Source organism: Melospiza melodia, chromosome 5 (assembly GCF_035770615.1).
Source record: "Melospiza melodia melodia isolate bMelMel2 chromosome 5, bMelMel2.pri, whole genome shotgun sequence".
NCBI lineage: Eukaryota > Metazoa > Chordata > Aves > Passeriformes > Passerellidae > Melospiza > Melospiza melodia.
This window is the reverse complement of record NC_086198.1, coordinates 14,142,465-14,286,643: the sequence shown is the minus strand read 5'-3', so window position 1 is coordinate 14,286,643 and position 144,179 is coordinate 14,142,465. Positions and strand designations below refer to the sequence as shown.

At 39.4% G+C, this 144,179-nt stretch overlaps 1 protein-coding gene across 1 annotated transcript; it reads right to left on the bottom strand.

Moving 5' to 3' along the window:
* Nucleotides 1-37,957: 37,957 nt before the first annotated feature.
* On the bottom strand, nucleotides 37,958-142,026 carry DCHS2 (dachsous cadherin-related 2). Its single transcript, XM_063157974.1, has 20 exons — nucleotides 140,203-142,026; nucleotides 98,678-98,869; nucleotides 92,258-92,489; nucleotides 79,026-79,262; nucleotides 76,700-77,719; nucleotides 75,155-75,330; nucleotides 74,570-74,669; nucleotides 69,016-69,173; nucleotides 67,096-67,930; nucleotides 65,938-66,177; nucleotides 61,876-62,010; nucleotides 61,426-61,635; nucleotides 59,320-60,177; nucleotides 54,488-54,595; nucleotides 51,484-51,695; nucleotides 49,848-49,999; nucleotides 46,901-47,031; nucleotides 45,143-45,429; nucleotides 42,929-43,067; nucleotides 37,958-41,524 (listed from the first exon to the last, which is right to left on the bottom strand). The coding sequence occupies exons 1-20, from the start codon at nucleotides 142,024-142,026 to the stop codon at nucleotides 38,898-38,900; spliced, it is 9,873 nt and encodes a 3,290-aa protein (XP_063014044.1). The 3' UTR covers nucleotides 37,958-38,897.
* Nucleotides 142,027-144,179: the final 2,153 nt, after the last annotated feature.

Genomic DNA, 144,179 nt, shown 5'->3' with positions numbered 1-144,179 from the left:
GCTCCTCCATCTAGAGGGATATCCCCACAAGATTATGTTGCCTGCCTTATGACTCTACTTGATATGTATCAAAATAGCATTTGTAAATGATGTGTGTGAGAGGCTAGGAGGGAAATGTAAAGTAAGCATTGCAGAGGTATAGCAGCAGGGCAGCACCACTTAAAACACACTCAAGAGATTAGGGAGTGTAAGCAATTTCTAAGTGTCACCTGCACTGATATCTACAAATAAGCAGGCGCAGTGAGACAGACAGATAGAGAGAGGCAGACATGACATAGGGATCTTTTTTCACTTCAGTCCGAGCCCTGGCTGTGCAGGGGATAGATTTAACAGTGGGAAAGTGAAAGGCTGAGGATGTCAAACTAATGCTCTCTTGTTGAAAGATGGAACCCACAAAGGCTCTATACCACCCACACCACCCATTTCATATGTACAACTCAACTCACTTCATCCCTGAAAGCCTCTGGACTTACTGTACACAGCCTTTTTGCTAGGTCAAAGTATAAATCTGCCTCTGAACCTACAGTGGTCTGGGGAACAATATCTGGCATCTAACAGAATCAAAGAATTGTTAAGGCTGGAACAGACTTCTAAAAATACCAAGATCTTGAATCAGACCCACCCCTTCACATGGGCCACTGAGCATCATAAGGTGTGCAGCTCTATTTCCACTCTGGTCTACTGTGGGACCACTATTCTGTCCCTTAAATACTCCATGTGGGTGTGTGTGGCACAGAGGGGATGCAAAGCATGGAACTGACACTGAAAGCCAAGAGCTGAAACAGGCTGAGTAAAACCAGTTTTCCCTCATCTTTCTCTTTGGTTTTAAGTGAATGGATTAAACACTATTAAGCCAGTCCAATTAAAGTAAATGGTATAGATTGTGTAAAATTCAAGCAATGTCAGAAGGAAAGATGCAAAAATTGTTTCTGGGCATTGTCTGTTACCTTTGCCTGCTGAAAAGACTTGTTGGCTAGACTATATAGACATACTGGATGTGACTTTGATTTTAAAGCTTTTTCAAAAAAAACCCAACCAAGCAGGCAATTACTGATATACCTTATAATGATTAAAATAAAAAAACAAACCAGCATTGCTCAATTTTTTTATGAGAAATGGAGTTCAACTTGCAGTTTCTTTTTGTTTCCTTTAGTTACACCACTAAAAATTGAGTACTTTGACTTCAAAATAGCCACTGGATGCTGTTGGGTCAATACATAGGTGGATCTGCATAATGAGTTGCTGCACTTTTGTTACAAGGCTAGCATCAAGCTATGTTAGACATAAATCAAGGAAGGTAAGATGACTTTGTTAAGTTATGGTGTATGTTTCATTATTGTACAACTCCCCTGTTGTGGGGAACATTTTTATTCTCAGCTTCTATCAGCTGTTACAGCTTAAAGGCAGAAGAAGTAACACACAGGACTCCCTGAGGCCTCCTTCGAGTTGGAATGAATCAGGGTATATTTATTTTTTAAGAATTAATTTTGTTTCTTGTCTGCACTCAGTACTGCCACAAGAACATTGTGATTTCTTCAAATTGTTGTTTCGTCCTTCACATTTATCGTAATCCTTCTAGATCTGCTTCTATTCTACAGACACGTCATTAACCATTGACAGCATTTGATATAGCTGGTATCCAAAATTCATCCTGTGCTCACCAATTGACTCCATCCTCTAAATCATGTGGTGTACATAACTCCACACTAGGGGACAGAAGAAGCAAGCTGCTCCTCCAAACAAGATGATAACTTTCAGTAATAACCTTGACAAGCTGAAGAGTGAGGCAGCATGGGCTGGAGCACCATCTGCTGGCATCCTCTCTGCTGACTGCTTTTGGTTGCTCCCTGTCATTCCTGGATGCCACAGCTGGTTGCACCCAGAGGACACGGTGGCCAGGGGTCCTTGCCCACACTATTGCAGAGCACAGGACATGGTGGCAGCCCAAGGGGGATGCAGGAAAGGGCAGGAGAGTGGGCTTTCTCCTCACCAAAGAGTGGCAGGAGCCCAGGGGGCTGTGACAGTGCCAGGAGCATGCCCCAGGGCTGACACTCCATCCCCCACACTCCCAGTGCCCCGCGCGTGGGCATGGGGCAATCTCGACACCACTGCTGGAAAGGCAAATATCTCCACAAAAACAGCTGCAAATTGCAGTGCCATCAACTCTCAAACACATAATTTTCGGCTTTCTGAGTACTGCTGACCTTGCCTCAGGCCTTCCCTGAACAGAGTGGAGTACATTTTTGCAAGGGTGATTGACTGCCAGGAGAATTAAATATGTTTCTTTTGGTTTGTTTGTTGTTTTTTTTTTTTTCCTGGTACATCACCATAACTGTTCTCCCTGTAAAACACCCTTTCAAGTGTCTGGTTTTGTAACTGTCAGAGGACATTCACATATTTTCCCTTTCCCCACATTAGCTGGTGCAAGCTCAGTTCATGCATGGATTTCTTGCCACAGGCATTCCATGGAGGAGAGAAGGGCCCAAACAGCTGTGGAGAAATCCTGGCTCTTGTGGAGGTCTCCACAACTTGGAGCTTCCACAGGTGCCAAAAGAAACTTTTTACATGGCCACATTTTCTATTTAATAGTCACTGGGTAAAACACACACACACACACAAGAAACTGCAAAGGAGAGATGAACAAGAATGATCTCCAAAAAGTGACACATGAGGTCACTCAGAGCACCTGAAGATACAAACACCAAGAAAGGGGAAAGTATCTATCCTGTCATGCAGCATGGAGAAGCAACACATTCTCTGTGTCTCTGGGAGTAGGACAAAGTGTAGAGAGCTCAGCTTGCCAGGAAAATGTTCAGATTGGACACTTTGAAGACCTTCCAACAGGACAGATACTAGAGCACTACAGCAAGCTGCATGTGGGGTCTCTATGGCCAGGACCAAGTCAGGCTTTTCTCAGGAAGGAGGGAAGAGTAACTGACCTTGTCCCAATGCACAGAGGTGGATCTTGAAATCCTCTTCCAGCTGTGTCTTCCAGCCTTGGTGTCCTGTGTGCAAACTCATGCACCCCTGGTGCAGACTTCCCAGAAGGAAACATATTTATCTTCTTAGAAGCACATCTTGGATGTCTGGAGAACAGGGAAAACTACAGATGAAGTTAGGAAGCAGATGAAAGTGGATGTTCAGAATTACAGGTTTAAATTTAGACAGAAATTAGGATCAAATTCTACTGCAGCATCTTAGACATTTTTTCTCCCACTTTGGAGCTGAAGTTTGGTTCTCCCTACCACAGTCTCATGAGTAATATTTATGAAGATTCGGCCAATGTCTAAGTACGCTCAATGTCCTAACATTTTCGGGCCCAGCTGTATTATTATGCATTATTCCTCTACACATTCTCAACCTTATAACCAAAACATGTCTCAAAAAACTCAGGGGCCATTTTAGACTACAACAGGCAGACAGAAAATTTGCCATGTTAGAATGGACAGTAAAGACCCTTATCTGCATAAAACGGAGAATTCCCATGGTGAACAACTAGATGTGGGAGGAGTGAGAAAACAAGGGAAAACCCCGTATTTTTAAGGAAAGATAGCAGACTGAATTAAAGACTAAGTTTCAAATGTTTCCAAGCCTCTGTCACTAGAATCAGTGCACTTAATAGAAATCATGCTAATATGCAGCTGTTTTCAATTAAGCTATTATCTTTTCATATTTTATTTGTTTATTTAGTCACGGTGTTAACAGCAAAAATAGCTTTTCAGCACAGGGCCTTCAGGGATATTAAAGAAAGTTCCTTTATTATTTCAGGCGGATCCTGAGAATAGCATATATGTTTTATGTAGATCAGTGGCAGATCAGTGAAAGCATTTCCTCACAAGACACACAAATCCAACATTTTGTATTTTGTTCTCATGCAAAGGCATAACGGGAAAAAAAAAGTTATGAAAGACACGGAGCAGCTAGGAAAAATCCTATAGTCAGGCACCACAAATAGCCAAATACTCAAGCCTCTTTAAATCAAGAATTCCTAACTTGCCTTCTTGTTACTGACAGCCTCTCACGCTCTCACCTGTTTGGGTGTAAGTCTGGAAGAGAAATGCATACTTCATCTTTGGATTCCACCCTGTATGCAGAACCACATGTGCGCCTCAAATGTGTCCCTGGTTGAGGATTAAATTTTAATCTGCATTTTAAAACACATGTGGTGGTGATTGAAAAAAATTGGGGAAGAAACATTGCTGTAACCACAAGCTATTTAAAATGTTGACTCTTTGAAACTGTCCTGAATGCTGTAGAGCTGGATTAACCCAGCTGGTGAGGTAGATTAATATGTTACTTGTGGCTGATGTGCTCATACACCTGGTAAATTATACACATATATACACAGTACACAATGCTAGTGGCATATTTAAGAAGAGGAAATTGTAGGAATTTTCTCCAAAGTACAGAAGCTTCTCCAAATTTCTCTATTATGTGCTGGTGTATACAGGCACAATGTGTTTGAACTCAGTGATTGTCAAGATGGCATTATGAGAAGCTTTCTTTGTTGTGATGGTGCACAACTCAGGGACATGTTTTCTGAATAAGAAAAGTCTCTGGGTATTAATAATTTCTTGAAAGCTTACCAGGCTGCTAGCTGCACATTTCCATACTGTGAAAGAAGATGAACTTGTGTGAAACAATCACCCTGTATCATCTGCATCCTGCCAATATATAGGCTACACAGCTGACCCCTGAGTACGAAAAAGCACGGAATGTAAAATTTGTTACATAAGCCTATGCCTTGGGATAGTGCTAGTTTCCTCTTTCTCTGGACTGCATCAACACTGTAATGAAAACAAACCAAAGTCTAAGGAGGCCACAAATGCCACCCTCTGTCTGCTGTGCTGATGAAACTTTTAATTACAAAATGAGTGAAGCTAGTTAAACTCCATAAAACTGTTGATTGTGTTGGCCTAACACAATTACAGTTCTTGCAAAAACATACCTTTCTGCTAGCTTTTTCTCCTTTTACTTAGGCATATTGCTCAAAAAACATGGAACCATAGAATTTTTAAACTCCACAAAATATAATTTGCATCACTGGATTTGTGATGCTGTTGTTAATGGACAAGATCAATAAACTATTTAAGTGTGTCAGTATGCTTTGCTGGCTGCCCGTAGGAATGAAATAAACCCAGTTTCTGCTGTAGCCTGGTGAACTGGAGAAACTGAGTGTGTTGGAATAAATCCATTTACGCTCACTGGAAAAGTGTGGGGTTTATCTCTGAAAGCACACTTTCAAATTTGCTAGCTGTTGAATGAGATCAGTACATAAAATGGATCACATTCATTTTCGGTGCTATTACATCATCCTCAAAATGGGTTGAGCTCTACATGTCTCAAATTCCAAATCATATACTTGGTCCTGTCAATTTTCTGCATGATTTTGTAGTAGCACTGTCCATCAGTGAACTCAGCTTCAAGTATGCTAAAATTGTGTGTCTTAAATTCATAATTCATGAAAATAGAACACTGCAGGAGCTTGAAGTAAATATGTGTGAATAAAAATATTCCCTAACAGGAGCTGCATGGATTTTAAAGAAGTTACAATGAGCACACTTCTGGACAATTTTTTTTTGTAGTGAGCTATTAGATGCTAAGGAAAGTAAATCACTAAAAACTTATTATTCCTGAGTTCTCATATGGATGTCTGTTATATTGTATTTTTATGCTGCACAGTTGAATAAAGAGGGAAATTGTGTCGTGTACTGGAACGTATGTCAGCAAAGCAAGGCATTGGCTGTACGAGGCATGGAGAAAGCAAAGCTACTAGGAATTTTGAGTCAGTTAAATACCTTTTGATGTTTCTCAAACCAGATAGCAGAACAGATCCTGAGAAAGCCAGGCATCTGATAAAAAATGATGACTAGAATATAATCCAACAACAATGGCCACATTTCCTCAGGGGTAACAGACCAGGCTCCCCCAGGTTACACCTACAGAAGTAAATCGAGCAGTGTCAGGGAATGTACTGTTTTAACAGTCCCTGCCTGTTGTCTCAAACAGTTCCGGCACATAGAGGAGAGAGATTTCTGTCTCCACATTGTCTTGGCATGCCCATATTTACCAGTGTGCATCTTCTAAAGGTGCGCTTCTTGCTCTAACTGCTCCTATAAAAAGTCTCTCTGCCATTGCAACAAATAGGTTGATGAAGAAAGATGGAAAAGAGCCTGAGATCAGAAGAACAGAGTCTTTTTAGGGGTTCCTCCCATATTTGCTGCAGTTTCATCTCATGGATATTTTTTGGAGAAGTGAAATTCTCTGGAACAGAGGGCAGAGAGCTGGCTTTTGTCAATGCACCCAACACTCCTGCCTCTGGCCCCACTGTGCTTATCAGCTTCCTTCAGCAGGTTTTGCAGGTGCTGAGGAGCAACAGCTGCATGTTTCACTGTGAAAGGAGCATTATGCACTGAGGCTGTGTCCACTTCCCTCAAAGCACCTGGTGGCCTTGTATGAGGTGCAGAAATGTATGAGTATTGTATGAGTAGACAGAAATGCTGCAGTGCCTATTTCCCTTGACCTGTGTTTCTGAGATGAGTTGACCAGCTGTATGACACCCCAGGACTGCACTCCCCTCAGAGCCCCCAGGCAGGGGCAGTGCTGGTGTCACCCTCGCAGGGATATAGAGGATGCCAAAGGGAGGCACAGCTGCTGCCATCAGTGCCAGGCCAAGGACTGCAGGGACACGATGGAACCACCTCTGACTGCAACACCTGATTCCCTGCTTGCTCACACACACACTGAACCACAAGGGACTCCAAGACAGCACCTTAAACAGTCAAGAATCAGACCAAACAGGATTAAGGTTTTTACAAGCCTTAGTATTTTGAGTAGCTTACAAAAGAGTTTCCTTCCACTCCAGTCTTGTGCCATCAGAGTTCGCTTGTCAAAATTGGAATATTTTGTTTTGTTCTTCTGTATATGTAGGCTTTGAGTAGCCTTTTTTTTTCTCTAAAAACAATCAGCACAAATTGAAGGCATCTCAGCACTTGCTGAAGTACCAATAACCATTGGAAGGCCCACCTGAAGTACCAACAACTACATGAGGAGGGCCTAGCTACCTCCACACTCTGGCTATTCAGTTCTGACACATTTGCAAGTGAAGAAATACCAGGCAGAGCTGAAATGCTGAAAACCAGCTAAACCAACTTTGTCTTGGCAACACAGATAATTGTATTCAAGGTCTGTCTTTTTGTGTCATCTGAAATTCATAACTGTCTTCATATCTAATATACCATTTGAATGTGCAGTTTACTTCTACTAAATACCAGTTTGCCACAGCTGAAGGCCCTTGAAAAAAAAAACCAAACAACCCCTGTTAGATCATGGCTTACCTGAATTCTGTTTTTCCAATGGTACTACACAGAAAAGAAATATGTATGGCAAAGTACACATTGCAGCTGGCAGCAAAATGAGGCTTGCTGTAGTATTTTAGTGATGAATCTTGGAGCCAGCCCATCATCATGTAAATCCACACTCCTTTGTTGGTGTGGTTTTGTAGGAACCTGGTACCATTAATGTCTCCCCTAGTCCAACAAAACAGTTCATCAGTGGGGAACCCACCAGTCCTGCTTTGCAAGTGAAAGACTCATCATGAAGTCTTTCAATATCAGCAGGCTATTTAAAATGGAATTTGTGGCAGTCTGCAAGAGACTTCTGTAATTTCAATTAGGCTTTCTTTGGAATGGGCTATCTGAGAAAAGTATGGCTTTGGAAAATAAAGGCTTTATCTACTTATTAGCAAGTCAATAAAAGCCATGAAGACTCCAAACTTCTGCTTTGGCTTTGTGTGCCTTAACAGACCAAACAACCTAGCTTCATTTGAAACTGGTTTCAAATTACTTGCAGATGGCTGGATGCAGATGAAAGACTGCATAAAGGTGTTCCTTATTCTATTCTCTACTCCCCAGACTATTGGGCTATGTGCTGACACTTGGATGCTTGTTTTACAATATCATTTGACATGTGGGATTTATGTGTCAAAATTTCATTTAAAGCCAAGAAAATGTCAACTAGCAACTACAGAGAAGCAGCAAAAGACTGTGCTTTTCAAGACAGAAGTCAGTGAGTTGGACACTGCCAAGTCTTAACCCTGTACCAAGCACACACCGACAAAAATTTCACCCAAATGCCAGCAAACTAAGATTCCTTTGGTGTGTTCTGCTGAGATTCCATTACTGCCTTTATCATTAAGAAAATAATGTAATAAAATGAGACCTTTTCCCTGAATGCATTAATAAAGATAACTTGTTGGTCAAGCTCCAAAACCACTGGAGCCACATTTAATTTACTGCCTTTATGGATTTAGGATTTGGTTTGCTGCTATGTTCAGTCCACTGCAACAATATAATGGGAAATTGTAATGGCATGTTTAAAAGAAAGAGTTTATAATTTATCACTGAAGCTTTAAAATGTCTTGTGCAGACATCCACAATTAAATGCTACCAAAAATGGGCTTTTCACATGGTTTCACCACAGCTCACCAAAGGGGAAAGTGCAGAAGAGCCAAATAATCATCAGTATAGCTTTTTATGCCAGTTTGGTGCAAAGAACAACTAAAATAGCTTTTGAGGGCTTTGCAACTCCATTTTGCTTCTTCTTATGTCAAGAGTAACTGTGTATTACTTCATAAAATATCAGATACCATACTGCTTTATTCCCAGTTAATAAAAAAAATGAGTTATGTAAAGGTCCTTCTGATATCTTATGAGTAGCTGCTCAGATAGGCATTGCTATTTTGTCCATGCCTAGTTTAGACAGTGGAGGCTTTGCCATCACCAGCACATGAAACACTGAGAAAAGCAGAGCACCTGTGAGGTGAAGCTCCATGGGCATCACATCATGACAGAGATAAAGGTGACATAAAAGACCTGTATCCCAGTGTTATCCACACAGGAAGAGCATTTGCCTGTGTGTTCCTCTCCTCCTCCTGGAGCAGCAGGATCCTCCTCTTTCTCCTGCTCAGGCTTCACGAGATGACAGCAGAAGTTCAGTCTTCACATGGCTGAGCAGTCTCTCATGACACCATGATGTGATCCAACCCCTGGCTGAGAACACATAAAAGCCCCTGACAGAGAGAGGGTGGTCACCAAACCCACACAGTTCATTTGGATTAATTTTAAGATTGCAGAATATAGTAAGGAATATCTGAAAAATTCTTTCAAATTGTCCTAGGAAATGCACCAAACTCCTTACTTTGGGGCAAGGCAGAAAGGAATTTGCCAATTTAAATTTGCCATCAGGACTGATGAAATGCTTTGTAGGTTGTGTTGGATAAGGCATTCTTCCACTCAGGTGGCAAAAAAGGCCTTACTTAGAAAATACAGCTTGTCCAGAGACTTGCTCTTAGTGCAGAATTAAACAAACACATTTTTTATTTGCATTTAAGAGTTTCCATTTCTGCAGCTTTTGCCAGAAGACTGAGGAGGTCTGTGATGTGTAATTTACTGCTCAGTGATTTTAAAGATGAATATTTGGATTCTCATTGATATTTGGTTTTTGTTAGCTCATTTTGTTACTAGGGAGGTTTCCACAAGCAGCTTTATATAAACTCAATCTATTTTCTTGTTCTGTTCTCGGGATGCAGTATGTCTTGCTTCAGGAAGAATTTGGAAACAAATGCTCTGGGGTTTTTTGGTTTCCTTTGCTTTTCTTTCTCTCCACAGCTCATGCTTATACTTTCTATAAATTCCTTGCTGAAGGTAAATTATTTGTTGCTGGGATTTCTGTCAGTAGTTTTGGGATTCCTCCTCCTCCTCACAGACCTTGAGAGCCAGGCTCTCCAGAACGATGGGGTGCATTGCCTGCATCCTCACTTTTCACATCCCAAAACCCACCTTGAAGCCTGTGGGCTTGTGTCTCCAATAGGGGCCCACCATGGCCAGTGGGAAACAGCTGAGACCCCGAACAGCCAGATCACACCAGGGCCCTGGTGAAAAGCTCAGCTTGATCACCGTATAGGTGCTGTAAAATCCACCACAGCCAAAGCAGCTTTTGGAACCTTTTAAGAAATGAAAGTCCACAAAAAGTCCTGAGAGCCATAAAATCAAACTCAAGTTTAGAAGTTGAAATCCAAAATATGAATCCTGACAGCCCATGCTCAACAGGCAGCTGACCCTTCTGGGAGCACCAGGACTTGGATGGCCCCTTGGTAAGGGCTGAGCATGGTTCTCCTGCCCACACTGGGTGTTGCCCAAGCCTTGGTAGCTTGTCAAGCTTAAGCCGAGTCAAGGCCCACAGACAAGACCCACTTAGATGGTCACTCCACTGGATGCCCAAGGACATGCCTCACAGGAGTTTTCAGAACAGGACTTTTCAAAAAATCCAGCAGCAATGCTATTGAAAGGTGGGCAGGGGGAGGTGACACACCTTTGCACAACTGCTGAACAGCTGGAACGCTCTGCCAAGGACCAAACAAATCCACTTCATTTCCTCCTCCCTGTGGAAGGCTTACAGCTCACCAGGTTCCCCGATTGTGTTTCACCTGGGCACCTAATCAAACAAACTGTTCATGAAGTAAGAGCTGACTGAGCAATATTTCAAACCCTGCAGCTCTATGTACAATAGAAGTTGTTTTAAAATTACTTGCCAAATTAGCTCAAGCGAGCCAGAAGCACGAAGTCCTAGCCAAAGCCCTCAGTGCAAGTCTGAAAGTTGAAATAAAACTTTTAGGGCTCTTGAAAGAACAGGAGATGAGGGAAATGGCATTCACATTTATTACAGAAATGTAATTCATAATCCCAGCGGTGGGAATGTTAATGCCTTATGATTAATGACCGCGATCTCTTTGTGAAAGCAAAAAGATCTCTGGAACAGAGGACACTACAGAGAGCAAATGAAACGCCCTGTAATCATGGCAGTGATTCAGAAAAACAGATAGGTATGTGCCCTACCTTAAGTACCTGCTTAAGTGCTTTGCTGCCTAAGGCTGTGCTTAAGTCAATGTGGTTTCTCCCTGTACTAACGTTTGTCTTGCCTTTTTCTTAGTGAATGCATTCTGTTTCTTCTTCATTTAATTTTTAAGAAAAATAGCTTTCCAGAAATGACTAAAACATTTCAAATATTTATTCACTAATGCTTCTTATCTGCCATTATTAAAGCACACAAGAACTGCTTCTACAAATTAGCTCTGACTTCAGTATGTCTACCATCCCAAACAAATTTGTATTCCAACAAAATACCTCTGAACTCCTCTCTTGACATCAGATATTTTCACCCAACAATTAATTCACCTGTAATTGATTTCTCCTCCCCTTTTTCTTCACATTTGTCTGTAGTATTGAAAGGCTGTGACAGGCAGAACAAGACAGGTGCTGTCTTATTTATTCCATGGGTATTCCACCATGGCATATGAACCACTACGTATCTGTTGCTCTGCTCATAGGAAGTGAGGTTAATTAACTGTCACAGACACACACAAAAATAACACTATAGGAAGAAAAGACATCCAGCAAAGTCTGAATTACAATCTTATGTTGAAATCCACACGTTGTGCAGTTTCCTGTCATTGTTAAATCATTGAATTCTTATGAACAGGTAACTTAGCACTGAACATATCCCTGTCTGAGAACTAGATGTTCTCAGGGCCTGAGGTTCTAAACCTACACCATCTTTCAGTCAGTCTTGTACAAGAAATACAGTGAATTTTAATTCAATGGGAAAATTACTAAGTGGATTTTCCAGGAAGTTTCAAATGTGAGAAGTATGTGTCATTGTTCATTTGGACAGAAGGACTCCTAACACCTGCAACTAAAGCCTTCAAAAGAAAGCGCCATGCAGAAATCTAAGCAGAGTGATTTCAGTGTCATCTCTGGGACATCAGCAGTAAAGCAAACTGTGACAATTCAGGTAACTAAAATTCATGATTCCTGTAAATTTCTCCTATGAATAAGAATGCTTTCAGATTAAGAACTGGTAATTTATCTCAACTTGCTGCTCCTCTATGGTTACTTCAGCTACACTCCCACCCTGGGAATCACAACAGGGGGTGACTGCTGGTAACTGACAGCTTCCCTCCCCCCAGTTTATTTATTTACAGCAGGGAGAGGGCAGGGAAGAGAGGAAGGAATATAATTGTTAAAACATAGGTTGTACTCAGAAATTGTTGGGTTTTTTTCCCAAGTAATATACATTGGAATCTCAAGTAAATGGAGTGTGTAATTCCTTGTGAAATGGACACAGAGTTGACACAGAAACAAGTACTCTGAAACACAAACCAGCACATGCAGGGACAAGCATATATATCTGTTTTGTACTCGGACACACACAGAAACTGAGATTGTTTTTATCCAGTTAACTGTATGTTTCCCCCTAACATCTTACTTTCTATACTTTCAAACTCTTATTTTTAAATTAAGAACATTTTAAAAATTAAAAATCTTTTTTTTTTTTTTAATGACAAAGCCACAGCAGACTTGTGGTAGGCTTCTGGAGTGCAATTACCCAATTCCACAGCACCAGTCCCTTTTCTTTTTGGATGGCAGTCACAGACTCCAGATGCCAAGGTACTGAGGCTAATTTTTTCCATCAGCAACATCTAGCTGTTTGGCAGACAGCTCTAGAATTTTGCTGGCTGCCTCAGAGCAGTTAAATGGCAGCACTCTCCATATATTGCCTGGGAAACTGATTTACCTGGGTGGTATTTTAACCAATGTTTTACCTTACCCCTACATTTTATGCAACGATTTCCTCCCAATAAACATACCTGTGAATTATCTTCACATTAAATTTCCACAAAGATGTATTTTTATTTGTAGTCAGAGTCCTCTGCTTAAATGTTCTTTCATGATTCACAAGCTCCTGTGGTCACAAATCCAGGGTAGCAGGATTCCTGAACTCCTGTGTGGAGGGACAGCGGAAGCCATGCACTAAATCTCCTCCATTCACCAGTCAACCTGAGAGAGACAAAAACTAAATGGTTTCAGCCTCTGATCCCAATTTCAAGTTGCATTTGTTTGCAGAATATTTCCCTTCTCAGCATTACTTCCACTGGACTAAAATGTTCCATCTGATTCAAAACTTTTAGAACACACTAACTTCCAAGTAAAAGGCTATTAAAAATCTATTTTTTTTAAATTTACTTTACAAATGTTGAAAAAAAGTATGTTTTTTTTTTTGTTTTGTTTTTGTGAGTCTTTTCCTGACCAGAAGCATTCATGGAGTTTTTTTAATGAATTCACAAGAAAAATTATATGCCTGTTATCTTAATTTCTTTTCCATAACATGTCATGAACTTCATATTATAACATACAGATCATACACAAATAAATATTGGTGCTAAGTTCACATGTATTTCTAAAAACACATAAATGTATATATAAACATAATGCATGCTATGAGGTGCCCAGCTTGAAAATACAGTTTCCTGGAAAATATATAATGCCTAAGCTGAGTGGCACAAAACTGGACCTCAGTAAAGGTGAGTAGAGGGCACAGTTCCGGCTGGGAGAAGGGCAATGAGAAAGGAGAATTGAGGCTCGTGGTGCCCATGTGGTACTGGATCAATGGGACAGACCTGCACCTGGGGATGCTCAGGCATCAAGATAAATGTTTTTATGACATACTTAAATGTCACCCAAACTTGTCTGTGCAGGAGTGAGATACTCAAGATCAGACCCAGGAAGCACCTGCTGGAAAAGGTTTGGGTTCAGCTGATGATCCAGTATGAAAGGGAAGAACATCTGGGTGGTTCATGAGCCCACACCTCCACCACAGCTCTGTGAGCCTGCGACTCCAGGCTTGCTCTCCTGACTGTCCTCACCTCTTTCTTTCACCAGTCTCACTCCCTTACAAATGAGAGATGACAGGCCATTGCTTACATCCCCTGCAATCAAACCATCCGGCACTTTCCAGGGAATGATGAACTGTAGTCTCTCCTCAAAGGAAGCCAACAATCTGCTGCTGTTCAGCTCAATGCTGGATGTCTTTCTGTGAGCTGAGTCACAGTGATTAAGCCTTCTGCTGGTTTGTCTATTAAACCTTTGCATTTTAATTAGGCATCTGGGAGAAGGACTGTTTTCTTTGGAAGAGGAAGGATGTTATTTTCATTTTTCCCTCTGGTTTTCCTTCCTCTTGGGAAAGTTCCCCTGTGGAGCTTAAGTGTGGATAATTTGCTGTCTGCGTCAGGAAAAGCATCGTGCAGAGCGGATATTCCAGTGGGCAAAGTGACCCTTGGCTGCAGGACAGATGCCTCAGAGCAGGCAGGCATCCATGGAGTGGTGGGCAGCTGCTCTCCCCACTGCTCATGATGGCAAGTGCTTGCCCTTTTCACTGCCTGTGCACCACTCCAAGCAAAAAGAAGTCTCCTATCTATCCCTCTAGGAACAGGGACTTTGTGCATCTGTGCTGTGTGGTTGCAGAAAATGTCACATTTAAGCACCAGTGACCTGATGCTCATATACACTCAGAGCCCTCCACAACTTTCCAAGCAGTGTTGGCTTTACAGATTGTGATGGGCTCCCTCCACGTGAGAAACAGGTTCTTCACAACACTGTTCCTTCTGTGCATCTTTTCCTGCAATCCCAGCTGGTTTCAGTGCTGCCAGAGCCTTCACAAGAGCTGTGCCTGCCTCCCCTGGAGCTGACGACAAGCCACTTGAATGACCACAAGAACATTTTGTCTCATTCCTCTGCCTGGAGCCTTTCTCCTCTCCACCCCAAGCCACAGACTTACCCAGAGCTGGGGAATGGAGATGAAGAATTAAACCCCATTTTGCTCTCTGCCTGAAAGATACATAGCAAGCGTCACATTTTGCAGAAATGTAGTAAACAATTTTTTTAGGACTGGATGCTTTAGAATGACAAGAAATACCTCTTGAGCTTTTTCTGAAGTTACATTTCATATCCATTACTGACATGGTTATTTACAATATCCATCTTTTTACCAACATACCATACTAGGAAATAAGATAATTACTGGAACTAACTGTAATTTCTACTTTAAATTTGTGGAGGACAGGTCCTCTTTAGGATGAAAAGTCTTCCTCTTGCTTTCACCAGGGATTCAGTTTTAGTGTGCTGCACTGTGCCCAAGTTGTGGCAAACCACCTGCAGGCTGATGTGTGTCCTTGCTGGAGTTGGAGCCGCTGGGAGGTCCAGGACAGTTGCTCCATCCATTTATCCATCCATTTATCAGTTTCACAAGGAGCCTGCCAATAGCTTTAGGCACCTACATGCCCTGTAAAGCTGACACCACTGCCAAATATGACTTCTCCTTGTGGTGTGAAAAATGTATATTTTCTTTTTTCCTTAACAACAGAACTTAAGAAGCCTCATACCCATGCCAAATGTGATATTGCAAAATTCTGAGGAGCTATATATAACTTGCAGCCTGACCTCCAGATCTGCTTAGCAATCTCAATTCCCATGTAACTCAGCTGAGTCACCTCATTCTTCAGTGTCCTTGGCTAGGTCACATTGTCTTACAGAAGATAAATTTACAGATGGAAGCTCAAGGGTAACTTGCATAGGGTATAAAATCAAGATAAACCTATGGAGGCCTAAAGAAGTCATGGTTAGATGTCAGCTGTTACCTTGTGCTGGCATTCTTGGGTTATGCAGAAATGTAAGTTCTACACACATGCTCTGTTGACACTGCTGTTTGTCCCATGAAGTGTTTCTCCTTGGACAAGTCGGATCCTGGGACATATATCCCACTGCTATGTTATCACTGACTGCTGCCGCGTGGAAGATAAAACTTGCTACTCCCCCTGCCTTGCTGTCAGCCCTTTCTCCCCCAGCAGCTTGTCAAACACTGTGTGCAGATTGCTCAGCTTTCATCTACCCAGCAGCCTGCCTGCCTCCTGTGATTCCCCACGCTCACAGCTGCCAGCCACAGGGAGGACTGAGCACCATTCAGCCCCTGAGGCAGCCAACCACTGCCCCATCCTGGAGCCCATTGGTGGCCACTGGGAATAGGAAAATTCAGCATTTATGGTGAGCAGCAACACTGACATTGCAATGGTGCTGTGTAATTTTCAAACCTGAGGCTGCGGCTTCTCATGTCCTTAGCCAGGAACAGTTTGACAGCTGCCTTCATATCAGCTGGGCTCCAGCTCTGCAAGGCTTCACCCTTCCAAGAGCAGCAGCAGGGAAAAGGAAATACAAAGAAATCAGAGAGAAAGGTGTGAGAGGTGAAGGGCTGTGCTCAAGTGTGGCAGTGCCTCATTCTTTATTTTTACTGCATTATCTGAGTTATACAGACATTACAGATGTCTGTAGGCTGTGGCTTCCCAGTCTCCTGTAAGATCAGGCTCTGAACAGGAGACACCAGATGAAGGTCTTCAGGAAGAGAAATCAATTACCATGATAGATGGGTTGTAGCAGTTGGAGGTGAGGAAAAGAAAAAGAGCCAATGAGCTCTCCTACAGCACACAGCAATGTAAAGCAGCTGTAGTTCCCCTTCAGGAGGTGTTTCCAGCCACATGAAGTAGCCACAGCCAGCAGAGCAAATGCCCCCCACCAGCCATCTGTGCTGCCAGGAGCAGCTCCTGCAGACTCAGAGGCTCCTGAAAATTCAGCCTTGAAGAGATCCTCCTGGTATTTGTGTTCTTGTATGGCTCAGTGCTTAGTAGTCATCCTTCAGCAAGGAGAAGTGGTGGTGAACAAAAGATTTTCTCCTTTGATAAATCTGTTCACTTAAAAATATTTTTTTTCATTAGTTTTTGAATGAAAGTGGGTAAAATTTAAAAAAATAATGGCACTGAGGGTATTGCATCTTAGGTGTTCACATGAGAGGCTCTGACGATGTCTGGTTTTCAGAAGGCATCAAGAAGTAATCTTCTGAAAATGAATCCTTTCTAAAGTTACTTTACATAGGTATCCAAGAAAAAAGTTATTTTACATAGGTAAATAGTTACATAGTTATTTTACATAGGAAAAATGCTATTTTACATAGGTATCCATTGCTTTTTAAAAGTCTTTGTAAAAACTCGGAATCATTCCACTATAATTTTGATGTAGCAATAATTATTCAATCAATCAAATTCTGTTGGAATATTTGTACATATAGTCATATATGAGATCTTTATTTTCTCACCTCATTATATTAATATTCAATTGCTTGCATAGAACAAGTTTAGTTACTGTTTTAGGCATAGAATAGATTTGTTTTATACTAACCCACCTGCTTATCTCCTCTACTTTTGCCCAACAGAAGATCTAAAACACAGAACTTTTTTAATATCAAGAAAAATACTATATCTGACTTGCTTTTTCAATGAGAAAAACATGAATAGTGGCCATGTGTTAGACAATGATGCTTGTTTAATTTGCAATCATACACAAACTTAGCAGTAAACAACTTTAGCAAATAATGGGCAATTGATGGAGAGCATTTTTTACTTGAGACAACAAACATGAAAGTCAAGATGAATCCATTGCTTCTGTTTTACAGAAAATGTGAATTAGAAACAGGCTGCACACATTCTGTTTTAACTTAGAGAATAAAAGGTTCTCATTGTCTAAAAAACTACATTAATTTTCAATAAAATTCAGAAGTTATTTTACTTCCTCCTAGTGGTTCTTCCAAAAATTTCATAAGCAGGGATAGCTGTGGTAAATATGGTAAATTAATTTTATAACTTAGATGTGAGACAGCAAATAACTGCCTTGCTATTAGTTGATAGCTACAGAAAAGATGCAATGGATCACCTCAGACAGCTCAGATAAATCTTTTTGTGTTTCACATTTCTTTTGAAAACACGATTTTGCAAGTGATTGATGTGAAGGAAATTGGCTACTGTCTCCTTCTGCCCTATTAGCTAGAAATGCCCATATTTAAAACTTAACACATCCCCACAGACATAAAACATGCATGGGAAAGAATGCCACTGCTCAGCAAAGCATGGGGAGAAGAGGCCACTGGGAAGAGCGCAGAAGCAGCAAGAAGGGGATACTCCAAAACACAAACAAGCAGGAGGATGGTAATCATGCCTCAGAAAAAGTGAAAGGAGACAAAGAGCGGATGGCAGTGAATAAATAAAGCCAGAAACATAGCAAGGATTATAAAGAATTTTTATAGCAGAGGAAAAAGCCTATAAGACTGGTAAAACATTATTTATTAACTCCCAGTCTCTGCATTTTATGGTGCCCACCTGACTGGCAGGTGTATGAGCCGAGTTCCCACAAAGAAAACTCACTTTTCAGGTGCACTGCCGAATCTGGAGGGGCGTGTTCTGTATTTGTTTTGATGTGGATTTTTGCCTACATCCACAGGCTGTCATTTTGCTGAGAGTTCCCCAAATGCTGCAGAGAAAAAGCCTGCCACAGGCAGTTCCATTGGGAACTCTCTGCCAAACCTTTCTAAAAAATGATATTTCTCAGTTCCTCAGAGAGGATGACTATAGATGTCACACATGGGACATTCGAGTTAGAGGACGGAATTGCATGGAGAACATCAGGGGAAAGTCTGAGCTCCCTAAAACTGGAGAATATTCCTGGTCTGGATAAAAAGAGAGGAAACAAGCTATACTCAGTATGCTACGTATTTCTACAACAGAGAAGATGAGCTAATAACTACGTCACCTGATAGCTATTTATGAAACTGCAAAAATGTGTTATTTTTACCAAAGCAACAACAGTGAGACACATGGAAGGACAACACATCCTGGTGACTTCATACAGGGACATTTAGAAAGAAAACTACCCTGCAGTACAAATTCTATGTTAGATCCTTACATTTCTGTATGGGATGGATGGATGGATGGATGGATGGATGGATGGATGGATGGATGGATGGATGGATGGATGGATGGATGGATGGATGGATGGATGGATGGATGGATGGATGGATGTACAGTCCCCTTCAGGAGCCATTATATTATTTACCAACATTTTTCAATGTGCAGTGGATCAAGCACAGAACAGGCTAAGATTACCTATCCAAAACTGCATTTTGTGGCAGACTGACTAAAATCATGCCTCCTTCCTTAAAAATGACAAGTAAAGAATTGTAAGAGCACAATAAAGCCCCAAAGGCTAGGTATGAAATGGATAGTGTTTAATGATAAAAGACAAATTGTTGAGTCATGTCTAACTAAATTAGATGCAAACTATTTCTGTTTAGCTATATTCCCCTCTGGCAGGGGGATTATAGCAGTGGATTCACAAAACCTCTTTAAAATGAGAACACAGTTTTTGCAGTAGACCAAAACTGAGAGAAGCTTCATTCACCTCTGCCCCCTCTGAGGGAGCAGGGATTTTTGGCCATCACAAACTCACATTAACTCTTTTATTTGCCAGGGTTCATATCCCTGGCATGGGTGATCAGCTTTATTGGTTCCATCTATTCTTTTAAGGAAATAGTGAAATGTCTTTCCTTAATTTTACAATTTTGGATATACTTCCCTCCATGGCAATCAGGAATTCTAAGGAAATCTGATTCTGGCAGGTGGGAAGTGTAGTCCCAGCTGGCCTGTCAGCCTCAGTGACTTTCTAAAGTCTCTAAACCCCAAGGCATGACTGCCCACCATGGCCTGTACTCTCTCAGAGCCTGGATATTTTTGCAAGGTTTCTCACATCCAGATGATGTGTGCAATTTCTCAAATGCTGTAGAAAATCCTTCTGCAGATACCAAATCTCTTCAAGGCCTGTATTAATTTTCTAGACATCTGTGTGTTTGTCACCTGGAGGTGACTGGAAGGCATTGCAAAGGCCCCTTTTGGCACTGTCAGGATGTTACTTGTGCCAGTTAACATGGGCTTCCCACAAATACAAACCTTTAGCTCCGGAGCCACAGCTGTCTTCTTTCTTTAGAAGGTATTTGCTATAGAACACTCTAAGGTGTTTGTTGGTGTCTGCAGTGCATAATCTTCTGATCTAATGCTTTAGGTTTAAAATCAAGTAGATGCATCAGTCTTAATAATTCATTTGCAGTCACAGAGGAAAATTCCCAAACATACACATCACCTGAAACAACTCATTTTGAATGCCACAAAGATAAAGGAAGGCCTTTTCCCAGAGTGCACGATGATATGGTGAAACACATTGTCCTTACCATATGGAAACCAGAAGTTTAAAGGAATTAAAAAAGAGATTAGGGCAGTTAACAGGAAACAGGGGAGTGCAGTGTCTCTTGAAGGTAGTTTTGCCCCTACACCTTGTAGCTTACCTTGTGTCACAGTGGATGCCAGGCCCCCAGTGGACAACACTGTTCTGGTTGTGGCACTCTTCTCCCAGATATCTGTAGTTGCTTGTGGCTGGGGCAGAATGTGGGATGGTTCCTGTGATCTTCACTGCCTTCCTTAGGAGCTGTGGATACAGCAAGCCTCCCTGCAGCTGCCTCTGGAGCAAAGTTAAGACTCTAAGAAGAGATCACCAAGGCATTTGAGCTGTGTCCTTGGCAGCAGATGCCTTTTGCTCTTTCTTCTCATGGTACATACTCCTGCTCCAGAACCATCACAGAGTAACAACTGGGCTAAATACGCACAAGGTGCAAATAAAAGGTTTTGCAAAGCCAGATACTACCACAGTCCTGCCACTCTGGGACTATGATGAATGTTTATGCTCACAGCACTGACTGTTCATTAGCAGAGGCTGTCATTTTTTCATCTGAGATCACTTAGCTGAAGTGTTTTGGCAGTAAATTTCTGGCACCTCTCTTTGTGAGGAATGCCACACAGCAAACTGCTCACCAGCTGCTGCATCTGCAATTCTAAATAATTGACAGTTCCATTTTGTTGATTTTTACAGACATTGATGTAAGTGACAGTTCCTCAAGAGATGTCTCTGTGCTTAAACTGATGGCATATCTGAAGAAACAGCAGACTGGAGATGCAATACTTCTTTTTCCTCTTCCTTCTTAATGTAAATACCTTCAGCTTGAAATGTCAAATATGGGACTCTGCCATATTTTTATTTCTCTATGTATAATCAAAAGGAAACATATTTCCAAAGATGACATTTTTATTGTGAAATAACCTGTTGCTTTTTTAAATAATGCTAGCCTGATCTCTGCCAGGTTCTTGTGACTGAGACATCACACAGCGTAGTTGGGTGTGCTGGTCTGCAGTGCTGCAGCTCTGCTGGTGACACTCAAACTGGAATTCAACCCTCTAATGTAGCTGGGACTACACTGATCAACATGGTGGAAGACTGGGACCTAAGGCCTGAGCCAGAATCCAGAGAGAGCTGGAGGGCTGGAGTGCAGGCCCAGCCTCCTCTCCACATGGAGAAGGCAAGCAGCCACGTGCTGCAATCACCAACATCCTGTCCAATGGTCACACATCTAAATATCCTACTGGACTCCATGGCAACAAACAAAACCAGGACAAAAATGCAGAAATCTTGCAGATCAGGAGATGTGCTCTGAGCTCTTGGATACTAGACCACTTGGATTAAACTGTCTAGCTTCATAATGTTTGTGGGGCAGGGAAGGGAGGGACCTTAAATCCCTCAGTTTATTATCATACCTAAGCTCTTGCTCACATTTTCAAACAGATGGAACAGATATTCAAAAGAGACTATCACTCTCTGATGGGGTCTTTACACAGTTTTGCATAACATATTAATGAGTTTACTTGGCTTGTTTATAGTGCTCTGTTGACTAAAAAAAGCATGACCTTTTTTTAGAAATGCTTTTCTCTAAAAGAAGTTTGTTTAAATCAGTCAAAATTCTTTGTGATTTAACTGATATTTTTTGGCCAAAAAAATTGGACCTTCAAACAATTCAGAAGCCAAATGTTTTGATTTGTCATTAAGTTGAACTGTTTTGCCTCCTGGTTTACTAGGGACTTAAAAAAAACACAAATGCTTTTATTTGAGCTTTCAACTAAATCCATTTTTGGTGGTGGTTATGATTTTACAAGGACATAATTCATTGAACCTTATTCACTACTTCTACCAACCCCAAAAACTTACTGTCTTAACACCTCTCCCATGCAGGCAGCCAGGGACAACCATTTGTCCTGCTTGCTGAAATTTAGAAATGCCTTCCTAGTGAGACTTGCTGCTGTACAGCATTAATGCTCCCTAACCCTTCGGATCCATAAGGAAAGAGTTCATAGGGAAATGGCAATGGTCAAAATTATTTTGACCATATATCCATAGCAATGGTCAAAATGCTCTGGGAGTTTATGATCACTGCATGGGCGCTATGCTCCAAACCTGGGTGCACAATCACAGTTTTCCTAAAGCTGGGTCTATTTTTACCTACATGGGACTGTCTGTTGTGTCTAGAGCTTTTACTTCATTAAATGTAGCACACAGGAAGTTACTCCTCTTAAAGCCCTCTTGGCTCTACTCCTCATGCCAGGAGAGGCAGCCTCTCCCCTGTGAAAAGGTCTTGTGCTATTGCCTCCTCCTAAGGCTTCAGTGTTTTACAATAAGCAGTTCCTTGGAAGGTACAGGCCCCAGTGAGCAGTTTAGATGCCTTTCTCATTTGACTGGATCTGGATTTATTTGGATCTGGATTTGTTATCCTTATCAGCAGGATAAGTTCGGCAGAAGGAAATGCATGTCACTTATCAATATTGTTATCATTGTCATGCCTCAACTCTAAACCCAACCAATATGCAACATTTTCTTGAATAACACGTGCTAGAAAAGGACAGACTTGGCACAGGAGTCTCTCTGCAAAGTACAAACATGAGAAAGTCCCCACACAATGGAAGATCTCCTTGATCACAGATGCAAGGCTGAAGGTCAGCTCACATTTACTCAGACAATTGAACAGGTAGCCTGAGTTAATCCATTAGCCACCATGATTCCCAGCTCTCCCCTCAGACCGCAGAATACTATGACAAATGTGGCTGACATTGCACCAGGACAGAGAGCCACACCAAAAGTATCTGATTGACCCTGTTTTGCCATAACATTTCCCTTGGGTGCTCTTCATTCACTGGTCTCTTGGTTAAACTGCAACTCTACTCTTCGGGCCATTGATGAAAGGTAAGAAACTGCACAGATCCAAGATCTGATCCTGTTAATTTCACTGTCTAGAGATCATAGGGGTTTTACACTCTTCTTACGTCAAAACTAAAACAGTCAGGAAGAACAAGTAAAATACCAGGCATCTTATATCACTACAGCAATCATTAGCAAGTAAATTCACAAGCTCAGGACAGGTTTTGATGAGGTTGTGAATTTACTTCATGAATTATATTGTAAATTATACAATATATGCAGAACCAAAATTTTCTACTGAATTATATTGTAAACTATCTTTTCCCTTACCTCACCTTTGTGAACTGACATTAGGTACTTTATTGCTGTTTAATTCCCTCCTGAGTCACATTTCCAACATTTTGTTCAACCAGGCTGACAAGCCCACAGTAATGACTCCAGTTGTCTCAATGTCAACCTTGATTTAATATTTACATTTATGAGCTTCCCATGGTGTGAGGGACAGCCACATCTAAAAACCAGTCCCTTCTCACATAGCTCTGTACAAGCTATTTATTGAGACCTGTGGGTTCATCTGTTTGACTATGTCAGTGGAAAGCATTGCATGACCAGCCAGAATAAGAGCATCCCTTGCTTGCCTCTTCTATCTGTCACCTCCAGTATTTCCCTAACAGGAACTGCATCTCTAAGCTTTTCTGCTTAACTTCATCCACTGGGGCTGACCCAGCTGGATCAACCAGTTTGAATCATTTAAAAGCAAAGCCAGCTGCAAACCCAAAAACCAACTCCCAGCTCCTCATCTTCACCAAGCCACAAGAAGGCAAGACCTTTCTCCAGCCATCCTGTGCAGGGGAGCACCAAGAACAGACTCAGTATGTCTGTCTAACTCCAAAGTGGGGTGCTAGAAGCTCTCAGGATGTTTGCAATGACAGCAGCCACAGCAGGAGGGTGAAATCTGGGTTTTTGTTCCATGGAACTTAGGACAAAGCAGTAAACAGTCAATCTTCTCACAGGAAGCTTCTTTTCACGCTACTGTTGTTTTGTTCACCCAAGTCTGAGTGAACTTGATCAAAGCTCCATCTAACCCAGAAAATCTAGTTTTTTTCAGAATATGTTCCCAAGTTCCAGCCACTTGTGGCTGGAGGATTTCCTGAGCCAGAGCAATGTCTTTCTATGAAGGTCTCTGGGAAGGGTTTTCTTCCACAAATTTTTGCTGGACATTTTTAAACTTTGCATACAAATACAAGCCTATATATATAGGCCTATAGCAGCACATTTTTGTTGCTATTGATACCTTAGTTCAGAAGAGACTACATATCACTGGTAAGCAAAGTTATTGTTAGAATAGCTGCTTAGTAGGGGCCAAATAGTTACATAAGCAAAATGAATCCAATTAAAAGTCCATTTTCCCCACAACCACAGTCTTCTGAATCACTCATTGTTCAGGCTGAAGTTTTCCATGCCTAAAGAGAGGTTTTCTTAAACCCTTAAAGTCAAAGCAAAATCCCTGCAACCATTTTTAGGTTATGGGAGAGTGACTCTAACAAAATTTTTTCCAGAAGAACTACAGTAAAAACAGATGAAATTTGAAACTTGGCCATGACTGAGTGAGTAATCAATGAAAATTAGTGCCCTTGCATGCTTTGAAAGTAATTTGCTTTAATTTAGCAAAGTTGTTGCTTTTCACAAACAGCATGCTGTGTACTCATGGCTAAGATGTTGTCTACAGGTGGACCTACTGAAGGGGTGAGTGAGAACATGCACTGATTTCAAGATCTCTGTGTTGCTGCAGAGCCTGCCATTCACTGAAGTCACCCTGTAGAAGAAATAATTGTCTTGTATAGGTATGGAGATCTGAGCTAATCCAGCCCTTGAATTTCCTCCAAACTCCACCACGTGTGAGGGCCATGTGCTCAGATGTAAGAATAGGGTAGCACAGCTACATGGGAAGAATCAATAAACCAGCTATCTTTTCTAAGAGCTTTACTAAGTTTGAAAAAAATCTGCTTCTTACTGTTCCTTGTTTTAAGAAAATCCTTGCATCAGCTCAGCTTTGAAGATGGGAGAGTCCTCCCTCAGAAAAACCAGTGGTCACCAGGAAGTCAGGGATGTCCCTGAGACAAAAATGTTGGTAGTTAGAACTCCTTAAGATAGGTCTTACCTCATAACTCTTAGTTCTTGGATGAGAGCTTTTACTCCTTTGCAGCCATGGAACATCAGGAGTTCTGGGTCAACAGAGGCAATCTGAGATTCCCACTGTATTCTGTGCATTCATTGGGACAGTGATGACAGCCAGGTCATCTTCTGAGCGTGACTCTTTAGGAAGCCAACAAAGTTAAAAGCCGATTTCTCAGGGAACATCTCCAGAGGCACCTGTTGCCTCAGTAGGGAGTTCACTGACTGAGTAAATAATTCAACATAGGCAAGAACCTTGGCAAGACCAAATGCTTAGGAAATTGATAAGCCAGTGACTAAGCTAGCCTACTTGAATCTCCCACTCTGCTTTTGGAGGGAATATTTCCTTCAATGGTGGCCACATCTGATTGTTTTAAAAGTTTCATTGTGCTGGAAACAATATAAAAAATCCCATAAGGTCACAACCAGCAAAGAAACAAACAAAAATCAGCCTCAGCTTTACCCAGTCACATTTTCTGAGAGTTCTTCTGAAGTATCTCAATATCCCTACACATCACTCATCTGCACCTCTGTTTACATGAATAAATGGTTCCCACAATGTCAGAAAGGTTTCAATTCTGGCATTAATCTTCGAAGAAATTCTTATTAAGCAATTTCCTCCATGTCAATTTTTAGCACTTTAAAATAAGATTCCTCTTCTGGGAATCATTTCCTTGGACAACAAATTAAAACAGAAACTCTTGACAGAATTTATAAATGCAAGGATAAAGAAAATAACACCATTCTGACTAATCTTAAAATTACTGTTGTCTTTTACCTGTTTTTAAAGTCTTTAAAGCATTTGGATGATACATGACAGACTATTACCTTGAACTTATGCACCACTGGAAAATGCCATTATCCACCAGGCAATACTGAAGCACAGAACTCTAGGAGTTATTTATATGATTTACACCTTTTGTATATTCTTCTTTTGTTTGTTTGTTTGTTAAGAGCTTATCAGTTTAATATATTTATCTATTGTGTCATTCATCAAAGCACACAACTTTCTCTGAGCCCTTTGAGAAAATGAAGTAAAGAAACAAGGTTGGCCAGGTAAAATCACATAGAAAGTTATGCAGAAAAATTATGCTAGAATCACTTTCAATATTGAAAACACTATCACAGGTGACCAGGGAAGAATCAGATATGAAGAAAAAGTCTTCAATTCTGCAAAACCTTAAGTTTTCACTGCTTTACAAGCTTCAATCTATCTGCAAAGTTGCAGCTATAACTGAATAAAACCTGCTACATAAAATCAAAGAGAAAATATCCATGACAATTCATATATCTTTGAAAACACAGAATTCCTTTCAGTACTAATTTTAGCAGTATTCAAGACTGAAGTGTGAAAGGTATCTAATACAAAATAAGCAACTTATAAGCTCTTTCCAAAACATCAAAGATATTTTACTGCTGCATTAATCAACCTCTAATAACCAACTGGAATACTCCGAAGCATCTCAGCACAGGCAAGCAAGAACCAAGTCAGACCCAAGAAGAGTAATTTTTTAAATTCTTTGGCAACATAATAAAGTAGTTTCTGTTAAAAACCCTAAATTACCTTTTCTTTTATAGCTCTCAATCCCTATTATTGTCACTTGCCATGGAAAGACTTTGATCATGTAAATGGTTTTACAGTGGGCAGGAGTGCAAGTGGCAAGATGCAGAACAAGGAAATTATCCTCAAGAGTTTCATTTTGATGGGTTGCCTTTGATCCCACAAAGACCAGATTACAAATTTAAAGTCCATCCTAGCAGTGGATGCATCACCTCAGGAGCCCACCACAGAACAAAGCACATTCCAAAGACAGAAATTGCAGGATCTGGCTTAAAACTCTTGAGCTGCAATTCAGGAACTTCACCAAAAAAAGAAACCTCTTACTTATGCCAAGCCATCTAACAACCACAGAATTTGGGAAAGTGTTCAGTTCACTTCCTTTTTTATCTGTTTGTCCAGTCTCCAGTTTTCCCCTTCAAGATCACCAGGTTTGTTGACAGCAGCCACTGTCAAACAAAGTTATTTCTTGAATATTGTACTGAATTTTATTCTGTTTTGCCTAGAATTTTATTCTGTTTTGCCTATACCTTGTGCAAATGACAGGAGCTGTTTAACATTTATGGGAATGCAACAGAGAAAAGAATTTGAAATGCTTCAAAACTATGCAAGATGAAAAACATAAAAAAGCATTCAGAATGTCTACAATAAAAGAAAGAGAAGGAGACAAAAGAAGTCAAAAGATTTGTTTTTCCTTTGGTGAAAGCCAGCTAGGAATTCTTGAAATTCTTCAAGCTACATTGAGCTACATCTTCTAGATCTAAATGTGAAGCTGCACAGGATTTAAGCACATGTTCCCACAGACTTTTCAACCACTGGAAATTTTTGTTCTGACCCAAAGACTATCTCTTATCTTATTGGGACTCTACATCTTTTACAGCCTATTTATTAAAGTTGCTTCTGACTCCTAAATTTGGTTTCTGAGTAGTGAGTTTTGTGAAAGACAAAAAGTGTCAGATTTAATGCAGAAGGAAGCATAAAATGATGTGATTTTTCATGCTGTGAGCACTCTTCCACATATCTAAGAGATCTGTCCTGGTTGAGAATTCCCACTGATGCCTTGGGAAAGAATTGGATTCAAATGAATAATTCCCAAATGGCTAAGTTACAGTCTGATACTTGCAGGTATTAAAAAGAGGGAAACCTTGTGGCTGATGTCTAGAAGAGGAAAAGGCATTAGAGAGAAGGAAAGCAGTGGGACTTCTCTCTCCTGTGTCCCCTGACAAAAAATGGCTCTTGCCCTGAAGTCCATTCGAGAAAGGACATCATATTGCGTTTGAATTGAGCACTCTGACCAGGAGGAACATCCACAGGAAAAAAGAACTGATTAAACCATTCATTTAGAACAACAAAGCCTGCTGGGAAAGTTCCTAGAGAGGAGGTACTACTGTTGAACTTGGGGCATTTCCTCCAAGATTTCCACATTAAATTATACAATTATAGGCTGAAATACATAAAAACCAGAGATTGATTCAGCTACAGATGATGCTCTGCAGAGTATCAGCAGATAGGAACTTGGGATCCAGCTGTGGTAGTTGTGGATGCACAGTGGACTCAGACACCAGTCCTGTGAGCAAGGTGATGCCTTCCCCAAGCTGACTCTTCTCTTGCCAAAATAAACTATGAATCTCATCCATGGAATTAGCCTGCTCAGAATAAAAACTACTGATAAGCCTAACGACATGCCTAGGCTGCAAAAAAAATATTTAGTTTAATTAAAGAAAACAGGAAGCTCTTCCTACTTGTCTATGGTTAAAAAAAAAAATCTGTCACTGAGCATGAGATATTCTGCTTTAACAAGTGCCAAAAGTTCTGAAGATCCTTTTTAGAGGTTTCTAAATGCATTATTTATAAGTTCCCTTCCTCTCACAGAATTCTTTATAGCGAGAATTGTAGTATTAATGGAGCTTGGCTTTACAGGCAGAGACAGAAATAGAAACAATAAAACTTTAAAAGTTACTAAAATATTTTATGAATAAGCTGCTGTAAAATATCAGGCATCTACAGAGCTGTGGTGTGAAATGTGTGGCTTCTTGGAGATGACCTACATAACTCACCCACAATATCTTCACTCAGAAATACTGAATCTTTCCAAATGCACACTGCAAAACTTTCTCAGGCCAAATTCCAAAAATGTTACAATTTTTATATCTATCCCAAACACATATCTTCTGTACTTACACATCTCTAAAATGGAGTGAGATGATTCAGTAATGCAACATTTGATAGCAAAATACGCTTTCAGCAATCTGACTACAGCTCTCTGGTTTGACTTCAATTCCCAAAATAATTTTTGGCAGGAAGAGATATTGGGGGGTGGGGGGAGAAAGAGAGGCAAGGAAACAGAAAAAGAAAAAAAAGAGGAAGATTTGTGAAACTGGAAGCTTAAGTAAAATGTGCCTGCTTTTGGATTTTCATCCATTATTTATTAAATGTGAACATCTCCATTACATTTCAAAATACCTTGATAAGCATTCAAACAAAATATTTTGAAATATTTGAATCTCTGGCCAAATTTTGAAAAAACTCAATTGGTCCCAAGCTCTCATCAAGAAATGGCAGTTCTAGATAGCCTAATGGATCAAACAGAGCTCTTTGAGTTATGGTACCCTGAAGAGTACTGAAGCCCATGCCAATATGCACATTCTCTCTTTAGAACTTGCATTCATGTTTTATGCAACCTTTTCAAATGATAGTATTTTCTTTCCCTGCACAAAGGTAAATTCTTTCTTCAAATACAAGTGTGTGTGAAGCACTGTTAATTCAGAAGTGTTCAATACTTCTTTCTGGTTTGTTCTTCTGAAGGAAGAACGCAAAGAACCTCCAACATTATTTATGGATTATAATCATTGTCCAGTCCATTAGTAAGTGAAGGAATGGTGTTATTATGAAGGTCAGATAACACAAAACAGGATGAATATGGCTGAGTCAGAAGCTGGAGTACTTTGCATACAACAATCAAATAAAAATTGACTGCAAATACTTCAGGTCTACAAATATAAAGTTGCAATTATTTTCAGTATTTAAGAATACTGGAATAACAACTGAATTAAATATATTTCAAGGTGTTGAAAATGTAGGTTCTGATGACAGCCACAAAAATTTCTCAAGGATTAGAGAAAATTACATATGGTATGAGAGTAGAAAAGGTTATAAAGATTAAAATAGATACAGTTACAATGAGCCATCATATCAGGTGCTCTTTAACCTAAAGCAGAAAAAGATATTATATTCTCCAATAGTTGGTGGATGAAATTTGACCAATTCACATATGAAATTATTCCAAATTCCCTTTTTTAAACTGACCAAGCTCTGTTTCAATCAGGCATGTTTCTGTTGCTGACTCTATTGGAAAATATTAAACAGTCCAGAAAAATCTATCTGTCTCTACCAATGACCTCGCTCCAACTCTATTTTTCCCTGCCAATATACTCTGCAATAAATGTATCATGTTGCAGTTCTAGAATTAACTCTTACTTGGCACTGTGTCAAATGTCTTTCTGAAACTCAAATACATGAATTCCATTGAATTTATGCATTTAGCCATCTTCTCAAGGAGTGCAGTGTTTGGGCACATGATCTACCCTGAAATTCATGCACAATACAATTGCATCCCTGTGTCCTCATTTTTCCCCAAAGCTGATTCCATTCTAGTGGAAGTAACTGTTGAAGAGCTGGGTGAATCCTTTTATTTTCCCCTTCTTTGCTAGGGGACTCAACCATGACTTCCATAGGCACACTTTTATCCTTTCCTTGGTGAAAAGCCACAGCATTTCATGCCTTACCATACCATGCTGTTGGGCAAGCTAGCTCTGCACCCACATACTCTACTTCAGCCTTAGGACAAGAACTATTATTTCCCTTCTATTTGAGTACAATGTCTTCACCTTAGGGGTTGTCTCTTTTCCTTCCCTGCCCTTATTATTACCTTTGTCCTGTCATTAATCTCGTGATCATCATTATCAGTAGCTTCACTGCAAATTAAGGTTAAAAATGCCTTCACTTTAGCTAGAGGAGTTTATTTTTAACCTTTACCTTGATTTTCAGGGTTCCTACTTCTTTTCTTTCTTTTTATGAGCAAAAAGCCTTTGGCAGTTTGCAGGAATATTCTCAAGTCCATTCACTGAATTTTTGCAATCCTTACACTTTGTCCCCTTTTAAACATAAGCACTTCTTACTGGACAGTCCATACCCCATGGGGTTTTTTTGCCCTGAATAATCTTTGCTTTCCAGATAGTTCCAGTTAATGTTCACATCTTTGGCTTGATACAATTCTAAACCTCTTGAGCATTCAGACTGCTGTGTCCCAATGCCTTCACCTCTGTATTTATGAAAGCTTGTTCTTTGAAGTCAGTAATCCTAGAATTTAGCTTATACAACACAGTAGGGAATATGATCAAAGCCTTCGTGGGTAGCGTAGCTGTGTCAGTGTGATGTTCCACTTGAGCTAGTGAACTTTGAGTCTGTTAGCTGGAGCAAAGAAAGTGGCAGAACAGCTTCAGATATTCAAATTAGCCCATTCAGAAGTAATCACTTTGCTAGGTAGTTAATGTTGTATAGAAGTAATTCCTAGTCACAGACCTATTTCCTCCTTTCTTTGGAATAGGCTTTTAAATTTTTTTTTATTATAACCAAAGTAACGTTTGGTTACAGATACAAGTTTGTTTTCCACAGTAAAGTTTTCTATAGCATGCAAATTTTTATGAAAATAAAAATTAATACAGATCACCTTTTGTCAATAACTATGTGAATAAGTGTGTTAGCTCTATATAATTGGCAGTATCTGTTTATGAGCCATATATATGTTATTAAGAAAATACCCCACCAGTACAGTTACAGAAAATCCTATGTGTCCATATATATCTGTCCCTAAATCAACCTTAGAGGCTACAGCAGACTCTGTAACCAACCAAAACGTGCTCTACCTGGACAGTGAGCATTTTTTGAACTGGAATAATTACAATTGGAACTCATCTCACCTCCTCACCTGACGTTTCTCTTCTATTTAACTTGACCAGGCTTGAGAAATCATATGTGTGACCTTCTCCACACGGTCTTCCCCTATTCTTTCCCTCTGCTTGGCTGACCAGCAGAACTCTGCTGAAGGTCATTGTCATGCTGTAGGAATGGTGTTCTCCAGTTTAGTGCTCCCACACTGCTGCTCACTCCCCTCTCCACCCTCACTTCTGTGTTGGGACGGAGAGGAGAATTGAAGGAACTAAAGGCAAAAAGCAAAGGTTGGGATAAGAACAAGTTACTGGAAAGAGTAATAGGATAAGAAAAGGAACAGTAACAATACTGGCAATAGAGGGCATAAGAAAAGAAACTGTTCACATGGAAAAAAACCATCTGACAATTGACAATATTGGCTCCTCCTGGCTACTGTCAAAGTTAAACTTGTCCTGGCTGGAACCAGGACAGTCATCTAGACTGCAAGGTCCTGAGGCCCCAGCTTTTCATCACTATCCTTGACAGACTCCAGCAGGTAGTGTCATTTGTCAGGAGACTGCAAATGAGTGAAGAAGCTTTTTGGTTTCTCAGAGCACAACATTAATTTCCAAAACAGCTGAGCTGTCAAGTACTCAGTTCTCTCTAGTAGGGAGTCCTCACTAACAGAGATCTTCTCTATGTCAGTTATGTATCTTTGCTCTTCCATTCAACTCCAGTTTATCCATCTTCTCTATTGTAAACCTTCATCTCTCCATTGCTGACACTCACAACCTCTCTGCTGAGGAGAGTCACCCAGTAAACAAATACATATACATTTCAAAGGAATTTAATCAGCAGTCTCTTGAAAGATTTTGCTCAGATTCATAATTAATTTCTTTCTTAGGAAATATACCCCAAAATATCTCTTTTTATTATTTATTTTAGGCAGGTTTTTTTGTAAACTAAGAAGCTCAGTGAGTGACTGGTTTGATGGCGTTGTTTCAGTTCCCATTGTTGCCATAAGGCATCACTAATTCTGCCATGGGATACAGTATCAGGCACTTTTGTTTATACACGTGAGAATTATCATTGCTACAAAACAAAAGAACTGTAACAAAGCACTAACAGGCCTGCACTCCTCAAAGTATTACCTTGCAGTATCGACACAAGATACTCCTAGGGAGTCAAGGTCGCAAGCATGTGGGTTAACTGGATAGGCCTTGTACTCGCTATCATATTTTAAAATTTGGTTATCAAGATGTCCTCCTTGCTTCGTCATTTCACCTTTGCACTAGTTGCAGTAATCAAATCTCCTTGTTGCTTTTTGTCTTCGGGTATAAACTTCACTATTTAACTCTGCAAATCACAGAAGACTTCATTAAACCCCACACAAAAACAATTGGTAAGAGGAGGCTTGTGTTACTAAACCTGCATTTATCTCTAATTATAATGATAGAACACACCACATTCTTTTAACAGGAAATATTCACAACTTGGCTCCACACCGTAAGTGCTTAGGGATCAGAATGCTCAATTTTCAGTTATTAAAACTAAGTTAAAAGAAGTATGCGAGGGCTGAAAATGGTGAACAGTGAAACATTTTAGCTACATATGGAAAAAATCTGAAGGAAAAGTGGGGAGTTCAAACATATCAGCGATCAAGCCTAGAGTTTATGACATTCAGCAACAAAATTAAATACAGTTTACTGCAATTCTATTGCCAGAGAAAAGAGTAGGCTGCTGAAATTTACCAATCTCTACCCAGTAAATATATGATCAGCCAATGGCATGAGATGCTCCATTAGTGTGACAGAAGACAGATTTGAAAGTTCAAAAGCTGTAGATTTCAGCCTAAAACTGAAAAAACATGTGCATGTCTCAAAAACACACAATCAAAAACCAATGCCACAAAATCTCCCAAACCCTAGATAAATCCCCAACAACCACTCAACAATTCCCAAATCCTTCCTGTTTACCTTAACAGTAAGTAGGATAATTCTGAAGACTAATTCAACCCTGTACTAGATCTCAAGTAGACAGGTAGAGAAGAAAAGTAGAGAAATCTTTGTCTGAAGGTGTAATTATTTTGTGTATTCAGTAGAATCAGTAGCAAATCCGGCAGCCAACCGTAGTTTACATAAAAGAAGAATAGGGAAACAGTAAATGACCTTTCCCTTACAGACCTTCCCAGATTTCTCTAAAAGTTGCTCCAAAATAAGCATATAAAGCAAGGTTTGCATCAATCACCTGGAAGCACAGAGGAAGCTCCCCTCCAAATCCCAGCCCCCTGCCCCAAGGCTGGTTCTACTAATTTTTAGGCTCTCAGTTTCTCTTCTCTCAATGCTCCCTCCTGAAGGTTTACAGCCCTGCACATTGGGGAGCCAGCTCTCCACTGCCACTGACTCTTGCAGGAGCATCAGCAAGACATATGTTGCTCATTTCTTCTAAGTGCATTTTTTATTCAAGTCCCAGTTAAATCAGTGGAAGAAGTCTTGGGATGTTGGATCAGAACCCAGTATTTAGAAAAAACCTCTTCGAAATTAAATAGAATCTACAGTTTGTTAAAAGGGAGATGCTGGAAAGTAGTCTGCAGCCAGCAAGATGGGGCTTGAGACAGAACTTTCAGAGGTCAACAAAACAAGTTTGACTTGCTACTCTTTTCTTTTGGTTATGGCACCAGTAACACCATTTTGGAAACTCTATTGAGTTTCCCATTTAAAAGTTTCCCACAAAAAGTTTCCAACAAAATGGTGGAGGTGGATACAGGCAACAGCCAGGTATTCCCCCAGGTCGAGTTAGTGAGTAGGCACCATCTACCCCCAGCCACTCTGAAATGTCACTTCTATGCAACAGTTAATGGCAGCTGAACAGCTCTCACAATCAACAGCTTAACTTCCATTTTCTGAGTTTTCTGAGAGCTTTCCATAGGCAATCATCATGAAGTTTTAGGGAAGGTGACCCACATTATGTAAATACTAACTTTCAAAAAAAGTGTAAAACATAAGACTATTTTCAAGAAGATAAGGGTACACAGATGTGACTGACAGTTTTCAGTGTGGTTTCTGGGGCAGAAATACCTTGTTTTAACATGATAGTCAAGAAATCTGAGTTTTCTAATTGTAATGAGATTTCCATTTGAAGTTTTGAAAACCATGATAGATTCCTTCAGCCCTTTACTAGGATATTTGCATTTTCAGGCATATGGTTTGGCTCCTGAAGCTTCATCCAGTACAGGACTTACTAGGGTCAGCTAAACATTTATATAGTAACAAGGCAGCAATTGTGATTTTTGTGACTATCATGAGCTAAAGGATTTGGTACTTTCTTCATTGTTCAAATAACTCATAAGTGTCAAGAAACAGAATAATTCTGTAATTCTAGCATACCCTGCTGCCCCTCGGTATTCCTTACAGATGCTCTTCTATTATGTTTTACACATTACAGAAAAAAAGCATCAGATGTTTTATGAGGAATAGCCCTAGCAGCAATGTAAAGTGCAAGTCTTGACCAGAAAGTTTTAGATCTTACTTTTTTTCCCTTCTATAAGGCCCCTTTTCTTTTGCTTAGGCATCCACATTTTTTCCAGTGTTTTTTAAATGTTGTATGTATTTATGGAGGAATTTTCAAAGCCACCACGAGGATTTTGGTGTCAGACTGCAGCTTTTTGAATGAGTTCTGAACATACAAAGCCATGCACAGACTGAATATACATTAGGCTTTCCATATGTGCTAGCAAACAGCTAACAGAACTAACAACTATGAGGCACCCAAATCTATACTCAATTTGATTCTGCAACACTTTATTTATTGCAACCAGATCATCTACAGGCAACTGAGCCACATATTGCCATGGTGAGTTGGTTCTGTTGTGACAGACATTAAGAGCAAGAAGCTCCAAAGTGATTTCACTTGCCAAGCAAGCCAAATCCTAAAAATAAACCTCCCACCACAGTATATTCAATTACAAAGTCACAACTGCCTCCTATTCCAATTAGTGTTTTTACAAGGTTTTAGGGAACACCCCCTTCCATTTGCAGCCAACCAGTGCAATTCCCTTCCTGCAAGGATTCAATTCCTCTGTGTTGCTCACCCCTAGAGGGCTGATTTTCAGGGACCAATGTAGGCATCGCCATTGGAGGAGGTCTAATCCCACTGGCCTCACACATGCCTATGGTGGCCAACTGGATTGCCAACTGGTCTTTGTGCTGGAGAAGTATAAAGCTATAATATCTTATTGGGCACAATTGTCAGTCTGGTACTAGTTGATGTTCTAGTAACTTTTTTTTTGGTCAGGACAGCATGTTTGCAGTTTATAGATGTCCCAAAGAGACATCTATAAACTGTTAAATATAGTTTTCAGCAAGCTACATGTCAGTTATAGAAAAGAAGTGACATGCAGCACAGAGGATGGATGGCTACCAAATGTAAATGATACTATTGTCAGTGCAATAGACTTAGCAACAAAGGTTCATTTTTATCACAACTATTTTAACCTAAAACTGCTTTAGAAATAATATGTCGTCAGCTGAAGATAAAATACAAAATAAATACAGACTTGTGTAGGTAACTGGTGTTTTTAGTATCATTTTAGAAAACAGGCCTACAATGTCATAATCTGTAAATAATGGGTTCCCCAAAAATATGAAGGTTTTTTCCCTTTGCACAGAAATCTGCTTGAACGTCTATAGAACAATTACTACCGGTAGATGGAATTTTTATATCCATTTGGTAGTGATTTACACCAGTGTTTTCAAGGCTGCCAACAAGCAAATCCAGAAGGCAGGCAGCCAAAATTCCAGAAGAGACAACTGTCTTTTATTTTATAGCTTATGCTTTTTGAGCTTAATATGATTTTCCACTAACAAGTTCTGTACCTTCTCCAAAGTGCTAAAACTGGTGTGCAGAATTGCAAAGTAACACAGCCTCTTCAAGGCAAACTAATATTAAAGTCATGGTAAATTATAAAAGTTATACTGTTTACTTACGGAAAAAACCAGTAGGGTTAAAAGAACTGTGCATGATTTATTGCAGGCACTTGTTTCAATGTTCAAGTATTGGAGCTTGACTATATATGACACAACAATATATTAGCTAAGCATTGTTTCCCATTCAATAAAAAAGAAAATCAATACATTCTTAAGAAACAATGAAAAGATTGCTGTAACACTTAAATGGAGCACAAAGTATTCATTGGTTATATCATGCGCTTGATAAATAGGATGCAAATCATATCTAATCTTCTTAGAAAGGCATCAAAAACAAGCTGAATTTGAAGGAGCTAAAAATGCACAAACAAACAATTTTCTTGTTTTTCAAGAACTCTAGGAGGTGGGCACCCATTAGCAAGGTGAGGTCCAAATATTGTCCCCTAAATATGATTAGTGATGCTTTCTAATGATTTCTAATGCTAATAGCATTAGAACATTTGTAAGAGCCATATTAGCAAAGAAAAAGCTACTCATCCATTAGCCTAGATTGTATACATGAAATGAAGGCCTTGTTACCTGCTTCATATCCACCAATGTGAAGGATGAAACAATTTTGCTGTATAAAGCATTCATTCTTCCACTGATCCCATGCTGAAAAGGTGACCTCTCTAAGAATGGCACGTGCTCATTGCTCACCAGAGCAATAGCTGCCACTTGTCCATGACCATCTGAAACTAAAATCAAATTAGTGAAGTTGTTGACTTCACAGAAAAGGTAGCTCTGTGTGCCTCCTGATACTTTAACTGCACAGAAGTCAACAGCCAAAGGACACCTTTCAGTATATTAGAAATTACTTTACAACTTCACACATATAAGTTAAAGCCAATCAGGCTGTATACAACATAATGCCAACAGGCAGAGTGTTGACAGCAGAGAACAACATTCATTCTGAAATTATGTCCTTTAATTGAATCTCTGTGTTTAGATATGAACAGGTAATGAATTCCTCTTTTTTCTTTCTTCTCCCTAGCACAGTTTTTTGTCTGACTACAAAACTTACCATCCCATCTTCTTTCTTAGTAAAATTTGTCTGTCCTAATGAATTCCTAAGCTCATTTCCAACTCCATGGCAGTACAAAGAATAAATGCCAGCTTTAAAAGACACATAGCATCATGGATCCTGTTGTGTGTGCAAGATGTACAGTGACAGTGTAGCCTCAGAAATAGGATCTTATTCAAAGACTGGTTATGAGCCCACAGGCTGCAATTGTTGACATGCATGCTTGAGGAAAAGCAGCCACTGCACACATGCTACTGATCCCACAAAATCACTCAGCCTAACCACACTGCATGCTTTCCCTCCTCCTGTTATGACCTGTACAATATATAACTCTGTATACATCCAGCTTGCAGCAGCAGACTCCTATAGGTACCAATTACACACGTCTACGTGTGACGCAAAGGACTTTGGAACATACACTGAAGAAAAACCAGAGTTATTCTAGATGTATTGTCTGTGTATTTTATTGATCAATATACAAGCATATACAGCACGTGTATGTGTCTGGATATACATACGTACACAAAATGCCATGTGTATGATACATACAACAAACAAGGCCAGATTATCTGGTCTTGCAGAGATCTTTGGTCCAGCACAGAACCAAGACCAGGGTGGAGGCATACCCAACCTTCAGGACTGTAACACTGTTCTTACAGCTGCCTGAGCCCCAGGGTACCCCCTGTAATGCAACAAAATAGTAATAGAGAAGATGGTTGCTTTTATCTTTTCACTGATTATTCTGTTTTCCAAAGGTCATCCATTATTCAGATTATTGTGACTTGCTGGCATTAAACCAGGAGATAAACAAAAGGTGCACAGAACCTGGGTTCCACAAAGATAGCTAAGAAAGCCCACTGAGGAGCCATTGCCACACCAGACCAAACATATCATTGGGACCCACAGGCTGGAATGTGGGAAACCCAGGTAAACACTAGAGAAAGAGCTCAGTAGGAACCCAAGTTTTATCCTTTTTCCACCCCCACACCTGTACTGTACTTGCACATCCCTCCAGTACTCTCCTCTAACACCACCACAGAATCAGTCAGAACCCACCAGTATGCTAACAAATGCTTTCCACAATAAATAATTGCTTCCATTTGTTTGTTATTCATGTATTTTATAAGAAAAATGGTAAAATGGGTATCAGGCACTTGGCTGTGTGTTTTACATAGAAACCACAGTTGTGAACTGAAAGAGAAGCCTCATGGTCTCACAGTGTATTCTGGGAAGAACAAGAAGTATAGTTACCAAATTTCTGACTACTTTATATTTTAACTTTTTAGGCTCATGAAAACAGAAAGAATACTGGTGGTGAAGTTCTGACAGGCATATTTTGCTGTTAAAAAGTAACAAAATACATTTTAAGCCATATTTTTTACCATGAAATAATGTCAGTTAATAACCTAGACCTGAATTTCTTCTTCTGTTGCAAGTTCGTAGCTTGGATCAATAAGACATGTTCCTATAATTTTCCCATCAGACATTACTGGAGAAGCAGAAGGTGTCTGCATGGTAAGTAAAGAGAGAGTAGGAGAAAACCTGGGGGTCATGGTTGGTGGAGGGTATCCATGATAATGGATAATGGGAGAATAAGGGCATTTCTTAAAAGCTTGCCCTGATGTTATATTTGGCATTCTTGGTGGCACTGTCCTTATGCCAGGCTGTGCTACTGATGTTATCAAGGGAGGAGGGAAAACAAGAGATTTCTTCTCCTGAGAGAAGCTGTGAATATGAACATTTTCATCTTTCAGTTCTGCAATATCATTAAACACTGAGGCAAGAGGTTGAAATCTGGGTTCACAGCTGAGCACATAATCCCAGTTATAACCACCTCTGAGCTCCTCATCTGAGGTGCCAACTGTTGCAAGCAAATCATACCCAGAGTCTTTCCTATCTGGCATGAGGACATAGTCTCTTGTGAGGTCTGTCATCGTGCCTTCCTCTTTTAGTCCAATTTCCGTAAGTTTTTGAGACAAGATTTTGTGTGCATAGGCTGTGTCACAGGCTTCTTCTCTGCTTTCTCCTTTAATGGTCTGCACATTCTCCATGCTTTGCATGGTTGCTGTGACATCTGTTTCTCCAGAATGATAGGAGAACTGATCAGACTGCCTTGGGATCCCTGAATCTGGCATCTGCGAGCCGTGCTTGCTCAGTGCTGAGCCAATGCCTTTTCTGCAAGGACACTCATAGATCCGTTTGATTTCCTCGTCCTCTGCAGTCTCTCCTTCAGCAGAACCATGGCCACTGGAGTCTGAATGCCTGCAGGAGACATCATCATCTTTCCCCTCTCCAAGTCCTGCTAGGCTCAGCCATTTTGCTATAGCACCCATGGGAAGCATACTGCTCTCCGTACTTTGGATTTTCTGGCAGTCCTCATCTTCTCTTATTGAATTCACATCAGCAGCTGAGGAGGATACTGGGTTTCTTTTCACACAAGCATTCATCAGATCTTTCTGCTTAAGTCTCAGAGTAAGCGTGATAAGAGTGATGGCAAGAAGCAGAAACACCATCAGTGAGATGGAAACACTCACTGTCAGGCTGTGTGCTGACACTGTGGGATCACTCTCAGGAGAATTGGAAACATTCACAAAAACAGTGCATGCTGTGAACCTTGACACAATTTTAGGGCTTTGAGCTCTTACCAACAATTTCAGAGTATCATCATTCCTTTTGATGCCATTTTTCCTTCTGTGAACAGTCTGAGTCAAATAAATATTGCCACTGGTTTGATTCACAGAAAAGAATGGAGAAGGTTTTAGAAGGGAGTAATGAACAACTCCGTCCAGTCCACCATCACTGTCTGACGCTGTCACTCTACCGATCAACTGGCCTGCTTCATTCTTCTCAGGAAGATTAAAGAAATAATGTTCTTGTGTACACACTGGATCAAATTCATCTCTCCCCTCAATATCTACCTGAACTGTAGTGGTAGCCAGTGCATCACCTTTGTCTTTTGCTTGGATTATGAGACAGTACGTATTTTGACTTTCATAGTCAAACATTTGCTTTGTATGAATATCTCCTGTTAAAGGATCAATGAAGAACATGTCATGGTCTCCGGCAGCTTCACGATGAGTCAAACATGAAGACTGAATGGAGTAGGTAAGGTGCCCATAGGAGCCTTTATCAAAATCCAATGCACAAACAGCACACACAAAAGAAAAGGTAGGCAGATTTTCACTGACAGTGCAGCTCAGACTGGGAAACAAAAAAAGCGGGGCATAATCATTGTCATCTAGGACACTAACAAGAATGACAGCAAAAGCCATATTTTTTACATCAGTTCCTCCATCTGTGGCTTGGATAACCAAAGTGAATTTCATGGTATCCTCATAATCCAGCGTTTTTGTCAAATTTACAGATCCTGTTCTACCATCCAAGTAAAAATGCCCTCTGTCATTTCCAGAGATGATAGCATAAGTGATTTCTGCATTAGTGCCTGCATCAGAGTCTTTTGCTGAAACTTCCGTGATATGACTGCCTATGGGGATGCTTTCTTTGACATGAACATGATATTTTGGGCTGCTAAATACTGGAGGGTTATCATTAATATCCAGCACAGTTATTAGCACTGTAGCAGTTGAATTCAAGGAGGGTGTTCCATGATCAGAGGCAAGGAGAACCAACTGGTGAGAAGCAGCTGTTTCCCTGTCAAGAGCACTGCTCAAAACAAGACTGCCGACAAGTTTGTAGGATGTTTCTGACCCCATGACACTTGTTTCTATGGAGAATAAATTCTCAGCATTGCCACCAATAATAGAATATTCAACAAAGGTGTTGTCACGTGTCCAGTCACAGTCGATGGCTGAGAACAGGAGGACACTTTCTCCAACTGAGGCATTCTCACTCACACTGAGATTGTACAGAGCCTTTGTGAAGCGAGGGGCACAGTTATTGACATCTTCTACCTGCACTTCTATGGAGGTAAGTGCACTCAGAGGGGGACTGCCACCATCTGTGGCCTCTATCAGGAGATGAATAATGGAAATATTTTTCAGCTGCATAATTAGTTCCGTGGAAAACAGTGAACCTGAAAATAAAACAGAATTAACAAAAGCCCACACTTCACAGGCAAATAAATGAGATTCCAGAAGCTGATTCTAAACAGTCATATTTGAAAATGACCCCAGCTGTAATGGCTGTACACAACAAAATTACTCTCTTGCATCTGGAGAGTAGTGGGTCAATGTCTGGATGAACATCAGTGACAAGTGGCATACCCCAGGGGTCTGAGACCAGTACTGTTTAATACCAGTGACACAGACAGTGGGGATAGAGTGCATCCTCAGCAAGTTTGCAGATTACACCAAGTGAGTGCTGCAGCTGACATGCTTGAGGGATGGGATGCCATCCAGGTGGACCTGGACAAGCTGCGGAAGTGGGTCCATGAACCTCATGAAGTTTAATAAAGATGAGTGCAAGGTCCTGCACATGAATCAAGGCAACTTTTAACTTTTGATATTGATAGGGGGTGGGGGAGGAAGAGATTGAGAGCAGGCATGTGAACAAAGACTTGAAGGTACCAGTAGGTGGAAAACTGGACATGACCCATCAATGTGCACTTACAGCCCAGAAAGCCAATTGTATCCTGGGCTGTACCAAAAGCAGTGTGGGCAGCAGGGAGGAGGACATGATTCAATCCCTCTGCTCTTGTTAAAGTCCAGCTGGAGTGCTCCATCCAGCTATGGAGTTCTCAGCAAACAAAACACATGGACCTGTTGGAGCGAGTCCAGAGGAGAGCCATAAAAATGATCAGAGGAGTGGAGCTCCTCTCCTGAGAAAAGGCTGAGATAGTTCGGCCCAGAGAAGGCTCCAGAGACACCTTATTTTGGCTCTAAAGGGGGTTTGTAAGGATGGGAACAGACATTTTAGTGAGGCCTTTCATGATAGGACTAAAGATAATGGTTTTCAACCAAAAGAGGGTAAATTCACATCAGATCTGAGGAACATTTTTTTTTTGATGAGGATGATGAAACACTGGAACAGATTGCCCAGAAAGGTGGTAGATGCCTCATCCTCAGAAACATTCAAGGTCGGGTTGGACAGGACACTGAGCAACCTGACCTATTTGAAGATGTCTCTGCTCATTGTAGGGGGGTTGAAGTAGATGACAATTAAAGATCATGTCCAAACTATTTGATGATTCTAAGAAATCATAATGCTGTGAAGGCAAGATCTCTCCTCAATGATGCAGTATCAAATACACATACTGCATTTAGACCAGAAAAAATATGCATGGTTTGGGGACAAACTGAGAACTCCAGTCTTTGATGCAATAGTCTCCCACTGATAATGGCAGATTTAGCAAAAACGCAATGGACTTCGGCCACCACAAATTCCCAGAACTCAAGTAATCACTGGCAACAGGTGAGAAAGGAATAGGACTCTTTTATTTATACTTAAAAAGCTGAAATAATATACCATGCAGACTCACCATTCTTGTGATCAATGGAAAATCCCTCACAGGAAGAGAGGATTTTGTAGGAAATCATTCCATTATGTTCAGAATCCCTATCTATGGCAGAGAGTGTCAGAACAGTAGCATTCATAGAAATGAGCTCTGGCAAGTTCACCTGATACAAAAAGCAAAAATAGAGCTTAATAGAAGATTTTAAATATTAAAAAAATTTGCCTTTATTTGAGCTTATCAGTAAAACCTACACAGTTCCCAGCTTTGGAAGAAGTTTTACCTACCCATTTTCTTCTGGGACAAAACCAGAAAGAGTTGAGATATTGAAAACTATGCCTTCATTATGGCCAAAATTCATAGTAAGCTTTAAACAGTAGTAAAATCCATCTAGTTCATTATGACAGCAAGTTCAGAAAATAAATGAATCACTTTTTTCAAGAGTACACTTATGGACTGCAACTAAAAGCTTTTCCCTTTGCTTTCAAAACCCCCTTCATTTCCATACATGGAATACAGTCTGCAGTATATGACTGAATGCTAAAAAAGCCAATATGTGCACCCTGGAAAGTCCAGCACTAGACCACTTAATTACCACTGGATTATTTCTAGAATTTGACTTTTCAAAAAACTTCCTTTGTTTTCTTCTAGGAAACCAAGAAAATCCATTCCCTTTTTAAGAATTTTCATTGTTTCAAGTTTCATACAGCACTTTTGTGACCAAAGTTTCCTTCCACCTTATAAATCAAATTTCAAATTAACAGTATGCTATAGCAGCTACCTCTGTCATAACTCGAAGAGTTAGTTTAATTTAAACAGAGAGATTATATGTATATAATAATCACATACATATATTAAGCTATATGTGAGGAGCATAGATATGAAAAAATTTGAAGGAACAATAAAAGGGTAAAAATACAGGATGATTAATATAGAATTACACACATCATCAACCAAAAAAGAAGCAGTGTATCTTACTTGCCAAGCAACACATCAAAATATCAGGACTGTGGAAAGAGAAGCTCAGCAGTTTACATTAAAATAGTAAATAAAACTACACAGTTTTGAATCAATTAATAATGCTCCCTACAAGGTCTGCTCCAATCTACAAAAAAAAAAAAATTCTGGCACTTGCACAAGCAAGTACTTGCCTAAACTACTCTCCAAAATCAGACACATATGAGGATTGAGGAAAATAAAAGTCTAAAAATCATTGAGTAATAATGCATTTTTTCCAGAATGTGGATTTATGATTTTTAGTATTTAAACAGATTGGTAAAACTGAGCCTCCTCTTCCTGAGGCTGAAATATTTCTTTACATAGAGGGTGGTCAAGCACAGGAACAGGTTTCCTCAAGAGGTGGTCAATGCCTCAAGCCTGTCCTTGTTTAAGAGGCATTTGGCCAATGCCCTTAACAGCATGCTTCAGCTTTTGGTCAGCCCTGAAGCAGTCAGGCACTTGGACTAGGTAATGTTTGTAGATGCCATGCATCCCAAACTATTTTATATATGCTCCACTTTCTTTAATCTGCACTTTTCTTTATGGCCCACAGCCGTCCATAGTCACAAAAAGATTTGCTTTCACTGTTGCACAGTCTCACTTCTACAACAGTACCAGTTCAAATGATTGTCCAGGAGTCCAAAAGCAGAGCTCTGTACCCTCTTCAGTCTCAAGGGATGTTGGGGAGGTCAAAACTCATATCCTTCACTCCCTAGGTGAGTGCCATAGCCATAAGACAGCATTACACATTGCAAACTTGACATGCATCATCTACCACAAAGGCAATTACTACACCTGTGGAGCTGTGTAACTGAAAATGAAGAAATTCATGCCCTAGTAAGTGGGCCAGTATAAAGGTACCAAATTGTTTAGCATTCTCTCAGAAGAAAGAAGTTCTGAACACTGGACTCTGCTCCCCAAACTGGATTGGGTTGTATCCAGTAACTCCTAGTGATGAATGCATGGTTTATGAGCTAGCATTCACACCAATTGCCTTCTGAAGACAGAGACCACAAACACTGAAAGTGAGCAGTTTCCTCAGTGCTTTTGGCAGAATTCTTAGGAAGGGGCTGGAGGTCCCTAAAAGACCTCTGCTCTGTTTCTGCTCAGTAATAGTTTGCAGAGACCTTTATTCTCAGTGCTCACATGCATTCAAAGACAAATATGAACAGGCACTCCTACTATTTATCATCCTATATGGAAAGATACCACATGCAGATTGTTCATTTGCCATGTTCCCACCTGATAAAAATCTTGAATAAACACTGGAGGGTTATCATTGATGTCCAAAACAAGGATGGCGAGTTCTGCTTCTGTTTGATGCACAGAATCTGAAACTATGATATGCAGCGTATACACAGCAGTTTCTTCAAAATCTAATGGTTCCACCACTATGATGACACCAGTATGCTGATCGATGGCAAATTTCATTTCAGGACTCTTATCATAAATAAAACCAAACTGAAGTGCTGGCCTGGAGTCTGCATCACTTGCTGACACTTGAGTCACTATAAAACCAGGCAGGGCATCTGAAACAATCATTTTGAGAATAAGTCAGAGTTAAAAGATAATGTTACCATTTCGGAAGATTTTGCCTATTTCAATATTGGATCTTGGATATATTTAATTTTTCTGTATAGCTTATGGTATATTCCAACTTTGTGTATTACAATAATCACAGTATCCAGAAAAGCCATGGAAACAGTAGTGTATTTCTTCAAAGGTATGCACTGTATCCCAATTTTAATTTGGATTTTCTTTACACTTTCCCAGATCCAATGTAGTCATAACAGTTTCTTCACCAGGAGCAGGAACTTAGATGGTTTTCCACAAGCATTTACGTGACATGTATTTACTGAACAATGCCACAAGAATATTTAACTGAGGCATTAGACACACTGATCTGTGTAGAACCAGCAAATGCAATTCTGGAGCTTTTCCAAATGAAGAGAAGGCCACTAGAGAGAAACAAGGCCTTCAGACAGACCTACATGGCACAAAAATATGAAGAGATCAAGGTATAATCCTACAAGATTGAGAAACTGGATACAGACAGCTTTTGTCATGGGCCAATTTGACAATACCAGAGATTGCAAACTGAACATATTAGTGATCATTTCATAAAGCCTGGAACTAACAGAAGCAAAACCATTTCTCATTTACATGCCTTGGGCATGAAGCCTCAAAAATACTGTGCCATGTCCTAAAGCAAGTTCTTAAGTGGAATACAAAATATTAATTAAGTAACATGTAGTTTAGAGCTGCTGTGCATCTATGAATTCTGTACTTGTCATTACCACTGGCAGGTAAACTTAGGAAAGACTAAAATATATCAGAAAAGACAAACTTGATATCTTTTGTTAAGAGGAGTACTGGTGTTTATAATTTTTCTGCTGTGTATCTTAATGCATTCACTTGTAAGATGCCTGTATTTGAAAATTACAGGCCCAGGACTCAAGCTGTGCAGATTTGAGCTAATGTCACACAACACACAAGATGCATGCTGGGTTGAGAACTCAGGAGGTTCTGAGTCCTTCTCTTAATGATCATCAATTGGACTTAGCTATAGAGATTATGTAACACTACATTCAAATTTATAGGAAGTATTTTTTCATCACAGTGAAGTTCAAAACGTCTCATTTCTAGCAATGCTGGTTTTAACACCAAACATTTTTATTGGAGAAGAGCAGAAATCAAAGACATATGAAGAATACAATAATGAAAATTAACAGATTCAAGTTGTATTTCTGCAGATTTTTCACTCCATTTAAATAGCCTATGGTTTTATTCCAAACTACCCACAATATATAAAGATTAAAAATAATGACTCTGAGAATAAAAGTATATCAAAATTTGCTTTGATATTTCAGCTTTAATATTACCCATTATAATTTTTACTGCAGTTGTTTTGTTACACAAATCACCAAAAGCACTAAATCACTATCTGAGAATTCCTAGCCATAGGAGTTAGGAAGGAAACAGCTGTACATTCACACTTACTTTCTGGGACCTCCACTTCACCTAGTGGTTGGACAACTGGAGCGTTGTCATTAACATCTAACACTTGTATCCTCACAATAGTTGTAGCAGAGAGTCTGGGGTTTCCTTTATCAGCAGCTTGTACAACCAACCTACAATTAAAGGAGGCACTAATTGTCACTTTTGATCAGAAATCACTGAATTATGCACCACTATTATAAGCAGGGGAAGTTTTAAACCCAAACAAAATAGTCACTTCTGTTCCTCACTGCAACTCTTAAATTCCATCTTTATTTCTTTCTGTAAGGTTGACTGTGCACCATTTTACGTTTTGGTTTTGCAGGAAAAATGTCCAGGAGATTCTACACGGCAAAAGAATAATAAAATCATACAAAGAAAAGGAAGTGTTTGTCTGTACTAACTTAATCCAGTTTCATACCAAATGTAAGTGGCTGAGCAACTCTTTCAAATAAGACACAGTTCTTCCATTGGTAATTCAGAGCAGGAATTAAAACCTTAGTACTAACTTATCATTTGCAACAACTTGACTCTCTTTGTTGTTTATAAAGGGGCAAAAGGGATGTGGAAATTGGAAAATACAAAAACATCCAAAATGGTATTCAGCCAGAATGCCTGCAGACACAGAGTAGCCCTTCAATTACATTATAAATGCAAGTGATAAAGGGAAAACCCTGAATACGTGCACCATTTGACAATGGCAAAGTTCCCACTGATTTTAATGGGACCAGAATCATGCTGTCAGATTAGAAGAGTTTTGACTTTAAACTTCCATTTCACATCTAAATAAGGATGGGTTGTATATTCTGTAAACAACCTTTCCACAAAAAATGAAGCAAATAAATGGTGAGCAGCAACATGATAAACATGGATAATGTGTTTACTCTTTATGGAAAGCAGCTTCTGAACAATAAAAAGCAAATGTAAACTGAGATTATTTGGAAGACTTTACCACTTCCTAGTGGGGGAGATTCCAGAAATGAATTAAAAATTAAATCTAACTCAAGAGGTGATCTTAAAAAGAAAAAAAGGAAACAATGAGTTAGGCTAAAGGATATACAGGCCAAAGTCAAGCATCTTAATTAAATGTTTTATGTACTAACAACTGTTTTCATGTTGCACCACTTTTTTTTTTTTTTTTTTGCCTCCCCAAAGATCTTCTGAACATCTTATTTCTCAATCTTTCTTCTAAGTAACAGTTAAAAAGTGTCAAACAGATATTTTACTTCCTAAATGTTCACTTGACAATACAGAATGCCAAGGCTGTAACTCAAGCTGTGGCTTACAGGATTTCCATTCCTTGACCACACCACCACTACTCTGGGTATCCTTGTGGTTTCTGATCCAACAGAAGATAACTTAAATTGCAGGCTAGTATTCAATCAGTGACCATGCATAATTCCATATAGAAAGTGTATTTTTTCTAGAATGAAAATTGGTAGGTATACATATGGAAATATTTTACTAAAAATAATCACTTTCTAAGGTTTCAGGAAAAAAAGCCTCTCATAAAAACATTTTAGCCAAGGCATTAAAATTAAGGTTCTGTCAACACTTTCATTATAAACCATGTTGTAAGGGACTTAGAACTTCTGGGGATGAAAATGTTCAATTCAGATATATAAACAACTCCTCACAAATTGGAAAAAAACAGTAACATTTTGACATCAAACAGGAAATACTTTTGAAAGTTTTTTTGCTATTCACTTTTCACCTAACAATGTCCAGATTAGTAACTTGTTTTAGAGAGAAGGAATATGAAGCCACAGATTCCCTGAACAAACTGTCAAACTGAAAGTCTAGAATTTTAACATAGATAGGGAAATAAATCAGCTCCCACTTAAAGTGAGATATGAGAATTAATATGCTCCCATGTTGAACATTTCACCAACAGTAAACATCCTTCATTTGAAGGACTTAATCCAGGTGTTCTTTTAAAGTATTAGTTACAAATAAAATGTATTAAGTTTATGAAAATCAGATTTGATGTATTTGATTCAGTGAGAAACTGAAAAAAATCCTCCAAATTAAGTGTCCTTTGTATTAAGTTAAAACAAAGTATTTTGGGGACATTATTATCAAATCAGCCTGTTACTAAAAAAAACCCCACATACTCTATCAATATTCTTGAATGTGGTTTTCTGCAAGTTATTCTCATTCATAAGAATTCTTACTGGAAGTTTAAAACTTTGAGGTCCTACAGGACAGGAAAACATGCAAATATTTTAATTGATACCAGATGGGAAAAAAAAAGTAATTTTTACTGACATATACACAGAAATACTACTTTTTGTGGAGACTGCAGTACTTAAAATCAGTCTGTTAATGAATCTTCATAGCAGTATTTTCTCTTCAAGGCATTATTTATTTGCTTTCTGATTCCAACCATGGCATGACCCATAAAGGAAAATTGTCATGTCCACTTGGCCATATTTATTCAGAGTTTCAGAAAAACTGGAAAAAGTTAATACTTAGTGCAGGACAGGTTATAGATAGAAATAGTTTAAAAAGAGTCTTTATCACATTATTGAATAGAAACTTTGAACTCTCTATCAAATAAAAATGAGCAAATATCCCTATTTCTTGGATTTGATTTGAGTGTTTTCATGTGTCTTTATAAAGTACATTTCCAGAGAGGGAATGGTTGTACAGTTATTAATAAACTAAAATCCAGGAACTGTCATTGTTCCTATAGTGAATAATCACACTTATATCAATATGTGTTGCCATTGATTAAACTAGACTATATTTCTTTCTCTAAATTTGGTAACTACACAAGAATCTATAGTACAAATAGGCAGCTTTAGAGCTGTTCTCAGTGCTGTCTGGCTTTCACCCAGGTTCTGTGGGTAATGGATATCAACAGGAAACTATGAAATATGTAACATTAATATTCTCAAGTTAGACTAGACAAAAAGAATACATTTTTATGGGAACCTTAAATACAAACCTGTAAGATGAAGCGTTTTCATAATCTAGGCCTGTATTAGTTGCTAGAATTCCTCGTGCTGAATCAATTAGAAATGTCGCATTTTCATTACCAGAGACAATTGAGTATTCAGTTTCTCCATTCAGCCCACTGTCAAGGTCAGTTGCAAATACCTGTTTGTGAGCAAACCTGAGGCTTAATTAAAAACAGTAGAACATGATTTCAGAAGGAAAATCCTTATACTACAGTCAGATATTTCTGATTACTTTCCTTTCAACTGCAAGTATTTAAATAAATCATCTTTGTCCCCAGTTTGTGTGTTGTGTAAGGTCACAAAATCTGCTCGAGAACTGCAATGGGCTGCACATGAATGAATAATTTGAAATTCAGCTACATAAAGCATTAGTGCTGAATGCAATCATTTTACTATTAGGTTGCTGTTAAAATGCTCTCCCTGTTGAGCACATAAAAATGCATTTTTCTCAGTGGTACAGAACTGACCTTTAAAGTATTGCTGCTATGCAAACAGACACAGGATAAAATAATTAAACTACTATGTTTTCAGAGATTTCATAGAATAGTTCAATAATTACCTCTTAAAAATAGCACCAGAAAATGTAAAAAGGGCAGAGGCAATCTGTAAAGATTTGCCAACAGAATAAGGAACATTCAGCAGCAGTAAACAGGTTACTCAAAGAGTCCTCTCATTCTTTGAAGAGTCATCTTTGTATTTTTTTTGTTGCTGAACAAGCATTATAATGAGTCTGGGATCCAAAACATAGCAGAGGCAACAAGTCAGATTGAATAAAAGAAACATAATAGAATGTATTCTGTCATAAAATTTTGATTACACATCTGGCTTGACTGCCTTTTGATTTTTCTCCATTCCTGGACACATGTTTCTCTAAATAGAATGTCCATCAGTTTCTAATCACTTTGCCCTGGAGGCATTTGTAGCTTTTCATTTATTTATTCTCTAGAGAGGGAATATCTTTAGTACCTAACATGACCCTCACCGTGACCTGACTTGCAATGCAAGAACACGTACTGAGGAAATTATATGTTCTTCTAGTCCAACTGATGTCTTCTTTTGCTCTAACACAGACAGCTGGAAACATTTTGGGAGAATGGACCCATTCAGAGGAAGAAGTGTTTGCACATTTAAATTAAGACAAGCTGCTCTTTAGGCAGCAGATTTCAAATTGAACACTTGGGTTTGACTCTACTAGTCTGATGAGTAGAAAGTATTCTTTTTATTGCTATAGTCCTTTCAGTAGAGGCATTAATACAAGACCCAGCCTATATTGTAACCAGAACCACAGATTTGAATGGTATTTTTCAATTGCTTGAAGACAGAAACAGATTTTTTTTAAAAAGAGAATTTAAATTCCAGGTGCACAGTTGCCCAGAAGATACAGAATTCTCTTTCAGCTCAACAGACCTGAATGAATTATCTGATCTGAAATATGGTCTAGAAGAAAGAATCATGTAATATTTTAGATATCCAAGCAGACTAGTAGCAACACCAAGATCCTTACTCCCAGTTTTTAAGACAGAATGGTCCAAGACAGAGCTAACAGGATTGTAGTGATTAACAGATCAGCCAAACTTCTTTTGAACTACACCACTGTGCTTGGGAAGATATACTTTCACTTACCTGTATGATGTCTGTTTTAGGACTCTGGCCTTCCCACACTGATGCTTTGTAATAGCTTTGCTCAAATTTAGGTGTATTGTCATTCACATCTTGAATCAAAACTGTCACTCCACAGAACACTGAACGGAAGCTATTTTCAGCCACAACTGTAAGATGTATTTTACATTTATCTTCATAATCAAGGTACTTTGGGTCTTTTACTGTGATTGTGCCTGGTTTATTATAAGAAGAAAAAAATCTCAAGATGTGACATACTCATTCAGGAAAAAACATGTACAAATGCAGTTATGTCCAAACACACATGGTCATGGTCACAGGACAGAATTCCAGCAAGCTTGCCATTGTGTCCTTTTTCTACCTACTATCACCCCAACATCCTAGGTACTGAATAAATCTCGGATAGCTAAATTTTCACCAACCGCTACAATGGCATTTTCCAAAAACTAAGCCAATTTGCTAGCAGAAGAATAGAGACAAAGTGTCTGCATGATGTTTCCTCCTCAGCACACGACAGTGAGACAGCCACATCAGGAGAGACTCTTGTCCTTCATCTGACAGTGGCTACATCTTGTCCTCCACCAAAATCCACATCAGGCAACAGCTGCAGCAATTTCTGTATCTGACTGACACACAGGCAAAACACTCACTCCTTCTGAGGCAGTGAGCCTCCTTCCCCTGAGCTGTTACTCCATCAAAAATAAACAAAGAATGAGATTTATTGAGATGACAAGCACAACTGGCCACCTCCACGTTAAACATGAAATGTTTTTGGAAATCTATAGACAGTTTCAATGTTCTAGAAACATACTCATAATTCTCCATTACATCTAAGCATAAAATATACTTGATTTGTATATTAATTTTAATTAGAATTCAAATTCAGTTTTGCATGACTTTTCAGTAATGATGTCATGAATCTTGTTATCCCAAACTTCGGCTATCTTAAGAATGTATCAACTGTGGCTCCCCAAACTAGTGCTTTTTATTTTTTATTTTCTAGGATAAGTAAACATTAACTATTGTTTATAGACCTGCGTCTTGAACATAAAGATTTCAAAGGTGTTTTATTTTCAGCACAACACTTCAAAATATCACATTCTGTTTACAGAGATAAGAAAACAGACAGTGGTAGAAGAAATACATTTCCAGATGACAGAGAGCAAACTGAAAGGCTCTAGTGAAGACTGAAACAAATAATCAGTTTATCAAGTTTGAGGTACACCACCTAGGAGGAACATGTGAAAGAAACAGAGTTGCTCATTCTTCAGAAGTGCACTTGAAGAAAAAACAGCGTAACAATCTTCAACTATGCAAATAAAAGGGGGGTTGCCTTTGTCTTAGGTCTACTCTTACTAGATTAAGAAGTAATAAGTTTAAAACATTTCAGCAAACATTCAGACAAATATGAATAAAAACGTTCCAATTGCCAAAACTTGTGCAGACTTTTGAGAGGGTTTGCAGAATCACTGTCCCTGATGGTTTTTAAGGACAGTACAAATTTCTGTCATATTTTGGCACAATCGATTCCCCTCCTGCATCGGAGGGACAGACTAGTTCATGTCTTTGAGTCATCTCCTACTCTTTCTACAACTCTACATCATAATAAAAAATTTTAAAATGGTATAGAGTCTTCTCCAAAGTGTGGTTAATTAACATCAGTGCTAGAAAAGGCAAGAAGAGCAGATCTTTGGCTGTTCAGAATATGAATTACAGACAGGGCAAAATTTTGGTACGGCTCATAATACTTCTGCTGTAGAAGCAAGAGGTAGAGAATTACTGGCGTCAAAATTATGTTATGCAAGCACTGCTCTTCAAAAGTCCTTAAAGGCTGAACTTCAATTAATTTTTTTTCTAAGAAACACAAGAAAGGCTTCAGAGGAAAGGAAACAGAAGAAACCACAATGGATCAAAGGTCTCAAAAGAAGGCTTGTGACATTCACTGCTATAGAAATTCCACTCCTGTTGGTGAAGACAGTGCTTATGAGACCCTTCAAAGCATCACATAACCATTTTTCAGCCCAGCTTGATAAAAAAAGAGAAAATACCATTTGAATTTTCTTTTTTTTTGAGGTGATATTGGAAAAGATCCACTTCCTCAGTAAAAAGCCTGTCTGGGTCTAAGATGTTCTTTAAGGCCAATCTCTCTAGTTTTATTTCAGTGAAATAAGAAGGACTTGAAAATCAAAAGTATGCACTTCAAGCACCCCTCATCTAAAAAAATTATTCTAGTGGTACGCCATTTGTTGCCTGGAGACATCATGATAATCAGAGGTAAAGTCTTCAGAATCTCAGGGATAAAGCTATTTATTAAGGGTACAAGCATTTACACTGTTTCTGAGGAAAAGTGCTTACACTGTCTATATGCCATCCAAAAAAGAGAGACTGCAGCTATTCAGAAGGCAAACATATTGCAGATGTTTAGGAGCTGAGAGGTAACCAGGGTAGCCGTGCTCTCTTAGGAGTCTTAGAGGAGAAAATGTAAATGCACACAGGGAACACCTCACCCTCCTGCACCTGGAATTCCTGACAAAAGAGCAGGTGAAAGCGGAACTGCTGCAGAACACAAGTACAATCACAAAAAAAATAAACAGGCTTGACTTTTAAACATGTTGATGTTTGCCTGAAACAAAGAGCATTAAAATCAACAAGAGTCTAATGCTTCTACTTTAGAAGTGTTTTGAAGGATTTTGTTTATTGAGTTTTTGGGAAACTGTATGATGAGAAACAAGTTAGAATGTCATCTTGAATGACAAAGCAGTAGTTTATCACCAACACTTGGTGATCAAGAGTAAATCAGAACTGAGTGTTTTAAACAGGTATACTGGTGCTCAATTCCTTTTTACCTCAAGTCTACAATAGTGCCTGGATTTACTAATGACCTGCTCATTGCTATAGAATTATTACTAGGGAGCACTCTTACGATATCTAGCCCTTGTTCTTGTGGTAGGAACTTGCTAATGCTCCAAAATACACACAGACACTCGAAACAAATTATAAAATGTACCTGTAACAGGGTGTATGGAGAATATTTCCTGGTCATTGAAGATGCTATATTTTATGTCTTCTCCTGTAAATTTGTGTTCATAGGCTTCTACTGTTAGAAGTGATGTACCTATGGAAGCAATAAGACATTTTCATAGTGTTAACCTAGAAGGTTTTGTTCTAATATTATAGTATTGATATAAATAGCAGAAACACAACTTCGTACTAGGTTAAGTGCTCATTCATTAGTTTAGTAGACAATGAGTCTCCATTATTTTTCCTATATAACAAATTCATAGACAAAGCACTGTCTATACCTTCTTCCTCAGTAAATTACACATCTGATAACAACTTCACCTGCCTAAATAAAATTATGAGATTTAACTTTTCCTAATTGCAAACTCACAGGAATCATTTTCTCTCTTACCTGAAGTCATATCTAATTCTTTTTTGGTTTGTGGTGCATCATGTCACCCACAAATGACAAGAAAGTTTATTTTTTTTCTCCATTTATCAGGATTCAATTTGGCTTTTTGAACAGTACCTTAAATTAAATATCCTTCAGAATTTTAATTAGCCACCTTTTGATCAAGAGAAAGAAAAGATGAAACTATGTGCATAGCTATGTGTCAATTCACAGATAATCCAAATTCCATTAAAAGACCAATAATTTAACATAGAATGCAGGAGACATGATTTAGAAATCCTGTTTGGAGTAAAAGAATAGGGGAAACGTGGAACTCAAATTATCCTGCTCAGAACCAATACATTTAACAAAAATATAGTAAATTCAAATGGCATTATCACAACTTCCAAATAATTATTATTTTCAAGTGATTTAAAAAATTGTCTAGCATATATGGCCATTGATTTTAATGTTTTTAATTATTTAATTAAATTGTAATTGTTTCCATGCAGCTGTAATGGAATGAGGCATCGTGAGCTCTTTCAAACAGCATTAGAGGTAACTAGTTATTTTATTGTATCACAAAGGTCATAGTCAGTGTTCAGGATGCCACAGGAAAAGACTTTAGTATAAAAAATGAGAGGAAACCTTGCTATTACAATAATCTGATACCTTTTTTACTTCAGCAGTTACATATTATGTTTTAGAAACCAGAATTTTTCTATTAAGGGTTTATTTGCTTTCAAAATCTGTCTGCCAAAAGAAAAAGCATGCCAATTTTGACATGTGATTTTCTGTACTTGTCAATATACTTGTAAGATATTTACTAGAAAAGCTCCTGGAATCAACATCTATCTGTTCAATATGTAAAGAGAGATATATGAATGCTGACCTAGAGTTTTTTAGGAACTAAAAAAAGGGTCTGTAGGTTGAATTTTCATTGCCAAGCAACTTGGGTTTACTACAGAAAGCTGCAAGGACAATCATTCACACCATCCTCACAGCAGAGTTAGAGATAAAAAACCCCAAGGTCTGAAGAATATCCCTCTTTATCTTTTAACACACTCTGCATCTTTTTGTTTGTTTGTGTGTTTAAGAATAAATACTATCAGAAACAAAGGAAGCAGCAGCATTTCTACTTGTATCCTTGTTTTTCAGAGGTTAGGTTAATAAACTCTTTGTCTGAGTCCTCCTATCCTAATCTTTATGCTCCACATTTTTCACACAGATAGAATTGTTTACAGCTTCTTTTTAGCAGAGTACAAATCTCTTGTTCCGATATCCTTCACAGAAAACAATTACTCCCAACAGTGAATTTTTACAGTTCATTGTCAGAAAAATATGACCAAAGTGTGAGGTCAGCTGTGGCATAAACAGGCCCTATACAGATAAAGAGCAATAGAAAATGTCCATCTGTTGAACCTGCCATTCCAATCACACCCAATTCAGACATTGCCTCAAGCAGAGGTCACATCATGTAACTCTTAACAGAGAGAAATCAGTGAAAGGGAGCTTTCTCTCTGCAAAACACATTCAGCACTGAAGATAGAGCAAGGTAGCAGGGAGATCAGGGTCAAAGCAAAAGCAGTCAGATTGGCCTGAAATGCTAGGCAATTGACCTCTGAATTAGTAAAAAATATTGAAAGACATGAAGAGTGATGTAAAATATGTAAAATCCAGGGTTTTTTCAGGGTTTTTTAAATGTTTTTTTTCCGCATACCTTCTGACTGCATATGGAAGTATCTCAAACTGTTTTATACAGCCTAGATCCCACCATTATGCCTGCAGACTCAAACCCAAAACATGGGAGAGTGAACAGCATTTGCCTACCTGGCCAAATCAGCTCCAAAAGACTTGCTGAATTCTTTGTTAGGGCATATATGTTTTATATATAGGGCTTTTTTTATATATATGTCCTAACACCAGCATCACACAGAGCTGCTGTATCACTGTAGCACTTTCTTCAGTCCTCATTATAGCAGTCTCTTTTCACTGTCCTCTGCCATCTAACCTGTGTTCATCCTTGCCCTTATTTCTTCAGACCTCTTAATTGCCATGAAATGAACAGCTGAGCACGGAGATAACGATTCAAGAACCGTCTGGACACAATCCTGTGCCATGCGCTCTGTGATAACCCTGCTTGAGCAGGGAGGTGGCACCAGATGACCCTTTTGGTCCCTAACCCTAACCCAACCTCAGCCATTCTGTGATTCTTTGACTTAAAGAATGAGAGGATACATATCTGATATCTAATAGAAAAAGAAAATAGAGGAGTCAAGAAGTTTTACTGGTGAATCCATCTCCAAGTGTTATGCAAACAACCATTCAACTAAAAGTTGGGTAAATAATAAAGGTTTTTTACCCTCTGAAGAGCACAGTCACTTGATTATTTATTGATTAGCTTCTAAGTGCCTGCTGTAGAACAGTTTATAGTATTTAAAGACATTAAATATTCAATATTAAACAAAAAAAAATTAGAAAAGTGGGGTTTTCTAAAGGTCATTAAACTCGGAAGTTAAACACTTAAAGAAAATGTGACCACAAGGACCAGTTCCTGAGGCACTTGCCCATTTGATGGGTTTAGACTAAATTAAAACTAAGGACCCTTGGCTTTGGTTTTTTGTTGTTTATATTATTCACATTTTTTATTCTTTTTAAAATAAACGCAGCATTTTTCCCCTCCATCAGTTAAGGCAGAAATAAAATTATGAAGAGAAGCCACATTTATTAATACCAGTTCTACAAATAATCAGTATGTAATGTAAATCTTCCCTGGACTGAATACACTGGTACCATTCACGTTTGTAGGGGTCCCAGGATCACATCTATCCTATAAGCTAACTTCTGTGAGAGTTTTAATTACAATCATACTTTTCTTCCCCACTGAAATGTAAAATATTTGATATTTATTTATGCTTATGAAAAAAGGAAAATAGTATAAACAAAGACAAGCGGTACTAGTATTTGGTAAAATCTCTTATATTCTTAGAAGAATTTGATCTTCTTAGCAAATAAGAGTATTATTAAACACAAACTAACATTTTATGATCAAATCCGCCTGTTTACCCTGAAGCTTTGCTAAATTTCCTTTAATCAAAACAACTTAAATTGAATCTTAATTATATTTCTACAGATTGAATGGGAGAACACAATGGCATTCTGATACCACAGCTCCTTGGGGCATTTCTCTGATTTCAGGCTGGCTTTTTAGCCTGATCCAGGAACATATCTACACTTAAAAAAAATCTAGGATCAGAGCAGTTTATCTATTGCCATAAAGCTCTGATCTTTATTTTCTTTCATTAAATGTAACAATTAAAAAATTTGGCTTGTAGTCCCAAACAAGCACAGAGGAAGGAATGGCTGAATAATCACAGCAGTAATTACTGCAACCATCAGTTGCATTAAGCCATTTTCACCCTTCACTCTCTCTTCTGTTTGTAATCATCCAACAATATTGATTGGTTTTCCAAAATTACTAACACACTTCTTATTTACTGATTCATAATCCAATATATAGGCTGTTACTCAAGATCCAGGAATCCACTAGTCTCACAAAACCCTTAGGATATAATGGAATACTGCTTTTGTTTTACTGAGTGAAGTTTGAATTATAAAAGAGAAATTACTTGTTCAAGGTGAATCTCATGGGCTGTTTTAATTGAGAATATAGTGCAAGTCAGATCTTTAAATACATCTGGCCAATTATATAGTGAGATTTGTGGACATAAATACGCAAAAGCCATTCCTTTCTGCCCCTCATCAGGACAGAGCCAATCCCTGATGCAGGAGAAGATACCACATCTAATTGGCTGGAGGGATAACTATTAATGTTCTTTGAATGATAAAAAGTAGCGCAGTAATTGTCATCAATATCCAGAACAAATCCAAATAAATCTGTAAGCACCCTGTGACTGAAGCTGGTTGGTCTGTAGGTGGCATTCCATAGTGCAGTCTCTACCTAGAGAGACACTGTAGAAGCATGTCCAAGTGACCACGTATCAATAGCCTCCGACCTTCCCTACCCCATCCTACTCCCCTTTCTCCTTCTTCTGCAAAGTCTAAAACTTCAGCAAGGTATTTATGAAAGCTACAGTTTGTGAAGGGTTTTGTGAAAACAAGAAATGTCAGGTTGCAACTGGTTCCCAACACCCAGCTCCTCTGAGCTTGTGTGCACTGCCCAGCAAAACAACAAGTAAATGCTGTCCACCCATCATTAAAGCAATTTTGCTAAATGAATGAACCCACTGATGATCAGACAATGCCTCCTCCATTGCATCTTTTTCATGCTGGTGCATTTGAAAGGGGCAAACGGGTATTGGCTCCATCCACATTAACTTTTCCCTGCTGCTGCACATAAAAAAAGGTTTCCCTATACTATTCATTACAATTTCAATTCCAAAAAGAGGGGAGATTGGCGACTACAAGAAGACGGATTTCATGCCCACCTGCTGCACTGTTCTCAGGCACACTTGCTTCGTACAGGCTGTGGCTGAATGAGATCATCTCCTCTTGCTCTTCTGTAAAGATAATGACCACAGCTGTGGCTGTTCGAGGTGTGATGCCTTGATCTGAAGCTGTCACTAGCAGCTGGGTACTGAAGTCCTTGGAAGCCAAGGGCTCCCGAAGAATGATGTCACCTGTCTTCACATTGACCTGAAATACAGTTTCTGCCATCATCAAATTAAAAACAACAGCTCCATTTGATCCCAGATCCACATCCTCTGCTCTCACAGTGGCAACTGTCTCATTCACAGCAGTTTCAGCAGGCACAAAGACCCTGATAGGATTCTGCAAAAAGACAGGATTGTTGTCATTGACATCATTAACATGCACCACAACACTGACAGTGGTGCTCCTTGGAAAATGGGGGCTACAGTCACTTGCCACAGCCCTAAAAGTGTACTGGGACTTGGTCTCCCTGTCCAGTGCCTTTGTAGTAACAATGGATCCTGTGGCACTATTGATGGCAAATGCTCCATAGGTGTCATCAATAAGGGAGTACATAACTTCACCATTCAGGCCAGCATCTTCATCAGAAGCAGACAGGTCCAGGATGGCTGAGCCTTCCTCCAGGTCTTCTGTCACAGAGATTTGATACTGGGTCTTCGCAAACAAGGGGCTGTGATCATTTTCATCCAAGACTGTTAGATAAAGCTGTGCAGTGGAGCTTCTCAAGGGACTGCCTAGGTCATGGCACTCAATTACAAGAGTGAAATTGCTGATGTCTTCTCTGTCTAAGCTACGAGTGACCAGCAGCTTGCCTGATGTGTTATTTAGTGTGAAGTATTCTCCAACATTTCCACCTTTCAAACACATAAAAAAAGAAATTATCACTAACAACTACTTTTAAAAAAGAACCCCTTGTGAATGCTCTATACTAATTGCAATAACAAGGTCCAATGCTCATACAGCTGGTGAGCTCATGTGCCTTTCACATATTATATTTCTCATACAAATTAAAACCTGTATTTCATTTAAATCACTGAGAGGCAATGATAGCAAATGCAGAAAGTCATAACAATTTACAGACGGGCCTTTTGGCCAGCTGCATATCTTTTTTTCCCAAACCAGACCACCTTATAAAAGGTCATGCATCTAGGCTGCTCCATGAAGTGACCTCTTCCCAACCTTAGTTACAAATTCCACAAACCTATGAAGCATTGCTGACAATTGTAATTGCTTGCTCCTAATTCTCTTCTACAAACCTATCTCTTGGAATTCAAGAATTGGGCAAGGTCACGATTCGGGAGCACTGGGAATAAATATGAAGCAGTCAACTGAAAAGTCAGCAATTTTAGTAACAGTGAATGGCTTACATACTTTATAACATGCAAAAAGACCAAAGGTAACGAAATTAAATGTCATAGAGATCACAACATCAAAACCAAGGAAAAAAAGGAATTCATAACTGTTTCTTCAAAGAAAAATGTGTTGGTTTTTACCACAGTAGCTCTCTGCCTACATTTGAGCCATTGCTGAGAGCCACAAACCAAAGTAAGCACAGCAAACTTAGCAAACTAAGCACCGCAAAGTATCCAGAGATACTACAGGAGGCTTTGAACAGCTGTGGAGCTTACATTGGCATAGTGGACTCAGGGAGAGTTTGGCAAGATGGAAGCCAAGTATGACATTATTAATTGCTGGGTGAAAGAAGCTCTCACAAAATAAAATTTAATAAATAGCATTAAATAAATAAATTTCAATTAATTCTTGGGTATATTTTCAAGGGAATACTTACATTCAGACTTCTACAACTATAACAAAAAGGACAAAAATTATGCCTTCATGATTAATGCCTCATTCCAGCATTTGGTATTTTTTTTTGTTTCACTGTTCTGCACTATTTCAAATCCAGAACGCAGAATGAAAGTATGCCTGGGTAGTGCTTATGAGTGTTGACAAAAGGGTGAAAGATTTCTCTTTTCTTTTCCACTAAAAAGAAGCATGGGAGCTCAGGAGGCCTGGTAAAGTCAAGACTACCCTAAAACTTGGATGCTGCTGTTTAAATATTTCCCTGATTTATACTAACAAAATGATGGAATATAACTTACCAGTTATTTTGTATCTTAGAGCTCCATTATTGCCAGCATCCATATCTACAGCCCGGATAATGTAAACAACAGAAAGCTGTTGGTTCTCTGGAATAAATATCTCAGAGGGAGGAAGAAGAAATGTGGGAGAGTGATCATTTTCATCCAGCACTGTGCAGATTACTGTCACTGTGCTTGACAGCAACGGAGTTCCACTGTCCCGAACCAAAACTAAGATCAATAAAAAGAAAGAAATTTTCATTCAGTAGTTGTAACAATAGATGTTCTTTAATAATATCAGAGTAGAAGAGTTATTTGTGCTATGCAAAAAAGCATATGCTCTTCTGTACTGGAAAATCCTACCACATGCATTGAATTCAGAAGGCATGAAAAAAAGTAATGCTGATAGTAACACCTCACTCCCTCTCACTTCCCACTCTAGAGGCATTCACTGATATTTCACACTGCTACCTTTAATACTGAAAACCTCCTGGGTTTCCCTGTCCAATGATGCAGCTGTTACGAGCTCTCCACTGTCCGAGTTCATCTTGAATTTCTCATAACCAGCTCCTGGTAAGATTTCATACTGAAGCAAGGAATTCAGCCCTTTAAAACAGAATAGAAATCGTAGTAAAATATGGCAACTCTCCTCACATTCAGGTATACTTATTTCTCTCTTTCTTTCCCCTCAAGATTCTTCTGAATGACAATTCTACACAGTTCCTGATCAGACCTACCAGTTGCATATAGTGCAGGGATATTAGCCTTCCCATCTTCCTCTAGGGAATAGGTTAAAACTTTTAAATGCTTTAGAAACCTGTCTTTCAAAGTTGCCCACCTTAGTTGAACAGGAAATGAGACTCAACATTCTTACCTATTATGGTTGTAAGGTAATTCATTTCATATTTCTTTTCATTTCAATATCCTCCCAAGAAAAGTATAATGTCATCTCCATCACACCTATATTATTGCCTTTAATTAGTTTAATCCTACATTATACCTGAAGGATTTGACTATTGTACCCTATTTTTTTTTTCTTTTTTGCAATTTTCTTACATTCCAGTCAACCATTCTGTGTTTTTCCCACACAGAATTAGTGCTTGAGTAGGGCAGGGACAGTTGGTACACCTGAAAAATTACATGACACTTCTAGTCATTTGAAAACACTGCCTGCCTGTTCTCATCTGCTCCAGTCAAGCACAAGACAATCTGCACTGGAGCTGATGGAGAAATACAATGTGAGAGAAGAAACAGAGTCTACAGGTTTTAACATACTCAACTTCATTTACCTTTGAATAGCTTTGTTAGGTGGTTGACAGTGCTACTGAAATTTGATTAAGAGAATGCATTAACACCTAAACTAAGGCAAGGGAGGGATGTATACAATACACAGCAGGAGGAAAAATGACTTACAGAAATCCTTTCAGCTTTACAGAAGAAGGAAGAAAAATCACATCAGTGAGGGCAGTCAAGGTAAATGTCTTCAAAGTCTCAGGTTACTAAAATATATTTACCTGATCTGCCCATATCAGATAACATTCAACTAAATTTTAAAAGTTATTCACAGTTCTGCTGGCATTTATCTATCCTTTATCACCAATATGCTACAGATGAAAAAACAGAGACACAAAGCTGCAAGTCTGATAATATTAGCTTCTTGCCTCCTGCAATTGAGCTGCTTCAACCCAGTTGCTTCTCCAACAGATTCCACAATGGACACTATTCACAACCAGGGCTGAAAAAACATGGGTGCCATCCAAGTTGACTGTTCACACAATGCTGAAGTCAAAACTTTTAACCCTTAAAAAACACAGATATGTGACATCTTGATTACATGTATTTACCAAAGATTTACTGACTCCTTTCCCATATCCAACTGCTAGGAGTGTAAAGTAGCATTAGGAAAAAGCTGCACACCCTGCCCAGGAGAGGAGCATGATGACTCTACATGTGAACACAGCACAGCACAGCAGCTAGCACATTTGCACTCAATCCAACCTGCTGGTTAATTATTCAGTAGCACTGGTCACACTTTAGGAGATGAAATTGCAAACTGAAATAAAAAATGTCCTCCCTGCCCCAAATCCAGATTCAAGATCCAGATTTCATCTTTATAGGACTTTACAATAATGTCTAATGGATGGCAGTAAGCCCTGTCTCATAACTCAAAGTCAACGGTTCCTATTAACCTTTTAAGATTTTTTTCCTACAGCTCCAGACATAACTATTGAACCACAGAGGTGCACATCAGATTAAAAGGAGACCTTGCCAAATGCTAGTTTGGTTTGCTAGTTTAGTCTTCTGCAAAGACCTACCTCAAGAAAAAACCCTGACCTATCTTAAATATGCTGCTGGTATCTTTGCTTTGCCATGTGTATTTTTCCAACATGCATATTTTCAAATGTTATTATCTTTTGCACTTCCATTTCCTGATGTTGAGCGTTCAGATGTCAGCTGGGTAGGGATGAGGGCATGGCAGGATCCCTAAAGGCTCCCAAATTAAGGCAACATAGAAATGCAGCAAATGCAGGTGTTGTAATTTCCAGAGGGGAGGTAGCTGAACAAAAGTTTTCAGGGATATTCATGTGAAAGAAAACCATTCCAAAGTCAGAAGTTTTACTTGTGATTTCCTCAAAAAAAGACCCCCTTCCAGTCACAGAGAATGAAGAAGAAAGGAAAAGAAAAAAAGTTGATAATGACTGGTTCCTCCCAGTGGTCACTCAGGGAACATACAAAGAGAACAAAAAAGTGTGACGGGAGAAAGCTCTGCACTGAGACTATGCAAATATTAATGGGATGTGAACTGCAATTCAGAGTATGGAAAAACAAAAAAAAGGGACACCATGACAGGAGTCATTTTATTCCAAAACTGTGTTCCAAAAATTTAAGAAAATTGAGTAGCATTATATTTATATGACTCCTATACGAATCAAATTTTCTTACATTCGGAACATCACTTCAATATTAATTTGAAACAAAACAATAGTATGACACACCCACGACATGGGGCCAAATCATGCAAATGTAAGAAAAAGACCCAACAGAAGGACTGTGGTTACTGGAAAATGTACTTCAAAAAACTAGCAGGAAGGAACAATCAGCCACAACAGTGCTCCAAGCCCAAAGTGTCTGCACAGGCAGGCACACACTGTGCCACCCAGTACACTTGGAATGCCCTTCCTCTCCACACTGCCAAGCCACCCTGACTCCCTCCCACTAACTGCTCTGGAAAGTTCCTTTCTGCTGTATTTCCCACAAGATGTGAAAAAAATACAAGGGATGGAGAAGGAGGGAGAAGAATTCAAGCAAATTCTCAGTTGCCTCCTTTATCTTAGAATCTTTCTTCAAGTATCACCTTTTTTGTGATACACAAAAGAAAGAAAATATTTGAAAAGTGAGATACAGAGACAGACTACAGTACAGCTCAGCTGTTTTGGAGATCATAACAGACAGGGATACCTACACATTCCTAATTTCTAAATATTTTACATACTTGTGGGTAAATGCCTTTTTTATATAATACCTCTACTGAGCCCACATCAGCCTTTTGTAATCAATATGTATTCTACATTAAAATTACCAGTCTAACTGAATACATAAGATTGTTTTGCTAACAATTTCCATTATCTGTTTTTAAGATAGCACAATCTGACACAATTCTAAAGAAAGTACAGAAAGTGAACCCACAGTAAAAATTAGGTCATTCACAGAGCTGAGACTACTTTTGGGGCAAAGATGGCAGTATTGTAATATTTAACTCTCTTTCCATATTTTATTATTTATCAAATAGACCTTGTATAAGTGCTCCAGCACACGGACTAACTAACATCATATGCTGTGCATTTTAGACAGTTCAAAAGAGCAGGTAGTTGAAGAACTGGAGGGAATTTTTCATTGCTTAGCAGACTCTCTCAGGTTTAGTCCTTACATGTGATTCACTGAGGAGATGAACCATCCCCATATCTTATTTCTCCATTCTGTGTACTTTTGAAATGTAATGCATTAACACTCTATAGCATGTAAAAAGACTCTTTAAAACCCGGAGCAGTTTCCACTATCCCTTCACAGCTCAAGTAGCTTGAAAATCTTGGATGACAGTGCCCCTCTCTGGTCAGAAAAGATAAGCGCACATTTGCAGGCTCTGTTACAAAACCAGGACTCTAGACTAACTGCTTTAAAACTATCCAAAATGCCCAGATTGAGAGCGACAAAATGTTCAGATATTAACTTTGAGTTGAATACTGTTTGCTGATTTATAACCAGAGAACATTGTCTTTCTTCATGTGAAATCTACAATATGCTGTGTCACACAAGAACACATTTTACATTTAATATATCCATCAGAGCTGAAGCTACCCAAAAGCGCAAGTCAGAATAGCTCCAAGCTCTAACTGAAGATTTAGAGTCTGAACCAAAACTCATATTTGGAAACTCAAAAGACATACATTACCTTGGGAAAAGCACAGCAGCTGGACACACAAGGCATCAAGATTCGATTGGTCTGTAAATTACGAGCAGGAGGACACAAATTACCTGCATCTCGGTCCACAGCCTCCACTCTTATGACAAACTCCCCTGGATCTCGGTTTTCAGGAACTGCAGTCTCATAAAGTTGCTCCAGGAATCCCGGGGCCTCATCATTCACATCAAGAACAATGATGGTTAGAACTTGTGTGGCAGAGAGAGCTGGGCTGCCGTCATCAAGAGCCATGACTGTCAAACTGTAGCGCTCCTGAACCTCGCGATCTAGAAACTGGGCTGTAGTTAAGAGTCCTAGTTTAAAGAAGAAAAGGTTTTAAAAAAGTATCCTGCTCCAGGTTAGGATCCTAGCTGTTCCAGCACTCACAGCTCCAATGTAGCATCACTATGCCACTACTGCAAGGCTTCTGGACTTGCAGTCATTCATTACCTTTGATTCCCTCTACAGTGCTAATTGGCCCAGAAATACTGCCTTTGATATCCGGGGAAACTGGGATTCATGGAAAATTCAATAAGTTCAGAGATCACTTTTTATTTAACTTTGGGCTTAACTTTTAAGCTATATTTAACTTAAATATTTGTTTTCTTTTGCACGTAAGTTATGCAGTTAGGAGCTCCACAAACCAGTGCAAGCTGCATCACCTAATAGATTCAAAATCAGAATGAGAACCAGAAAATATTACAAAAATTAAAGTGATATTAGCATTTGTGAGAGCATAGTATAATAGTTAGAAAGCAGAGAATTACAGAGAGCTGAAGAATGAAATTCATCAGCACTTTGAGCCTCCACTGAATATATTCCATCCACAGTATAATGCAGACTCTCTGATCTTAACTTTGCCTTTCTACATGTGCATATATTGTAACATACATGTGTGCACATGCTTTAAGTATGCATCATGCCAAAATCAGAACGAAGTATTTCACTGCTGCATTTTCTTTCCACCTTCCTCAATACACCATTGGAAGATGCCCCAGTACACCTACACAAGACAGTAACAGTGTTACGCCAAAATTTTTGAGCTGAGTCTCACAGTGCTTGACAACTGTGCTCTGCACTGCTCTGCTCAAGGCAATTACCCCTGAGGACAATTAAGTCACCTGGGCAGAGTGGCACACTAATGTGGTATTTCACTGTTGTATGGTATGGACTCCCAAATGTTACTGTGAGAATCACAACACAAGGAACCCCAGAGAAGAGAAGTCACGTACCTGTGATTTTATCCAGTACAAATGCTTTGTTTTCATTGCCTGAAAGAATGTGATAAGTAACCTGTCCATTTGTTCCCTCATCAGGATCCTTTGCAACTATGTGGTGTACAAGGAAGCCCATCTCCACATCCTCCATGACATAGGAAAGAGGTGAAGACGTAAAACTGGGACTGTTGTCATTGATATCTAAAATAACAATTTTGACAGCCAGGGAATCCAGCCGACGATCAGTCAGGTTTATTGCCTGATCTTCTGCAAACACCGTCAAGATCACAGAACGAGTAATCTCCCTGTCCAGTGGAGAAGCTGTGGTCAAGGTGCCATACAAAGGGTGAATAAGAAATGGATTTTCACCTGTGTTACTTATTTCTAAGGAATACTCTATTTTGCTGTTCAGAAAACCGCCATCTCCATCCTTTGCATTGAATGTGTAAACTAGAGTGCCAACAGGTACATTTTCTTCTATGCCAATCACTACAAAGTCATCTTGAAAATGTGGAGAATGATCATTTTTATCTTCCACATCAATACTTAGGAAGACTGTGCTATTTTGTGGAGGATTATTATAATCCTTTATAATAACTTGCAAAAGAAAGTGTGAATTTGTTTCATAGTCGAGCTCCTTGGAAAGATAAAGGTCTCCTGTTAAGCTGTCTACTTCAAAATGAACATTATCATCTTTAGCAATACTGAAATGCAGTTTCCTGTTAAGTGCTAGATGGTTACTCAATGCCTTCAGAGAATCCAACACTTGTGCAGGTTTAAAATTTTCAGGTACGACAAAGTGCTTGAAGTTCTGAAAGAAGCCAGATCTCCCGTTGGGAAGTGGGATCACCTGCAAGCAAAACACAAGGATTGCAATATTTTCCCACTGTTATTATTAATATTGTAATGTGTAGTGGGCTGACCCTGGCTGGATGCCAGGTACCAGCAAAGCTGCTTTTTCACTCCTCTCTGCCACTGGACAGGGGACAGGAAACATAATGAAAGTTCATGAGCAGAGATAAGGACCAGGAGAGGTCACTCAGCAAATACCATCACAGCCAAAACAGACTAGAAATAGAGATATTAACTAAACTTATTGCTAACAAAATCAGAGCAGGATGAGAAGTACAATAAGAGCTTAAAATATACACCTTCTCTCCATCCCTCCCTCCTCCTCCAGGGGTGCAGGGAGACAGGGAACGGGGTTTACAATCAGTTCATCACCCGGTGTTTCTCCCGTTGCTCAGGGAGAGGAGTCCTTTAACTCTCTAATTGTAGGAACAGCATTTGCCTTGCCCGGACTGAAGCTACAAGCTATCCAAAATTAACCATCTTTAGGGTGACTTGAAAATAGCAGCCTCAATAACATTCAGCCTCTGACAGAGCAGTGCACAGGCAGCCTGGACAAAGCAGCCCCACTGTGGCTCAATGAACAGCAGGTGGCTGGCTATGGAATGAGCACATGCTGTATTTCACACTCCCATGAGGAGCCTGCCCCCTATAAATCACCACAAAGAAATAATATAGCCTTATACAAGGTTCTAGAGACAGAATTTAGAAAAGAGAGCAACTTAGTGAAGGGAACAAATCTACTCTCTTCCCCACTTTCAGTCCCACTTGATATTTTTCTCTCTGCCTACCTGGATATTTTCCTCCTATTTCCCAGTGTTTCCAATGATGTCCTAAAGCACAAGCATCATCTGTCTTCAAGATGATCCCGAATGCTGCTGTGCATTCTTAACAAATCAAAATGATGTGCCCTCTCATTTCCTCCCTCAACAGAAAAACAGCTAAAGAAAATTACCATGAGACAAGGTGCTTACAATTTTGAGCTTCTTCCTTTTTTCTATTTCCCAACCTTCTTCCAATTTTTTTTTCTTCAAAGAAACTAAGCATTTAACATAATTGCTCTATCTGCACAAGGTAAATAAGTACCTGGATGTAAACAGCAGCATGGCCTTGAAGCGAAGGCATCCCCTGGTCCTTGGCTATCACCATCATTCTGTAGTCAGATCTCTCAGCATGTGACAGAGGCCGGGTTGTTCTTAACTCTCCACTGACAGCATCAATCTGGAAGTATCCTATATCCTCTTCTGTGGGGTAAAAATGGACATGTGTTATTGAAAATCAGTAACAGCTTGCCTCCATCGTACTGAACATTGTAATGAACAGTGAAAAAGAGCAGGACCCAGAGGATAGGAACTTGCAGCACTCATTTGGATCTCTCTGGCTTTTTTGGTTCACCTCCTCTTCCTTCATTGAGTACTTACTTATTATAAACCATTTAATGTGGATTTAGAAAAATATGGAGAGAAACTCCATAGAGTACTAAAGCAACTGCCCAGTTTTGTACCAACTTTACTCACGCCAGTGGTGTGTGCATCAGGAGGGTGACAGACAGCCCAGGACTGGTCCTCCTCTTTCTAATCTTGGCAGACAGGGCCAGAGAAAGAATTAAGTCTTAGTCTCCAAACTGGCACAAAGGGTAAAGTATTTCCTGTGACTCACAGATTACAGGGCCTGCAAAGAGCACTGTTGACCCCTATGATACGCCGTGACGGCAGCCATGCCACCTGCCCTCCCTGTGCTCTGTACCAGCAGCCAGATGGGGATAGCCACAATCTTACAGCAAGCTGTTGCAGAGCAACATGTGAATATTGGAAATTATGCTCATATCTTTCACCAAGGACTGGTGACACTCTAATAATAAGTGGCTTTTAATTGAAGTTATTTCTTGCAGCCACATCATTTATTTGAGAGTTGCAAAGAATAATTTTACCACAGATTAATAAATAGCTCTTCTTGACTTAGAATTAGAGAATCATTTAAGTTGAAGAAAAGATCCTTAAGATCATCAAGTGGAACCTTTAACCCAATACTGCCAAATTCCCAAAACCATGTCCCTAAGTACCATGCCTACATGTATTTTAAATACCTTTGGGGATGATGACTTCACTACCTCCCTAGGAAGCCTGCTCCAATGCTTGGTAAACAATTAAGTAAAGAAATTTTTCCAATCTAAACCTCCCTTGGGAAAAGAGACTGATACATAGCTCCCCCATGTTCAAGAAACAGAATACAAATTACTTTCAAATTTTAGTGGGAAATATCTACTACTCTGTATACATCACCAGAAACTGAGAAAATCACAACTGTTGTAAGTACTTCTCTCTTAGAATACTATCCAAACAGCTTTCTGTTATGTGAATTTTCAGTAAGGTGCGCTAGCAGGTTAAATAAAGTCCTGCAGCATAACAGCCACTACTACGTAAGCAACGGTGGAAAAATAAATTCAGTGCAGATGTAGCACACAAAACACACATAGCTATATTTCCATAGACACCTAAGTGAGCATGAAGCTGTTTACGTTCTCCAAATCTGCACACTCAAATTAGTTAACTGCACATATAGATGTTCACTTTTGTATCCAATTATATCATCTGGAACTGTAAAATATTTGCACCTGTAACATTTGAAGAAAAAAAAAACATTTAGCAAACAAATTGGAAAACTGGGTTTTCACAACCAATAAATAGGAGTTTTTTCAACATTGTTCTGCTATTTTTGCATGAATATAGCTTTCTAATTCTCCATCAGCCCATTCCGAGTTGAGTCTTGCTGTCTGGAACATTAACACGGAAATTGCCAAGAAAAGGAAACAATATATAAAGACAATTATATTGAATGAGACAGTCTTGCATTTTTCATTTTTCATGGTAGTTTCAAAATATTAATGCTATATCACTCTTTTCATAAATAACTTTTGGTTTACTTTCTTGGTGTAGGTCCCAACAAGATGTCTACAGTCATAGATCTGCTACTTTGCTCCATATAATGTTTAATGACACAAAATCCCAGCTAGGCAAAAGTCATAGGAGATATGAGAAACAGAACACAATGTGAATTGCATGCATATATTTTCAGTATTTTGCTAAAACCTACATTTAGAGTTACACTAAAAATCAGATATTGCATGAAATAGTTTTGTGCATATTTTGGTGGTAAAAAGTCTGAAAATGTTGGAAAGAGACACCGTATAGAAGAAAAACCCCTTGGGACTTCCATTTTTTAAGTATTTCATGTTTTCATTTTTTTATCTGATTACACATTATAAAGACAGTCAAAACTGAAATGCCTCATGTCTGGTTTTTTGGTATTTTTGTCAATATATTTTTAAAACACTTTTATTTAATATTCCAAGTGTAGCCATTTGATTGAAATTCAGAAAAAACTTTTACACTGGGAAAAAAGTTTAACACCTACACAGCATGTCAGTCCTTGGTCTAAAAGCTCATGCTTGCTGCACTTCCACAAATATTTCCTTAGCTCTCATCTCCATAAGTTACCTGAATTAGACAACTGCTGCTTATATCAAACATTCTAAATATGTCCTTTTGCATCTGAGGGGAAAATGAAGGAAGTATACGAGAAATGGATAAGAAATAAGGAAAGTGGAAAGAGCAGATGAAGCATGGAACAGAAGAAAATTGACTCAAAAACTAGACTCCAATGGCTCCAGCCTCTTCTTGAGCTTGCAAAAGTAACCTGCCAATAAATATATATATTTTTACAATTAAATTTTTCACCTCTGCCTTGTCCAACTGTTGGCCAGAATTTCATTTACATGAGGTTCTCCAAAACTCAGACACTCTTTCAGCTCTGTGGTCTCAAAGATGTTCAGAGAAATTGTAGTTTAGAACCAATAAGAAAAAACCAATGGTGCCCTGAGAAATACCAAGCAATGCGTTACTGTGAATTTTGGCTGGCTGAACATTCAGGCCTTACAGAAACTGGCATTTAGGCAAAATGGCCCAGAAAGCAGACAGAAAATAACACTAAAGATTTCTCAGAGATTAGTGACCTCAGCACACAGTCATAGTTAGCTATATGTATTTTTACCTAATTTCCTGAACAACTATTTCTTTCCTAGGCGTTAAAATACTTAGTGCCCGGACCATGTCCTTCTCCTTTGAGATCATGGACAAGTTGTTTCCTTTAACAGAAAAGAGGAAGGCAAGGCCATGGCGCCCAAAGAACCTGAAAATGATGAGGGCTTGTGCAGAAATGTAGCCCTCTGTAAGTCTGTGAATGCTCCCTGCACGCTGCTTGCAAGTCATTCTGGAGAACAAGGACTTCTTCACAGACACACAGACAGCACTTGCCAATTTGTGCATGTTAGCAGTGTAACTAGGCCTCTCTTGGCACTTGTGTAGTCAAGGGCTAATGTTGCATTCACATAATTGCTCCAAATATAACTGTAGAAGCCTCTGTCAATGCTAGACTCAACACACAAGGCAGTAGTTCCAGATGTCCTATAAACACACACTAATTTCTGTTATAAATGCTATACTATATCCTATTGACAGTCATAAAGAAGACCAGGCAACTAACTTTCTGACTGCCAGCATCACTAAGGAATAAAGAATACACACAGCTGGGATTAACTCCAAGTTAGTGATAACACAGAAGTGGAAGAAGGGTCATATGACCATCCACTTTGACATATATACATTTTTAAAGCATGGTTTGCTTTGATTTTCTAGGAAGAGGAAGGGGCATTTTGAAGGAAACACTTCCCTCTAACCTAAAATTTAACTGGTGCGTAAACCTCATAGTTCTTTCACAGATTTGCCCTCAGGTATTTTGTTGGCATTTATCATTAACATTTCTACATAGCTCAATATATATTGCTCCTATCTTGAAATTTCTTTAAGATCTCAAGAACATTAAAAGTTACCCAGCAACATGTACAAGCTTAACAGCTGACACTGACACTCGCAGCTCTCCATGTTGCGTCAGCCCCATGACTGAAGAAGAGAGCACTGGTCTGCATGGAGTTCTCCAATTAACCTGCTGTCTCTCTGTTTAACAAACATGGCTGTAAATCAGATCATGTTTCTTCTTCGTATTTAAGTGCTGAACAGTGTCCCAGAATAAGAATATACTATTTTAAATATAAACCAGGCAAAAACTTCACCATGAAACAGAAGACCAGATGTTAAAGGTTGTGAGCCAACTAACAACAACAAAAATTAGTATCAGAGAAGCTCAGCTGTTTCTGGATTTGTTTATCAGAAAAAAATCTAGTTCCAAGGCTGGGAGGGATTTTTAGTGGTGTTTTGCATTTGAAATGGGGGGAGATGGGGTGTGTTTGCTGCTGTTTTTATGTTTTTGTTCTTTCCAGAGACAGCTTTTGCAAGACCAGTCATACTTTGTGTTGCTAGTAATTTTTATAATTTGAACTCTTACTTACTCCCCTCTGGGGGCTCTACAGTGAAGCCAGTAAGAAAATCCATTGTGCTGTTTGAAGGAAGGGGATATAGTTAGATACATGAACAGGCAGAGACCCCTGAAAAACACTTACTATTGCCTGGCCATCACTCTTCAAACAAAGGGTTGCACACTGCTCATCCCCTTTTCACAAGGGGGAACTTTTTTTGTGCAAAATATTCTTACTCACTATGCAGAAGTCTAAGATACCATCCAATTCCCTCTGGAATAGGCAGTCATTTCTATTCAAATTAAGGGAATGATGTTTTTTTGCTCTGATGAAACTGTAAGATCTACATGCAAATTACCATAGATTACGAATCCCAAGCTTAAAAAGTATCGATCACATAAAACTGGTAGAATAGAACAGAAATCAAACAAAAAAGAAATAGTCCTGTTCCTGGGAACTCTTACTGTTTTGAAGCAATAGTGAAGGAAAGCAGGAGGAACAGACCTGTTTTCCTTCCTGGTTATAGATGGAGTTCTCACATTTATGGAAGCATAGCAAGTGGTATGCAGCAAATCCAGACATCACATCTATGTCTCCTAGAGTATTAATGTCCCAGTCCCACTCATGTTCTAACTTGGGACTGCTCTGTTATTAATTTCACTGCAAACAAAACTGGATCCTACCACTTACCCCAGAAGTGAACTATCACATGCAGGAATTATGGGGAAAACTAAAGGGAAGTGTTTTTAAGGGGCCAGGCTATGTCAGGTTAACACACTGTTGAACAAAGGGTGAAACCCAAACTAAAAACCACAAACCTCATTGTTTGTCCAGATTATCTGCTGATCCCTCTGATCCCCGTCTCAGATCGTCACAAACTGTTATTTTAGCAGGAAAATTTTCAAATGGTCATGGGAAAAGGGAGTTCATTTTTCCTTTAAGATGTTAAACTGACTGAAATACTAAACTGTACAATAAAAGATCACGGTCCTAGTCTTTTCTGAGAGCTGCTTGAACACTTTCTGGCCAACCACAGAAGCAACCAAACCACATGAAAGATGGGGCAGAGAGCAAAGGGAGGAAACGCAGCTGCTTACACTTCCTTAAATACTTTGTAAGACACATGGTGGTGCTGATTCCTATTTACAAAGGCAGCTTTATTCTACCTGACACAAAATAAACATAAAATCTTGTATGATACATGGCTTTTCTAAAATGCTAGTTATTTTAATGTACCTTTTTGTATTAATTAACCCTTGAAATTCTTACCTGATTCTATTGAATATAAGACAACACTGTTGTTTCCAGAATCAAAGTCTTTTGCAAAGATGGTGGCAACAAGTGTCCCCGATGGCTGCCCTTCCAAAACCTGTCACCAAGCAGTTCATATATGATTTGAAATTATACACGGATAAAGTAATCTTAAAACAAATCCCTTGCCATAACACAAGAGTTTAGATGCTGCACTACTTTCCATTTCAGTAATATTTAGAGTGTGCAATGAGCATTTCAGGAGATAGTTAAACAACAGAGTTCCAGCAACCCTCTGTCACAGTCTGCATAGAACACTAACTCGAACATCTTTACTATGGCAAACTCAGAGATCAGAAACCAAAAGGGATTCCAGTGCACACGTGAACAGAGTTAGGCTCATGCAACCCTTTAGATCTGGCAGTGTGCAGCGCCCCGGTTTGGGAGGACCGCAGTGCGCAGTGCGGCCGCGGGGTGGCGCTGCACAGTGCCCTGCCCCACCTGTCAGCACAGCGCCCCCTGTGGGAAGCGCGGTGCTGTTCCCTGCCCCACCTGCCAGCACAGCGCCCCCTGCGGGAAGCGCGGTGCTGTGCCCCGCCCCACCTGTCGGTGCAGTGCCCCCTGTGGGAAGCGCGGCGCGTGGTCATTGCGGTCGCGCACGGCGATGTGCACAGCAGCCGTGGCACTGCGCTGGGGCCGCCCCGCGTCCGTCACCAGCACCCGCAGCTCATGGTGCACCTGCTCCTCGTGGTCCAGCGCCACCCAGTTTATTATTTCACCTGACGGCCAAAGAGAAAGGGGGAGAAATAGAGTTAGGTGTTTACTGTGTGCTAGCACTCGTCTTAGTGTGTCCAATTATGATTTAATGTGAAATAATGATAAGTGCCCTCTGATACACCTGATCATCAACAGGAAAACCTCAGCTTTCCAAACCCCATCCTGCAGAAACATTCTGTCAATCACAGTTTTGCATATGCACTTCAGTGCCCTATTGACACATTTTACTGTACACTGTGTGCCCCAGAGCAAAGGCATCAAACAGTATGAACCAAAGTGCTGACCTTCCAAAGAAATCCATCTGGCCTTCACCACGCTCCAGGACAGATAAGACATGAGCACAGGGGTTTAAGTGCTGACAAGGGGCCTTTATTAATTATGTGCATTAATCATAAACACTTACGTCTCCCATACATTCTGGTAAACCTAGCAAATAAATCTGACCAATATTCTCCCTGTCTGCTTAGCCATACCCAATACAGCCAGAGATTTGTGGTTGACCAAAGCTTATCACACAGGTAACCACACGGTTTTTAAAAACGTTCTTGGTTAACTCCTAGTATTCTGTTTGCCTGTAAAGTTCCATAAGTGTACTCAAAAGCTGTTTTTATTTTGAGGTTCATACAGAGAAATTCTGGAAAAGCCTTTTCACTCCCCATGGGGACTGGACATCTGGAAATAGGAATTTTAAACAGCAGATCATCGCTTCCTACATAGCATTTTGCGGAACTGGATTATTTACGGTGCCTGTATCCCTTGAAGAATTCCCTTCCTTTAGGCTCTCCATGCTCTGGTCTCTGGTGTTATACTGCGTAGACATAACCCCTATTACTTGAGGCATTTGGGACTCACTGCAGAGTACATCCTATGCTGTGAAAAATTTCTCTTAGCCAATTTGACTTCTTTGATGCTGTGTACAACATGAACTCAGTTTTGATGTCAGTTACAGAACCATTCACAAATATTTTAAATCACTTTGTCTAACTTCATAAGTACATTTGTAGTTACTTATGGCTGATTTGTACTTTTCAACTCTACTTGATCACAGGCAAAAAATTTTCTCATATGAACTATTGAAGCTATAACTTAAAACTTCTTCTTTTAATTTGTTTCAGCCAAACACCAAAACTTATGACCAAGTGACCTGAAAAAATTCATGAAAAAAAATTCCTAAGGGCCAGTCCATTCTTCATGAAAATATATTGGGTTTATTTCATTCCCCAAATTGTGACACTCTGAGTTAAAATATTCATATATCAACCCAAAAGATCCACAGCAGTTTCTGGAAGCTTTATACTTTACTTCCATACCCTTAGGGAAGGCTGCTTTCCAAAAGTAATATTAGGCAGATTACAAATCATAAAATGCTACCTGTGTTGGAATTCATCTTGAAATACTTTCCATCAGACAAGAGGAAATAGGAAAGCTGTCCATTTCTTCCTGAGTCTTTGTCAACAGCTCTAATGGTGCCAACCACACCACTGGGAATCGGATTTTCTTCAATTTCAAAGAAGTAGCTCTCACGCAAAAACATGGGAGAATGATCATTTTCATCCAGGACGTTAACTATTATAGATGTACTTGCATTTTGCCTAAGGTTTGCATCCTCAGACGTGCTGACCAAGGCTCTAAAACTCAGCATCTGTGCGCATTCATAGTTCAAGTGCTTCCGAAGATAAATCCAGCCAGTATCAGAGCTGATTCCAAATGCAACGGAATCAGTGCTAGGCTCTAAGGAATACGTCAGATTGGAGGAATCACTGTGTGTATCAAGGGAGTGGGCTTGAACCTGAAGGATTTGGGCACCTGGAGATGTAGCTTCACTGACTTCTACTTGATATACCAAGCTTTGGAAGACCAAAGTAGGGCCCATCTTCTGCTCTTCAATAACCACTGTCAACATCAGCAAGGAAGTCAGAGGAGGACTCCCGCCGTCTTCGGCCGCTATGTGTAGAGTATATTCCTGCTGCTTTTCCGCCACCACTCTCCTGGTAAGGTTTACCACTCCAAGACTTGGATCAATGCTAAATGCATCTGACTGCTTGTTTGCAATACTGTATTTGATTGCCCCATTTAGGCCACTGTCTTTGTCTTCTGCATGAGCAATGTAGACAGCAGTGCCAGGAGGCTGGGTATGTGAGATGGTTACCTTATCAGATTTGGAAAGAAACACAGGGGGGTTGTCATTGATGTCTGTCACAGATATGTTGACTTGAGTGCTGCTGTAGATGGGGGAGTCACCCAGCTGAGATTGAACAGTGAGCACCACAACAGACTGAGCTTCATGGTCAAGCTGTTTCTTGGTGCGGATAATGCCAAACTGGGGGTCGATAGAGAACTTCCCATGCGGATCACCGGAGCAAATTCTGTAAGAAACCACTTCTAGAGAATCTAGAAATGGAAACAGCAACAAAAAGTGTAACCAAAAAAAAAATGGAAGTGATGGCAAGAACATCTGGGGAGAATGCATGCTATTAAATTCAATGGAATAAATGTAAGCTACACAGATGTTTGACATTCTTGGGCTTTTTATGCTTCCTTCTTCCCATCCCTGGAGCCCTTCAGTAAAATATGAATCCACACAGTTTGTCCACTTCTGCACTCTTTGATTTTCATCACACTGGTATTATAAAACTCTATAGAGAAAAATCACATAATAGCCTCTTGTTTCTCCCTGATCTAAAATACAGAAAAAACACACCTATAAATTAGTCTTGAGGGAGCAATTTCACTACACACAGGCATTCATTACAGCAAGGAACGAAACAGGTGGCAGTTCCCTGAAAAAAAATGTATTTTAATAAACTTGCTGTTCATGGGGGACCATCAGATGCTACCTTAAGAACAAGCTCTCTAAAGATTCAGGCTTTCTATCAAGGCCACGCAGTGGGTGCTATCTCCACTCTGAGGGCAATTCTTCCCAAAAGAAAGAAATGGGAGGACCTAACTAATGAAGCTTGTACAAAACCTTGCCATCTAGCACCTTACATTTAGAGATGCATCATCAGGCTGTTATGTGGACTCACAAGTCCCACTGCTCTGCCTAGGAACCAAGTATGTACAGCTCTCAGGACAGGGCTCTTTATGACCAAGGACTGTCAGGAGCTAATCCATTTCCATTTAGAAATGATAACAAAACCAGATGGATTAAATATATTTTCCAAAGGTCCTGCAAACATTCATCTGGACTTCTTCACTTCATTTGAGACAATGTGGGGTCGTGTTTGGTTGGTTGGTTCTGGTTTGGTTTTTTGAGGGGTGGCCAGGAGCACTTCCTGCAGATCCTCAAAAACTCCTGAATACTCTCTGATTTTAAGTATTGCTCTGAAATTTGCCCTGAATGGCTAACACTTTAACCTGAGTTAAAGTCCGTCACACTTACTTAAACTTTCACAGCATGCTTCCTATCTCCTCATTTACAATTATAGAAATCCATCAGGAAGAAAATGGAGGCCATTGCCAATCTCTGTGGACCACCAAGGAGAGTACCAGAAATCTCCAACTGTTCTAAAGAGTATCCCGATAAATCAGCTATTACACCAGTTGCTGTAAATACCAAAGATAAATTCTATTTAATGCTTGACAAACTGAATGAATAACACAGAGGTTTATGGGAAAAAAAAATAATCTACAGCTATTTCCAGTTAATTGCCACAACAAAAATACAACATAATCTCTGACTGAGAACGTGACTTACTTGGAGGCTCTCTGGCCTTTACAGTGCCAATCACGCTGTCTTCAGGTGCATCTTCTGGAACAGAAAAGCTATACCAGGATCTCTCAAATATGGCAGGGGCCAAAACAGTCTGAAGGACATTTACTGTGACAGCTGCATTGCTGGCAGAGGGAAGGCCACCCCCATCCCGTGCAGAAACAGTCAGGAAGAATGCAGAATGTGCCAGGTGGCCAAGAGCTGAGGTCAGGTAAATAATTCCTGAGAGTACACAGAAATAAAATAGCACTTAAGAGAGATGCAAGATAAAATTCAGCAGGTTGTCAAAATAGTTTCAACATGTATTGCTACTCTAAGAGAAGGTCAGACCATGTAGAAAAAAATCAGCACTCCCAATTCAACTTTTGAGAGCCAAGCTCTTTTCATACTATGTGATCTTTACCGTTCACTGAGCCACTGAAAGACAGCAAGTTCTGTTTCAAAACACCGTATCCATAATTGTAATTTAGAAACATTTTAGAAAATCTAATTTTAGACTCAGTTAAATCTTTAACAGTGCTAAATTTTACTACTACTACTAGTCAATACTAATTTGGAAATGCATCAGGGTGGAAAACAAGTATTGTTTCAGAAGATTAATTTATCTCTACAAATGATAAAGTTAATGTTATTTCAAACACGCTGTAGAGACATTCTACTTAAGTTAGTCATGAAATAAAACATACACACAAAAGGAGTCAAAGTTCCAAAATATACATCTTAGGAGCAGGGGCTCTGTGGAAAGTATCTGGAAAGAAATCACCTGCAGTCTGATCACAATTTTCTGACACAATACCCCTTAATAGTGAATTCTAAGGTCCATTGAATTTGCAAGCTGCTAACAATTACATTTTATATGAACCTGATTAAGTAATTATTTGAAAAGAAAATACAATGTCCAGTCCCAAAATACAGCACTTTGGAAGTACATTCCTCAGAATAATCTATTTGTGTAGTAAATTTTTCAACATGAAAATGAAGATGAAAGGTTACCAAATGCAAGAAAATTTTTCTTAGCAAGGAGTGTGTCTAACTAAATATACACTAAATGCTAGAATCACAGTGTGTTAAGTAGTAAAATTGCAGTAAACTCAAGTAATTCAACTAACAGGGACAACCTTTTTCATACCTATAGATATTTTTAAGAAATCACCCAGTTTTTTTGTAGAAGCTGGTGAAGACACAGAAGGTCTGGCAGTTCAGTAAAACCAAACCTTTAAACTTTGGGCTACCTTTATAATTTCCTGGCTGTCAAGACAAGTTTAGTAGGGATGATATCTGCCATTCAAGTTGGCCATTTAGTCGTTAGACAGGGTAAAACTAGAGTTTGCTCAAAGTGCCTTAGGAGAATCAATGGATGATTCAATAAGAATATATCTTCTCAGAATTTAGGGTGAATTTTCTACAATCCATTTTTAAGCAGAATAATGGAAAAGAAATAAAATTCTTATAAATACTCAAATGTGCATGCAGTATACTTTCCAAATATACTGCCAGGACACTATAATAAACTGTCTTGACATGCTTAAAATGAAGTAAAAGGGTCTTCAGGATCAAGGGAAAACACTTTTCACCAACAAAAGGGAAGCTTATTCCAGTGTGACAAACCACACTAAAAGCTCAGCAGTGATACATACAGATAGATTCAGGGTTCAGTACTGATTCAGCTTCTTTACTAATCAGATGCAATTTAGAATTGCAATTGATGCAATTCTGAGAAACAACCTTATTTTGGCTTTTAAATTTTTTTTTCTTCTGATGGTTAAGTTCTATGATTACTTCAGCAGCTCAACAAAGTAGTCCTTCAAGGACATAGACTTCTGGTATTTCCTGAGGTAATCTGAGCCATAATAGCTTGATGGAAAAAGCTATAACTATATTTCTCCAGAGGATAAACATGTATACATGGATTTTTAACTTAATTTCTGCCCAATTAATTTAAACCAATCAAATGGGCTGCATGTTACCAATTTTCCAACCAGATATTTTTCTATTGACAAGGATATAAATATGTCCTTCTCATTTTAGATACTTCAAGAGTAATGTGGTAACTGGAAAACTTCTACAGAAAAGCATCAAACTGAAAATCTTACTCTCAGAGCAGAAACTAAAGACTCCAGAACATCCTTTAGCAAAGGGTGGAGCAAACAGAGCTCCACTCCAGGAGCTCTGAAGACCTGTTGAACAGAAATATTTCAGAATCAAAGCTCCTTCTCTGCTGAGCTAGACAAATTGCAGCACACTCCATGCCAGTTCAGTCACAGAAAGCAAAAAGAAAATTAATAAAATATTTTGTTTTCCTTCTTCATTCTTTTGCTGTGTCATAGGGAAAAAGAGGAACAGGCAAGTATGTCTTGCCAATTCAGCTCTCTTTTGCAGGACTAGGGACACCATGAGAAGAAGGGCAGAATCCAAGTAAAAAGTATGTGTTTTCCATATGGTTCCCTCCAACCTCAAAAACTGTAGTATGCAGAAATTTAATAACCCATTTTGACTTTTAACTGTGTGCATTTTGTTTCTTTCAGCATTTGTAGGACGGGGCATTAGCTTTGCATCTGCTGATACATAATCTATAGAGACATTTGAGATAGCTCAGCCATATGTTGGTGAGCATGCCTCATTAGGATCTATTACGGCACCACACGATGGGAAAGAAGCTGCAGAAGAAAGCAGCATCTGGGATTTCACTTTCTGTATGAATAGGTAAAACAGCAGACTGTGACTGAAATGGACAGTCAGGACCAACAACAAAAGCAGTTGCCAGCACACCTGAGAGCAGGCTGGCTGGGTACATTCCATCTGCTGCAGCACGGTACAGGAGGTGCCTGAGTACTACACTGCAAAGGCAGAAATGTGGAGGAAATTTCAAGGAGCAGGAACTGTCAAAGTCACAGGTTCAGTATGCAAAACTCAACAGAGGCATCTCTCATTGAGTAACTGGCTGAACATGAACCATGGTTTTCCTTTCTTCCCAGTTTTGTAATTAAGATTGGAATTTTGTTATTGTTATTGCCACAATCATTTGCAGCCTGTAATTCAAGGCTTCAGAGAACTTGAAAGACAATCAGGTTGCTGCAGTACAGAATACGTTCTTCCATTATGAAAAATAGTTTCTATAAAAATTGACAATGAAAAGGGAGTAATGAGACAGCTCCTCTGCAATGAATGTTTTACCAAAGCTCCCAACAGGGGACCACAAAGACTGGGTCAACTTCAAGAAAAGGGACACATTTCTTGCAGCTTGACTCACCATATAAATGAATATCTGCTGCCTTTAAAAACATTTAATTTCCATTTTTCAAATTATTATTTATATCACTGCAGTGCTTTGAAGATTTTATCCCTAGTTAATTCCTTATTCTGCATGAGAGAGAGCTGGAATCAATTCTGCTTCACAGGTGAACAATCCTATAATTACACACTGGAAGAAGCATTAACACCCAGCCTCATTCACACCTAGGCAATCTCATTTTTTTTACTAGATCCTCATAAGCGTAACTGATTGCAGATCCCGACCCTTATAAATCAAAAGCATGACATACAGACTGCCTGCTGCCTGGATATGATCTGGATACAGATTTCAGGCAGAACCTGCAATGCTGGATGCATGTCAGCAACTGCCACTGCAGGTTGTGGTCTGGGAACAGCTCTGCTCCAAGGCAGGTCAGCACAGCCATGCTGGAATTCACAGATGTTTTGCTGCAGAGCAATCTCTGCTCAGGGGCTAGCAGAAATCGTTACCATGGTTTGGAGCACTGAATGTATGGGGAGAAACAGTACTATTGAAGGCAAAATCATGACTGCCAGCTCTTTCACCTGCTTCATACTTCCTCGCTCACTGTACATGGTAGGGCAGGATCTTCCAGGAAGTCTTGCTCTTCACTTTGTGCCTATTTGCCAAGAAAGTGCAAATGCACCAATGAAGGACAAGGACTCTGCCACCCCCCATCCTCTAGCAATGGCAAAATTTCTCACGGGATTTTGTTGTTCTTATTTTTGTGGAGGTGCATCCTATTCCATGAGGGGGTTAACTGCCATTTCTCAACATTTGAAGGCAGGAGACAGGAACACACATGTAATGATTTTTTAAAGTACTTTTTTTATTATGTTCATGATCCTGTGTTCAGTCCTAATCTAACCACAGTATCCAGCACCAAAATAGGCTCACTCACCAAAATAACTTTTTGTATGGGAAAATATCATACTGGTAAACCCAACAGGATTTCCACACACATCTCCATCTGAGCACTTTGAAAATCTGCTTTGCACAGGGTTCTCCCATAAACAAAACAAAAATCAGCCCTACATTTATAGGCATTTGTAGGTAAACCAACTGTTTTCCACATTTGGTCAAGTGCTGCAAAGACAAAAATCAGGATGCACTAACTTCAGCAACAAAGTCTGGATTGCATAAGCGTGCATACTTAAATAGCTTCTAATATTATATAATTGTTCATGAAATAAAAAAACTTTAGACCATGACAAGAGGAATCAAATCAACAGTCACCAGTGATTTTACCTAAGCCCTTGAAACCAAACACCCTAACAAACTTGAAATGATGGCACTATTTCTTCAGCAAATAACCTAGGATGAGCCAGCTGGCATCACCTGACACAGTTCAGACAACAAGCAGATGGTCAAAAGGTCCAAACGGTTCCTCACCCCAGTTCACCTTCAAAGCTGGCCACTGTACCTGCTGTTCACTCCTGTGCAGGTCAGAGCTGACCCACTAATCTGCTCAGAGCACCCACCCTAACTCAGCAGCTTCCCAGTGCAGGGATGCGTGCACAACTTTGCTTTTTAAATGTCAGAAAAAACTCCAATATGAGCACAGATAGGGTGATCCTCCAGAAGACCAATGCAGTTAGGAGGTGTGCATTTTGCATTAACATTAAAATTAGCATTTTTTAAAGGAACAATGATAGTGTTTCTGCTTGACATTTCTATTTAAATTTGTTCCACTCATTGCCTATGCTGTCATCTTGGCACTGCATACAGATTCCAGCTTTAGCATTTCACCTGTACTTAAAATGCGCCTTTTTTAGTGAAGCTGCATTCTTGATAGTAACCATAGCAACACTGCCAAATACACTGAATAGCTGGTTTAACAAAGGCCAGGGGAAGGAAGGAATTAAATTGTCATTTACAATCTATCTACTGTAATACACATAGCTTCACCTCACATGAAAAGTCTTTTAAAAACTTAACTTAATGGTTCTAATACTGGTTTGCATTTCAGCAAAGAAGAGGACTTCTTCAGTTTGAAAATATTCATTGTTTGAATATTTTTGTAGTAAATAACTGATTGAACCTATAGCAATCTTCCAGCTACATTTATACTTTACAGGTCTCATACCCCTGGACTGCAGATGCTTTCAACACCAGCCCCTCTGTAGAAAATTCTTGCGCTCAATTCATAATTTGCCTCTTAGAAAGAGAAATAGCTATAAAAGGACTTAGTGTCTACAACCAATACTACACAAACATACTGTGTTTAATCACAAGAATTTGCTTAGCACATGAAAGTCTGGCCATGGAGTATGCACATAACAATCCAGTACCTGGATCTATAAACTAACATAAGCAGTTTTAACACTGCAGCTCCCCCAGAAGCATGACGCTACTGTTTCAAATACTATAGGTTACAGAGAGTTTTAGTGAGCTAAGAACTATTCATCAACACATAAAATACAAATTTCTAATTACAGCAGTCCCATTAGTCACAAACAGAACACCCACAAGTAAAAGAAAGCATGAGTTTAGCACTAGAATGGTTTTGTATCATCTAGGCTGTTTTCTTTTACACAAGTGCTTTTTAAACAAAGTCTTGTAATTAGGGATGCAAAATTTTACATCCCTAGAGACCACAGTTTGCCAGTTTAGAAGATCAGGTGCTTCCTAACTCTATTTTGTTTTGTTAAATATTTAAATAATTATTCCCTTAAAAAACCACAAACAAACAAGCAACACCACAAAAACCCCTTCTGAAAATTCTACTTTTTCAGTAGAACAGATAACTGAAGAGATAGAATTCACTGTTACAAGGAGATTTCCTTTGTTTCTGCCCTGGTTTATTTCCTTTCACCTGACCTAATAGTAACTCAGAGTGTGTTTGCTGTCTGACTGTGTACAAAGCAAACACTCTCACACAAGCACGAGTCCATCCAGAAATCAAAGCTTGCATCAGTAAGCAGGCAGGACTTTGTCCTGGTGAAGTGCTGTATTTTCAAAGACAAAGGCAGAGACCTCCCCCCATAATCTGCTCAGCTCCAGCCCTGCCACACCTTCTCAACAGGTTCCCTTTCCTCCCTTACTTATCGAAGTTTTTCGAAAATGTCTATTTAGTCAGGGACCTTTTCAGTCAAGGACCTTTTCAATCAAGCTGCCAGCCTCTAGATCCAAAAAAAGCTCACTGCACAACCTGGTAACACAACTCAACTGCCATGGTAACCAGAGATGGTTAAAACCTTTCTTTGAAGGTACTGTAGAAAAAACATCAGGACAGAGACAGAATGAAGCCTGCTATAAGCTAAAGAAGATATATTTATTGTTCTTGTATTAAGAGCATTACAAAACATTCCAGATACTGCCCTTCATTTACATGGGCTGATTTTCTGCTGCTGCACACACTTCCCTGCTACGTTCATTCTAACACTGTACCACAGCTGTCTGCTCCCTTGGTGTGACCTGCCACTTTCTTCTTTTCTTTAGGTTAACTGAGAACAAAGTACAGTAAATATATCCTGTGCTCTGAGACCCATGCAGTCTCTAGCAAAGAAAAGGGTCGATCATCTAAATTTTAGTGAATAAATGTCACACTATTCACCTATACAGAAATGGGCATAATTTTTTCCTTTTCACCACTTTTTTTTTAATCAGCCCACATCATTTGTATAATGCCAAGAAAGTTCACTCTTTGCCTCTTCTGGTGGGTTCTTCTGTTGTCATTGGCTTAATCAGGACATAGGAGGGTGGGCTAGAGTATTTTTGTCAATACTTTGCATTATTTCATGCACAAATAATCTCACATACATTCCACTATTGCATGGTTGAGTTTTTGGCATGTAGCTTGTAGGAATATTTCTCTTTGTAGATATTGGATTCTATTGACTTTTATACATAAAAGAAAAAACAAAGAGACACATAAGGACCTAGCAGTATGGATATTTTTTCATGCTGTTCTGCTACACACCATTCTTTCAGGGCCAAAATCTGCACCCTTACACTTACTACAGCGTGTGCTTCTAGGACAACATACTATTTTCTGCATTCTTTATGATAAATTTCTCATTAGGGAAGATCTCAGTGAAGGCAAATGCCCACAAATAACTCTAATTTTCCCTGTTTGATTTAACTCAAACAAAATTCTTCAAAGGTGAAAACTTACTGAGCTAAACCAATGTCTCAGACATATTCCACTGATTTGCAGCATTCCAAATATCATATGACAGATCAAAAAGACAGTAATTGAAGAAACTGCAGTTTAAAAAAAGAAGTGGCCTCAAAATGTTCCAAAATAAAGCACTCCTAGTTTTAAATCTATTTATGTGAAGCTCTTCATATGTTTAGCAAATGTACTACATGCTGTAGGAAAATGCCAAAAGTAGTTTAAAAATAAAGTATTTTTTTCCTACAATACCATACGGAAACATCATCAATCATCATAAATATGGGCCTTGTTTGCTTTAGAAAGGGTGCATCCCCATTTTACTTTGATGCCTAATACAATCTGTTATATATTAAACAGTGTATAATACGTGGAGTTAAGCAAAGTTTTGGGGTTTTTCCCCCATAAAAATAAATGTTGGTATTTCAACATTACTTTTCAACCTGTATTGCAATAAAAATAAAGCAATTAAAATTTCTGAAGATGCAGCTGTTAAGAAACAGTTCTATTTTTAATAAAACAAATTTTTTCAGCATCCTTACTGGAATGAATCTATTTTGAACCAAATCAAAGGTTATTATAAGTTAATTTGCCATTAAATTGCATTTACACATGTGCAATTCCATAGTGTAGTAATTAAAGTAGTAGAGCACTAAAATACACACTACCACAAGAAATATATACCAGTGAGGCACTGTTCTGTACAAACTCTACACAACTCCTCTTCTTGTGGCCATTACTAGGCACTGTTAAAGTGACGAGACACTGGAATTGAATTTGGCCTTTGGATGAGGTACTTCATACATTCTTAAATTTGCATGATCTTTAGGTGTATTCATCCTTTTATTCTTTGCCAACAGACTAAGCTCCTAGGCTGCTCTAAATCTTTTACAGGACATTTTAGTCACATAATGCCCTTTGCTAAAAAGAAATCAGAGTGCATCTTAAAGGGAGCATCTTAAAGTCAAAATTTCCACAAAAGAATGTTCATTTTGCAGGAGTTGCCCTTCTGTGCTGATTTTTTTTTAATGTTATGTTTTTGTTTTTTAAGTGTTCAACTACTAACCAGCTCTTGCAACAAGGCTTGTCTGCTCTCCTCACAATGTGGTTTTTTTTTTGGCGTAAATAAGTAACAGAAAGTATAACAGAAGGGCGGGACAAGTATCTTCAAGTCAATGGCAAGATCTCCAAGTATCTCAGTGCACTGTGTTTATGTGGCAAGGGTTTGGCCATGTGGGCACTACAGGAGTGGCTGTGGCACTTTGGCCACGTGGCACTACAGCAGCTGTCCCTCTGCAGTCTATGGAGGTCCACAGGGGAGCAGAGATCCACCCTCAGCCCATGGAAGACCCTTCACTGGAGCAGATGGACACCCAAAGAAGTCTGTGACCCCATGGGAAACTCATACTGGTGCAGGTTTGCTGGCAGGACTTGTGACCCCAGAGGAAACCCACATTGGATCATTCTGTTCCTGAAGGATTGGACCCTGCTGAAATGACCTATGCTGGAGCAGAAGATGAGTGTGAGGAAGAAGGAGCAGCAGAGACAACCTGTGATGAACTGCCCCATTCCCATTTCCCATCCTCCTGCGCTGCTGGGGCCAGAGGACATAGAGAAAATTGGGAGTGAAGTTAAGTGCAGGAAAAGGGAGGGATGGGGGGGAATGTCTTTTATGATGTAGTTTTTATTTCTCATTACCCTCCTCTGATTTGATTGGCAATAAATTAAAGTCATTTCCTCAAATTGAGTCTCTTTTGCCAGTGACAGTAATTGCTGAGAGATTTCTCCCTGCACTTTTCTTGACCCACAAGCCTTTTGTCATCATTTTCTTTCCCTGCACAACTGAGGAGGGGAGTAATAGAGTGACTTTGGTGGGCACCTGGCATCCAGCCCAGGTCTATCAGCCATATTGACAGACACATTCTCAATAAAATACACAAAAGAAAGGTCATAGCCTTTGTTCTAGGCACCTAATTTAGGTAGGAATCACAGAAACATGAGCCCAAGTATCTTAAAGAATTGAAAGAAACAGAAGCTAAATTAAATGCTTATACTGCTGTAACATCCAATGAGCGAATGATACTTTCTCTACATGGTTTTCATGCTAGGTTCAAATAACAAATACATTCATCTGAAGACAAACCATGGCTGCTGCCTTTTGCTTAGCATCCATGGAAATTTTCTCTGCACACAGGGACTAGCTAGGGGATTTGTTTTAAAATCTATGAACAATCTATTTACCTGAAGATTGACACATGAAGTCACACTAGTCCAGAATAATTTTCAAGGATTACAATTTCACTGGTTTCAAACAACTTCTCTGAACCAGAACAATGATCATGATGATAACCATCTTTCTACCAGTCTCTCGAAAAGGGTATCACTAAGATCAATGGTAAAATTAATTACATGCCCTTGGGTGAAGGTAGGTAATTAATGCAGTTATTGTAATGGAAGTTTACCGATTCAGTTGTTAATCCTAAAGTCTTAAAGTCAAGCACTGCATAGGTTTTCTGCCACACTTATGACTGCATCCTGTGACTTACATTTTTAATTACCAGCTCAGCCATAACTATAAATACACTGTCTTTCAGATAGCTTTTTAGGTAACAATGGGAAAATAAACAAACATAGCTCAAACAGTTTCTTAGCCAGAAGAGCTCTTCAACTTGCCCTGTTCTAATCAATTCACGAGTACTGTTCATAGATCATGCATGGATCAGATATCTACAAAAGGCAACATAATGAAGCCAAGATGTTGTTTACACCAACACTAGAAACAAAGGATAGCAAGAGTCACGAACCAGCAGAAGAGCTGGTTTACAGTTTCCTATCCATACATTTTTCTAGTTACACAGTTCTTAAAGTGGTTTTTCTTGTGGAAAGTCTATCATCAATCAAATGAAAAAGACTTTGACTTTTTCAAAAATGGAAACATAATAAATGTTATTTATGAGGACAAGAGCATATCACAAACAATAAATGCAGTGTCTAAAAGCCAACATAGCAAACAAATATAACTAATAAAATCTTGTTTAGAATTGAAAAAGAATTCAGTGGAATGTCAGTCTGGTCAATGAAAGGATGTTCCTTCTCGCTCCAACTGAATTTATCTATTTACAACATCCACATGTGCCAGTGCTTGAAGCAAAAGATGGAGCCTCTTCAAAGAGCCTGGATGTGCCTCAACCTCATAATATCTATGTATCAAAAGCAGTATTGTTATTTTGTATCTAGTGAGGAGTTGACCAGCTGGTAGGATATTTTGAACACAGCTCACAGAAAAACTAAGAGTTTTAACAAACAAGAGCCAGAAGCAAGACACAGCAATGAAGAATTTGGTTTTTAATTGTTATTTTACTGTTTTATCCATTTATCTTCCAAAAATTCAAAAGTCAATTTTTAGTGAATATTCTAAGTGCAGCACTCAACAAACATCCCTGAAGAAAATTACAGTGAGAAATTTTCATGGCAAGAAAAAGGGAAAATGCAAAAAAAGGGAAAAATTACATATGTCATGGACAACAGCATCATCTTGCATATTATGCTAATGTATCACAGTGTAATGTGACACACCATTTGCCACTAATTATTCTAAATCTCATAATACTGGGAATATCTCTGTCCACATAAAATATTAAGGGCTAAAATGAACATAGTAAGTCAAAATTACTAATGCACTGATTTTCATTTCTCCTTTCTAAATTCTATATCAGCGAGAGAAAAAATTATTTGAAAAAATAAAACTTATCAGGCAGCCAAATCCACAGAATTCTCCAACACCATCATTGTCCTTCTGTTCAGGTCCTCTAATAATGAGAAGAGCAGATAAAACAGAATATGCCATACATACATAAAGTGGAAAAAATAAAGAACACAACAGAAACAGACTGCACATCCATAAAATCAGAAAAACAGAGGCCAAGCTGTAATATCTCATTTGGCTTTCTGGTTTGAGCACCCATCACCTGGAGAATGCCTGTTCCTTCACATACTTGTCTGTTTCCCTCTGTCCACAAAATGCTGCCCAGCTAACTAGATGAAGTCCTCCACATAACCTTCAGAGAGGCACAGCTAAACTAGGCTGTAAATCAGAGTATATAAAGACAGCTTTAGCACAATGAACACTGGAAAACGTCTCTGTTGTAACAAGAAGTAAGGAGGAAGAGCTCAAAATCTCTGTGCCCTAACAGTGTGCCACTTGTTTCATCTCTCTCTGAATACTGGACAGGTTTTCAAGCTTAAAGATGGCAAAACTTCTGTGTGACATATAGGCAATTTTAATGTTTTGGGGGGCATTTTTTTTTTTGGGGGGGGGGGGGGGGTTGGGGCTTTTTTTTGTTTAAAATGTTTATTTTTTCTTATAGTTTAAAAATCATTTGCCTCACCAGTGACTGAGCATAAGCCCTTACTTTCAATAGGTGTGGAGGAATATAAATGGAAAAAATATATTCAGAATAAAAAGAGCCACAGCATTAATATTAATAAGTTAAAATTAGACACAGTCTGACCTTGTGAATTACCCACGAGATCTGATTAAGTGCAATCAGATTCCAAGCACTATAATGCTGGGAATAGTGTCTGACCTAAGAGCTTTTCTCATCATGAAATGTCAGCAATAATAACCTCAAGCAACTTCACCCTGAATTTGGTCTGCCTTTGATAAAATACCATGATAGATCCATGAGGCAATAGTAACTTACAAGCTTATACAGTCTTCATCATTAAGCAAGACATTTTTCCTATACAAAGTGCCAAACTGGAAAGAGAGGCCAAAAGGTCACAATCCAAGGAAGAAACCTTTCAAAAGGCTTTCTTTCAGCAGAGGGTTGCTGCAAAGCCAGTGCTGCTAATGTGATCCACAGGGGCTCTCTTCAACAAGCCTGATGGGACAGTTTTAAAATGACCAGTTAAATGCCTGTGGAGATCCAGCTCCCTAATTATTGACTGACCTACGTATTTTTGACATCAGTTATGCCCCTGAGAACCTGACTTGACAGGTAGTTAAAAGTCCACAGTTAAATAAATTCTGAAATAGCCAAGACAAGCAGCCTAACTTCCTAAGAAGATTAGTTTTTCTGTTCATCAGAATGTTTTGGGAATTGTGTAAAAATAGACACCTATTAGAAAGAATAGAACCTTGCAAGATTTTTGAATGCCAAAGACCTAATATATACACAAATGTATCAGAGCCTAAAAAGATCTTAAACATATAAATAATCTGTGCCATGACCATCTGTTGATCAGGATACATTCACATGCAAGGGCTGGCCCTCAAGAAAAATGGCAATTTCAGTTTAGTCAATAACTTATTGAAAAGCACAGTTATAAAGCCAAACATTGAATCAAACGGGGAGGCAAATATGCCTTGTAAGACTGAGCAGAATGAGGACTTATCCTAGCACAGTACAGAGGAAGATTAGAACAGAAATAGAAAAGAAATGAAAGGAGGAACATTGTGAAGGGCGTTTTATTGCTCTTCAAGAGTAAGCCCTAAGAATTTTAGAAATGCAGATATTTTTGTAAAAAAGCAATATTTTGTTATTTCTTACAATGATCTATAGCTTTCGGGCTGAAAATAGTGGATATGTGGCATGCTGCTTGTCCTTCATTGTGCTGTCATGTACCATGCTTTCCATTTTTCTGCTTATTCCAGTAAATGCAAAAGTTTCACATTAAACCTAAATCCTCCATCTACCTCTAGAATTATCTTCCATCAGAATCTAAGTTTCACCCCTGTGACATGACTCCAAATACAAAAAGCAAAATTAAGGAGAATATTTATCTTGTATAATTACAACCTTTCTGAATCATAGACACATACACTACCTGTGGATGAATCCACTGTGAAAAAAGAAGAAAATTCTCCTGGGACCAGTTCATATGTGACAATGCCAAATATTCCCGAATCTCTGTCTGTGGCAGCAACATTGATGATTTCTGTTCCTGGCTGTGTGTGACTGCTGATACTTGTCACATAGGTGTCTTGTTCAAACACAGGCTGATTGTCATTAATATCTTCTATTTCAATGCGAACAAAAGCTTGGGCACTCAGACCACCCTGTTGGATAAATAAGAAATAAAAGAACAAAAAACAAAAGAACTTTTAAAATAGGATGGTACACAGCTGGCTTCACTCCGTCATTAGGAAGTGGAGCATGCTGCAATAATATGGATCAATGAAAATGTCCATTAAAAGCAAATTATAGTATCTGCAATACCCCAAAACACTGCACAGAAGTAAGCTATGTTGCTCAGCACAACACCAAGGGCTGATGGAGTGCATAAAGAAATTCAGCTCCTCTACAACAGCAAGGCCTGAACACAAAAAGTCAGTTTAGTTAATGCTAATGAGCAACACACATCAAAAACTTTGCTAGTCTAACCTCACATGCTTCTGCTGACATCTCCAACGCTCCACTTATTCCTTTACAGATAAAAATCAGGGCTTTATGCTCCAGGAAGACATGCCCCTCAGGTGACTGTGGTGCTCCAGCAAAGCAGGAATAACTTCTCTCTATGAGACTTTCAGATGTAAAAGCATGACTATCATAATGGTGAACATGAGGCTTTTTCAACCAGGGACACAAACTAGAAGCAGGACAGCCAAAATCTGACCTGTCAGGCTGCTGTCTGCAATACCTATGCTCAATTTACTGACAGATGCCCTACAAAAGCCCACTAGAATACCACATGGGACAACATTTAGCCTTACTCTGGAGTGAAACTAGACAAGAAAGAAGCAACTACAAGCTGGCTTATAACACCATACTACAGAAAAATACTGATTTGCTATGACAAAGCGCTGAATTTTCTGACAATCTGCAAAAAAGACAATTCTCTTGGTACTGAAGTATAGACCCCACAGGCACCTGAGTGAAACTAGTGGCAATTTACTTCTCAGAGGACTCCCCCCATTACTTTGGAGGGGTTCATTTTTCCAGGACTATTTTGTAGCCATAGGAAGTACAAGCATTTTTAAAAGAAAGCAGGTCCACTGTGGCAGAGATAACAGTGAATTCTGGGGCACTGGCATGCTCAGAGGCACAAAACAGCACAAGCATGTACAGTCTGCATGTGCTTTATGTGGTACATTAAAATACAGATGGTGGAAGAATCCTGAGCTCTTCAAAGTCCACTGAGCATGCTGTGCTTGTAGCAGTCACTTTGAGAAACTGCTGACACAGATCAGATGGTCATGCACACACAAACTATGCTGAGCTAGTGCAAACTTCATTTTGCAGTCACAGTAGCTGTGATACAGAGAAAACCACACCAACCCAAAACCAACTATGTTGCATAATTCTGCAATCCAATTGTTCACATCAATTATTTTTAAACCTGACCTTCATTAAACTATCCAAGGATTCAGACTGGATATGACTCTTTTAGACTTACCCTACTACATAACAATCTCCCACAACACTATTTTTGAGTGTTTGCTTAGTGTGTCCTTAGGTCCAGACTTATTTTTTAATAAAAACAAACATTATCAGCATTTACCTTCATATTTTCATAGTGATTTTTTGGTTTAGCCTGGTTTGGCTTTTTTTTCTGTGCTGTAAATGTTACCTCTATTGGGTAAGGTGACATTCCCATAAAAGCTCAAGTAAGTGGAAAATTAAGATGATCTTATGCATCATGTGTCTGCGTTTCACCCACAAACAAAGAGATCTATCCCACATCCTCCTGGTGTGCGTCTGAAGAAAATAAGGCATGGCACGCTTCCAGGGCTCATGCTGCTGCACAGGCAGCCAGCAGCCAGGACTCTTGCCTGGAGACCAGGACTCTAAAGGACAGTAATCAATCAGCCTACAAATTACTGGGACTGCCATGAAACCCATGCCAATATGGAGAAATGGAAATGGCAGTGAGCCCAATGCCAACACCTCCACTTCAGGGCAAGCCCCTTCCCCAGTACCTTGATTTCCAGGATGAGGGATGCACAGGAGCCAAAAAAGGAAAGCAGGGGAAGGAGAGGGAATGTGCTCTGCTCACTGTCAGAATATGCTCTGTGTGTTCACAGCTTTCAGGTACTTTAGAACAGAAATCAGAAGTATTTTAAGGGAAAAGGACTATAGAAGAAGAGTCAAGAATAAAAAGTATCTAAAAAAGATGGTTGGAACAGCATGAAACCAAACTCACGAGAGCTTGTATTAAGCTGTTTCTTTCAAGCTTCATCATTGCTAAACAGACATAAAAAATCCCCAAACCCCATTCTTCAGCCAATTTGTATTTGTGCTACAGAGTTATGTAAAGACTGAAAAGTCTTTTGAAATTGATTAACTGTAAGTATATAGGGAAATTTCTATTCTCTAAGAAAATTGACCAAATTTAATGATGGAGACAGAATCTTCCTTTCCTGAAGAAGCAGTGTATACTTTCACATGCCAAGTATGACATTTACTTAATAATTTAATGATATTAACTTGTTATGGCCCAATTCTTGTGCTGACATCTGAAAAAAAGCATCATTCCAATTGAGAAGGAACCAAAACTCCTATTTCTAATGATGTGGATTTACTTCATCTGCTCAGAAGCAAGCAAAACATTTATCTTCCAAAACATGAAGGCTGACTTATATAAGATCTATTGCTGACAGAAAATTACACTTGTCAAAACATGTTAACAAGGAGCAGAAAGCCACAGATGTTCATTTTAAAATCCCTTATCTCAAATATTCAAATACTTTTCACTACTGTTGTACTCTCTGGTGCAACAAAGTCACTTCTACAAACACTTGTCAGAGTCCTGAGGGTTGTGTCCCTCATGGAAGAAAAAGGGGACAAACTACCATCAAGTCAAAAGAACAACAATTGATGTTTTCATTACTTCAGAAGGATCAAATGTATGTAAATAGCTAAAGCTAGTAGACCTCTTTATCAAGTCTTAAAAAAAAATCCTGCCTTGGGCAGGGGAAACTCTGTCTTAATAAGTAAAAATTAAGCTATTTTGAGCAGCTGTATTTCTTTATTTTGGTGCTGTAAAATGCTTAAAACTCTATCAAGATTTTCATCACAACCTTCCAAGTTTTTGTCAGTGAACCATGCTATCAAATGTTTGTTCCAAGCTGGACTGTTAGATACAGAATCTCTGACATAATGGCTTTTTTTTTGTAAACCTAAAGGACATATCATCTTGAAGTAATGCTGTCAAAGTGGAGAGATGTCTGCAATTATTTCAAAAGCCTTAAGTTCTTCAGAAGCTTCGCCTGTGAATGTCCAGTGTTTATATCTAGATTTTAATTGCTCCAATGTAAAAGACAAATAAATTTGGATAGGGAGGGTGGATTACCAAAAAGCAAGGGAAAAAGTGTCTCTCTGCAGAAAGGCAGTAAGGGAGTCACTAACACCCCTGCTGGTGGTGTACTGAACCCTTTGCAGTGATGATGAAGCAGGCGAAAAACTGAAGATCTACAATTTCATATAAAAGAGACAAGGATACTTCTTTTCATCTTTGCTTAATCAGTGAGAGTGCTCCCACGAGCTCTCACAGGATGTTTATTTAAAACCAGTTTAACAGAAGCTCTTTCCCACCTGCCTCTCCATGGGCTCTTGTGTACAATTCAAGTTAACTTCTTACATTTTCTACTCAATGCATTTAAGACGTGACTGACAAGTTTTAAAGCCAGGTAATGGAGTAGCCAGGAACAGGTGGAGGAAACTGATAGTTTAGCTGTAAGATAAATTGCACACCACCTGGAAAATACTTTATTTTCTTTCTCATTTCTAATTAACTGGGTTATTTTCTTTCCTTTTCATCTCTCTAACCTTCTTTATCACAAGTGACCTTTCATCCTTCCTCTCTCTCTTTCTGTGCACATTTCTCCCCTGATCACAGCTTTCACTTTGAGCCCCATACCTAACATCTTTAATCCATCAAAATCAGCAGCAGAATGTCAGGAAATAGGATAAATATCCTGCTACAATTCTGCTTTAAGGGTAGAAAGTTGGTCAACATAAGTTCAGATGCACTGAAAATTTGAAAAGCTGATATTGAATTTAGGTGCTTTAGTATTTAGGTTTCAGACAGGCAAACTTCTACAAAGTGCTGACTTCCAATAAAAAGATGAAGCCTTGCCTGTCACAAACAAGGCAATAAAAAATTGAACCTTTCTCCCCATTACTGAACTTCTGAAAACACAAGGTCCATAAATGGAGATAAATGACAAGAGCAATTGAAAAAAATAATACCCTATTGTTTCAATGCATTGGCTATTTTCCTTTAAGTTAAGATTTATCAATAGAGCAGTAATTTAACTAAAAAAATTAAGGCATGAAGTTTTCGTTCACACAAACATATTTTCTTTCAGGTTTTCAAATTAATTTTCTGTAGCTGACTGAATATCTTAGAAAATTTTCAGAATTTCACTGCTATTGTTCAGCTCTCACATACCCTTTATTAATGATTCATCTTGATATTCCAGACATGTGTATGTGTCCTTTACATTTATACAGCTCCAAAACATGTGAATGATAGGATGATAGGAAAAATGAAATTATGAAGTATAGCAGAATGCCTAATTTTATGCTGTTATACATTTCAATACAGACTGCTTTACTCTTCAAAATTTTTTTGGATATATGTATTCAAGTATAAATTTTGAAGGCAGAAATCCCATACAAGTTAAATTCCAAAATGGTCAGAGAGAACTACCTCTACTATAGACATTACAGGCACTGTCCTGGAAAAACCCACTCTTATATCCTTATATTAAAATCTTAGAATGGTTTGAGTAGGAAGAGACCTTTCAAAGGAAGTCATCTTTCAAAGACACCTTTCAAAGCCCCTGCAATAAGCAGCGTCAAGTTATTAGACATTAAAATCCAATGAGTATGGAAACAAATATACCAATATATTTATGTAATTTTTTCTGCTCTAAAGAAATCTATGAGGAAGAAAAAGCACACTGCTAAAGGCAATATTAATTAAAGAATATTTCTGCAGCCTCTGAATTGAGCACTGAATTGGGACAGCTAAAGAAAAAACATTGTTTAACTATTACACAAATATCTGAATTCAACAAAACAGATATACCCTCAATGGCTACATTCTCAAAATGAAATAATTAATACAACCATCAACTGCAGCTGCTTAAGTGAACCAACTCATAGGTATAGAAATCATAGTTCACTAAGTTTCTTCAGTGTACAATAAAACAACCCCACAGGTATTTTAATGAAAAATACAGCATTTCTAAGACAACTGCATTTTTTAAAAGTTATATTAGATACATTTAGGACATTATCTTAAATGCAAATTTAATATTCAAAATAAGAAATAAAAACTGCTTAGTCTGAAATAATTGAATTTCAATGTTTTTTGGGACAAATTGTACTGCAAAATGTGACCTGAATAACATTTCAAAAAGTGTCCTTATGTTAATTTTAACATTTGAAGGCAACCAATAACCTTCTTCAGCTTCTTCACGATTTACCATTAAGCTGAAGAAAGTAAAAGCAAGTACAAACTGGGCCTTACAAAGGAACAACCCCAGACTGCAAACCACAAAATGAATATTTCATAATGAAAATATAATTAATAGTTTTCTCCTATTATTTTTTGGAGCTTACTAGCAAAATATTTTGTTACATGGCATCAGTGGGCAAGGCATCCATCCCCAGACATCTTAATATGTTCACACCACAGAAATGTCTCCTCACCTTCCTTGCCAGGATCTGCAATGGACTATTTCAGGCACTACAACTACCCCGCCCTTGCTGTACCATGAATGCTCACTTCCAAGCACCAGATCTTGAGAAGTGGGAAAGCTTGCAGACATGCAGCTGCAGGGAGGCTGCACCCAGCCACAGCAGCAGCAATGGCACCAGACAGCTAGAAAGGACAAGGAACTTCCCCAGGAAAGTCACTGTCACCCACAGTAGCCAAGCAATTCTAGCCCATGGTACTCTCTTATTACTGCTGCAGTGATCTTGAAAGCAGGGAGCAGAAGTAACTTGGAGTCCATTGGTTCCAATAGGAGGAGGAAAATTAGCAAGGACTAACATCCTAGAAACATTTTTCCAGACTTTATTTAGGAGGCATTGGGTATTTCCCAGCCAATTGTATTAGTTTGTGTAGAATTCACAATTCATGAATAGAATTTTCTGCTCTCTTTAAAGACAAGACATTTTATTCAAATTCATGCAGTTTTTTACATAGTTGCTACATTCTCATTTAAAAGCATATCAGACAACCAAATTTGCAAATGCATTCACAAATCTGGCAGTGTAGAAAGGTGAAACTTACCCCATCTGTAGCTTTTGCTAAGAGATCATAAGTGGTTGGATCTCCTTCTCTGTCAATGTCTTGAGACACAAAGATCTGACCAGTGTGTGGGTCGATCTGGAAAGCTTTGGATTTTTCATAAAAATTAAATCCATCATAAAGAGAATACTCAATTTCTGCAAACTGGTCAGCATCTGCATCTGTTGCTTTGACCTGCAAGGAGACAAGAGATAAAAATGAAGCCAGTGAAACTATTACTCATTAAAACATAGTGTCTGGGATTTTTGAACCCGTTTGTGTTGTAAAAGCAATTGTTTGTACCCAGAATAAATTCTGCTACCTAAGCTGGTTGCCAGCAGTTCATAAAATATCTCAATTACTGACAGTGTAAATATCAATCCTCTTCATTTCCCAAGACTGGGAAAGCCATGCTCTTAAGCCATACCTAAACTATTTTCCCTTTATGTTTTTACCAGTGGAGGTAGCTCTTACAAAAAAATCAGAAAGCTCTTATGTCACATGTGGATCAGAAAAGTGCTGCAGGACATCCTTACCTAACGTATTCTATAAAAGACTTCCCAGATCTTAATTTAGTTTTCACTTGAAAGAGGGCTTGGTGGCACTCATGCTTTTTGACCCACAGGTGGTATTTGATAAACACAGAAGTTTTGTACATTGCTCCTTCAATTTTATTCCCCTAAGATCTTTGATAACAAGTGTTTTGTGCTGAGTTTGGCTCTTCTCTGGCACGCTCCATTGTGATATTGTTATAAATTATTTTCTACCAAAATGTTTCTAAACTTAAGTGAAAACTATGCATGCATTAAGAAAAGCAGTATTTTCAGTTCTCTAACTTATCATTATTGGAGATACATAAAGAATTTCTTCTTTGCAATTGGTTTCCTTTTCCCCTTTTTCTTTGAAAATGGTAATTTCCATGGGTTTTCCATCAGCCTGTCTGTACAAGCACAATGTAACAGAGGAGACCTTAATAGAGCTTTGGAAACGTTAGTATCACAAAGCCCAAGAGTTAGAATTTGTGGGAGCCCAGAGAGACCCGTGCCAGTCAGTGCCTGCACCTGACACAGGCTGATGAGACCCACAGCAAGGTCAGAGGCGGAGATCTGCACGTGCCTGCCTGTACAGAAAACCATCTGGCACAATTTTAGGTACAGTTTCAAAATAAACAGTCCAGGCCAGGGAGTATTCCTGGAAGTAGGTTTGAATTAGGTCACCCTGTTAGGGTGATATAAATTAATTTAGTTGCATGGACACAAGCTGTGCCAGGTCATTTGGCCACAGGACCCAGAAGAGCCTTTGGCTGCTGCTCCTACCAGGACAAATGTGGCCATAAAGACCAGTGAGTGCCTACATCACAAGCTCCCTTCTTTGCCCACACAGGAATTGTTCTGGCACTGAGATACTTAGCTGGGACTGAATTAAAACCAAATGAACAAAGCATGTCTTGGGAAGCCTGGAAAGCATGGAAGTGGGGAAAAGGAAACCACATAAAAAGTGCCAATTCAAATCATAAAGCTAAAACTTACTCTAGAGAAGTTACATCAATCAGAATTTTAAAGTGACAGCCCAAAAGATACATGTGTTATTTCAATTATTTTTTTGCTTGTTGTGGTTTGGTTTTTGCTTGCTTTTCAGACTTTTCCACTTCTTCATGGAAGCGCAAGATTTTTTGTATTTCAGAAGTATCACTGTGACTGCACCACATGCTCCATAACATTTTCCCTCCCATAGGAAGGTTTTCCACAATGCCAAAGGCCATTATACCAGAGTTTACACAAAAAAAAAAAGCTCCTTTAGGGGAGCCCTGTGCTCACAGAGCCCTTCATGCCCTTTTGACACCCTTGCAAGTTTGCACCCCACAGCTGCAGCAGTGTGCAACGCATGGCCACTCCTGACCTGGGTCCAACTACTTGTTCTGGGCAATTTAAAGGCAAAAATCACAATCACACACAGCTAAGCAAAGATCCAGTCCTAAAAATGCTTTACAGCTGTATGCAAATCAAGTCTACAACATGCACATTTCTCCAGCCTCGTACTTTATTATTTCTGTCATAAAAAAAAAGACCAGAACACACATCTAGTGAGCTCTTAGTAATCTACCACCCTAATGTTATGGAACAATAATTCACTTTGCCCTTATAAGAAAAGTATTTAAATTTGTTTCTTTTGCCTGAAATCCAACAGGGGTGACAGTACTGAAAGGTTCTGTCTGACTGTGCCTACATGCAGTTACATGTGTAAATGATAATATTTTTGTCTGCAACTGAGCATGAGTGATTAATTGCAGGTAAAATTTGAGGGTATTGTTAGAAGTTTAGCTCATGACGTTCGGTGACTTGTTTTCTTTGTTGTAAATTATGCAGTCTTCAGACTTTGAACAGTACATGTAAAGGCATAATGAGTGATGAATTTAAATAAAAATGCTTCAGTTCAAGGCTATGCAAATTTAAAGGTCTAATTGTGATCAACTTAAATTACTATAATCATCTTTCAGGCAGCAGAACTAAGTGGCATCCATTTATTGAGAAAAAAATAATCTTTCTTCCTGTTCAAGCACCTCACATCCATTCAATTTCTACCCACTTAGTAGTCCTTTTTTTAATCACTCATCATGGAACCTTTGATCTGAAGAGGGAAGATCTGGAATTAAAAGTGAATGAAAAATTTCCTGTAGCAGACAGATCTGACACAGAATGGCACTACAATTGAGGTCAGGGAAGCTATTAACTATATGATCATAGAATCATTGAGGCTGAAAAAAGATCCTTAAAATTAACAACTAAATGTAAGCTGATTTAGAAGGAGGAGTTCAGTGAAAACATGCTAACAAATTCAAGTTTTTTGACACAATTAAGTGACTGCATTGTTAAAGATTTCAGGAATTAAAGCACACAGTGGTCACTGTCCAAAAAACATTGGGTTGTGATAGCCTACGAGTACCAATCCTACAGAGTATTGCAGCAGTTAACTGCCCAAGAGCTGTGAGTTACAGCAGCCCAAAGCGGAGGAAATGAAGGCAGCAGAAGGAATTTTCACAGTGGACTGATCAAGAGAGTTGTACGTTAGCAATATCACAAAGGTGATAGAGTTGAATGGATTTATGTGCCTTGAAGAAGTGGGAGGCAAGAGAGTACCAAATATGTAACACCTCTGACAAGCCTAATACAAGATTGGAATCTTGGAGGAAAAATAAAGGGGAAGAAAAGGAACAGTTATGCCCCCAAGGTCTTTCTCCTTTTACTAAATTTGTTTTCAATGCAGTAAGTTGAACATCTAAGTTTTTAAGGAGTGCAAACTTGGGAATAAGTTCAGGACAAAGTATTTCCCCAAGAAACATTTTTAAAGCCAATAAGAGTCAATGTGTGCATAGCTCCCAGCTGGACTTCCCTGTCAGTCATGCTTCCTGTAGCCTACATCCTGTGGTCAGCTTGTACAATGTCTAGACTAAAAATCTGTCAGAGAAAAATAACAGTTTGTTCTGTCCTGTTGACACTACCAATGAAGTGGTTAGACTTCAGATATTGTCTCAGGAAGAGAAAAGAGGGGGACCTAGAGAAATGTTGTGCAGAACAAGTAAAAAAATCTGATCCACCTGTGTGATGGTCAGACAGACTAGTGCAAGAGGAAAATAAATGGTGTGAAGTGGTAAATACTAAAAAGTGTAAGAAGATAAATAAAATTCAACAGTGTTGGAAGTGCAGAAATCATCTTATATTTGCATATGGAAAGAGGGGATGACCTCAAAGAATCCATCATTTTAGAGGTAACTACCCTAATCTCCTCACTCACATGTGCACTTCAACCCTGTAACACATTTCCAGGTTTAAATGGAAAAAAAATTGCTGGCAGTACATGTAAATAAGAGGGAGCAAAACTATTTTAGCACTATGCTGAGAAAGAAAAGACTTCAGAGCTTACAGAAAGCAAACATTTAGCAGATCTTCAACTCCTTCCATTCACTTCAGTGGATTGATGACAACTCATAGCAATGGGCAATGCCTCCATATTTTACAGTCATTGAACTGTGTAAACCATAAACTAATCGTAAGCAAGATTATAGAGAAATAGATCTGCTACTAAATTCTACATTGCTTTAAACACAAAGTCATTTTGAGAGAAATCTCCCCTGTTATATTTTTTGTTTTTTTAAATTTCCACTCATTTTTATCCTCAAAAAATTAAAATAAAGTCCCTGTGGTTACGCTTACCTTTATTTTGCTTCCTAGATATTATTTCCTAACAAATGAACATAATTTGAAAAGCAAATTAAATATTTTACAGTATATGCAAAATGGGGAAAGCGTCTTGTACTCACAAAGCCACAACAAAAAAGACAACCCTATTACTTCTAGATCAAAGATTCAGAACCTATAAAAAAATAATTCTTAGGATTTAGAGTACGCAGCCTTAAAGATGACTGACTGGCAATGCCGAGTTTCACATTTGAGTGGCCAGGATTAATTTTACATCTTTCAGATAGACCAGACCACTGGAAAGACCAGGCCATTCAGTCAAGTCATCACCATGGTCATCTGTAATAGCAATTAAATGAGACTAAGAAATATTAAATCAATTCTTCACAGCTTAAGAAACTACAAAAAAGAAAAAAAAAAAAAAGACAAAATTACCAGGGAGCTGAGAAGGTTCAGTTAGACCAATGGTGTAAAATGGATCTATCCAGCATCCTTACATTTGACACATTTGACATCCTGAAGGACAGCAGGCGTGTTCCAGGCAGTACAGCAATACCTGACGGCAAACCCTCACCAGAGAAGTGTTTTAATTCCTCACGTAGGCAACCCAAGCACCACCGGAATGGTTAGCTACTTGTGGAAGCATCTGCTCTGCCAGACCTTCACGTTGTCCACGACCACAGGGAAGGAGAGGAGCAGTCTGAGTTGGTGGCATGCTGTCAGCAACACGTGACCATAGAAGTATTAGCAGTGAAGTTACTGGTAGAAGACATTTTTCAAGTTACTTGGGTGTATCTGTATGATAGATTAGCATGCATGCTGCCACAATCACACATCATCAAATGTCTTCAAGCCAGTGCTCTGACTTACAACCCTGGTTAGTGAGAAAATAGCATATCAAACACAAACCAATGATCTCTACCTCACAGCTGCCTCAGGCAGTGCAGACAATAATGCTGACACCAAACCTAAAGAGTGCAATAAATACATTACTTTGGAATTTTATCTATCTGCCTCAGCACCCACGATTAGCCTGCTCCCTAGTGCAGCAGGTTTAACATATGGAAATGGGAATAAAGCTGCAGATCCACTTGAAGTCCTAAAAGCATGAGCCTTGACATCAAGAACAGGAACTTTTTGCCTGAGGCCTTAACAGCTGGTCCTTGACAATTGCACTGACAGCAGAAAAAGCCCCATTCTTCATTCTCAAACTGGGCTGCATCTGGAAAGCCACAAATCAAAATAAAAACTGAAATTTAAGCTGCTAATTCAACTGGCATTGATGCTTACTTTGTCAACCACCACGGTATCAGATACTCAAAAAATCCCCAACAAACAAGAAAATCCTTAGTCCTCATCCTTGCTCTGATACAAAAAATTTTCACTGTGCTGGTCAGGTCAATGGACTTGACTAATGCCAATTTTTCTGCATTCCTTTGATCTGCTCTAGGAAGGAGATAACCACAACTGACAATAAGCACTGCACAGACACAACCTTGCTAATCTGTACTAAAGCTGATGCTGATACCTCAGGCTGATTTCTGATTCAGTCTAGAAATTGCCATCAGTTTTATGAAGGTGCTAATAAGAAGCAAGTCCCATCAAAACACTCAATAATTCTCAATAGCCTTTCAAGTGAAAAGAGAAAAGCCTAAATGCAGAGACACAGGCCAGGCACACTCTCTGCTCAAGGACAGCATGTGAAATGTGGTATTCACTGTAACCTCAACTAAACATAACATTTCTTAATTATAAGGCTATTGATTTTGACTTTTCAAACAGCTACATCTGTTTGGGGTTTTTTTTTCCACTTGTGCCCCCATGAGTTGTACAGAAATTCCAACTAACTACATGGTTTTAAAATAAAGTAAAACTAACCCTGCTTCACATATGAATCTCTCATAAAAAAAAAATCACACTAATTTTTACCTTCTTTATAATACACCAGTTTTACAACATCCTCCATCTACCCCACAACAAACAAATGAAAAGAAATTTAATTTACATGATGAACGATTATGAGATCTTAGTTTTTGCCTTCTCTGCTCTTCTGTGTATCTAACTGATGACTGTGAACAAACCTGCCAATAAAAAATATTGACAGATCTTTGATTTACTGCTTTCACTTAGTCTACAGAAAGCAAGAAAAATTAAAATCACTGGAGGAGAAAACAGCCTAAGTACATTACACCATCACTCTTTTATTCTGAACACCAGACACTACTCAGCAAGTGAAGTCCAGATCCAGGAAGAACTAGGCATTTCAGACTGTATTGTAATCTGCAAATCCTGCTTTGATACTAGCCAGAGCCTGAATTCACTCCAGTTTAATGCAGCTATTCCTGACATGCCTTAAGTTTTGCTACCATGCCTTGTGCAAAACAGCACAGGCAGCTAGATCCCATTGAAGTGAGCCAGGATCCAAAGGTGTGGGAGGCAGGTCCAACCTGGAATGTCTGACCTTATCACTCTATTTACCCTGGTTGGATTCGATTGCTACAAAATACATTGTTAATGTCTGAATTCATAGCAAGCAGCTGTACTGCTAAATGCCTACTTATTACATGATAGAGTAGGGGTTAAAAAAATGTCTTCTTGGGAGTACAAAGCCTGAGTTCCAACACAGAAAATGTCTGCTAAAAGCACCATCTACTCTGTCAGTCTGTTTGGTCTACATTGCCTTCCTTCTTATTGTGCAAATATAATCAAAAACAAAGTAACTTAATTTTATCATTAATGTAAATGTAAGCTGAAAGAACAGAAGTGAAAAGAAAGTATTTCTGAGGAAAGAAAAAGAAATTAACAGCAACTAGCAAATATTTGCATGACTAACGCCTTATTTAAAGTCAAACCCCCTACTTTTCAGTGAGAGCAGCTCCATCCATTTGCTAATTCTATTCACATACTCTGCTATAATTTTAGATTTTATAACATGCTAAAACCTTGCTATGTGCACTTGAGGGTTTAAGTACAAATTCATTTTTATTCATTAGTAAGCTACAGAGCCCCAAGACTGAATACCTCTGTCAAGCAACAGCAGAGCACAAAAATTTCCTTATTCTGCGCTAATTGCATAAAGCAAGGAGCAATGGGTTTTATAATTGAGAATATCTATCTCAAAAATAACTATTCATACTGAACATGCTATTTTAATAATTGTACACTGGAGCATGCTTTAACTTTTAGTGGCAGGATTATTTTAGAATTATATTTAGTAAGTTGTTTTAGAAAGCAAAAGTCAAGGTACTAGCTATCTTGTTTAGGGCAACTTAGAATAAAAAGCAAATCAATAGTGTAACTTATTATTAGTAGCACATATTATAGGATGACTAAAAAATTGTTAGAATAATTCCATTCTTTTGCTTAGATCAATTAACTTCATTACTATACTCATAGTAACAAGTATATACTTATACAGCTGCAATGCGATCTATTATTTAACTGATTGAAGTGAATATCCTGAACTCAGCATATGTGCGTGATCTTACAACACTAATGACAAAATCTTTTGATTATAGTCATACTGTGATAGACAAACTGCAGAAGGATACTACAAAGGAGAGAAAGAGCTCTAAGTAGAAAAGAAACCATGCACCCAGCTGCATTCCTTTTGGCACAGTTTTATGCAAATGGATTTTGAGACAGGTCAAGAATATGATCCAATTAAAGGTCATCATAAAAACTTTGTAATTGGCACAACATTTGATTTCAGCCAAGTCAGTTCCTGATACAACCAACCTGAGGCAAATGGTAAGAAGGTGGTAGGAAAAGTTCAGTCCAGGTAGAATCTGAACTCTTTAAGCAGTGATATAGTCTTAAGAGAGGCTAAATCTGAACAATTACACACATTTGTGTAAACATTTTCCAAGCCCCAAAACCAGTCTGAGCTGCTAAATCCTGCCTGCCAATCACAATGCCCCAACCAACATTCCTGACTGGACTGCTACAACAATTTATGGAGCTTTGTTGCAAACAAGATCACTAAGAGTAGTGCTCCATTTAAAGAAAAAGAAGACAGAATGAAACCCAAGAACCTTTATTTGTGTATAGTCAGATTACTGATAATTTTTTTCCTAGTTCTTTTCCAAGTCACATTAGCAAGTAGCAGTGAGCAGCCAAGATTAAAAGCTCAAACTTACTTTGCTGTCAGCCTGAAAGATTTGTATTGCACCTTTACAGTATGCAAAGACTATATGTAGGCTACCTGAATGCCAATTACAAGTAGGTTTGTAAATTTCGGCACTCCTTGGGTAGATCTGGTGGTTTAACACCAGGGAAAGGGTAGTACGGCAGGCCAGCAGGAGGCCTGCTGTCACTGGAGAAGACACCTGTCCAAAAAGCCCTAGCAGAAGGTTAACTCAGAAAATGTACAGTTTTGCTCAGGTCTAAACATGTCAGAGAGGGTCAACCCAGAGCCCATCTGGATTACAGGTGTGGGTATTCCATGCAGAGTACGTGGGTGTTTGCCAGAGCAGTGAGCTGACTGGTCACCACCTTTCCATAAATCAGGAAGAAGTCCTCATTTTAAAAAACAAAAATCCTCAGAAAAAGCAAGTTGATCAAAGTTAGACAAATTCTTTTGCTTTCCTCATGGCATCAGCTGTTTCAGTTTATTTCTTCAAATAGTGGTAGGCTTCCTACTGCCCACACACTTTTTTTACAGATCTTTATTTACCTTTCAGACTGCTACTCAAGTCAATGAGTTATACAACAATGGACTTGTTTACATAATCATCCACACACACTTGAAAAGCAGGTATTTCTAGTTCATCCATGAAAAATCAGGGTTTAATTTTTGTCTTATATATCAAGAGTTGTATTATCATTATAGTACAAGGATTCCACATCACCAGAGTTTCATACCTCCTCAATGTTTCTCGCAGGCATCTCTTCTAAGCACTGACTATTCCTGGTCCTCACAGTAACCATCTGACTCCAGAGCCCACCAATCCACTCTTTTATAACACTTGTTCTTATTGGCTACTGGTGTGGCCTGTTAAGATCAGGCCTGCTCCTAATCTTTAGTAATTGGTCCAGCTGCAACTCATTGGGGGCCAAGATTACATTCTATACCACCTTCATTTACCCACACTGTATCCCCCTACATTTAATGACTACAGCAAGTGTACTAATGTAAATTAGATAAACAGCAATATATCATCATCATCATGTCCCATTTTATTTTGATTGCCGTGGTGAGGCTCAACAACACCACTTCAAGGCAGGCTTTGCAGAATACATAAGTAAATGAAGGCAAAGGCTTCTATCACTTTGCATGTCTAATGCTCAGAATCTGAATGTTCATTTAAACAGACTGCCAAATATTAACAAATATGAAATTCCTTCCAGAATCCCTTCAGAAAGCTGGCCTCTTCTGTTCTGACTCCTTCTGAGTATCTGCTAACGTGCTTATGTCCAAAATCACAGTATTAATAGCATATTCTAGCTTGGCTTTCAGAAATATGGCCTGCACTACTTTCAGTTATTGCCTGCAAAATGTTGTGTTCCTAAGTGTTAAAAGAATAAACTCTCTTCTAAGGAAAGCATACATTTTGTGTAACTGGAGTCTTATAAATCATGTCCAATTTATATTTGGAAGTAAGCAGATGAGGCTCTCTTAGTTCATTTAAACTTTTATGGAAAATTTAAAACATGGCCAAACTCACAGCTTGAATATTGTATTCACAGCACTTGAGAAAAAATATTTTTATATTTTGTTCATTGTAGGCTAAAAATTAGCAAGGGATCTTATATATCTCCTAAAAATTGGTGCAAAAATGAAGCCTGACACAAAGTATTGAGACATTTCCCTTCTCCTTCCTTCTAAATAAATTTTTTCATAAACATACACCAATGTTGTTTTCTCTCTCTCCAACACTGCCTGTCTACATTTCTAGCTGTTTTTGCTCTTCAAAGGCCTCACACTCACAGAATTTAGGGGCTAGCAGTAGACAAGGTGTAACTATAAACAATCCCCAGAAAGAATAAAAGTCAGAACGTGCAAATGTTAACCTCAATTGCATGACATGAAGCAAAATCTGGGATAATGTCTAACAAAAAAAAGAATCCTTCAGTAATTTATTTGGTTTGAAATACAAAACCCACTGAGTGCCCAATAAACGTAACTAAAGCAGCAAGTTCTTCAATTTAAGTTAGCTGTACATTTTACAAACATGATTCAGATGGCCCAGCTTTGAATATGTGGAGGTGGCAGAGCCACTCCCAAAGAGTTAAACAGTATCACCTATGATCCATGCTTCTGCATATAGTTCAAACATCATAACAAACTCACCACCACTCTAAATTTAACACAAGACACAGCTTTTATACACTCCAAATACTTAAAACTCTTTAAAATACTCTCAATACTTAAAACTGAGCTTACCATAAAATAGTTCCCATTCCCAAACTAGAAGTCCTGATTAGTATTATGAGAATTACACTTACTCATACAACAGAAATTCTGTTTGGTGAAGGGCTAGTAAAATTTACCTGAAACACGTTATCATGCCAACTAAGTCATGCACATCAATAATAAAAATAGTTGAGCGTACACTCTCTTTCACAAGCTACAGATCTTCAAATGAACATAGTGACATCTATGTCATTCAGAATGATGGGGCCAGAATGACTCTGCCCTTTTCAGACCAGGCTACATGTCTGAATGAAACCACGAGATGCATCCTTTCCTTCTACATTCAGTCCCGGCTCATACAGCCTCCACACACAAACCCAACTACATGGTGGCCACAAGACCAGCATGTTATATGTGCACAAGTCAGGATACACATCCAGACTGTGCACTGAGTGAAAAATATTTCATTTGTCACTGTAAGGGATGCACATCCATCAGATGGAAACCCAGGAGCAGACTGTCCCGCTGAGCTGCGCACACCACACGGAAATGCAAAGTTACAAAAGCTTCCAGGCCAGAACAGTCCTGAGCCAACTAACAGGGCCAAAGAGAAAGCATCATGAATCTCCAGCACCAGTAGACAACCCGCCTCCCGCCATCATTATAACAGATGCATTACACACTCCAATTTCAGCATTAATCCTTTGTTCATGAGTTCAGAAGGAACATGCTGAATAGCATGATCCAGTACCTGACAAACCTTAAGACCTTTAGAAAATACACCCCAGCTACTACAGGAACTACAGAACATCATATGAGGGAATAGTTCAAGCAAATAGACAAGCACAGGAAGTAACTAAGTTTCATAGTGTAACATTTAAAGAAAGCACACTGTGTACTAGCAGCAATTTTTAATTTGCAAAAAACAGCAGATGTAGTAAGTTTGGGAAGGAAATGAGAGAGGCTGATGGTATAAATTGGCCGCATCAGTGATACAGACACAAGCACCCCTTTCATTTGACTAGGAATTCTCCTCCAAACAGGGACACTGAAGCCCTATACTGTTCCTATACTTCTTGCACACAAATCAGCTGTTTTGAAGTGGGAGATTAGGAAAATCAGATGGTTAGGTCCATTTGCTCAGCTTCAGAATTCTCCAAAGTCTTTTGTTTTCTCTTAGGAAATGAAATACTCTGTTCTGGGAACTGGTTCTGAACATTTTGGATTTAGCCCCTTCAGTTATCAAAAGGGCTAACTGGAATGAATTTCAACTTTAGCAATCAGAAGAATGAGATCGCACTGGCAAGTAGCGAAATTCTTCAGTATTTGCTCTTCAGAAACAAATATTAGAAACATAGCAACTCCAAAAAGAAGCGTCCAACTTGGTATATACAGAATTTATACATCCAATAATCTTTGGGAGGATTGAGGCCTCCCTGAATATTCAGAGAGTACATCTCTAATACTAAATCACTTTATCACATGTGCTGCTTTTAGACAACCCATTCCCTATTTCCTCATTACTTTGAGAAATTTTCTCAAACTAATGGACGAGACTATTTGAACCATGGTATTTAAAGTATAAATGGACCAGATATTCTGATTAAAACAGAAGGATCCCTGCAGTTTTGTCACATCTATGTGCTAAATTTGTAGCCCTTTAATTTCCATTGCTGTGTAATGTTCCCCCATTTTCTGGAGAAGCTAAAAAGACATTAGAATAGCAAACTACTGAATAATGAGATTCTGCTCTCAATTGCTTCCATCCTTCTTGCATATTATTGGTACCTGTCCACGATGTTAGTTATTCTCAGCTGCCTTTATTGGAACTTTTCACCGTATGGCCAAAAAAGTGGCTTGCTTTTCCTGTCCTTTGCCATACCTCCTCAGAGAGTGGCAGGTCTCCCTCGCCAGCAGCTATACAGCAGACACATAGCAACAGTCTCTTAATTTAACTTTTTAAACAGTTTCTTGCTGAGACCTGGCTCCTACTAAACAACAGAAATGGGAATCACAGCAACTAAAGTTTCACAACAGAACTATTGTATTTCATCCACACAAGGGACCCTGGAGAGAGCACAGAAGAGAGTTGGGAATATCTGGGCTCTGTGTGCTCTTTCCACTTTGCACCACTGGTTTCCACTTGGCTTGTAAATATACCACCATATTCTATTCTCAAGATCTCATTCCAGTACACAGAATCAGAGCTTATTTCCTAGTTTGTCTCACCACATTATGATCTCATTTACCCCCCCTTCCTTCCCAAGTGAAGCTGCAGCTTTTGAAGGAACATTATAAAGATAGAAAAGTTCCAGACTGGAGCAGAGCAGCAGAACCTTTAGTGCAGGACCTGGTTACTGGACAACGGCCAGTGCCAGAGTCTGAAGAGCAAGATGCAAGAACTGCACAGTCAACTAAACTACTCTCTTCCCCTCTACCATGAAGTGTTCAATGTAAATATAATAGTTAAACAGGCTAATAACCAAAGGTCAGGCTTTTATTATTTCTTTAAACTCTTCCAAATGAACTGTCTTAACTTGTGATAAATCCACAAATAAACAACTTTTCTCAATAAAAAAAACCTTGCCAAGAAAATTCATGGCTACAAATCTTCTTCCCAGGAAGAATGTTCTCATAATTTTTTAATTTATGCCTTTTCAATATAATGAAGTATTTTCTATTTTTAGACAATGAGTGAAAATTTCCTAATATCTACACTGAAATATTCAATTATTTCATAATTCCATTACTCAGTGTCTCTTTACTCACTTTCTGGCCAAGACAAACAATACCAGTCTCTCTCTTCTCTTTCCCATTTCTGAAATAGGAAACACTTTACATCAGTCACAGCTTGTGTTGGGAAGCTGGGCTAATGTATCTGCAGAGTCCTATCAAAAAGCACTAAAAATTCCATCTCCTTAACAAGTGTGGAGCCAGCATTGTCCTAGAAAAATGATGGAACAGTACCAGTAAAGATCCTTTTCCACAGATAATGATCTACTACGGATTGCAGTAAGGTCGCTTTTGCCTGTGGGAATGTTGGCAATGACTAATAAATAATCACTGCTAATGATCACTTAAATGAAAGCTGAAAAGTCACACAGTGATCTCTTAAAGGAGTGACCTCAACCCATCACAGAATGTTCTGAGTTGGGAGGAACCCACAAGAATCGAGTCCAACTCTTAAATGAATGGGATTATACCCATGGCCTTGGTGTCATCAGCACCATGCTCTAAGTGAGCTACTCTAAGTTGACCCTGAATAATTCACCAATCCTCCATCAAGAAGGAGGATGGTATTGGTTGGTCTGCCTTTATCACTATTGGATCTGGCACCAACAGGCACCACTATGGAACACCTCCACAACAACTTCTGACATTTAGATGCACTTCAGCACAAAGTATAGAGCTTGCTTAATTGCTATACAGCATTTACTGTAGCACTTGAAGCCTCCAGTGTGCTAAGAGAAAGGTAGGATGCAATAATGGTGCATGGAGCAGGATGAAAACCAACTCATAGAAAGGCTAAAGAATAAAAACTGACATTATGGAATTAGAGAACAACTCATGCAGTCTAAAGTGAGCACAGCACCTCTGCAGCTCAAATTAACTCCAGCAGAAAAGCAATGGCAGGGAAAGGGTCATTCATTTGGAGGACATCCACTGTCTTAAATGAAAAAGTTGGAAAAAAACAACCTTGACATTTTGAAAAAGTCAGTTCCACAGAGGGGGAAAATACCCAACCAAAACAAATGATCATGAATATACACATGTGCTACTATCAAAGAACTACTTTCCAAAGTGGTGAAACCTAAAAGTGAAAAAAGTAGTCTTCACAGGAAAACTAAATGCAAGAGACTATTTTTAAATGCGATTTTTTTTCTACAAGATGTTACAAAATACAATTCAGAAGTTTATGAAAGAATTAATTATGACAAGAGTGATGGAGCTTCGTGGGAAAGCAACTGCTCCATCACAAAGTAGGCATACTCTTATGGCCCACCAGTTCTACACATGCACACTTGGAGAATTAAAGAAGCCTGAGCACTTTAATAGTCAGGTACTGTAAATGCAGATGCAGTTTTTTGAGACAGGAAACAGAAACATGATCTCCACATAGCCACCATGCTCACAATTCACAACTCTGTCATTTGAGCTGTTTTCACACCAGTAACCTAATGCCTCAGCCTGGACACACATCTGGTAATGTCATGCATGTAGCGTGCACAGGGAGCACAGGTGGGCTCACATAAAAATGAGCATGTTTTGAAGCAAATGCAGAATGGATTGGAAGTATATCTAGAAATAATTGAATACAGTGACCATAACAGTAGCAACCAAAGCTCATGAACAGTGAGATGTCTTAAATAATTCCTGGTAGAGCTACTTTACCATTAACACACAAGTAGCCTACATTGAAGAAGAAAACTGCTTCTTCTTGACAGCAACAGAGCTAAACAGAACTACAAAGCAGGGGATTCTCGCCAACTACTTTATTATAATAGTTATCTGCTAGGCTGTGCAATTTGCTCAAAAATAAGCAAGTAAAAGTAAGCAAGGGAAACAGATTTATAGAAAAAATAAACAACAGAAATGATACTTTGTATTCTCATTATGGGGCAAAGCTTTCTGTGAAGTTACAATACATTCTCCGTCTGCAGGAGAGGCAATTTCCAAAGGCACCATAAGATGGAACAGTGAGATTTACATTTGTTTTACTCTCACTAATGGCAATTGAAAATGGCTTTACTGTCTCTGAAAACTGCTCAGAAGTAGTGTAATATTCTTTACTCACAGAAGATTGTCATCACCAGAAGAAAATATCAGGCAAATAAAGCACTGCTGCAGACATGCACTACTACTACTTCTCTATTATATGAAATCCATGCCATTAGGGCAAGGAAGTGTCTTTTGCATGTTATTGTGCTTGGAACACACAATTACAGAGAATGGGAGTTGATTTTATATACATATATTTCAGTGAAGTCAAAGGAGATAGATTCATGAGTTATGCATAATTTAATCCTTAAAACACCCTTCCCATCATCCTCTGATTCTATCACTTGTCCAAGGCCAACATCATGGTGTCATTTCCTGCAGCCTACTCCGCTGCAGGATTTGGTCTACTTCTGCAGTAAATTCAAAAAGCTGGAACTACAAACTGATCCTGTACTAAATCCTGTGGCCATTCACCATGTTTTTGTTCTGTGAAGAAGTATTTACTTCATTTCCACTTGGTTCTATAGGCATCTTCCATAGGCACAACTTCAAAACCAGGAGCTGCTTAGTCATACTTTGCAGGACAGACCAAGATTTGGGTTACTACAATTAGTGATAATGAATACAAGCTATGGCAATATCAACTCATGGGCTGAGTACTATGATACAGTGCTGTGAAACTGAATTACAGAAGCAGGAAAGGAGCAGAGGGCAAACTCAGCACAAAACTCCTGGAAAGCGAGATGATGACAGAAATCCAAGTTTCCAGCTTTAAGAGAAAGAAGCAGGTGCACATCATGAGTACCAGGCTGTACAGTCCTTTGTGCTAAAGCTGCCCCCAACAGTAACACCCTACTGGCTACAGCATCTGACTTTTCACAGCCCACAATGCAAAAGTCTACTTTCTGATTCCTTGAAGATTCACTTCCAGCAAATTAGAGAAATTCTGCCATTCATAGCAAAGAACATGAATTCTCAAGATAATTTCAGAGCCAAAAACCACTTTCTCTGAAGTCACTGTGGTTCCTCCATGTCAGCCCACCACCAATTAAAAAAAAAAAAAGTTCAAGAGAAAAAGTTTAGGAACCTAATCTAATTACATTAGAAAGATACCTTTAAAAATTAGAACAAATTAAGCAAATAAAAGGGCAAATTCCATTCAAATTTTGTTGTTGTATAAAGAAGTAAAACAACTAAAGGGAAGAATAAGCTTTCATGTAAAGACAGTGATACCAGCATTATGCATCGTTCTTGCTTGTCACAGCTTTTCCAAGAAGAAGTGCAGCTTCACACAAAATTAAAATACCAAGAGAAAATTCCAGCTCATATTTATTTGGTAAACATACAGCCACAGGCAAATATTTCCTAAATAAAAGAAGGTAAAGGAAGGAGAGGATAAGACCAACTAAAGAACAGGAAAAAAAGAACTGTAGAAACTATCTGAAGAAAAAAAATAAAACACTTCATAAAACCATGAGACAAAATAGGAGAAAAATGCAGTTACAGGTGGGGGCTTTTTTCCTCAATTTTAAGAAAAGGCAGGAAAGTAGTTCTGAAATTCCACTGTGAAATTAATATGAAGTTATACTAGACAAATAAAATTGGCAAAACAAAATTACAGGTTCTCTTACAAAGATTTTTTTAAATGGCAACATTGCTGTGAATTGCAACTGTTCTGCAGCACAAGGAATTCAGGATTTTAATAACACTATCACATTAGCATGCAAAGGCATTTGCAAAATGTATGTCAAAATCAATTCCCCAGCACAGGCAGTATTCTCTATTACTGCATGAATTCCTGAGGGACTGGTTTGAACTGACCATGGCAGCATCCAACACATTCTGAAACCAACCCCGCTGTCAACACCTGTGGGTTCCAGACAAAAGAAAAGCCCTTTTTGCAGGCCAGCATGCAGAAAAAGATCTTTCTCAGCATCATTTTTTACCCTGCAAGTGTCTCCTTTCTGTACTGCCATCCAATCTACAATCTGATGAAAAATAACTATTTGCTCTAGCTTCCCTCCAGTGTAGATGACTCCTTTAGTTACAGAAATACATCTTCAGTGTTTGATTTAAAATTGTTAAACTAAGAATTTTCACAAATAAAATCTTATGCAATTTCTTCTTAATTCTGAAATTAATAAAAATAGATTTAATACCTAATTCAAACCAAACTGTGTCAAGGCATATTTACCCTCCTTTAATAATATTTCCCCTTGCAAAGAATTCCACTACTTTTTAACATGATAGCCATGGACTGGAAAATTTCAAAAGTACTACCTTCAGCCTTATAACATTATCACTTTGGCAATCAAAGGCAAATGAATGCAGACTTTGTGCTTTTATTAAGGCTCATTTTACACCTAGTATAGAAAATAATGTCACTCTGTGGCAAGTAGTGCCAGTGACAAACTCTGAGCAAAGTCGTGCTGGCATGTATTTATCTGCCACTTGCACATTGAGATAATGTACCCAAAGAAAATAAAAATAAATTGCTGATAAATATTGCCTATGTTTGGCAAAACAAAAAACAGGATAAAAACAAATTATAGGAAGACTTGAATGTTTGATCAGGTTTTTTGGACTGCAACTTCATGACAGCCCAGTGCTTCCAGCATGACTGTTCCTATAGATGGTAACACTACAAAGAGCCCTGCCCACAGCTCAGGCTGCCAATGCCAAAATATTGAATTCCACAAGGAAAAAAAAGATACATTTCTGGATTAAACAGACTATACTGTTCATGCATTAAGTATGAAGTCTCCCACTGTGAAACTGAAATCAAAAGCAAAGATGGTATGTTATTAGTAAATGGGATAATTCCATGACAGAAGTGATGTCTCTTGCTGCAAAATACAGTGAAACAGTCTCTTCAAGCAAGTAATATTACAGCAGTCCTTAACAATATATTTAAATCCTTAATACCTGCTTATCATATAAGCAGGTTTTTCAGAGAGATCTCACCATGAAATCAAACTCATTAATGCAAAATCAATAACTACATCTCCGAAAATGACATAACTCAAAAGACCAAATGTAGAAAGCCACACCTTTTAGTTAACAAATACTGTGGTGAGCATGCATGTACTATGCCTGTCTGTTTTACTTTATACGCAGCTCCTCTGCTTTCTTTGAGGAATTATGCTAACTCTAAAGATCATCTGGCTTCATCCGTGGGCCTGCTGGTCATTGACAGACACACTGACATTTTTTAAAAGCTTCTCATCTTCACATCTGTTACCAGCAGCAGCTGGGAAAGTAAGCTGCTTCTGCTGCTTTGCAGATAACAAGGATTTACAGTTTTGAACTTTGAATGAGTGGGAATCAGAAAAACCTGCTTTTTTAGTGCCAAGACAAAGTTCTGAGGTGAAACAGGATTTTTCTACACAACTTTAAAGTATGAATAGTATTAGATCCTCTCTGGTGCATGCAAAAGCAGCTCATTATGTGGACATAGTCTCCGTATGAAGCTGTAGCAGCTGTCTCACATTAACATGCTTAGCAACATCAATACAGTTACAATATAAATGCAAAATTACAAATGTTGCATTAATTTTAAGCTAGTATATAGTTGATACTAGCCCCTTTTTTCAGTGAGTGTCAGAATCCCTAAATCTGAGCTACTGTTGAGGTCTTGGTCCTTATTTTCTTTGGCTGGGTTATAGCTAAACATATCTACTCTCCCTCTTTTTTGAGCTTTATTCACTCAGTAAAGTAACTATTATTATTTTGTCTATTGGGTTAACCTGTCCACAATCACATACTATTTTTATCAAATTTGAAAGGTCACACAGCAGTCATTTTGTGTGCAACCAGATAATGTCATGTGAACAACTGCATTTGGACATGTTAATGTCAACAGGCTAATGAAACTTTATTAATTTTGTGGGAAACTCTCACATATTTCCTTAACATGCATTTGGTTCCCATAAAAGTCCCAAGCAGGCAGCCCCGGCAAAACAAAAGCCCTTCTCTACTCTGACAGGAGAAGTTCCTGTTGGAGTATATCAGCACCAACCACAAAGAAACCCACTTTTAGTTCAGAGATGTCACTATCTGTACAGCTTTGGGCTGTTTTGTTTCTCACTTGGCTGCCAAAAGGACTAGTTTCTTTCACAGTGTGTTGTGTAACAAATGAAGCAGCAGTAAAAAATCCAAGATACCCAGTCCCATTCATGAAGAATAAGACTGTACAAAAGTAAGACTGTTCATTTGTTACATGCTACAAAGCTCCTCCTCAGAATTTGGGTTTTTAAGATCAGGGTAAATTTAACTTTTCCCTCTTGTTTTTCAGTTGTGTCATATTCCCTGTTAAAAATATTTTGAGAGGGATCTCCTTAAAAGCTCACAATATTTAGCTATCCATTTATTCAACTCCCTTATTTACTTACTGTCTGTAAACTCCTAGTTCCCAAGGAAGCCAAGTGAAACACTTGACAAGAATTGCCTCCAAGTCTATTCAGGAGCTGCCAAGAAGTGAGATTCCTCCCAGCTGAGGATGTTACTGCCATAAACACCTCGCAGGGGTCACTGGGCTTGTGGTGAGCTGGTTTTAGAGCTCTTTTCAGAAAATAAAAGTGTTCCTGCTCCTCCTCACCTCAAAACCACAGGGGGAAAATGAAATATAATGGCTTATGTACTGCCAATATCCCTCTTCACTATGATATACAAGAGCATGATTTCACAGGTATCCAAGATGTAGGAAATGCAGTGGACAGCTGATTGAACCCTAGCAATCCTAAGATTGCCCTAGTGGAAAAGGAGAGTTGTTATAAAACCCTAACACCTTTCAAGTATCCTTCACATCAAATGTAATCTCCCTACAGAACATTAGATTAACTGCTTTGGTATTCATCTGAATTTAACATCCTTCCCAAACTCTCAGAAAGCCAGAACACCTGTGGGGGAGGAGAAGGGGGTGGGGGGGATTTGGGGGTGGGGGGGGGGGGTCCGTTCCTTCCACAGCTGGATTTCATCACAATGATCACAAGTTCTTCCACCTTTAGGCCTCACAAGTTTGACTGCAACAGAGCAGATAACTGAACAGACCACAGCCTCACATCCTGGAAGGGCTCCTACCAGACTGAAAGGCAGCACAGCAGCTGCTCAGCAGTCACAGTCGCTCGGCACATTTATGTTCCTTTGACTAACTCCCCTCCCATTAAATAGCAGATCAAATATTAGGCTTGCAAGAACCGTGGCTAAAAGCACCACTAGATTCTGAATGAGTAAGATGTGTCCTTGAACAAAATCCTTCCCTTGAACAAAATTAAAGTGTTCCAGATGATTACAGAACTTCCCTTCTCAACAACACAATGAACACTGACACAGCTGTTCAGTGGGAAGAATGTTCAGCTGTGGTTCAGTCAGGTCCCACAGTGCAGGAATGAAGGCTTTCAGAAGCACTGGCAGATTCTGGAGAGTCAGAAGGCCACTTGGTGATAACACAGTCACATAAACAAGGAGAGGGAAATGAAAGGACATAATCACTGGAGGAAAACTACAGTAAAAGAATTGCTATCATTTGGGGCTGAAAGAAAATATGTTGTTGACATCCATTACAGGAAGGAAATCTGACAAAATGTTGAGGAGGTGGAAGAGCATTCTCACATTTTCAACCCTATTTATACAATTCTATCTGTTAAGTTCAAATATTCTTGTCGACAAACAAAAATCCTTTCACTTAAAAAACATATGAACATAGTTGAAGAGGAGACCTTAAAAGTTATTAAGGTAATACTTCACCACACCTTTTCAATATGGCCATTTCAACAGGCTAAGCAGTTATGTAACTACTAAATGAAAACCACCCAAGGAGGGTTTATGAAAATAGTATTTTTATAGTATCATCCAATGTGCTTAAGAAAAATAGAATTCTTTTCTCACACTAACAAACCCCAGTGCATTAACAAGTTTTACAAATTAGACTTAATGGGCTCCTTTTCCAGTCATTAATGTCACACAGTAGTGCCTCGTTTTGCACTTTAATGAATTCTTTGCATATATCATCTGGCAGTGCTCAGCTTCCCATCCAAGGGTCTGAATAAGGAGGTAGCACCAGAGCTCTGTTCCATAAACTCTCAACTCCCAAGAAGCAGCATCTACAGTCCCTGCTTTTGTCACAGAACATAACGCATACAACTCCTTTACTGTAACTGCATCTGCCCTGCTTATAGTTCCAGCATGAAAAAAAAAAGTACTTTTTACTGTTTATTTCAAGTTCTGCCCAGTGGACTTTCCTTCATGTGTTTGTTATGCAGCCATCAGAACAAAGTTATTTGTGAGAACAAGTCTACTCACACCTACTCATCCAGTCAAAGCTGAGGATAAACAGCCATGGAAAGAGTTATCACCCCAGCACAAAGAAGAATATCCAGGCAATGGAAGGAATGAGAGTATTTTCAAGCAGTTGGGATTTTTGCTGCCTAAAGACAACGACCACAAGCCTCATGGAGGCATGTGAGCCTTCTCAAGAGAAATTAAAAGCAGCTGTTAAATTTGTCACTCTCCTTTGAGCCCTGATTTCACCATGAGGAGTCAGTATCCTGTTTTACAAAGGGAAGTGGGCGGCTGATTTCTTTTTCACAATAGAGCTGACCTGTTGGTTCTGGAGCTCCTCAGATGAAGGTAGTTGGACACACTACAGCTGCTCCGCTCCGGAAGAAAGCAAATTTCAATCTGTAATAAAATACTGCCCATGGTCATCCTGAAGGTATAAAATGTATGGCTTTAAATTTGTTTTAGGACTGTTGTTGATAGCCTATGTATCTTTCAGATACAGTTTATCTACATAGCTAGAGTAGAATTTTTCTGCAATAAAGACACCTGGAAATTCGACAACTACTGTCAACTAAATAATCTCAAAGTTTTAAATTCCTGCTGATACACTGCTATCAAAGAATTCAAGCCTTGATTCTGATGCCAAGCATCTCTGGACTCAGCTGGTTTCAAGCAGCTCTTCATTTATAGATACATCTAAAGATGGACTGCAGAGAATCAGAAAATTTGTTCAAAGTTTTGATACTCTTCACAGTATCACAGAGACATAGAGAAAAAATTCACAATACAAAAAATTATTATGTAGAAAACATCAGACAAAACCTCAAAGAAAGTTAAATTTTGTCTTCCTTTTTATATTTACAAGCCAGGTGACCACCTAATTACAGGTACTTAAATGTCCCAGTAAAGTCCTAGCTACTGGACATGTTCATGGGCATAAGACAGGAATAAGCTGGAAGACAGGGTTTTTTTCCATCATGTCCAGAAACACAGGAGAAAAATTTACCTTTTGACAGAAAAAAAATAGTAACATTGACAGAACCAGAGAAGCTTGGCAGTTAATAATCTAATCTTTGAAGCTTGGAAAAGTTTGCTAATGTGTGTCAGCAATTCTCTACAGGAATGAAGCAGACTGACTACTATCTTGGGTAGGACTATTTGAGATTTATCAACCACAACACAGAAAGACAAGAAAGAAACCAAAACTGCATCTTCTGTTGACTTAATTAGAAAAAGAGAAACCCTGCCAACACAAAAAAAAAGCATGAGAGGACTAAGTGTTCTGCATTTGCCACATAGATATTACTAAAGTGTTCCTGATTGCTAAAACATGGGAATGCAAATACTGCTGACAAACGTAAAAGCCAGCTGTATTATTAAAAGCATGTTTTTTATAGGAGAAGTTTTTTAGCACACAAAACAAGTCACCATCCTGGTTCATGCTATGAAAGTTTCTAATGCTCTATTGCACTGATGAATATTATAACACAAAAGCTTAACACAAGCAATTGGAAACCCCATGTAATAAATAAAGTTTCTTTGTATACTTGGACAAGTTTTTCTACCACAGTCAGTCTTCACAGTCTTTATGTCTCACTTGTCTATGCTACAGCTCACAACATGAAGAGTTTCACAGGATAAAGCACAGGGCAGCAAACTCATGTGTTTTATACAAGTGAATTTGGGAGGAAAGTAGCTGTCCAGACAGATCACACAAGACACATGTAAGAAGTTGAAACAGCTTCAGTTACAAATCAAATAAGAAAAACAAACTAGTTACACAATCTAGGGTTGACATACTAGACACCTTGGTAAAAAAAAACCCTAAAAATACAGAAGAAACAAGACTAAGTTCTGCAGTTAAAGCAGAGGAGTGGGAGAAAAGTACCCTCCCTCCTATTCTGATTTAACCACTATCATTCAAGCTGCTCATTAATATAGTCTTACCTGAAAGCACAACTGGAGAAGAGCCTCAGTAACCTGAGGCTTTAAAGGAAAAAAGCTTTACACAAGGCTAAACATAGTTTAGAGCTGGACCAGAGAGGGAAAGGTAGCTAATTACTTTTAACTCCCCTTATTACAAACATCAGCATCACCAAGAAAATTTAGTGCACTGTTTGGCACAACTCTGATAGAAAATTCTGATATCTAAAATTCACTAAGGACTTTTTTTAAAGTACCTGCTGGACTTTTAAAAGGCAATATGAGTACTACCTCCATTAAGGTGTTAAAAAAACCCTAATTTTTGCTGTGGAGGCTTACCACAACCTGGTATATATATGTAAAGGGGCCTTTCCAATCAAATAATAAAGCTTGTTGGTGGCAGAATAGTTGATTACTTTCATCTGGTAGCAGGATAACTGTAACACATTGTCCTAATGATCTTCAGCCAGGGAGTTTTAAATTGGGCATGCCCTTACCACATCTCAGTTTCTTAACAATACCTTTCAGATACTAGGAAAATTAATAAAGACAACAAGATAACAAAGATATCTACTGTAACTTCTTAAACCCATCCATTTCTAATTGCAGGGAACAACAGCATAAACTCTAGTTAAGCAGAGTTCACAAAAAGGCTGTATTTGTCAAAGAAAAACACAATCTGTGAGACTTTCAAACACCTAACATTAATAAAGATTTTTCCCAACATACAACTACCAAAATGGAAAACTTTGTGACCAGTGGACATTCAGGATGCAGTCTACACTTACAGAGGTTTTAATTGCAACACAGAGGTTCTGTGTTGCAATTACTGTGTCCAGTAATCCATTTTTCCTGTTCACAACACATAACCAGGGACAGACTAACACATAGGAAACAGGTCAGTGATAGAATAGTCCACTAAGTGGCGAGTGAAGGCAAGGGGTACATTAAACGCTGAACAGGTGAAATTTCTAGGGAATGGGAATGACTACATGAGTAATCTCTCCTGCAGAAATTAAATCTATTAGGCAATTAACTGCCTGAAGTGCTATATCCCCACTACAGGGATCACAGCTGAAACTGTCCCCCTTCAGATTGTTAACACCTGGACAAAGCCATTAGGCTTGGAAGTAAATCATTGCCTTTCCCTGCAGCTGAGCCTGCAGAAGCATTCCTGAAGAATTTCACGTTTTTATATCCATTTCTACAACTTCCCTGCAGGTTCCTCAAAAGTCAATCACTGATATTCAGTGTTTTCCACTTTACATTGAACTAATTAATTCAAGATAATGAAGTCAGGCTTTCAGTATTAAAGAGGCCTCTGGGGGAAATAAACCAACAGCAATGGTAGGGCAAGAGCACAAAGAGAACTGAAATTTCACAGTAAATTCTCCTTTATGAGAGAGGACCTTGCTTTACTGTCCAGGACTTTTCTTTCTCTTTCCATTTTCTTCTCTTGAATCTTATTTCCACAAAATGAATTTCATGTCCTGGATTTATTATAATCAGTTTCCTGGGAAACATCCTGGCATGCTACAGCATCTCACCAGATTATATCACAGTGATTAAGAGCACCTTCAAGACTAGAAATGCTTTCCAAGCACAGGTCTACAGCTGTGATTGTGGAAAACATATATGGAATTTTTTCTGGTTTTAATGAACAAGAAAGGCCTTCACCTATACATATCACACACCCCTTTTCAGAAAAAGGAAAATGGGAGCTTGATTTCTGCCTCTGTCCCTTTATGAGTGAATTTAAAACTGAGCTATCAGAGGGGGGAAAAAAAGGGGAGAAAAAGAGATAGAACATTTACTTTACTAACTTCTTTTCTTCCTTAAGGATCAAAAATATACTTTATTTCCAAAGGATGTCAACATTTTTTTCAGCCTGCAGCACCTTGTTAAATTCATATGTTCATATTTAATAGGAAATAGAAAAAAAAGCAGTGAAACAAGTTTCAGGATCATTCTAAGTGAAAGCCTGTATTAATTTTTCAGCTCAGAAAAGGCAGGATAAGATCTAAAGCACTGAACCAGAGTAAGTGTGATAAAAGAGCCAATATAAGTCATATCTCTGGGGATTTGAATCACAGAAGATAACAACAGCCTAATCTTGCTACTACTTATTTTGTGCTGCTGGTCTAAATGTCAAAACCATATTAACATCAAAAAAAATCCACTGAAAAGAACTTCAGACTAATGGTACTGGAGTGAGTGGAAATTGACAAAATACTCCAAAACACAGATTGGAAGAGCAAATTAAGGACGGCTCCACCAAATCAATGTTAGTATTTTAAGGTTTTGAATAATATATCACATAAAAATCATCCATATTCATTGATGCTGCAGCTAGATGTGATCAATATACTTATAGCTTAGTAACCCTCTGAAGATATAAAATCCCTCTGCAATTGTCACAAATACACACAATGTTTCCAGAATCTAAATCTGTGTACTACATTATGATTTTCAAGGCCAGCAATGACTGTACCTATGAAGAGAATGTGAACTAATCCAGTGAGATGAATGATTCTAGAGGAGTTCTATGGAAAAAAACTGTTCTTAAAGGTCACATTTTAAATGAGAGTAGCCAAATAATTAGGACTCAACTTATGGTTCTGTATTATATTGAATCCCATTTTTATTATAATTTAAAGGATAAGAATTAACAGTACCACTTTATTGCTGCAAAAGGATATGGCAAGAATATTGAATGGCCTTAGTACTGTATACTTGGTAAAAAGCATTCAGATATCTGAAGACAAATAATTATTCTAGATTTATTTGGTATTAAAGGGTGCTATCCACCATGATAATGACACAATGCCTCTTTTTTCCCAGCTGCTATGAAGGGCAGCTTAACATTCCAGTCTCATCTCTGTATTTGTTAGTCTGCCTCTTTCCTATTATCTTAAAACTGTTTTTAAAACCTTCCATCAGGACTTTAAATTACCTGTGTAATCTTTTCTCCCATTCCATACATGCAACAGCAAACCTATAAACAAAACTAGGCTGAATTATAACCACAATTACATTATGCATAAGAACTTCACAGATTCAAGAGGAATACAACTGAGATTTTTATTCTTCCAAGTCAGAGATCCTATCTCTTGTTTATAGTGATGTATCTTATTTAATTCAATGAATATTAATTTTGAAAAGGGATTACAGATATTCTAAATATTCAGAGGTCCTGAATTTTCTAGAGGATTTTTAAAAGCAGGGTGAGGAATATGACAGATGACTGTCTCTTGAGTTTCTGTGAAGGCTTCATTAACAATTCCACTCAAGAAAAGCAATATTAGTACAGCATGATAAGAATATCCACACTCACTGTGACAGTTCATGAATCCTCCCTGCAAATTCATTAACTTTGTCTGACATTTGGAAATTTTTAAATAAATATTGGTTTTTTAATTGACTAACTCTCATACACACTATTTCCAACCATACCACTTGAACCAGACAGAATGACTGGCCATTAAGAATAACAACAGCTTTATTGAGAGAGATTGATTTAAGTCAGTAAAGAGTTTTCTCCTGCTTGTCCACAAGGAGGAAGTGGAGAGAGCAGAGAACACCCAAGCAAGAAATATTCACTGAGCAGATAAAACATAAGCTTAAAAAGCTTTGAAAGAAAAGCCTGCAGAGGGGGCAATCTCAGACATTTTCAGAGAGCAGAAAGAAGGTGGTCTTATTTAGTTGGAGACACATAAGTTCACGTGGGAACAAAATGTCAGAAAAGCTTTGTTATGAAGAAAAGCTGGAAAGTGCAGAAGCCAAGAGGAGCTGGGCTGAATCCCAATAGTCACATGAAAGATTTATGATATCTTCAGAAGGTGCTTAGAGACCCCACAGAGGTTCAGATTCCAGGGGCTCAAAGAATGAATGGCCTAATGAAATAAATCCCTAACACATAAGCCAGTGAAATGTCCCACCAGAGAAGGAACTCTACCGGCAACCCCAGTTAACCTGTATGTTATTAAAAAGAAAAAAAAACAGAATGAATTCATGTGCAAGTCCATGAGCCAAGAGAAACATAGATGGTTAGTCCTCAGAGCAAGAAGATGAGATTTTAACAGCTGCAAAGCGTTGAGCTAATGCTTCAGAGGATATTCTGCTGTTTGGTGGATTCTTTCCCTCAGCATCACATGGAATAAAGCTGCTCTAGGTCTCCTTGGCCCCAGGACTAGACTTGAAGATATACAGAGAGAATTACCATGCTCTTGGAGAAAGAATATCACCAGGAATCATTTCTTTATAAGGACTTCTCAGAGACTCATAAGCCAATGAAAACAGCCAAGCCATTGGACTTGAATGTTTCAGACCATATAATTACCACTTAAGTTTAAATTAAATGGAGGAATGAACAACAGTTAGCCTGTATCTCAAAGTTTATGTGATAAATACATAATGCTCAAATGAGCAGTTAACACAGACCAAAAAATCCTGGAGGGTTTGAGAAATGTATGAGGTATGAGAAAAGCCTAGCACTTCAATTAATCACTGAAGTGATATTTTTTTATATTAAAAAATATAGGTATTTCTGGACAGAGGAAAATGAAGAGAAATGTGTGTCTCAAGATGAAATGAGAGCATGCTGTTAAAACTGGCCATTTTAATTGGCCATTGGGGAAGGAGTACCTTCCCCACTTCTGCTATCAGCAGTGACTGTGGCCAGCATAACTACAGTGAGGACACAACAGGTCCTCACAAATAAAATTCAAACAGCATTCCAATATAGAGGACCCAATAGAGTGGACCTAATATAGAATGATTATAAAACAGACAAATCAAACTGCAAGCCTGCAGCTGTAACCATTCTAGATCTTAACAAAACAATCTCTCTAAAAAAATCAAATGGAGGGACTACTAGAAAAGGACAAAAACTGAATGTGGCAACTACAATCCTATCAGCCTGACTTAAACAGACTATTAGAACAACTTTCAAGGAATAAAGACAGAAAGGAAGACAAAACGTTTGTCAAGTACTTCAGTATCTTTCCAATAACAGATTTTCTCTAGGCACAGAAGAAAGCTGATTTGTATTTAATAAAACAACCAATAGAAATCACATTTCTTTACATACTACTTAGTAGAGACAGCACAACTTTTAGTCAAAGAGTTATATTTTATAAAACTAGGTAAAGAAGGAACCAAAACAAGTTGTCTCAAAAAAGGGAATTAACAAATATGTTGTATTGATAACCAGCTTGTTAAATCTATTAATTAACCAGAAAAACAAAACAGAACATAAGCAACTTGATTAACATTCGCTAATTCCTGAAACTAGAAAGCACTATCAGTGTAGGAGATCAAGAGGATCTTTATACAGAAGAACAAGAAGACTGAAGTAATAAATTTATTACATATGTAATACAAATTTACATATGTAAATTTATTTCATATTACAATATATGAAATTACATACCAACAAACAAACTAATATCTCTTGCTGTGACCTGGGAATTTATTCATTGAAAACTGAAAAAAATAACCCCAAACATGGATGACTATAAGTTAAAGAGATCCAGCCTAAAAAAAGACAAACGCAAACTGATTTAGGTGAGATGTTACCCCTTAAGTACTAACCTTCCTCTGCAAATAACTTGTCCACTTAAAAAACGTTGAATATAGATGTTGGAGCAGAGAGTCAGGGAGGGAAAGAAAGACTCCAGTCTTCAGGTGGATCAGAAGGCAAAGGCATTTAATGAAAGCAGTGGGTCTTTTATAATGTGACTCGCTAAGGTGATACTGGATTGGTCTCAAAGTAGAAACATCTCACACTGTTGGTGACTATGAATAGCACACTGGGGAGAACCATATCTATAAGCAATTGTTACAGAAAGAGAGATAATAATTGTTTTGATTATTTTCCTCTAAAATTTCCAGGCTCAGCCTGGGGAGAAATCATCTCTGTTCTTTCTTCGACTGAACTGAGAATATCCACAAGGTCCAGTGGTCTGACTAGAGCCAGATGAAAACACCTGTCTGACCATGCATTTCAGAAGGCACAGAAGTTCTGATATGTTTCCCAGAAATGTGGGGTAGGCAAGGGGAGGTTTAGTCACTGGGAGCCTCTGGGGATGGTGGGTACTGAGATTTGCACCTGATAATCCCTATCAATGTTTCTAATTTTCATCCATACTTTCAAGGAAAAATTACCATGATTAGTGCATGCTCATAGGCCTGAAACATGGTTTCCATTAGAAGCAATTAGCAAGAATGATGGCATAGCATGAAATCAAAATCTCAAAGAGTGCACGATAAATGGCCTCCAATAAGATGTAATAGACGTAGAAAACATTTGTGCTTCCTGGCGATTTCTGAACATGGCATTTCAACAACGTTTAGAAACTGAGGGATAACTTGTGTCCCACAACCACAGTGTTCTGGAAATTTAACATATGGTCTAGCCTAACTCCCAAATACTGGCTAGAGTCTTCCTTTCAGACAAACATTTCTGAAAATTAAAAGCCGTTAGCCTTTCAAAAAGTCTGTTTCAACTGTCAGGTCTTTCCCCCATCCTCAGATACAGGCACAAGTGGATATTAAAATAAAATTTTAAAAACCCAACCAAAATTTTGATTAGTTTTGAGAAAATGTAAACATTACTTCTTTGATTGAATATTACAAACCTAAGAGACCTAGGGTTTGTTTTTTATCAATGGAAAGTGAACACAAAAGCAGTCTGGTATCATAGCAAAATCATTATAAAGCTGTACCCCTGCCAAAATTATTGCTAAAGACACCAACTTCAAAGACAGCTAAAAAAGGAAAAGAAACAAATTCCAGGATATGGAATTTTACTTTCATAGTAACAAAAGAGAGCAAACAAACAAACAAGAGCCAAATACATGGGAGGTTGCCATTCTTCTTTCTTTTGAAAACCAGAATGAAATGCTCTCTCTTAGATCCTTTAAAAGTTATACAAATCTAAAACTAAAAGAGAAAGAATTTTCTAACTTGCGACTTCATTTTCAATGCAATCTTTTGGGGAAAATAATTATTCTACTATTACTAGACACAGTAACACATTGTTTTGAAATGTGTTACATTAAGAAGGGGTTCTGGGCTCTGGGAAAGCAGGTCATATTTAGTTTGTTTAGTATTAGTTTGTTTCATCCCCTTGCCCCTACAGGGCATGCACACAGCATTCTCTTCCTCTCAGAAACCCACAGATACACATTAAACTAACTGGAATTTTAAAAATGCAGAAAACCTGAAAATCCCCCCAAAGGACAAGCTGTGGCTGATTTCATTGCAGAATATGTTCCTGAGCTCCCTGTAGGTTTGAACAACTGAAGTTTTTTGAAAAGATGCTCCCAGTTCTCCCCACTGTCTCTCAACTTGTCCAGCCACCAGCTGGAGTGATGTTGTTGTATAGTCTTACTATAGACCTACACAAGCACAAGCCAGAGGCAGGAAACACCAGGTTTTGTCTATTTTAAAACCCATCATTACCAAACCTTGTGGTCTGATTCAATAGACAATGTTCAATTCAAGTAATTTTTGCCCCATCCTTCTTTTGCACCATGAGCTGGAGACTAGATCCTGATGGGGCTCCAAACACCAAGTGACCCTTGGTACTACTGGTACTGAACAGCTACGCCAGAGCTTCACTGGAATAGCCACAAGTGTAAGCACAGTATGCTCCAAAACATCCAAAGTGATTTATTTTCTCAAAATGCTGTAAATCAGGTTCTCTTGCATGTCTTCATGAGCAGCAGCAGCAGTACAGTACACAAAACAGGTTTTGAGTGTTTTGTGTACTATACTGAGCAAGTGCTGAGTTGGTGCTTTAAGGTCACTGCTTCCCTACCCCTGAATTTAACTGCAAATTCTAAATTCTAAACCCTGATTGATACATGTATGTAGATGAATGTATTTTCCAGTGGTACACCAAAAACCCTGTCTATACCACATGCGCTTATGGTCCCATGCATGGCTTAAATATTAACAGAGGGATAATCCCTCTCTCCTAGAGATTATTCTCTTCCATTTGGGAGCATCTTAAGACAATCTTTTCAGAAGAGAATAGCAGACATGCTTTATTGAGTCCATGTCCATGTAAACACACATTAATCCTACAGAAATGTCAATTAAGCATCTTAGTGATCAAAGTACCAAACTGAAATGTATCTATAAAATTACCTAATTAATAAAAATGCAATAGCCTATCCAATGATTAATGAAATAACCTTAAGTAAAAATAATTAGGTGTCTATGTATCTATGCAGTGTTTAATATGTGACCTTACTGGTGTAAAGAAACAGAGATTAAGCTATCAATATATCTGTGACAGCCTATGAGAAAACAGTTTCATGCAAATGATAGGTTTAATATTAATGCCCCAATACAGAAGGACACATGGAAGAAAAGGCTTTTGTAAATCATTTCTCTGGTATGTCTGGACATGAGCTCAAAATTCAAAGCAGGAAAAACTGAATGTGTAGGATAAAATTCTATTTATTGGGAGTTTATGCAACTGAAAACAAAAGGTCATGTAGAAGGTAATGCACCAGAAGCAGAATGCAGTCATCTCCACAGTTTCTTTGATTGGTAAGATACATCCAGTTCCTTGGACACTGCATTAAACCATATGTGTTTGTTTATAACTGTTGAAAAAAGAGCATACACAAGTTGTTTGTCTCACATCTGTTTAGCCAGACATTAGCTAAAAACTGCCCTTCCTGTTGCCCCTTTCCTAGTACCAGATGTAGGCACAAGTCAGTGGAAGTGGAGCAGACATAGGCATGACAACCTAATTCGCTGCATGAAGGAAGTAGCTGGGGACAAGGAGGGGGAAGGGGAGACATAAACACTTTACACAAGGTCAGTGCAGGAGATTGAGACATCTGTCAGGGCTGGAAGTTAGTACATTTGCTTTTATTACAGCCAATATTGTTAGTACTGCAACAGTTTATGCTGAAAGCAGTGCAGCCTGTGAGCATAACTACATAGGCACAACTACCCTGATTTTTTATTTTAAATCATTTCCCCAGGAAATGGAACTAGTAAAGTCTGTCATAAATGTAATGCTTGTTTTCATTTAGTTCAGAGAACAGGAAGAAAGAGAACCTAGAGCTGCGTCTCTAACATACTTTCAGTAATAGAATGAAAACCCACTTCTAAACAAAGCACTGCAAAGCATTTCAAAGTCCATAGATTTGACCCATCCAGAGTAACCCAAGTTATCAATGGGAAGCTTGTGGAAGTGAGGAAATAGGCACAAAAAAGGATTGCAACATAAGCATTGTCCGTCCCTTAAAACAATGTTCGGCTAACTCTCCCTGTCAGATGCTACAATGAAGCTTAGGTTGTACCGTCAAGTCCACCCACTTAAAGAAAGTCCAGTTAAAACTTTCTTTATCCTATTTCATTTAAATAGGATTAACTGAGGAATATGATTTGACTCCATACACAACACAACCAGTAACCCACCTACTTTGGTACATATTTCCTGCCTCCACCCTAAAAACACTTAACAAGTATTCAGAGGAGTCAGCAGAGATTTTATATCCGAGCATATCCAGCCAGCACACAGGTCCTTACAAAGATCCCTTCTGCATTAGAGTGCACTAGTAGTTCCTGTAAATCCTTACAGTTACTACATTTGGCCAACCATGTGATAGAAAGAATACCGCTGTTTAATCACCTGCAGATTGTTTTAATATAATATAAAATTATATACACAAGTTTATATAGGAGAGTAGCTCAGTACAAAGAGGTGAGAAGTTGCTGCACATCCTCTGTTGCAATGCTAAATATATCACCACTCTTCAGGCATGACAGAAATCCTTTGCAATTCAATATTCTGAGAAGAATTATTTCACCTAAGTGCCAATGAAATTAAAGATTTTGTACAGCTTCTTATATACTTGTCTCAAAGAGCTTAGACCTGATTGAATGAACTGTGATTTATGAGCATCATTTTAAAAATCCATTACTCCTCCTGAAAGAAGTGCCTTTTTACACAGATTAGTATGCTTTTCTCATAGACTGAGCAAGGCACTATCTTCCATGAATTCTGTAATTCTGTAACATGTGAACTTTCTTCTGCTACATTTCCTTTATAAACAACACTTAATTTTATATTTTCACCAGTGGCACGTTTCAGCATTTGGTGTTAAAGAGTAGCTGCTGGCCAGATGCTTTTTATTTTTTTCAGCTAACACAAAGGAGTACTGGAAATGAATGGAGAGGTGATACAGCAGATGTGAAATCAAAAGGAGTTGGACCAACATCCTCTTTGTCTCTAGGTTGAGAGCAAAAGGTGCTTTCTCCTGGAGTAGGCAGCTGATCGACACATCCACCACCACCACATGTTAGGGTCAATGATACTTGGGAAATGCTGACGTGAGGGCTAGGTAATTTCATTAAAATTAAAATGAAAAAAACCCATTCAGGGTTACAAATGTGCACAAACTACCTTGCCTGGGATGTCCTGAGACTGAAAATGGTCAAACACCAAGAATCCATGAGGGAAAATGTCACGTTTGCCCTGCTCTTGCACTCATCCAGGGTGTCTGCTTTTAGCTTCTAAAACAAGAAGGATATGGGGCTAGATGGGAAATTTATTGGTCTGATACAATACATATAATGACTGCTGCATATAACACCTGCCCCAAATGAGCTGTGTGATATTTTACCCCAAGAGTTTTGTTAGCTGATATCTCTGCTTCCATGCTGTTCACACCTGCAGCAGGATTTGAACAATCAGCTGGACAGAGAGCCCCATTCCTCACTACAGAAGTGTTCACAATAGTTTGACACTCAATGTGGAATACAGATTGCTCAGACAAATTTAAAAGAAAAATGCAGACTCTGGAAATCATTGATTTTTTTTTCAGCATGCAACTAGAAATTTGTTTTCAGGAATGAAATGAGCCATGAAGTAAAATTAAAAGGCTCATCTTGCTGCATGTCAATCTGCTTGCATAGTAAGGTGGAATTTAGGGATTCCTAACTCATCTGTTTCCCAATGCTTTAAAGCCTTCCAGGAAAGACTGAGCATTCTGCTCACCCAGCAATTCATGAAAATCTGTGAGGACGATAAAATGCCATTAATATTTGATAAATTGACAGAACCAACCATATCCATCCATTTACAGATTTTTAATAATTTGCTCTAGTGTACTATAAGACAACTGCTGATGCCAATTCTTTGTATAAAAGTGAACGCCAGCAAAATCCATCCATTTCTGAATTGGGATGACTTCCATCTAAAAAAGTAGTTCAGGACCATTACTCCAGAAGGTCAGTGGCTATAAATGAACTCTTGCTGGACGCTTAACAGAAATGTTATTCATTACGCTGCATAAAAATCTAAAAATTTAACAGCCAAAGGTATTCAAGAACTCTGTCTTTGCCACGGGTGCTCTGAGTAGGCTAATAGCTAATATTTTAATACACAGCTCTCTGCAATATAAAGTCTATGATTAAGACTTTTTAATATCATTACTCCTTTTCCATAGTTAGGGACACATCTAATTTCTCCAACAAGAATATTAGATATGCTCGCATTCTATCACAGCTATAGACTGAAGTATGCAGAAAATTTTGGACTTACATAAACTTTCAAAACTTCCCTCTTTCCAGACCCAGTTTGCTGACATCAATTAAAAGATTTTCCTGAGAACTGGGAAAAAAAGGTAATTTACTGCCACAACTTTTTAGAAGTTTTTGTTCTTAAACTTTAACATAATTTTTAATTCTCAAATAAAAGCCAAATGTTTCCGTGTCAATGTGTTTTTGATGTTTCAATGTTTCATATGTTCTCAAAATCATGGATTAAAGTAGCAAACAGCTGTAGATTTATTACATAGATGGGGGGCAATTACCTTTGGAGAACTGTTTTTTTGCAGGTGTTAGACACTGAAAATTTAACACTTGCCACATTTAAGAGTAACCACAAACTAAGAGAAGCAAAGTGAAAGGCTTCCAATACCAATTTCCCAGGACCAGAGCTTCTTAAATCTACAAAGCACCCATTCGATGTCAGATAAGGATTGCATCAAGGAGCAGAGTCTCATTCTTACAAATTATTAAATGGAACAGTTTTTCTATTTTTAAAATGCTAAAAGGCCACCATAAGAGAATTCTTAAGCAAAAGTATTTGGAGAGTTCCAATTCACCTGAAGTTACCTAATGATTAAAATTATGTATTTTGGGGGTTGATTTTTTTTTTCTTCCTTCCTGCAATCAACTCAGCATGGCCATCTACTACCGCTGCACAGATTCAAAGAAACATCTATTTATCTTCGAGCCCAGACCACACACACTTCCTAAAGCTACATATTAACAGATCACAAAAAGCTGTGCATAGCTACAAAAACCGATTTTATATCCACAAAGCTATGACAATATACTGAGAATCTACTGAACAGCTTCTGGAGTGCAAAGAGATACTTGTTTTGAATTTAGAAATAAATAATTGCTACAAAATTACACATCTAACCGATAAATAATGACATGTTAACTGCTTTCAGATTCAGTATAAGAATAGAAATTGGATGAACAAGTAAATAGTTTCGTGTTATAGTTACAGATTAGATGACAAATTTCTTTGCTGTTGCTGTAGTTTAGTCTGGGGTTTGGTCTCTCTGTTGTCAACTGCATTAGTCTAAAAACACAGTAGCATTTCAAGTCAACAAAAAAAAATCTGTCTTTTTTGCAGCTGACTTTAAATTGAATACAGTGAAAATAGGACCTGGAGAACTCAAGAAGCAGAGGAATTCATGGCATGACATCTTTAGCTTCTTTCTGGCTTACCTCTAACAGGGATGAGTTGTATTTCATAACTCTTTAGAATTTGCATGAACCTTCTTTGCTGGCTTCATTTCTGCTTTTGGTAATTGCAGTGGGGCTTAAATGATCCAGAACCAAAACCCAGAGGGAAAGGACTGCCCTTTTAGCTCCTTGTTTCAACATTCAGGGAAAGAAAAGGAAGAAAAATGTGGTCTGCAGCCAATGCTGGTGCTACCTGCTTGGTGTCTCAATGACAGATTACGATCTCTAAGTCTCCATCCCTCAAAGCAGGGACATATCCTCCATTCCTTTTTGTCCTCTTAGTTTTCTTTTTAATTTTGCAGAAGGTAGAGAAAAATTAGAGAAGATGCATGTTATACTGTCTTTTTAGAATTCTCTCTTTCTGCAAGTAGCTCTTGGAAATGTGTATTTCAAGAAAGTACAAATAACAACTCTCAAATATACTAAGCACTTAAAAATCCTCAAACCACATGCATCCTTCTTACATATATTATACCTTTAAATAGTATTTTCTAAAGTCTCACTGATTTATTATTCCATAATTCTTGGCATACCTAGATTAGCTTTAAGACCTTCAAACAAAATCTTTCTTTGATGTCATTGTATTTACAAACCTCCCACAATCTCAGCATCAGAAAGTCTATTATTTTTAAATAAAAGGAATAGAGAAACTACCCAGTAAGTTGAAACAGCCTCCTTAATGGATCAGAAAAGTACAAGTTCTCATAACACTGGAATGCATGTGATTCTCTATCATTTGCCAGATAACATATGTTTTTTCTCTTCCTCTGCTCTTTCAGCGATGACTCTAAAGCAAATAAACATGAATTTTCTAATACACCATAAAAGAAAATAAATTTACTAAAAAGCTACTGACATGGCTGTTACTAATTCATGACAATGTTCTCTTCAATATGCAATTACAGGTACATAACTTGTTAGACTTTTCATAAGAATGCACGTGCACTGTAAGAGAATGACCATCCCACATTTATACACTACAAGCTACAGCACACACTGGCAGTGGAAGCAAGTTTAACCTACAAGCCCCAAACATATACAGAATGTACTGTGCTATATAACTCAAAACAAACACCTTCATTAAGTTCAAAATTTGAGTTGAACTGACAGCTGTCAGCATCACCAAACTGTTAAGCTTTGCAGAAGCCAGTAAGGGAAATACTCTTTTATGTAGGAGTCCATGGAGGATAAGAAAGAGAACGTGGTGTTTCTGTCCCATCTAGGTAAAAAACACCAGGCAAACTGATGCCAACATGATGTGCTGATTTCTCCTAATTCAGATAATGTTGCAGCCTGCTCAGAGACAGAAAGAGAAAGAAAGAATATTACCTTTCAATACTCTACTTCAGCTAGAAGACAGGAAATCCTGACAAATCTGGCAATACAGTACTATAATTACGAGATATATTGTGCTAAAGAGAAGCTTAACAATGAGTATTGAGAAGCATTGCAATCACCAAAAAGAGCTTGAAAATAAAATTTGTAAACAGAATTAAACCTCTGTTATCAAGGCAGGTCTATGACAAAGCTTTATTTCTTAATTCAGGATAAGTAAATGGCTCAGAAGAGAGACATTTTGTCACACCCCCTTACCCTTAGGCCACAGAGGTGCAGTTACACATCATCAGATGCTAAATCTACCTAAAATTGTCAAGCTCACAACAAAGAGTGCAGAAATAGGACATAATCACCACCATCACTCAACAGTCAATGGACATTTGTAATCACACTGGTCTTTGAGAAGGTACAGCAAGAAAGACAGGAGAGCACCCAATGAGTTCTCACTCGTTCCTCCATCTTATTTCATTTCTGGGTCATGCTGAAGATCTTCAGGAAAATAGATTCTTATTATGCTAAAAGATCATCATAATAACTGATTAAGGACAGTGGCCACTCAAAATTAACATGCAGTACCTCTGCATGAAGAAACCAGGATGTTGATATATCTGCAAAAATCAAAGCATTACTAAAATGTCTGCAGACATCACAAGACACAAAGAGTGCTTCTGCTGCTTCCCTTTTAGTTACCGCAAATTGCCTTGATCTACAATTTATTTCTGGTTGTGTTCACTTTTACCTTCCTGTACCTTTTTTTTAGGCATGCCACCAGTAATGCTTAAATTTTAACAAAGGTGTGTCTATAACAACTGATAAAAAAACCAGAAGTTCAGTAACAAAAATAGGCCAAAGTTAAACAAATGCTGTTAATGACTTCAAAATTCTACTTAGGTCTTTCACTGCATACATCTGCTCTACTTTCTAAAGTCTGATAACCCACTATTTTCCCACTGATTTTCCCTTTTCTTCATTTAACCTTCTCCCATTTGTCTGCTCAGATTTCTGATCTCACCCTGCATTATCTACCCTGAGGATGCAATATTTTATATGCAATATATTAATTAATGGCAACAAATTCCATTTATTTGTCAGGATTCAGATTCTCCCTTACTGGTCAATCTGCACTGGAAGGTTGAGTCTTTTGTTCACAAGGAAAAGCTCAGACACATGCCCAGAACAAAGCAGTACTTCCAGAAGTGGTTGAAAAATATGTCTTTTAAGTAGAAGGTTAATTCTTCTAATTGGTAAATTCCTACAGACTAGGAGGAACCACTAATACAGACTTACATGCAAGTTGATCCTTTTCACAGGACTAGCCCCTATTATGGGCTACATCTGTGGAGAGTAGGGGGGAAATGGAGATAACTTGAATGATTACTGTAGGAGTTAAAGATTTCCCAGAAGGAAAGAAATCCCCCATTATCCACATGCAGTCAAGAACATATGGGAACAAGTTGTGCAGGTATTTAATGGCTGGGCAGAGGCACAGCAAAGCACTAAGGCAGAAGGCTCTAGACAAACAGTGTACGAGGCAGTGCTTTGTCACCAGCTGGTCCCCAAACAAAGGTTACTGATGAACGTGACTACTTCAGTAATGCCCTCTGCTTGCAGAGGGAAAAGACTAGAGGGTTTAGAAGACTTCCAGGTATCATGATTGTGACTCAAATATAAAACAAATGTTCATCACCACCTCCCAGGCTGTGGAACAGAGGCAGATGTGACATGAGCAGCCTCCTTCAATATCTTGGTTTGTTTCCTATTCTCCAGGAGCAGCAATAACACTACCATGGTTACCTCCTTGTCATGCTAGCTCTGAAGTTCATGAGCCCACCTGGAGCTGACTCATACCACAGACCCTGAAAAACAGCTTTGGCCAAACCAAAAACTATTTTCTACATTCTCATCACTCACTCCAACTCCTGGAGCAACATAAACGAAGCTGCCTGCTTCATGCTCACAATCTTTGAGCAGAAGATTTCCTTTCCTGGGGGAAAAGGTACAAGGATTATTGTAGAAGGTGGACATGTTTAAAGTTTAAGCCCACTACACAATGTAGAATTAAACTTGGACATCACTACAATGATCCTGGATTAAGCTGCAAGTAGAACCAGCTTCCTCTCCTGGCAGGCCATAGCATACTCACCTGCTATTCTTCCTGTGCATGCCTCTCATGCCTCCTTCTCATTCATGTTTGGCTTTATTACTCCTGGTTCAATCATCACCAAGACATGACTATTTCTTTCTACTCTCTAAACAGGATTATGGTAGCATGGTGACACTTCCAAAATTCAGTGCACCGTGAGTGACATCCATGCCCATGACATCACAGTGCATGACATGTGCAGCCCTAGAAAATCTGCGCTATTAATGCACCAAAACATTTAAAAAAAATAGTAAAATCACAATTACAAGTTATTCGCTTTGAAACACTCAGGAACCCTTCGGGAGGCTTCTACCCGCTCCAGTCAGAAGCAAAGAGCCGCTGTCCGCCAGCCGGGCCGGGGTGTGGGGCTGCGGCAGCGCTCCCGGCGGCCCCGCCGCCTTTCAGCACCACGGACGCCCGCGGCGGGGCCGGGGCTGCCGCACGCCCCGCACCGCACCGGGACATCGCCAACTCCTAAAATTATATCGTTATTCTTCTCCTGGGCTTTTCTGGGGCCAGCGGTGCACGATGTTCTGGGGTCTTTTTGGGGTTTGGGTTTTTTATCTTTTTTTTCCTCCATGGTGTTGAAAGAAAAAGAAAGGGCAGTGATGGGATTTTCTTTCTGGCTTGGGATACCAAATGAAAAGCTCCATAAGCTCAACCTGCCCAAGGTTTTATAGATTAAATTGTATTAGGGCTGTAAAAATTGTGCCCTTTTTGAGCTCCGAGTACAATTTGGAAAAAAGAGAAAAAATTATATAGAGAAGGAAACGCCTTTTGTTCCAATCAGCTATTGTCGGACTCGAAATATCACCAATGACTCCTGACTTGAAAAGAAAAAAAATAATTTAGTAGGCCACCCGAAGATAAAGACAGATTGAAGATAAAGACAACCTGAAGATAAAGACAGATTGATTTTTCATCAAATGTACTGAGGAAACACATTGCAGTTCTCCCTAGGTTTCCTCTTTAAGTAATGGTTTTTCCCAAATTCATGTAAGCTCTGCACAAACTCAGAAGCATTCACAGGCCCAACTGCTGTGAATTTTCTTCTGATGGAAAAGGCTTTGTTCATTTCAAAGGTATACATTCTGCAATGCTTTCCCAAGCTAAAAGCAAAAGGGCTCTCTGTCAATTTTGCCTCTCCAAAGCCTCCCTTCAACTTCACCTGCACAGACTAAAAAGGGGTTTTTATGAACAAGTAGAACTTTTTTCTCTATTAGAACTAATCAGTTTCTTCAAAGGCAGGGTGAGTTGATTCACATCGTTATCAGAAAGCTCAGGAACCATCACAAAGACCCTGAAGTGTATGTTAACTGTGTGTTACACTGGCTGCCCTTCCCTCTGGCTCAATTTGGGTCATGCTGGCCCTTCTCTCTGGCTCAGTTTAGGTCATGCTGCCTTCGGGACGGGTCCTACCGGCTCTCTGAACACCATCTCAAGTCCTCAGAAGTATCCCAGCTGGTTTAACTCCCTCTGAGGTTTAACCAGAGCTGACACTTGACTCCCTCTGAAGACCTGAGCTGTGCTCATTACCCACGCTGCAATTGTTACGGGACAAGGAACGCGTTCCTCAGAACGCTTGTGACACTGGCGGTACGAGGGCCGCGCTGATTAGCTGCGCTCCACCTGCCGCGCTCCCTGCTTCCCGCGGAAGTGCTGGAGCGCGGCGGCGTTCCAGGGCAGCGGCCCCAGAGGCCGGGCCGTGCCGGGCCGTGCCGGGCCGTGCCGGGCCGAGCGGGGCCGTGTGGGGCCGGGCCGAGCGGGGCCGTGCGGGGCTCACCTGGAGGAGGCGGCGGCCGCGCGCGGCGTGCTCGGGCATGCGCGCTCGGTACACGGCGCGCTCGAAGCGCGGCTCGTTGTCGTTGGCGTCCTCCACGCGCACGCTGAGGCGGCACGCGGCGGCGCGCGGCGGGACGCCGCCGTCCCGCGCCACCACGCGCAGCTCCAGCGCCGCCTGCCGCTCCCGGTCCAGGCGCGCGCGGGTGCTGACGGCGCCGCTCCGCGCGTCGATGCGCAGCAGGGCCAGGGCGGCCGCGTCGCCCTCCAGCGCGTACCGCACCTCGGCGTTGGGCGAGCCCGGCTCGTCGGCGTCCGAGGCGCTGAGGCGGAGCACGGCGGTGCCGGGGGAGGCGGCCTCCGAGACGGCGGCGCGGTAGTGGGGCTGCGGGAACGCGGGCGTCTCGTCGTTGAGGTCGGCGACGCGCAGCAGCAGCGGCTCCTCCGCGGAGAGCGGCGGCGTGCCGCCGTCCGTGGCCACCAGCCGCAGCTCGTACAGGTCGCGGCTCTCGCGGTCCAGCGGCCCCGCCACGCAGAGGAAGAAGACGCCGGCCCCGGCCGTCCGCAAGGCGAAGGCGCCGTCGCCGCCCAGCAGGGCCAGCACGATGCCGCCGCCGTCGCCCTCCGCGCCCTCCTCGTCATCGCCCTCGTCGGCGTCCGAGACGGAGACTCGGGCCACGTAGTCGCCGGGCCGCGCCCCTTCGGAGACCCGCGGGCCGCCGGTCTCGGTGAGGTAGAGCAGACGGATGGAGGGCCGGTTGTCGTTCACGTCCAGCACGACCACGGAGACGAGGACGCTGGAGACCTCGGGCTGGGCGCCGCCGTCCCGCGCCTCCACGACCAGGCGGTGCAGGGCCCGCGCCTCGCGGTCCAGCGGGCGGCGGAGGCGCAGGACGCCGCTGCGCTCCTCCACCGCGAAGTAGCCGTCGGGGTCGCTCTGCCGGCGATTGATGGCGTACCGCACCTCGCCGTTGGCACCCAGGTCGGGGTCGGTGGCCCGCAGGCGGCAGACGGCGGTGCCCGGCGGCGCGTCCTCCCGCAGCCGCGCCCGGTACTCGCCGCGGCTGAAGGCGGGCGCGTTGTCGTTCTCGTCCAGCACCCGCACGGACACCCGCAGGCGGCCGCGTCGCCGCGGGCTGCCGCCGTCCCACGCCTCCACCACCAGCCGGTGGACGTCCGCCCGTTCGCGGTCCAGCCGCCGCAGCAGCACCAGCTCCAGCGGCTCCGGCCGCACATAGCGCAGCTGGAACAGCGGCGGCTCCCCCGCCGCGCCGCCCTCCTCCAGCAGCGCGTAGCCCTGCGTGCCGAAGCCGCCCGCGTCGGGGTCGCGGGCAGCCGGCAGGCGGAAAGCGGTGCCGGGCGGGCTGAGCTCGGAGATGTTGAGCTGCAGACTGTCCTTCGGGAAGCGCGGCGGGTGGTCGTTCACGTCGGTGACAGCGATCTCCACCTGCACCACCTCGCCGCGCAGCGTGGCCGCCGCGAAGCTGTAGCGCGCCCGCCGCTCCCGGTCCAGCCGCCGCGCCGTGCGGATGATGCCCGTCTCCGGCTGGACGTGGAAGTCCGCCAGCACCGCCGACTCGCCGCTCCCCTCCGACAGCAGGAAGCCCCCGGGAGGGTCTGAGCCCGGCGGCAGTCCCGCGCGGATGTCACCCACCAGCGTCTCGGCCGGCAGCCCCTCGTCCACTGCCAGGCTGAGGTTATACACCGGCGCCGCGCCGCCGCCCGCCGCGCACAGCCACAGCGGCAGCAGCAGCGCCAGCGCCCGTCCCGTCGGGGGAGCGCCGCCCTGCCCGGCCCGGCACCTGCCCGCCCGCAGCCGCCGCGCCATGCTTGGCCGCTAAGCCGGCATCGCGGGCTGCCCGCGCCCCGCTGCTCGCCACACGCAGGTGCCTCCGCCTCGCCGCCGCGGGAGCGACTCGGAACGCCGCCGCCGGGGATGGGAAGGACGAGCGTGTGCGAGGAGGCGGGAGAGCGGCTCCCGCCACCGCCGCCCCGCGCAGTCCCCGCCCCGCCGCGCCCCCGCAGCCCTGGGGCCGCCCGCCCACCCAGCGCCCGGGGGGATGGCCGCGTCCCCCGCGCACGGACGTGTCGGGATGGGTCGGGACGGTGTGGCGCTGCTCCGGTGCCGGCCAGGATCCGGAGAAGCCTTCGCCGAAATTGATTACTCGGGGAATCAGCTGGCTTCCTGCTGGTGGGACAAAGCATCACTAGCGCACGGGCTGCCTCTAGATGCAGAGGCATGGCTCGTGAAGGACAGGAATTTAAATGAAACAGAAATCTGCGAGGATAAACGAGTTTGCACAATTCAGCAAGGATTTGTCTTGCCTTAATATTCTGGTCCTCATTTTCCATTAAAAGGCTTGCTTGTTATCCTTGCACTGGGTCAGTAAATAGCAACTCAGCATGGCAGGGAAGCATTTACCAGAAGTAAAGCTTTAAGTAGAAACTTCTATCAGTTTCAGCAAGACTGGAACTTCTTTCCTTTACCACTATTCCTGACTCCAGTATCTATCTCAGAATGGTCTAAGAATAAGTGTTTTTCAATTACACCAAGAATACACAGTGTCATATAAATGCTAAGTACCAGCCATCCATCTATCCATGAAAGCCAAGTACAATACTTTAGTGGTTACTCGTCTCTTGCTGTTCCCACTGATCCTTTACAAACTTAACTTTAGCTTTCAGGCAAGATTTAACAGCTGTTTAGAGAAAAGTAAATTCATACCAGGACAGACAAGTAAAATCAGGGCAAAGACAGTGAGTAGCAGGACTTACTGTAGCTTAGTCCTCTTCTATGAAGGGGCACTTGACAGGGCAGCAGTTCTACTATTTGCCTCTTTTCCAAGTCATGGAAGAACTACCCAAGTGCACTGCCAGAGCGCTCTAAGGAGGGAACAAACTCACTGCAAGTGAGGAGAAGATGAAGAGGATTTTTTCCCAACATTTTTGAAACCTACATAATACCACATATCTGGGTTAAGAGAGAGAACTAGGTTCTAAAGAAAGTTTAGAAGTCCTACTCCATATGTGTAGTTGCATGGACAGGAGGGGGAACACATGAGATCACATCCACTGTATCTGACTTGCCTGCTTACACAGAGAAACGGGGCAGAGCAAAGCTTAGGTCTTGTCAGATCTTCTTAGGCACATTCTGAGAAAGTCTCTGTATATTTATACACTGTGATAATTACAAGCATAGAAGCAAGAAGGAAATGCAGAGACCCTTGCCAGCTTAGTTCATATTCATTGAGAAAACACATGGATCCTCCCCAAGTCACAGATGTTCAATATGAAAATGCCTGAATTCCACTGAATCACAGCAAGTTTGGAAAAACGGCCATGTCCCTTGCAGCCCATACTGTCACTAAGAAAACATGTGAATCATGTTCAGTCAGGCACATTCACCAAAAAACTAAACAAAACCTGCTGTTGACACGGTCAGGCAGTGCCCAAAGAGCAAAATTCTGTCTTCAGATACAGCATGCATAAAGATAGCAGGGGAAAAATGAGACTGACGTAGCTATCTGTGGTTCTGGCAGCATCCATGAATTTTGTGAATCTAGGACACTTTAACAGTTTTATATGAAGTAAAGTCATATGAAAGCACTGCCCAACTACAGCATGTTTCCAGAAATACTACATCTTTGGGACACTATAGATGTTTTGCCTACTGTGAGCATAAGCTTTACCTCTTAAGTGTTCCTCTACCCTCTTTGCATTTCTGCCTTCTCTAAGTCTATTCTTTCTTCCGTTCTTTTCTTAAACATTTTTCTTCCTCTCTTTTGCCATGTTCATGACCTCATTCTTTTCTTCCACAAATCACAAACAGAAGTTTCTAAATCTTAAGGAGATATTTGCCATCTCCTGGATATATTTAGCTGCCCCTGCTGTTCCCCATCTTCTCAGTGACAGGCTGACCTACATAAAAAAGAGAACTGACAGTTCTAAGACATGATGGGAAGCTGCAACAATGACATTATC

Coding starts and splice junctions, on each gene's coding strand:
- DCHS2 (XM_063157974.1), bottom strand. CDS start 142,026: ATGGCGCGGCGGCTGCGGGCGGGCAGGTGCCGGGCCGGGCAGGGCGGC. Junction 92,490..98,677: donor TAGCAAAAGCTACAGATGGG/GTAAGTTTCACC, acceptor TTTATCCAACAG/GGTGGTCTGAGTGCCCAAGC. Junction 62,011..65,937: donor GGCTGTGGACCGAGATGCAG/GTAATTTGTGTC, acceptor TCTGTTTTAAAG/GGCTGAATTCCTTGCTTCAG.